The 144,179-nt window shown below is 43.0% G+C and overlaps 4 protein-coding genes across 6 annotated transcripts in view; 3 read left to right on the top strand and 1 right to left on the bottom strand.

The window, feature by feature from the left end:
• Positions 1 to 16,822: 16,822 nt before the first annotated feature.
• On the bottom strand, positions 16,823 to 29,290 carry CUNH6orf58 (chromosome unknown C6orf58 homolog). The gene is made up of 6 exons (XM_044419737.1): positions 28,954 to 29,290; positions 25,770 to 25,856; positions 24,316 to 24,500; positions 20,517 to 20,647; positions 19,997 to 20,235; positions 16,823 to 16,941 (listed from the first exon to the last, which is right to left on the bottom strand). Exons 1-6 carry the CDS (start codon positions 29,288 to 29,290, stop codon positions 16,823 to 16,825), a joined length of 1,098 nt encoding a protein of 365 aa, XP_044275672.1.
• A 22,765-nt stretch (positions 29,291 to 52,055) lies between these two features.
• Positions 52,056 to 70,403, top strand: SOGA3 (SOGA family member 3). Its single transcript, XM_044424936.1, has 7 exons — positions 52,056 to 52,110; positions 55,341 to 56,406; positions 57,645 to 57,869; positions 60,222 to 60,380; positions 63,136 to 63,207; positions 64,463 to 65,638; positions 70,192 to 70,403. The coding sequence occupies exons 2-7, from the start codon at positions 55,420 to 55,422 to the stop codon at positions 70,300 to 70,302; spliced, it is 2,730 nt and encodes a 909-aa protein (XP_044280871.1). The 5' UTR covers positions 52,056 to 52,110; positions 55,341 to 55,419; the 3' UTR covers positions 70,303 to 70,403.
• A 12,161-nt stretch (positions 70,404 to 82,564) lies between these two features.
• KIAA0408 (KIAA0408 ortholog) lies at positions 82,565 to 104,400 on the top strand. Of its 3 annotated transcripts, XM_044424950.1 has the most exons (7): positions 82,565 to 82,821; positions 85,312 to 85,479; positions 88,682 to 88,917; positions 91,891 to 92,199; positions 93,875 to 93,954; positions 98,154 to 99,474; positions 100,878 to 104,400. In XM_044424950.1, the coding sequence occupies exons 3-7, from the start codon at positions 88,780 to 88,782 to the stop codon at positions 101,022 to 101,024; spliced, it is 1,995 nt and encodes a 664-aa protein (XP_044280885.1). In that variant the 5' UTR covers positions 82,565 to 82,821; positions 85,312 to 85,479; positions 88,682 to 88,779; the 3' UTR covers positions 101,025 to 104,400. The 3 variants fall into 3 exon arrangements, with proteins under 3 accessions (XP_044280885.1, XP_044280901.1, XP_044280892.1); XM_044424966.1 differs by lacking the exon at positions 85,312 to 85,479; XM_044424957.1 differs by lacking the exon at positions 82,565 to 82,821 and having other exon boundaries at positions 85,090 to 85,479.
• Positions 104,401 to 144,100: 39,700 nt separating this feature from the next.
• Positions 144,101 to 144,179, top strand: part of ECHDC1 (ethylmalonyl-CoA decarboxylase 1) — a 37,032-nt gene continuing 36,953 nt past the window's right edge. The window contains exon 1 of the mRNA XM_044424984.1: positions 144,101 to 144,155. The gene's annotated coding sequence lies outside the window, so the exon portion shown is untranslated. The remainder of the gene's footprint in view (positions 144,156 to 144,179) is intronic.

A 144,179-nucleotide genomic window follows, 5' to 3' on the forward strand; every position in this document is an offset into this window, starting at 1 on the left:
ATATTGTTCCTGTAAAGACAACATTTGTATTATTAAATCTAACATTATTCCAATTATTTTTCAGACTTCTTGAAAATATCTTGTAGTAATAAAAGAATGTCATTCAATCTCCATCTTCTTCCTCCAACTTGTACTTCTTGCCAAGTTATTTCTAATGCACTGTGATCAGAGAGCATCTTGGGCTGGATCTTTACAATCACTAAGCTCATAATTAGATTTTTGGATATTCAGCACATATCAATCCTTGGGTATATCTGATGTCTACCAGAGAAAAAAGTATAATCTCTAACTCTAGGGTTTTTAAATTTCCATGTATCTTCCAAATGTAACATTTCCATATAATGAAAAAAAGTTTTAGGGATTTTGATCCATTTTGCTTTTATACACTTGTCCTTGTTGGGTTCTAAAATGCCATTCGTATCACCAAGAATCAAAATTTCATCTTGAAAATCCAGTATCGATTGATTTTTTTCATAAAACCTTTTGCATCATTTGGCGCACATATCACTGCCAATATGCATCTTGGAGTCTTCAGAATAATAAATCTTCTTTCCTTTTAATTTTTCTACAACTGTTAATCCTTGATTATAAATACAAATTACAACTTCTTTCTTTTCACTGTGAGCTAGCACTTCATATACTTTGCCCTGTCTTTATGTTTCAAAGTATAAGTAAATGTTTTCTCTATGTGAGCTTCTTGAATATGTTTTATATCTGCTCTTTGTTTTCTTAAAAAATTGAAAAATTTAATTTGCTTGGAAGGGCAGTTCATTGTATTTATATTTATTGATAATATCATCATTCTGCCTCTCTTGTTCTATTTTGGGAGCCAGATCAATTTCATCTCTTCTCAAGCATGTTATAAACATCTACAAAGGTTGTCAAAAAAAAAAAAAATTCCTGTCAGAATCTTCAGAACTTCTTCTAGTTCACAGATTGCTAAATTATTTCCATTTTCTCCATTGAACTGCATTGATTTTCTCCATTGGTTCTGTGGTGTTCAGGTCAGACTTCCCTTCTCGAGTTTATCTGCCATTCTTACCCTCTTCCTCTGTTTATATACCTCAAAAATTTCTTCATAACTATAAAATAAGCTCACAGTTTAACATGACACTTTAAAACAGGGAAAGTAGAAGAAAGGGGAAGAAGAAAAAAGGGGATAAAAGAAGAGAGATTGATTAAATCAGTGTATTAACTTTTAACGATGTTACATTTATTAGTCATGTTCTATTTCAATATTAGTTTTTGTTATTAGAAAATTAGTGTGAATTAATTCGTTAAGAAGAAAAATTCTCTGAACCCTTTTCAGGAACTTTGATCAATTTTCTATCAGTCAATCACTGAGCGGGAAGCTTTTTCTTCTATCTCAAATCCATTTTTCCAAGGCCAGCAGATGGCACCGATAGTTTGAAATTTGTTTTACATCTGCATCATAAACCTGAAAGTCAATTGCTCCTTTACTCCTTCCTTCGACTCTGATAAAATTTAAGAGGGAGGGCCCATGAATCTTTATTATCTTTGCGTCTGAATAAAGTATTCTGTGAAGTGCAGATTGACTTTCAAAATAAGCCATGCACAAATTAAGGCAGAAGCATCAAGAGCCACTATGCCTGAAATGCACTTCCCAAGCTTCATTCTCACAGTAGTTTCTTGTCAGAGAAAGAAAATGGCAATAGAGCAAAGGAGGCTGCTAACCTTCTCAACACACAAAAACATCAGTCATATCAAGGTCAGACTTCACCATCTATCGATCTTAGCCTCTTAAACAGAGATGACAAATATCTTTACGGCTATTAAAGTTTAATTAGAGTTCAGATAGAACATTGAAACTTGCTGTTTCAAAATTATTTCCAGATATGTAAACAGAAATGCCCTTAAAGTCTTAATTGCAGCAAGATGAAGTAATATTCCCTTGGATCAATAAAATAAAGAGGGAAGAAGGCGAAGGAGCTTAGAAAAAATATTGGGGGAGGGGGTTGACTCTGTAATATGTTTCAGTTTACCTTATCTGGTCATCTTGTCATAATCAGAGCTGGACTTGAGAGTCTTCAAGTTCACCTGTCATAAAATCGCCATCAAAGAGGTGAGAATTCTCTCATGGATGTTTTATAAACATTTAAATGAAATTAGGTAGTGAGGCAGCACGCCATTCCCTGTATGTCCACCTCTTCCTAACTTTTTCTGTCATGGCCAGAGCATGAGATCAGAATTGTTAATCATAGAGTTTCAATGCTATGCTAAATTGTGGCCAATCTAACAAGGAATTAGAAGTTTCTGATGTCTTCTTCGTGGCTATACTAGAGTAGAAGGGAGACAGGAACACAAGACTTTTCTTGCTAACTCTGACCTGTAGTTTAGTGCTATGTCTGAAATGTGCTACGGAGTTAATATTTTGGCTACAAACCTTGTTATTTCTAGCCATTATGCAGTCCCACATGCCTTTGATTCTTCATCCTGTTTTCCTTTTGCCTTTCAAGTTCTTCCCTTTGGCCTTCCTTGCAGTGCTCTAGACCAGTGGTTTTCAGCCACTGGACCATGGACTGGCACTGGTCCACTGGTATTTCCTGCTGGTCTATGAAAGAGACACTGTCATGTGCATGCACAACAGGGGCATCTCCCTCACCAGGGACCAAGTGCAGGGCTCACTGTGCTCTCGCTGCTGATTCTTCCCCAGGGAGAGGGAGGCAGCTCAATGGAAGCCAGCTGGGAGTCGCACCATGCCGGATTCACCTTCTGGCCAGGGACCCAAGACTGGGCCTTTTCCTTTCTCTGCTGCGTTTTCTTCTGGGAAGGGAAACGCTGAGGTGGCTTGTGCTAAGAATGTTTTCTCAGTCAGTCTGTGCTGGTAGGTATGGAGGTTTGAGGGGGCGGGGTTCATCGTATTTCAGTATTTAACATTATGAATATTATTGTATTAAGTAACTTTGATTGATTTTGGATTGCTCTGCTGCTAATATTGTATTTGAATTCATAATTGGTATACTATTGCACTTATATTGATTTTGTATTTTGCTATTGTAAATTTTTGATCAAGTATTTTTGAAAAGAAGCATCAGCAGGTTTCACAGTAGCCTTATTTGAATTACATAATGCTCTGTAAAAATTCAGTTGTGTTCAAGTACATTTAATTTCAATATTTTAGTCTTTTATTAGCATTTTACTGCTCAATTTCTGGTTATTTTAGAGAAATTTCTTTCTTTTTTTTTGGTACTATATTTAAAAATGAATACACAAAATACTATATTATGAATATAATACTTTTTCTCTCTGTATCAACAGTCCCTGAAATAATTTTCTTATTTTTGCTGGTCCCCAACTGTAAAAAGGTTGAAAACCACTGCTCTAGACCACTCACTCACCTCTGTCAAATCCCAACGCTCATTTCCTAAGTGCTACCACTTTTCTTAGTCGGCCATCATTTCCCCCTTGCCCTGGCCAACGCCTAGGCTCATGCTTCTGCCTGTCTATTATCAATGATGAATTCAAGTCTCAAGTCATGTCACAAGTCTTTGCTTTCAAGCCCAAGTTGACTCTTAAGCCACTGCAAGAAATTTTCAAGTTAAATCTTAAATCTCTTCTCAAGCTGCAAGAGCCAACTTTAACAGAAAAATGGAGATGGTTGTGGGGTGTGTGGAGGGAAAGTGGGAAAATTGTAATCCCCCTGTGCCAAAAAGAAGAGCGGAAGCCTTCTCTTTCCTTCGCTTCCCTTCGCTTCCCTTCCTGCAACCTCCACCGCTGGCCCCACTTGCTTGTCCCTTTTGACTCCAGTACCAAAAACAAGAGCTGAAGTCTTGCTTTCCCCCGTCACAACTCATGCCTGCCTTCCAGGATACCCTGCTGCATGGTAAGCCATCTGTCATAAAAAATGTAGACTGTAACTTGGTTGTAAACTTGAGATGGACTTGGGCCATGAGTTGCTCAACTCGAGTCCCCAACACTGGCTGTTACTAAGTGGATCTTCAGCTTGCCCTGACATGTTGTGTGCTGCAAGCAGCTGAGTCAGCAGTAGCAAGAATTTCTTATGATCAAAGCAGTTTGGCTCAACCAGCTTTTCTTCCTCTTGCCCTATCTCTAACCTGTTAGCTCAGCCCATCTGTGCTGTATCATTTTCTCACCGTTCCATAATCCCTTAATCAGTACATTGCAACTGAAGATTTGTTGGACATTATTTAACAAAGAGGACTGTGTGCACCAAACTTCTATCAGCTCATCACTGGTCTGAAAGAGCCGTGTGCACAATGGCACCCATGGAGAGCCAGTTCTCTCCATATGAATGCATGCCTATGGTTGTGCAACTATAGTTTGGAAAGGGCTACACTTTCTGTATAATGAGCCTTTCTGAGAAGAAAAGTGACAACCACTGCTGTTCTTTGATGGCACCTTAAAATGGTTCATCTACTGCAGGGGTGGGGCACCTGTACCACTGCAACTCCCATTATCCCAAGCCAGCATGACTAATGGTCAGTGACAATGGGAGCTGAAGTCCAACAACATCTGGAGGGCTGGAAGTTATCCATTGCTAGTCTATTAGTACAACTGGTCCTATGGATAGTAATTCTCTATGGGCGAAGTCCGGACAAGCAGCTTGCTGTAGGAAGAGCTCATTTGTTTTAAATACCTCGTGCTCCTTTCCTAAACAGTAGCAGAACAGCTCGTGCCTTTTCACAGTGACTGCATTTGCCTGCAAGCTCTCCTTCTAATCATGACATTTGCTGTTCAAGCATCAGGCCTTTCAAACCTTTATCCACCTGGCCTTTAAGATTCCCTGTCAACAGAGAGCAGGCGGCACTTTATTAGCCTTGTTGTTTGAAGCCTTTAGCAGCACATGAAAGGCAAAGACCTTTGTTGACTCTCAGGAGATTGCTATCAGAGCCTGATTATGAAACCATTCCATAAATTATCATCTTCAGTGGGTGAGACTGCAGCCCATTTCCCTGAGATCATCTGATACACAAAAGATGTCCTAGATTTTGTTTTGCTTTTACCAGCCACTTGGGCTGCTTCTGACCTTCAAACACTTCTCACTACTCCTTATTTAGCATGCAAAGCATGGCTTTAAGTGCAATGCATCAGGCAAAAAGGCAATTATTTTAAATGGAAATAGAACCTTTGACAGGGTATGAAAACATGATGCAAAATCCTGGGCATGGCAGGCTGTGTGTGTGTGTGTGTGTGTGTGTGTGTGTGTGTGTGTGTGAGAGAGAGAGAGAGAGAGAGAGAGAGAGAGAGAGAGAGAGAGAGAGAGAGAGAGGGATCAACTCATCCAGGTAATCCAGATGCATTGATCACACGAGAGCAATTTTTATAGGCTATGGAGATATGAAGCAATTGAAGCCCAAAATTTAATGGCTGATCAGCTGGAATGATATCACACAAATCACTAGCTACCATTTCCTTGCAGCATCAATATTTTTTAAACACAGAGTTCCCTTGTTCTTTTTCAGTGCTGGTGGGAGAGGGAGGGACATCAGAAGATTCTGATAGCCAAGAATCTATGGTTATGATAAGAAATGATCTGTTACTGAAAACAAAAGAAAACAAATTCCTAATAGATAAAACAAACCTTAAAATACGTTTTCACTGGATTCATGGTTTTCCCGTGCTGATTTAGAAAACTGTTCCCAGTTACAATGACATGGGTCTTGAATGTTTGCGTATGTACACAATGGGAAAAAACTACATATCAGGATCCAGGTGATTGCAATGTCTTTAATGTTTCGATACTCTGCACAAATACATTAATTGTGTTTCGATACTCTGCAAGCCAGTGTTTTAGTAGAAGCATTGAATTATGTGTTCGGTTGGTAACAGAGTGCAGTCCAAGGCCCTGCATCCTCGCTGCACGATGGCCTCCACACTTGGATGCTCACTTTCTCATGTCATGCTTTTTTATCTGGAGTGCCAGGGAAGGAGGAAGAGGGAGACTACTGCTGATAGGAATCAGAATACATTCTTAGCCTCTCCCTCTCTTCTTGTCCCCCGTTTTCTCTCCTCAGAGATGCATTTGCAGCCTTGGAAGGCAGTCCGTGCAGTTCTGGCTGTGAGGGGTGCAAGACAGGGGCCAGCCTTCAGGGTCCCAGCTCTGAGTTCCAGGGGGCTCAGAATAACCTGATGTCCCCTGAGGCAACATTGGGAAGCCCTAGGATGGTGCCTAGAGAACAATGCTCTTTGGAAAACACAAGTCACAGTCATTGTAAAAGTGCAATTCAGTGCAGTTCAAACACCCACACAAGCATCAACATATTTTTGAAAGCTAAGCAATCTTTTGTTTCCTTTGTCTCAGAATGCTCTGAAAATGAAATGATTCAGTTTTGTCAAACAGAGTCATTCCACTGCAAAAACTGTGTATTGTGAAGATGGCAACATGGCTAAAGATGGCAGGAAAAGATACTCCAAGGATGTCAAAAGGGGCATTGCTGTGCCATCAAAACACTGAGGCTGAAACTCAGAGATACGACATATGGTTTCTTCACTGGACAGCCACCAGTGCCATGGCTGCTGAGATGCTTTGGCAAGGTGCCCTGGAAGAGCAGCCCATTGACGTACAGGGGACCAGGTGGCTCCAAACCTATGACCTGCCATCTCATGCCTGCCTCTCTGGGAATGAGCCCCACTGAACTTCACAGAACTTACTTTGAAGTAGGCACGTGCTGCTAATTGATTTGCCAGCATGCTCAAAGTTTCACCTTATCTACAGATTTCAAGGTTTTAGTCCTGCACTTTTGTGCTCCTTGTCATTAAGTGTATAAGTATGTTATACTCCTTTGTTTCGGAGACAAATATGATAACTTGAAGTCAGCAGGTGTCACTTTTCTCAGATTGCCCTTTGACATTGCAAAAGGTTTAGCCAACTGCATTTTCTCCCATCAGGCCAATTCTCAAGGCACAGGAGCCTGAGAGAGGGTCGGGGGGCGGGGGGAGGCAACTTTACTCTCCTTAATTTCTCAATTTCAAAAGGAAAAGGAACTCCAGTTATATGTATTGCAAGGAAAATAGATCTCTAGATATTTTGGACTTCAACTCCCAGTATTCCTGACCACTGACTATGCTTGAAGATCTGTTGTCAACCCATTCCTGTGTTAATTCATTTTCAGAGATAAAAATACTGACTGCGGCAAATGAGAAAGATGCCTCAGCCCAGTTAGGGATGTATTTGTGATATGGAGAAGCTTCCAGACAGGTCTCCCTAACTTGTTAAACAATGCACAAGTTGCTATTCCATGAATATATTGTTGACTTGATGCATTCTCATCCAGTGCCCAGGTCTGCACTCTCATAGTTCTGGTCACATCATTGTTAATAGTACCAATCATCTATAAGGGCAGTAAGATGAAAAATGGATGTTAATTCAACTCTTGTTGTTTCCCATCTCACGATATAACACACAGCCAGCATATACAACCAGGGAAATCTGCCATAAAATAACTGGAGCAGTTGATGAATAGAGACTTTGCAGGAACTCTGGCGTGAGTGCCTGCTCAGAAGGAGATCTAAGGAATATGTTCTGCTGACAGAACTGGTCCTTCCTGACAGTGGAACCAAGAACAAATGATTCTCCTTCTCTTCTTCAGATCTCAAAACCTGCCTTGGAGGGTCGAAGGATGTTCTGAAACAGATATAGAGGAAGGGATATGGGAGCTGTGGGAGAGGGAAACTAGCCCCATTATGTGAATGAACTTCTGCTCACGTGATCTTGGATTCCACCCTTTGACTGTTGCACTGAGCTCTCAGTGCCTTTTAAGATGTGATGACCAAGTTGTCCATTAGACTCACTGGTGCAACTAAATTACAGTGCAATCCACTATAGTTCAGATGCATCTTCTGTGGACATGTCAGGGCATCAGATGCCAGAAGACACAATTGTAGGCCCAATCAGTGGCATGGACACTGAGCTTTATCCCCACATGAGGTTCCATTCAAATGACACTTCAGAGTATTTGAACTGCTCTGCTAATATGACTCCAACCCTATGTGTGTAGCAGCAAACTCATAGGACTACTGCAGAATCAAGGCTACAATATTCACACTAGTTCACAGATCAAAGCTTCTGTATTTTACAGAAGCATTCTTCTTCTCCAGTCAGTCCTGCTAGTAAAGCCCTCCTTTATTTTTTCCTAATCCCTTTCTATTCTTTAACAAAGGTACCCTGGAATCCCTGCTATTTTCTCTCTTACAGTGCAGAATATTGTTTGCTTAAGGGTCAGGGAGTTAAAAGATTTTGCAGAGCCATTGTCATTCCTTTCTTAGAACAAAATAATGATCTTTTATGATTAATGGTGCTTCAAGGGAAAGCACATTTGAAAATGAAAGCAAGCCTTGGCTAGGACATGCAGCTAAAACATGTTAACTGTGCAATCCTATACAAGTCTACCGAGAACCAAGTTTTACCGTGTTCATTGAGGCTACTTCCAAAACTAAAATCAATCCCCAAATACTGCAGCAAGCTAAATCCAGGCAACAGTTTGTCATGCCTGCATTCATAATTGACTCTGCCATCCTGACTGGGATTGAGGAAGAGAACAGAAAATTAATGAAAGCCAGGATTTTGACAGGCAAAATATTTACCATTATTTCATTAATCATCCATTTTCTTCCAAAAGTGGAATGCAAATATTGAGTCTGGTAGAAAATGTCACAAAGTCATGCTGTTAACTAGACAATGTACGTAGTGTCTTAAAAATGCAAATACTATTTCCACTTCTATTTATTTCCTTGAAGGAAAGACATCACCTGTGTCCTTTATTGTTGAGTATTTGTTTTGTCAGCTGTTCTCTTCCTGCCCTCTCCTCCCAGAGACTCTGTGAGATATAATCTAAATTAAACACAGAAAAGGTCAAAAACTTGTTTTCAAACTTTTCTTGAGTACAATTAGCTTAATATTTTAACAGCTGGCAGCTGCAGTAATTACTTTTAGATTATACATGGAAATCTGTGGAAATATAATTACTCTGATCTATGAACCAGGTAATTAAGGTAAAAACTCCCACATTTTCTTAGACCTCATTAACTTATTTCCTTTGAAAATTGCTACATAATGACAGTGCATTAGAAGTTTATCCATAGAATGACGCTTAATAATTGGACCTTGTCCTGGGATATTAAAGGACAGAACAGTACTTCAGTGTTCAGTGTCCTGATGCATCTTATTATCACTGCACATATCATGCAATGTGCATCTTTTCAGAAGCAATAGAAAAATTAAACCAAAAGAAGAGAAAGAGGAAGACTTCTTGTCCCACAGCTTGCTTGTAAGGGCCAAAGAAAGTCCTGATCCAGTTAATGCAGTGTCTTGATATCTGCACATTTCAGCAAGTTGTCATGGCATATCGTGTGAGCCACAGAGGTGCAGTGATGAGAAAGTTAGACTGGCACTTGGGACATCTGGGTTCCAGTCCCCACACAAAGTTCACTGGGTGACTTTGGGCTAGTCACAGATTCTCAGTCTAGCAGGACACTTGTGAGGATGAAGTAGAAAGGAGGACAAAGTCCATGTAAACTTCTTTGTGTTCCTTTAAAAAGGGGGGGGGGGGAAGGCAGGCAATAAATTGAATAATAAATAACACCTGGTTAATATGGTTGAGTGGCAGTATAAAAATACCTATAATTAACTCATGAATTAATTAAGCAGATAATACAGTCTCTAGGAACACATGAGTGGAGGCTTTTAGTTAAGGCAAGCTGCAAAATCAAGGTTCTATCGTTATAAGTGTTGAGATGTTGTTGCTCATAAACCCGCTGGTGTCCTTTCTGCAGGCCCCTTGGGAAAAGCAATTCTTCATTGCTTTACTGATGTTCTGAGCAGTGGTTCAAAAGTTCAGTTCTTCCTGCCCTGTGGCAGCAACTGCTAGCAAAGTTATCTCACATTGCACCCTCAAGTTAGAATGCTGCCCTGGGCCAGTGTTTTCAAAGGGATTCTGGGTTGCAGGGGAAATCTAATGGAATCCAATCCTTGCATTATGCCGTGTGACCTCTGAAGTTAACACATCCTCAGATGAGGGCAGAGGGGAACTTTAATTCTTCACCTTCCCTATGGTCACAGTTTGGATCGAACACCCCTTGCCTTACCTTGAGTTTACATTGCCCAAGCTGCAAGGCAAACAAATGGTTTGATGTAACATGAATTGTGGGCAGGGGTCATAAGTTTCTAGAGACCTGCTCCATATTAGTTCCTTGAACTCAGTTTTGAGTAAACAAGAAAAAATAAGGTATATTCTGAATAGAACGTGTACTTTGACCTTGCTGGTGTGTGTGTGTGTGTGTGTGTGTGTGTGTGTGTGTGTGTAAAATGGACAGGAGCGGAAGCAGAACAACCTGGGCCTCATATCACTTTGCAGAAATGGAAAATGTAGCACAACTCCTGCTTTTTCTTTCTATGTAGAGAGGAGATGAAACATGACAATTGAGGCCCTCATGCAGACTTTTTGAAGACCCAGAAAAAGCAGACACATTGGGTGCATACGGTCAAAAAGAATTACAGTTTGTTCAGTCATCTAGACCATGCATGTACATAGTCTGCAAGAGGCTACAAAAATCACAAAAAATGGGAATATTTTTTTATAATTCTTAGTTATATAGACAGTGCAGAAGAGCCACGTGTTGGGTGGAACTGTTGAATGGATTAAGACACAGGAAGAAAGGGAATAGGGATTCAAAGCAGACAGAGGACTAGCAACATTGTTTTCTAATTGGATTCATTACATTGTATCAGACTGCATCCCTGAGAGAATAGAATTTACCGAATGTATCTGAGGAGGAATTGGCAATGGTACCCTGATCAGATCAGGATGCCTCTGTTAACATGTTCAGGCTGTGCTTGTCAGTTTCCGGCTTGCTGTGGAAATCCTGGGGGAACTTCAGTTTGGTCAGTCCTGAGAACTTTCTCAAGGCAAAACTGCAGCATGGGATGAGGCTCCTGAGTTAACACAAAAGGGAAAGGGCTGGTGACAGAGTGGTTGTGAGGTTCTCGCCTCCTCAGGACTGGCTCTCCAGGAGGGTGCCAGCAACTGGCCTCCCTGCATCTGGGGGAAGTCGTGTTGCTGAGATGCTGAGGACTTTGGGCAGAAAGATACCACCACACTGCAGCCACTGAGGTGTCATTGCAAGCTGTGGCTATGTAACAGGCCGGCCCCTTTAAGGAAGATGATCCCAATTGATAGGGAGGTGTGGCTAATCACTTAAATAACCACCTCAACAGTATATTTAGGACTTAATTGCAGTCTGCTGCTTGTTGGAACTCCCCACAGACAAACTCCACTAGCTTCCAGTGCTAGCATCACTGGGGGATCGCTTTGGTGCTGCTCTACTTCCTTGAAAAGTGGACTCTTCTGGTTACAATCATTTGAATCGGACTTGCACTAAGCCTTTGCTGAGAGAAGCGCTCTGCAGGGCCCAAAAAGGCTAGGCCTTCATTACAGTGGTGCCTTCCAGCTAAAAAGAACAACCCCTCACCTTCTTCAGTCATTCTCCTCCCTGTTCTGCATTTATTGTCTTGTATTTCATAGTTTTCATTGTGGTGAACTGCTCCAAAAATGTCACCTATGGGGTGCCCTGGAAGTGTAAACCCTGCAGGTGTCCCGAAGTACTACCGCTTTTGGTTCAAGCAGTTGCCATAAGAGAAGAAGAGTTTCGGGAGGGGTTTTGAGGCCAAAGGGTAACCTCTTGTTCTGATGCTGAGGAAGAACTGCAGAGCTCAGTGCAGCATGGCGGTTACAGTGTTGGACCTGGGAGATCTGGGTTCTAGTCCCTACGTGACCATGATGCCCATTGGGTAATTTGTGGCAGCCACTCACTCTCAGCCTAGTCCAGGGGTCGGCACCCTTAAACACTCAAAGAGCCATTTGGACCCGTTTCCCACAGAAAAGAAAACACCAGGAGCCACAAAACCCTTTTGGTATCTAAAATGAAGATAACACTGCACATATCATTTTTTACCTTTGTGCTATGTATAAAAAACTATAGTGTGTTGCATTTATGAAATCAATGAATGATTCTTTTATATAATCTCCATCTGTGAACGGCTTCCCGTGACTATTTCCTGAGAGCAGCCGCAAAACTAGCATATGCAGTTGAATTTGCAGACTTGATCCACTTCTTGAGATAATTTTTGCTCAGGTCAACCTTCCGCATCAGTTCCAAAATGACTTTTTTGCCTCTCATCTCCATCCGGATATTTTTCAGTAAAGGCTGTGTGTTTATTCTGGAAATGTCTTGCACCATTCGACTTTTTGTTGTTTGCCAATTTCTCACCACATATTGAGCATACTGGTAAACCAGTCTCATCAGCAGTGAAAGCAAATGAATCTGCCCGCATACAATTAAACGTTCTGTTTTCTTCTGAAACTTTTCTTTTCTTGGATTTATCCATGGTTGGCCTACAGCAGGTCGAAAAGCTCAGTAAATCGCATGCTGGTGGGTGTTGCACATGGGTGGTTGTGACACATATGTGGTTGCATATGGGTGGTTGTGACACATATTTTGAGTGACGGAGCCACAGCAGAGGGATGAAAGAGCCATATGCGGCTCTGGAGCCACGGGTTGCTGACCCCAGGCCTAACCTATCTCACAGGGTTGTGGTAAGGACAAAAATGGAGTGGAGGAGATCTCCGCTTGGTAATCTCCCTTGGGCTCCTCAAGGGCAGAAAAAAGGCAAAATATAAATACAATGCAATGTAATGATTATAAAACTGTTCCAGCAAAATAGAATAGCAACAAGATTCCCTCCTATTTTGTTTTGTTTTGTTTAGAGCCTTACATTACATTGCATACTTACCCCACTGGGAATTAGCTTCCCATTTATAAATTAACCTTTTTTGTTTTGGAAAGGTCTAAGAAACCAGAGAGAAGTTCGTGAGCTGGGAATGGCTGGATAATTTGCTTTCAGGAATCACCTGCAGTGCTCCTGCAGTGTATTCCTCGTTATGACAGTCCCTGAACATAAAGCATTTATGCCATGCCTGTTACTATAACAGCTTATCTTCACAGGATTAAGTGATTTGTTCCCCCAACTGGGACAATAAGACATTGGTTGGTGCATGCGATCCCTCGCCCATGGAACTTTGCAGTGCCTTTTCATGGTTTCATGACAGGGCCTCTCCTGTCTTTTCGGGCAATTTAGGGAGGGGAAGAGAAAGGAAAATTCTGGTATTTTCTTTGATGGAGCAGTTATTTTCCACAGAGACCTGGTGTATTTTTGCAATTTTGCTCAATGCCACGCAGACACTTTGTACTGAATGATGGAACATAGAGCAACACAGAGGAAAACCCCCAGAAGAAAAACTTGTCTGCAGGATGATCTAATCCACTCACAAAAAAAAAACCCAGAAGACGCGCTCTCAGTGAAGTGTTGGGTTCTGTGCCTCACGTAGGGAAGCCCTGGGCCACGGGGCTCTTCCTTCACCTACATGGTTTCTCTTCATTGTTTGCTTAAATATCCCAAGTTCATTTGAAGACAAAATAACAAAGAGAACAAGTCTTCAGAAGAGAAGGAGAGAAGTAGAAAAGGACGGGGAATTCCTTTTCACAAAAACCGAGCAAGTAAATATATGTTCGTGGAAGACTACCCAGCAGTTCTGTTGCTCTCCTCATTATGAAGCTGGGTAACTGGATGGGTGAGGGATTTCTGTGAGTCATTTCCCTTCTTGCATTTTTGGGACCAAATTGTTCTCACAGATGCAAAAGAGAAAGACTATGGAGTGCTTGTATCCGAGAAAGCGAGAGACACCCACACCGATATAAAAAGGCGCTGGAGGAAATATAATAGGCACTGCAGTGGCACCCAAGTGCAATGGCACCACGTAGAGGAATGCTGTATGGCCCAACAGCCCAAAAGAACATTTCAAAGCCAGTCCCTGAGGGGATCTATCCGTACAGAGGTAGGAACAACCATGGAGAAAACACAGCAGTGCTGTGGTTTGATGATGGTCCTGTGTAAATTCCACCTAAAAACTGGCCAAGCCAACTGACTGTTGCAGAGCAAAAGGGCACCCGGATGCAGTCGAGAAGAAGTAGCCGAAAGGAAGGCAGGATTTCTGGCAATTCTGGGTCAACTGTTCTGCAAAGCATTGCTACTCAGTGCCACAAGGTGGTGCCCTGGAACACCTTTATAGCTATTTGCTTCTATCTGATCCAGCCAAGCCTGCAATGCAGTTATAGCACAGATGTTTATAGCTAATATATACACTTTCTTCTAAAATGTTTCACTGTACTGTATGCTTTTGGGGTCAATATGGTTGCTGTTGTTTGCAGTCTTTTCTCCCTGCTGTGTCATGGATTTCCTTTCTGGTTTCTTTTAATGGTCACACAGAAGTATCTTTTGGGTAAACATTTTGCTTTACACTACAAAGAAATCATCCTGTACTAGGGACCAAGAGTAAAGGTGTATCCAGGCTGCTGGCATGGCCAGTGGTGCAGTGGTGGGTTTCGAAGGGCAAGCACCAACAGGATAGCCCCATAGCCATGCCTCAAGGAGAGCCCAAACACACCGGGGACATCATTGAACCATTGTTTTTCAGTAGGTGATAAAGGCAAAAGGTAAAGGTTTCCCCTTTACATCCAGTCATGCCTGACTCTAGGGGGCAGTGCTCATCTCTGATTTCTAGCTGAGGGAGCCAGCGTTTGTCCGCAGACAGTCTCCGTGGTCATGTGGCCAGCATGACTAAACACCGAAGTGCACAGAACGCTGTTACCTGCCCACTGAAGTGGTACCTTTTCATCTACTTGCATTTGCATGCTTTCGAACTGCAAGGTTGGCAGGGGCTGGGACAGAGCAATGGGAACTCACCCCATTGTGCAGATTCGAACCAGTGACCTTTCGATCAACCAGCCCAGCAGCTCAGCAGTTTAAACCACTGCGCCACCTGCAGTCCCTCTGATAAAGGCAAAGGGCAGCACTATTTCCCCCTTTGTTTCTTGAGGGCTCATGAGGGAAGAGAGGTTACTTCATGTCACTGTGGCATCATTCAAGAGTGAAGTAGAGTTGGCATCACAATGGCTACCCCAAGTGACAGCAAGATTGCATAAAGGAGGAGACCCGCTTAGGTCTCTTGGCTAGAAAGAGACTAGCAGTGCTTGGGCATGCTTGCCTCTGGCCCGTTGTGAGCAGTGCACTGTGCAAATCCTGGTACATAACATTCATTCTGCCTCGTCCAGCCCCTTCAGGCCCACTGGAAGGAGCACTGGTACATAGGAGCAATTACAGGGAAGCAGAGTGGTCATGTCCTGCCATTCACTTTTGTTGGAATGGTGGGGGGACAGGATGGGAGGTGGCATTCACCCAGTTTCAATCCTGTGTGCCTTTAAAATACTGTTCCTTCAACTACATCACAGCCACATGTCATTGGAGCCCCAGTAAACCCACTTGGATGGTTGGAGATGGAGTTCTCTTGCTGATAACCTCATTAGGTCAACAATAGCAGCAGCAAAGATCTGGAGTAGCTTCTGGGGTGTGGGAAGAGCGGGAGCCTCTCTGACAGCCAAGCAAAATGGTGGCTCTCAGTGGCTAGCCACTTGGCAAGGGCAGAAACAGGTCACTCTTGCCAAGGGACTCTGGTCCTGGCCTTCATACCGCAATGGGTTGTTTTTCCTAGGTTTGGATAACACAACAAGCTACTGTGGTACTGAACAAACCATTGTTTCTGTTTGTAGCTTCTAAACAAATCTTCAGCTTAGCTCCGACTCAGACGGCCTGCTTTTGTGAACATACAGGTAAATGTTCATGCGTGGGCTCCCTTTGGTACTGTCAGAGTGAAGAGACATTGCCAGAAGACAGCTATAGAAAAGTACTGGCAGGTATTTCAAGTAGAGTTCTCTTTGAAAAAAGTCTGAGATATTCATCAGATTCGTGTGTTAATGCATGACTGGGCAATTCACACATCTTTGACCTGAAAGTAGACGTAAGGCAATTTGCAGTTGGAAATCTATGCATTTCTATGTTTGTGGTGTGTTCCAGAGGAAAAATAAACAAGGAAGGAAAAGTGGGAAAAAATGATGTTTGTGTAAGATATTTTTTTGTCTAAACATGCACATGATTGTTCCTAAAATGTGTGAATTGGTGACATTGCAGGCCACATTTGTCCCACCTCCACCAGTAAAAGCAATCACTTAAGTGGACGATTAATGGAGACGGTTGATGTCCATTGTCCATCCTACCATCTGTTTAACTTTGTGCAACATCTTTCTTGCTGGGAGAGAAGAAAGCACCAGCCCTCTGCTTTCGGGAGCAACCAGATACTGTGTGCATAAAGACCTCAAAAGAGTGCATAAAGACGTCATAAAGGTCAAACCACCCATTGCCTTCTCCGTACTTTTTAGGAACTGTGCTCAGACTAGTCACTGTTATTCTGAAGGAAAGCTATGTGGGTCTGATAAAATGCATTAAAATGCCCAGTAGATAAATAGATTGAACCACATGGAGCCAACCTCACAAAGGGGATAAATTGTTACTCTTTGAAACTGTTTTGCATGTATCTGATAATAGCCATTAAAAATATGAACTGCTGTAGTTGAAGAACCATTCTAGGACAGTGCAGAAAGTGCCTTTCTGAGCAATATGAGTAAAACTTATTAGAGTCTTTGTACAGGCAAAATCATGATTCAGTTTCAGTTTTATTTAATACCATATTATTTTGTCTGGTGATTTACAGTGGTATGGGATTTCCATAGTAAACATCAGGTAAACATGAATAGGATTGAAGATTTAATCCACAAAAAGTGAAAATGGAGGATGAATTGAAAATGTTAGCCTTTCAAACAACATTGAATCAAACAGAATCTTGTAAATTTTATCCAAATGTTGATACATTGTTGGGAAAATAATTATTTTTATTTAAAAATTAGGCACCATAAAGGAGGCGCCTGAAAACAAAAGTTCAATAAGACTACGACCAATTTTTCTTTGTTCTTCAGTAGACATGGCCACTTTCCAGAGCAGCAGCAACATTCCTCCTGGAAAATAATGTGCATTTGTTTATTTATTAATTTATTTGAGAATGTCTAATCTGCTTTTCAACTCAATGTACTTGCAATGTGTTCAACTTTACAACAATATTACAAAGTCTATCAACAGTCCAATCTGCTAAAAAATAACAGTAACAGCAACAGCAACAACAACTTGCTAGAAAAGACTGGACAATAATAGCCAACACAATGGTGGGTTTAGATAAGTTAAAGGTATGACACACACATGGCCACACATTTTGGTTGAGATGTGAGGGAAAGCAGGGTATGACATGATATTGTCCATAGACTTGAAATAAAACCTTGGGAGCTACTGTGTCTATGCCTTTGATGCAACCACACATCACAACTATTGTCATCAAACCAGGCAGTCACTGCAGGTTATTTTTCTTACTCTGTGTGGATTTAGCATGAACCCATGGCAGAGAATTCAATTTCAGGTAATGCTTTTCACTTGTCCTGAGAACCCTGGTGTAGGTCACCATCACTGGTAATATACCTAAACAACACGGGAGCCTTCCCTGAGTTGGCGCTTTCCAGATGCTTTTGATTTCGATTCCCAGCAGTCCAGAATTGTGAGAACTGTGGCCCTAAATGTCTGTAGGCAGGCACCAGTTGGGACAGGCTGTGATATAACAAATACAAGAACATTTTCCACATAAGTCTAACTACCTATGTCCAAAATCCCGTTGCTATGTCCTGGCAGAAAGCAGTGTTACAGGTGAGGTATTTATGTGCTTATTTAAAGCATTTATATTTCATTTGATTAGCATAATGCTCTCAAAATAGTTTACACAATGTGTAGTTATACACATTGTTCTTGTTTACATGCACACATAGAGCTGTTTAAGGAAGAAAGCTGCATCAGCCATTAAAAATGTAAGTTGCAAGGGAAGCCAACTGCCTTTACCAACATACACTTTGCTAAGAATAGATCCCATTGAATTCAATGGGATATCTTTCCCAGATGGTGGCCCAGGCTGTGTGTAAGAGGTAAGTGTCAAATTCATGCACATTTGTTCTTTCAGAAGAGAATAGTGGGTGGTTATTATAACAGTGATTATGATTACCTGTTGACTCAACATCTTAAAAAGCATCTTAAAAAGCCAATTACACTGACAGATAAGACTGTAAAATCTAGAAATCAGTAGTTATTCAAAGAAGCACAATAATTCCCATGTTTCAATCCCATGCTGGAAACAGCAGAAGCCAGAGAGAATCAACCAATAATGGACCAATAATCACAAAGTATTCCCCTAATTCCCTATATGATAATATGCTTTAATGCAATCACAGAATACAGGTGTTTTCTTATCTGCTTATGCTAAGCTGTCTGATGAGACAGAAGAATTTTCAGTGACAGTAAAAGCAAAAATAGGATTTTTTTGACAATTCCAGCTAAAATTGTTTTCTTAAGTACTTCTATTTATTTATTTGTTTGTTTATCTGATTCTGTTTATCTGATGCCCCACCTTTTTCTGTTAAAGGACTCAAAGCAGCTTACATAATTCTCCTCCTCATCCTTTCATTCTTATCCCCACAACAACAACCCCATGAGGTAGGTTGGGCTGAGAGATGGTGACTGGCCCAAAGTCACCCAGCTGAGTCCATGGCTGAGCAAGGACTGAAACCCAGATCTCCTCTGAGTCCCAGTCCCACACTCTTAATCACTATACCATGGTGGTTCTCTCAGATCAACACCAACTGAGAAGTTATTTCCTGTATTATATCCTATAAATGGATGACACATTAGAAGTGTGCATGACTTCCCAGGCCTAAAGCAGGTAGATATTTAATACACAGCCAGCTCATTAACCCACGACTACCAGGCACAGGATAAGAATTCTGATGTCTTCAGGCATGAATATGAGAGATGACCTCTTCCACTGATGAATCGCCCTTGTGGTTATATAGCTACATCCCTTACTATGTGCCATTGCATTTCCTTTTCTTTCTTTGCTCTGCTTTTCTTCCTTGAGTAGCTTTTTCTACACGGCTCATCTTTTCTGCTCATTCTAAACACATTCCAACCATCAAAATCATGCCAGGACACCTCATTTTTGTAACCCTAACCCAGTGAAGGTGAACCTTTTAGAAACCAAGTGCCCAAACTGCAACTCAAAACCCACTTATTTATTGCAAAGTGCCAACCCCTGCAATAAAACCTGAAAACTTGAGGTTTTAGTTTAGAAAAAACAACTCACAGCCAGTCCAACCAAATATATATTTCCTTGGCAGTGCACTGACCAGCCATGCGAAAGCTCGGAGGAGTTGCAGCTGATGAGTTGCAGCCCTTGACATCATTGCCTGGCACGGCTACTCCTTTCCGAGCATGCGCATAGCCCCTGTGTGTGTTATTTTCCGAGGCTCAGCTGCTGGGGTGATGCTGGGGCGACTTGGCTCGCATGCCAACAGAGAGGGCACTGCGTGCCTGCTGTGACACACGTGCCACAGGTTCGCCACCGCTGGGCTAGGCCATTCAGAAAGACTGCTATACAGATATTAAATACTTCATTGATTCTCAGAGATATGTGGCATGGACACAGACATGCACAGCATGACGTGCCTCCATATAACTGAAAAGCATCTCTGTATGTAAGTCCACACTTCGTGGGTATTTGCTTTTCTGAGAAAGTAGGCAATTGTTGTGAGGCTGGGAAAGGGTTAAAGTTCTCCACCCCACAAGTCACCAGTTTACACCTTACTTGAATAAATGCATTCTTAGTGCCACCTGGACTTCGTTTCTTTTCCCTTTTTTAATAACACATTTAAAATGTAACTGGAACTGCAATGATCAAACAATCATAGGTGCTCTGAAAATTTTTTAACGAGTATGGTCCATCTGAAGCCTGGTGGGCAGAAGGCAGGGATGGGAAAGGCTGAGAACTGAGGACTTTCAGCTTTCAAACACAGCTGCAGTGCACAGGATTGTGGTAACCAAAAGACACTTGCGCAAGCCAAAGAACAATCAGAGACCCCTTTTGCATTGCTGAGTCCTCTGTCAATGACTCTAATGCAGGAACTATGGGCAATGAGCACCTACCTGATTTCTCATTTGCCTTGTGAAGAGTCTCAATCATATACACCATCCTATTCTGCACAGGGGTAAAGTCTGGAATGAAAGGTGCTTTGTCCCCTTCCTGAAGCATTCGAGGTGGTAACCCAGTCTGGAAATGATTTGTAGTGTTCTGGTCCGTAGGAAAACGTGTAGCAGCAATGAAGTGAACGGCAGTAGCCCATGCCACCCCAAAGCTGCTTTCCGAGCTACTGAGGAATGGTAGCCTGAAACATGGAAGGGGGAAAAGTGAAGGCATGCCTTAGTTTTGCCGACATTCAGTCTGCTAGCCAAAGGTTCCATGGTTTCTGCCTTGACATAAGTGTGGGCAGCTTCACAGGGATATGTTTCATGGCACCTGACCGGTGGGTGCATTGCTCTCTGAGTGCTTTTCTGTAGAAAGGGCTGAGACGTGCACCCGCTGAAGTTGGTGTCTCAAGAGCCGCACTTGACTAAGCAATGCTCATGGAAAGGTACTTGCAAGAAGACTTTAGTAGTTTTCTCTTACCTGTTTTGAAACTTGGGCAATGCAAACACAATGGAGTAGACATGGGCTTCCCACATGTGCTTCAATGCATCATCTTCCGAAAGCAAATGCGGTGCAGAAATGTCAGAGTTCTGGGCAGCTGACATTTGATACTAAAAGGAGAAATGCCTGTTTGTATTAGAATGCCCACAGAGGTTGGCTGGCTGGCTGGCTGGTTTTACTGATTAGATATGGTATAGTATGGTGCTCTCCTCAGGCTGTCATAGGATTGAACTGCATTGTAACAGAGAACTGGTTAAAGGCCTTTTGGGAACAGAAGGGTTAATCCTGGGCATGAAAGTCAGGCCATCTCAGCCAGGTGGCACCTCAAGCAAAACCAGGTGCCAAGACCAGGATGGGAATGGAACATGCCCCAAATCACTTCCAAGGACAGAGCCATTCACACTTCCCCAAGGTTGGAGATTGCAGGCCTGAAGGTATACCACTGTCACCTGGGTACTGTCACCCCATGAGTCATCTGCTTGTTGGCAGCCCAAAAGGGATTTCCCATGTATAAGTCAGGACAGGACATTCTGAGTTCTTTACTCTGTTTGAAGCTACTTGTCAGGAATGAGGAGTGGCAGGTGGTAACAGAATGATCATTTTATTTATTTATTAAAACATTTCTATGCTGCCCCTTGCCAAGGCCTCGGCTTACAACATCATATACAAAATACATTAAAACAATAATGCTATGGTCTCACACTTATGATGAACTGGTGGACTTGGGAGTGAAGACTTCTAGACCTTGGATCCATAAGTGATCTGTGGGCCCAGTTCCAGTATCCACTGAGCATTGCCAGCTGCAGCTCTGTCAAGCTGCAGCTCCGGCTACCCAACAAAGGGCTCCCAGCTTGGGGTGCCCACCTGGAGAGGTATAGGGAGGCCTGGATGGAGGTGGCAGGGGTCACCAATTTGAAATACTTTATCTCCACCTTACCAGAAGCTTTAGCCACGTTGGTGACTGATCATCAACCCACTACCATGAGAGAGGCAGCACTGCTAGTAGATCGACTGGATGTGAGTCAGAAGAGAGAGGAAGTTCTGGACCACGAAGGGTGATGGAAAGAAAATTGCCAGAGTGAAGAAGGGGGGCACAAGGAGAACTCAAGAAGAAAGCTGAGTCTTGACCTACTTGAAGGTCTGCCACCTCTCCTAGTACCAGGTGCTTCTTTTATAAAGAGGTGGACCACTTGAAGCAGGATTGTCTGAAACTGAGGAAGTGGAGGGGAGGAGAGGTGGCAGACCCTCAAGCAGGGTCACAACGGAACAGCAGTTAGTGGTTCCCCGAGGGTATCAACAGGCTGTGTTAGAATTGGTCCATGATGCAGCATTGGGGGAGGGGGTGAGCAAATGGGGACTAAACTGACCCAACAATGAGTGTCAGAAGGTTTTTATTGGCCCAGGATGGCTCAGACAATGAAGGAGTATTGTCAGTCATGCTTAGTCTGCCAGCTCTGGCAGGGTGGAGCACAGCAGGATGTATGGAATGCCCCCTTCAGCCCTCCTCAGTGGTTGACATGGCTTTCAAAAGAGTGGGAATGGGCATCATAGGTCCAGGGTCATTATGCCTCCTTCTTGGACTGGGAAAAGGTTTATTTTAACTATTATAGATTTTGCTACCCACTATGCCATGGCAATTCCATTGGCTTCCATCTTGGTGACCACTACAGCCCAAGTCTGTTATCAGTGGTGGCAAGATTAGGTATGCCCAAGACGTTATTTTCTGACCAGGGCTCAGGTTTTGTTTCTCATTTAGTGCAGAAACTGTGGGATACAGCATGTGATCTCAGTACCCTACCATTATCAAAGCAATGGGCTAGCAGAGCTTTTGAACCACACTCTGGAACAAATGATTTATGCTTTTGTGACACAGTATCCCCAGGGCTGGGATCAAGCATTGCCCTACTTGCTGTTCTTGTATTGGGGTTGCTCCCCAGGAAGGTTTGGGATGTTCTCCTCACAAACTGATGTTTGAGGAACAAGTGTGGGGACCCTTAGCCTTACTGAAGGCTGAACTGGAAGGAAAACTGGACTTGGCTCCCCAGTTGGTGGTCGCACTTATGCAAAATCTATACTGGACTTTGGAAGGGGTGGGGGGGGAGTGGTAACATTTGGAACAGGAGCAAGGGAAACAAAAAGTATGGCATGATAGGATGCCCCGATTAAGAGAGATCGAGCCAGGGGATTGGGTTTTGGTGTTGGCTGGTTAAGCCCAATAAGATGGCTCTGAGTTGGGATGGACCTTGGGAAGTGAAACAATGGGAAGGGGAGGTGAACTATGTGCTAATCCGAGTGCAGAAAACTCAGAAATTTTATGTGACCATGATGAAACCATTTTACGATCGGGCAGAGGTGATGATGCATCTGAAGCAAGTGGTGGATCTGTTTGAGGAAAGTCTAAGAAGGGGGGAATTGAGAAGGCCCACCTACCTTCCAGTTTGACAGGGCAGCAGTGAGAGCAGTTGTGGAATGTCCTGCAAGATTTTTGAACACTGTTTTCTTGTATCCCAGGACAAACCCATTTAGTCAAACATGTTGACCCAGAAGAACTAGCAGAGCCCATGTGCAGACCATTGCTAAGGAAATCCGGCCAATGTTAGAAGTGGGGGTTATTGTTCCAGGACAGTCTACTTGGAGCACACCTGTAGTTTTGGTGGGGAAGCTGGACCCAGAAGAAGAGGTCAGATCTGCATTGATTTTCACAGGTTAAATCAGCTTACTACCCAGACCCCTTTTCCATGCCTGGAGTGGTTTACCTGCTTGAAAAACTAGTGCAGGCCCAGTATATTACCACTATCAACTTGATGAAGGGCTATTAGCAAGTGCCATTGAATGAAGAGTCAGCAGCAAAGATGGCTTTAGTTACTCATTTAGGGTTATATTAGTTTGCTGTCCTGCTGTTTGGATCAAAAATGGACCTGGCTGCCTTTCAGTGTTTAATTAATGGGCTGCTGAATGGAATTGGAGAGTTTACTTGTGCTTGCTTGGATGAGGTAGCTATTTTCAGTCCAACATGGGAAATGTATTTACAACATGTACAAGAGGTGTGTAGGAGGATTCAGGAGGCAGGTTTGACCATCAAAGCCCAGGAATGTCAGTTTGAGTTGGGGAAAGTAGTATATTTAGGACATCAGGTGGGGAGTGGAAATTTGCAGTCCTTGGAAGTGAAAATTGAGGCAGTGCAGAAGTGGCACCCCAGACAAAGAAGCAAGTTCAGTCATTCCTGGGATACTACAGGTGGTTTGTCCCCATTTCAGCCAGTTGGTAGCCCCATTAATCAATCTCTGTAAAAAATGGAACCCAGTACAGGTGGTTTGGACTGGGGAATGTGAACAGGCAGTTGAGGCAATAAATGAAACCTTTAATCAGCCCCTGTATTGCAGGTGCCGAACTCTGGGCTCCTTTAGTGTTGCAGATGGATGTCTAGGAGGTGGGGATTCGGGCTGGTCTGTTGCAAGAAGGCAAGGAAGGCCTTAAGGCCAGTCATCTATTTGAGCTGAAATTGTCCCAGGAAAAGATGCCAGCAACCATTGGAAAGGAGTGCCTGGTCATAGTGTGGGTGGTCAGAAAGTTTTGCCCCTGTATGTGGGGTTGAGTGTTTACTATTCAGACAGAGCATTCCTCATTCTGCTGGCTGGATAAGGTAAAAAACAGAAACCAGAAGCTGCTCCAATAAAGTTTAGCTCTGTAGGACTATGAATTTACTGTGGAACATATTAATTAGAGATTAATACCTCCCTGATATCCATCTAGTCAGTATGAAAAATACTAACAGTACCTTGAAGAAATCCCTCCAGGCGGACATAACATTTGGTGCCTGGGCACGGCATTCAGCAATGCTGTGGCAGAAGTCAGCTCTGTGCCCATCTGGGGGCAATATTTCTATCTCATATGGCAGCTCTCCAAGGATGCCACTATCCAGTGCCCCCAGAAATGGAATAACTGCTAGGTAGTAATTCATACCTAGAACAGTGAACAGAAGTCAAGCTGATTTAGCTGAAATAATGACAGGGCAAACAGAAAAGCATTCAAATGAAATGAACTTAACGAGTGTTGATAACTTACAGTCTGATTCTATGCAGTTTTAGACAGGACTAAGTTCCAGCTTTTTCAATTGCCTTACTCTTAAATACAACATAAGGCTGATTCACACATGTAGAATGCATATGGGAAACAGAAAGGAAAGTGACAGAAGCAAGAAAATGTCATGCAACTTGTTAAAAGAAGCAGACAAACATCAAGATAGCCAAATAGTACCTGCTAAGCTTTAAATGTTGAAAAGTTCTTAGAATTTAGTTAGGGTCACTAATGTACAGACTTGTTTGGTGGAGACATAGCAACACGCTCTTCATCCTTCATTTTGCTAGGACACACGTGTGCTCATGTTGCCCTTCCACTGAAGGATGTTTCGTGGTTCTACTACATTTCAGAGGTAATGAAATGTGATGCCAACCCATCAGTTGTGCCAGACTTGTCTGACTGGGGCGGCTCAGGACTTCATGGCCTCCCTATTTGCCCTCCCGCCCCCTGAGATCAGCAGCAGGGGCTCTCCTCCGGGAACCCTCCATGAAAAGCATTAGGAGGCTAAGTACCCGGAGGAGGGCTTTCTCTGTGGTGGCGCCCCATCTATGGAATGCGCTCCCCAGAGAGGTCCACCTGGCGCCGTCGTTATTTGTTTTTCGGCGCCAGGCGAAGACCTTTTTATTTAAGCAGTATTTTAACCATTTTTAATAGCACCTATAGGTTTTTAATTTGCAGCCAGGGTGATTCTGGATTTTATGTGCACTATTTGTATTGTATTTATTTATTGTATGTAAACCATCCCGAGGGTCATGTGAATGGGATGGCACACAAAAATTCTAAATAAATAATAATAAATAACAAATATGGAGATCATGGGGGTGTGTATAAAATGTGGTTGTTTGACTGTCAGAAGCACCTTGGGCATTGTACCCATGATGCCACTAATGACAAGGCACAGTTTTTAACCAGCCGTGCTGTACAGCTGTTAGCAATTGATTTGTGTGTGTGTGTCTTAAATCCACTTTCACCAGGATGAGCCACACTGCCTTCTATTCTCTCTTCAGTCCAACAGCTTTCTGCCCTCCTTTCCTTCCCTCACATTCAGACCAGAGAAGGAATCAGCAGCTGGCAACACTCTTCCAGTCCAACTGGATGGCAAATTCTGAATTACTTGGGAGACCAAGCAGCATGCCATGAATATATACTTACATGCCCACCAGCTCTGTACAGATATGCACAAATTATCTCCATCTTTATGGCCACATGTTGTGGCATCAGTAGGATCAGCTAGTCTGCCTGGAAGGAAATACAATCAAACAGCATTGCATACATTTGCATTCACATAAATGGCAAAGCAATGGCACAGAATTTTGCTCATTGAGAACTGTGATTTCTTTACAACTTGCCTCATATGAACAATTTCTGAATAGAATGGCAGATGTGTTTAACCATTAATTGATCCTACTTTTGCTTGGAAGGAGAACAAGACCTATCAATTACCCTAGGCTGGGCTGCTAAGAGAGGGGCTGCCATAATTCTTTTCTTGACATGACAATACTGCTGTCAAAGGCACCTGACTGACTTCTGCTGGAAAAGCAAACAAGACCTACCTACTGGCCCACAAAAACCTAGAGGCAACACCATTGTGAAGCTTCCAAGCTTGTGTTTGCGCAAGCACTGGAGGTGATCTGCTGTAACAAGGAGAAATTGGAAAAACATTGTCTCTGGAAAATATACCAAGAGCAGCCTATTTAGGCAGCTGGACCTCATTAAGCATTAGGGATCTGAGCTAATATGCCCATTGATACATACTCCACACCAAAATCACTCCTGGTTGTCCCTTGTCTCTCCAGAAGGCCAGGATGGCTATTCCTAGCAGAAATCTATGAAAGATGTTCGTGTTGCTGCTATATTGTATAAGTGAAGGCAGCCACTGGTCCTCCAGATGTGTTGGCCTACAGGTCCCATAAGGCCAACTAGAACAGCCATTGTCAGGGTTGTGGGGGTTGTTGTTTTCAAGGGTTGTTGTCTCCAAGACATCTGGAGACCCACATGTTTCCCCTTCCCCTGTTACATTGTATGCATTCCTAGTATGCAGTCTGGGGAGTCAAGGATGCTGTTCAGTGTCTCTGTGTTAAGAACAACCCACTGATTTTCTAGTTCTTCACTATGTTTTCCCCATCACATTTCTTTTTCTAAGGCAAACATGAGTGGGCAACAAGAGCTCCACCCCATAAATATGTAGGGGCTAAACTTTAAAGCACAAACCGAAGTATCACATCATGTTTCAAGGGATGTAAACAAGGGATGATTTCAAGCTACAGATTGCTGCCATTTTATTTCACCTTGTACACACCAGACTGTGCAAAATCAAGCACAATTATGCAATGGTAAGACTGAGTTATATGGGTGAAGCATATTTGTTATTGATGTATATCCATGAGGTCTTATCTGTACATTGTCATGCAAAAAGGAGGGATAAAAGAAATGGAAAGGGGAAGAATCAGGGGATACAGGAAACCACACGGAACACGGCTGAGACACTAGCAGGAAAATATTGGTGAAATACTCGCAGAAACAGCCAAACATGGTCAGTATGGAAGAATATTCCTCACAGTGCAATCTTTTGCACAACTCCTCACAAATAAGCTCCGCTGGGTTTAACTGTCCAGACGACATGCTGTCAGGTATTCAAGTTGCTGTGCATGGGATGCAGCCTGGCTTATAGGGCGTTAAGACACTGCACCTGCTGAAATTCACCTCTTTATAGGTGCAGGAAGCCTGTCCTCATTCGCACCTAAACATCCTAGGGGGAAATGCACTGCAGCATTGCTTAATGCCACATCAGCATTAAAAAGAAAGCTACAATAGTGAAGAAGTTGTTTTGCCTAATTCTAAATAAATGTCCACTTGTTGCCACAGTAAAAAAAAAAAAGGCCCTAAAGGTTTAAAGGCTCTATTTTTCTTTTTCTCAGTGAATTGCTTTGGAGATGGCTGCAAAAGTCTAGTATATATAAGGCTTACAGGCTAAATTTCATGTAAGGGTGAGGGGAACTGTCACAGGAAAAACCAGCTTTTGATGTAAATTTGCCAGGAAAGCTAGAAGAGGAACAGATAAGCAGCATCTCCTTTTACCTCCAATTCCCACTATTGTTCTGTTCTCTCTGGCAGCTGCTTTCCAGCTTGAAAATGTGTTAGGAGCCCTTACATATGTCTCTACTGTAATATTTAACTGGATTGTCATCAGAAAAGTATTCCTCATTTAAGTGCAGCTCATTCATCACCAATAGGTACAAATTTCTCAGATCCTGATACTGGCTGATTTAACTTTCCAGTCAGGAAAGCTGAGTGTTGGCTGATGAATTGTATTGCTTAACTGTAGAAAAAAATAAATTTCTGTTTCCCTTTCAAGCACTCTTTAGGATATTTGACAATCCTGGTTTTAGCAGAAACAAAACCTGCTATGCTTGATTGTGATCAGGTTAATGTGAACCAGGTAAAATAAAATGCCATCCATTCATGGTTTGGAATTGTCCTTTCTTCCAAGTTTACCTCACTTGAAATGCAATTTAGTATCTAGTTCTTGCTTTAAATTTATAGTTATGGACCCCTGAGAACTATTCATTGCCAAACTCATGTTTGCCTGACATTAAAGAAATGAGAGGGAATTATCAGTGAGTTGGAGGTTATACTTAAAGTTTCTCATTTCTGCCAATTTTTCTCTCAAATATATCTCACAATGCAATCCTATATTTAGTTATCTGTATATATTTGCTGAAATTTATTTTAGGCCTCCTTTAAGGATAGTCCTCTCAAGAAAATTACCAGATTACACACACACACATACTTTACAATAAAATATTAAAAGACACTATAAAAATGAATCTTACCCCTATAAACCAGCAAATTATGGGAAGGTCAGCCAAAACAAGTGGGTCATTGGGGCCTTTCTGAAGACCGGCCAAATTTGTGCTCCATGGCAAATATGGAGTTTTTATTTATTTTATTTATTAAAACATTTCTATGCCGCCCCATTCGCCGAAGCCTCGGGGCGGCTCACAACATAAAATATAATACATAAAACAAATTAACAATATAAAATAAGTCACCCTGGCCAGATAAAATAAACAAATAATATTAACAATTAAAATGACGTTTAAATAAAAAGGTCTTCACCTGGCGCCGAAAAACAAATAACAACGGCGCCAGGCGGACCTCTCTGGGGAGCGCATTCCATAGATTGGGGATGTCTTTTTTTGTCTTGCAATGCATAGCAAAAAGCTCCAATAGGTTGTTTAACACCATGAGGTCCAAAATGTCCCTTTCTGTTAGAAGGACAAACACAGGTGGATCACACTCTTTAAGGCTGAGAGCATAATGAAATTGTGTATACCTGTTTCGAATTGCCAGCCGTGCTGCAAGGGCAAGCCCCATAAAATATTGCTGGCATCCCTGTGTTGATGGCTAGTGGAAGAACTGAATGAGCTGTTAATCAAGATCTTATACATTCCCAATCTCTCCAAGTAGCTCCAGGCATTGATGACAATCCTGTTCCTCTCTCTGGGGTAATCTTCCAAGTTTCCAGGTGCAAGGTGCCATAGTGGTGGAAAAGCATTGTTTTCCTTTTGTTGTCCTTGAGCCTCTTGTGCAAGTGCTGCGCCACAAGTCAAAGTGGTAAGAAGGAAGAGGGCAAGAGGGCAAATGCTTCTCCCCAGGGAAATATTCGCCATGCTGGACAGGACTACTCTGCTTCTGACTGACATAGAACAAAGGAAGTTGCTTTTTAACAGGTGAGGCCCAGTGAGAATGTGACACGTACTCTCTGTGTAAATGAAATATGATTCTCTCACCTTTTACCTGGTTCCCACATGTGCTACTACAAAAAGACAACTATTTTATCCCATAATCACTGTCTTCAAAATATACTCTGCGCAATAAGCACAGCAATTAATTCACTTTCCAGTTGAACTGAGACACAGTGGTGAAGTTTTTAGTCAGCTAAGGAGTCTTAAAAGGAATTTCCAGTGGGAATGAACTCAAAAGGTCCCTTTAAAAGCATGCAAAAGGGAATTCTTTGATCTTCATTTAAAATAATTAAACATGTTTCTTTAAATAAATACTTTGGAATAAATGACTGTCATGAAGCATGTATTTTAATAGTAAGTTATTGCAATTCAGTGAGACTTGACATTTAAAATGGTGGGCATGTCGTGAGCGGAGTTGGCTGGAGCCTGGGGTCAGACTAGATGACCTGGGAGATCCCTTCTGACTAGTTCTGTTTCTATTTTCTATGTTTCTAAAATGTAACTAAGATGTACAGAACTCTAAAATAATTAATTTAACAAAAGTATCTGATAAACAGTGATTGTCTCTCTGAGCTCCCTATAGCTGTTGATCATGTATTTTAATTCAATCATTCAACAAAGGCATCCTCTTGTTCATTTATGTATTATTTTGTTAGATGCAACAGAAGAATTTGCAGTGTCAGTAGAAGCAAAAGTATGATCTTCAATAAGCCAGGTGTTGTAACCCCCCTCATAATCAAACACGCAGCCAGGGCATGGCTCGTCACGAGTAAAAAGCATGGTCAGGGTGTCCTGTTCACATGAGAACAAGGACACAAACACGGATGTGCACGCTACGCAAGGCTGACAACAAAGCAGGCTACGCTCCAGCATTACCAGCATCACCGCAGACGTTACGCCCTTGTACCCTCGCTTGCTTGCTTTAGCATGATAAATGTGCAAATGTGCTCTCCCCTATTGTTCGCTGTCATTCAAGCATAAGTGTCGAAGAGTATAAAAACAATGTTTTCCCTCTGCTCGAGACCGCATTCTAATGAGTGTGGTCCCTGCAGGTAAATAAACTTCTTCTCTCGATAATTCCAACCAGTCTCTGGTCTCATCCGTAAAATTGTTTTCTTAAGTATGTCTAATTAGTACCACAGGGTGGTGCTATAAAACACAAATTTTACAACTACTGGAGGACGCAGGCTGCAGTTTTATAAAGTAGGAGAATCATAATGTTTGTTTGGTTAAATGTATTTTATTTTTTATTTTTATTTATTAAAACATTTCTATGCCGCCCCTTGCCAAGGCCTCGGGGCGGCTTACAACATCAAATACAAAATACATTAAAACACTAACAATTAAAATATATACAGTAAAATAAAATAAGCCGCCCTGGCCGAATAAAATTCAATAATATTAACATTTAAAATGCTGCTTAAATAAAAAGGTCTTCGCCTGGCGCCGAAAAACAAATAACGACGGCGCCAGGAGGACCTCTCTGGGGAGCGCATTCCATAACTTAGGCGCCACCGCTGAGAAAGCCCTCCTCCGAGTAGCCACCCTCCTAATTTCCTTCACTGAGGGCTCCCGGAGGAGGGCCTCTCCTGCTGATCTCAAGGGGCGGCTAGGCATATATGGACGTAAGCGCTCCTTCAGGTAACCAGGACCCAAGCCATTAAGGGCTTTATAGGTCATCACCAACACCTTGAATTGGGCCCGGACTTCAATGGGAAGCCAGTGAAGCTGACGGAGAACTGGAGTCATGTGAGCATAACGTCCAGTTCCCGTCAGCAGCCTGGCAGCTCTATTTTGAACCAATTGAAGTATCCGGACCGTCTTCAAGGGCAGCCCCACGTAGAGTGCGTTACAGAAGTCAAGACGGGAAGTCACCAGTGCATGAGTCACTGTTGCGAGGCTGTCGTACTCCAGATAGTGTGGGTCCGCCCCCGGAGCCGGATGGATCCGGAAGGATTCCTGAAGGCTCTGGGGGAGTATAAATGTATGCTTCCTTGCAAATACAGTTTTGCTTCTGTACAAGTTTCTTCTTCTTTGGTGTCATTGCAACTTTTTCCTCTGTTATATTGCTAGGAATACGTTGAAGTTTTTAAAGTAAACACTGATTTTTCATAAAATAATGAAACAAATGCAGGGTTTACTGTCTCACTGAGCTAATACTGAACCTTTTATGCTGCCAGTCGGCTCCTAAAGGAGCTTTTAAAGAGACATCCAAAGGAAACTGGAATATTTCAGCTAGCCAGCAAAACCCTCAAAATAGAGCGAAATGAATGAGATATAACAAATTAAAAACAGAGCAGAAAAGAGCAAAATCATTTACAGCCAGCATGGCCTAAGCATCCCAAGGGAGGGAATTCCAGAGATTAGGTGACACCACTGAAAATTCCCTGTCCTATATACCCATGGAGCAGATAGGGTCATAGGGGCTGCAGTTGCAGGGGAGTAAAGACATCACACCAACTGTTTCCATTCCAATGGCAGTCAGCCAGAATAAAACCCAGAATTACTGGTAGACTCCCTTCTTTCTGTGTGACTCAAGAGTAGGTTAATAAAGTTGCTGTCATGTCAGCACAGGTATTTACCTGGTCACAGGAAAATGGCATGCATGTTTTCTTCCAGCAGTAGATGAAGCAGGAGAAAATCTTATGAGTGCTTCTATGAGATCCAGCAGAACATTCCATGTGGACCAGCAACTGTCTTTCCATGTACATATATAATAGGTGTATGATATATATACAGTATAATGCATTACATCACACGCATAATATGGAGCACTAAGAACGCCTTGTGCTGAACTGTATCATCTGATATACCCATTTGGTTGAGGTCGGTGTCTCATAATCTGTATAGAACTAACAAATGCTCATGGAAGGTACCTGCAAGAAGACTTTAAAAGTTTTCTCTTATCCATTTTGAAACTTTGGAATGCATAAGCCACAGAATGGATCTTTGGAGAACAAAAGTGGTGAAAACACTTCAGAGTTCGGTGCACTGGATGAGAAGATACTAAAAGGAGAGAATGCCTGTTTGTGATAGAATGCCCAAAATATTTTTTGCCTGATTAGGTATGGTATAGATATAATGACCTGCACTGGTACTTTTAAAAAATGGAAATTGCCACCCTGAGACCCTGTAAAGGGCAGAATACAAAGATTTTAAATAAATAAATATCTTGGAAGAAAAATGCCTCCCCACTCTCCCAGCCTTCCTTGATTGCTTGGGTTCATAAAACTTCTGGTATGGAGACTATAGACCTATTAGAGACTCAAGTCACACCAATCCTGCACTGGCTTCCAATTAATTTGCTGGACCAATTTAAAATGTTTGTTCTGATCTTCAAATCCTGAAGGGGTTGGAACCAGACCAAGACATCTGAAAGACCACCTTTTCACACATGAACATCTTTGTAGTTTATGGTAATAGATCCTGTTGAATGTGCCCCAAAACAAGAATGGTTAGATTGATGGGAATGCAGGACAGAGTCTTTTAGGTGGCAGCACCCTGACTGTGGAATTCCCTCTCCTAGGAGGCTGGATTGGCCAGGGGTCTGAAAGCTAGGATTTCCTGTTTCTGGATTCTGCAAGCTGAAGAAAGACTGCTGTTGAAACCTCTAGTTTGGCAACAGAGGGATAAAACTCATACCTAGTGTGTTAGCATTCAGCAGATTGTACTAAAACTCTTTCTAATATGGGATAACTAATGTGATAGTACAAATTACAATTTTGGGGCTTGATGCAGTGACTATTGAATGTTTGCTATAATGATAACTTCTTCCACCAGTTGAGGAAAGAGAAAGGTGACTTGGTGTTATAGTAGTCCAACTGGATGGAAAATTCTGAATTACTTGGGACACCAAGCAGCATTCTATGAACTTCTTCTTCTTCTTCTTCTTCTTCTTCTTATTATTATTATTATTATTATTATTATTATTATTATTACATTTCTATGCCGCCCCTTGCCGAAACCTCGGGGCGGCTTACAACATGATAAAATACATTGAAATACAATAGTACATAATAAATTACCATTAAATATAACAATACAAAAAATACATTGATTTACAAATACAAAATTAAAATTATCAGTATAAAATAAAAATATAGGAGGAGAAAGAGAAGGAAGAAGAAGTTGCCCAGGCCAGATCATATGTTTTAACAATTGAAATGATGTTTAAATAAAAAGGTCTTTACCTGGCGCCGAAAAACCAGTAACGACGGTGCCAGGCGGACCTCTTTGGGGAGTGAATTCCATAGGTTGGGCGCCACCGCAGAGAAAGCCCTCCTCCGGGTACTTACTCTCCTAATTTCTTTCATGGAGGGTTCCCGGAGAAGGGACTCTCCCGCAGATCTCAAAGGGCGGTCGGGCATATACGGACGTAAGCGCTCGTTCAGGTAGCCAGGACCCAAGCCGTTTAGGGCTTTGTAGGTCATAATCAACACCTTGAATTGGGCCCGGGCTTCAATGGGAAGCCAGTGAAGCTGATGGAGGACTGGAGTCATGTGAGCATAACGCCCTGTCCCCGTCAGCAACCTGGCAGCTCTATTTTGCACCAATTGAAGTGTTCGGACTGTCTTCAGGGGAAGCCCCACGTAAAGCGCGTTACAGAAGTCTAGGCGGGAAGTCACCAGTGCGTGTGTCACCGTCACCAGGCAGTCGTACTCCAGGTAGGGGCACAGCTGATTAATCAGCCGAAGCTGAAGGAAGGCGTTCCTCGCTACCGCTGTCACCTGAGCTTCCAAAGAAAGCTCCGGGTCGAGGAGTACTCCTAAGCTGCGGACCTTATCCCTAAGAGGGAGTGTTGCACCATTCAGGACCAGGTCAAATCCACCCTCTCCGAAACCCGATCCGCCAACCAACAGGACCTCCGTCTTGTCTGGGTTGAGTTTCAGTTTATTGGCCCTCATCCATTCCCTTACCTCGGCCAAGCACCGGTTCAGCACAGCCACTGCCTCACCTGGATTAGTGGAGAATGAGAGGTAAAGCTGGGTATCATCAGCGTATTGATGATTCCGCAGCCCACACCTCCTGATGACCTCTCCCAGCGGTTTCATATAGATGTTAAATAGCAGAGAGGATAGAATGGAGCCCTGTGGTACCCCATGGCATAGCTGCCATGACGTAGAGACATGGTCCCCCAGCACACCAGCTCTGTATGGATGTGCACAAACTGTCTCCATCCTTAGGGCCACATGTTGTGGCATTAAAGGGATCTAATAGTCTGCCTAGGAAGAAATACAATCAAACAGAGCATTGCATACAATTTCATTCATGTAAATGACAAAGCATTTCACACTTGACCCAGGATTTTGTTTCTGGCATGTGTGATCTTTTTATTTATTTATTTTATTAAAACATTTTTATGCCGCCCCATTCGCCGAAGCCTCGGGGCGGCTTACGACAATAAATTAATATAAACATTAAAAATCCAAAAAATACAATATAAAATAAGCCTTTTAATGTATCCTTTAAAAGAAAACAAGCAATAGTTTATAACACTTTTAAGATGCCTAGGTGAATAAAGCTTTCTTTGTGTAGTGCTGAAAAGTCAGCTGAGGGCCACCCCTCAGTGTAAGGGCCCACTAAAAGTAGCCTCCACTGCATCTCTGCCTATTGGGATACCTGCAATAGAGCCTCTGACCCTGGCCAGAGGGCATGGACAGAAACATATGGGATGGGGCATTCTTTCAGATACTGTGGCCTTAAGCTACACAAGGTATGTTCCTGTGCTCAGTGCAGATTATTAACACTGCATTCTGACTTTTCTCTAATCCCAGATAATAAAAAAACCTGGCTGCAAAGCCAGCGAATAAAATCTGCAGCTCTCTTCAGCTCAATTTTGAATCATCTCAGCATTTATGAACCTTCTCAGTGAGGACTGCAGGAGAGGGGCCTTCATCTTTTCTCCAGAATTCACTTCTGACTCATGTTGGTGCATGCGCACTTATGGTTCCAGCTGCATGCACCTTTCCATTATACCCACTAGGATTGGTAGTTCCCAGCACCAACTATGGCTGAGGGCTTGAAAGCACAAGAAGTTAGAACCCCCTCCTTTGGCCAAGAGACACTAAGGGACAAAAGGAAGCTGAATATGTGGGTGAGGGGAAACACACTGAAACATTTGTGAGAAATAATAAAGCGGATTGACCCAAATGGACAGAATGTTCTCAGCCATGCAAAATCAGACAATCATTCGCAACCATCAGCAGGGGCTTCACTTGATGGTCCAATTATAAATATTTAATTGCAAAGGTTTGCATTTTTAAAAAAATCTGCATGCAGCTCTTTGGACTCAGTTAACAAAGGCTAGTAGAGACATAAAATAGAACCTACACAGCCTGCCCACACAGGTGAGGAATTTTATTTTATATTCTAAGCAAGAGAAGAACCAGATTCAACAACTCTATATGATGAGCCAGATATTTATGAATTTTTAGATGGATCTAGAATAGATTATCTATAGGTGGAGGTCCCTCCATGGAACTCTTCCGCAGGAGAAGGCAGAGGTTAATTCTTCCGTGTCCTGCAGCACTGGTGCAGAAGGCGGGGGAACTCTTCCAAACAATGAGCTTTTCGAAATTCATCTGCTGCTAATTCACTGTATCTGTTTTCAGGCTCACTGCAGAACTAAGGTCTTAGCACTCCTCAAAGTAGTGGCACTATGTCACTTAACACTTAACATCTTAACAGTTACTGAATAGAGTGAGAAATGAATAATAATTAATTGATCTTACTTTTGCTTAGAAGAACAAGAGCCATTGATTGCCCTTGACGGGGCTGCTGAAATCTTTTTGAAACATTTCTGATATGAGGGAAGCTTCAGCCAAAGGCATCCCACCAACTTCTGTATGGAAAGCTAACAAAACCTAATTCAGCAGCATGCTTTCAGAATCATTCTTCCTGTCACTCAGAGTCAACAAGATGGATAAAAACAGATATGTATGGTAGTATCCAAATTGCATCTTCTGCTGAGTGCAGCATCCATTGGGAGAATAGGTTGTCATTCCCGCTGCAACTTCTTTAGGCAGTGGACCAAATGTCCAGAATTGTAAAATAATTTATTTCAGTAAATCCAGCTTAGTATAAATCTCTAGAACGTGCTGACATTGCCTTCTGTGTCTGATTGAAAGAAAATGGAATCATAATGAACTCTACCAATCCCATGCATGTTTAGTCATGTATTAACTGAGTTGTCATAGTTGTTTGTGTGCCAACTACTGGAAGATTATTGAGGGACACAATCCTCAGTTTGTACTGGGTGCGCTGAGAGAGTTTGTGCATCATGCAATAAGCTATGGACAACAGCTGGGGAGCACACAAAAATGCTTAATTTCATAACCACTGCCATGTGGGATATGGCGCACTCCAGAAATGGATCACCACTTGCATGCTTCATCTACAAAGATACCATTGTTCTTTGAGAAGACTAAGGCACACAATTTTGTCTTCACAAACAATGTGACTATGTTGATAACATATCTTTGACAGCAGACAGTATGGTTTCCTGTTAAATATAAAGGCATTCTGTTTAAAAAAAGCCTGCTTCCAAATTTTCCACAAGAATAGCACAAACATTTTGTAGTGAGTGAAGCCAACTACCACACTTGGTGGTATCTCAGGATCAAGAAGAAGGAGACCTTGAAGTAGCAGAGAAATTTTGGGAAATCAGAGGAGTTTTGGGAAACTAGGCTGAGGCATAGGCCTTTGAAGTCCTCTCAAGCTCACTGCCCCCTGGTTAGCAGGCTGACTAGGAAAGTGGGAATGTTATGGAAGGGATGGAAGAGGTCAAAGAAGAGGTGGTTGAAGAGCCATTGCCTTGCTCAGCCCCTGACCACTTGACGAGATGTCAGGAGAGATGAGTTACCCAGGTAGAGGGCAGATTTTGCCAGCTGGTCCTTCAACAGAGGGTGAAGTTTACTTAAGGGGAAGGATCTTGGGGAGAAGTCCCTAGTTTGGGTTCAATGGTCATTCTTAGTATGTGCAGTGGCTTATCTTCCAGCTCACTAGAGGACTTTTAGAGTTACTTTGTCTTGTAGCTGCAAAGTTCCAATAAATGTCTGCTTGACAAAGAGCCTGTCTAGTGTTTTCAAACTTAAGAGGAGGAGAGGCCTGAGCTCATGACCTATTTTAACCAGTGACACAGTTATACAATTATAACTCGCTAGTGGTAAGCCTTTCTCTTCCACCATGTTAAACGTACCTGTGCTAAATCTGGATTCTGATTCAACTAACTGTAGCTTTCTGATTGCTGTACCTCTGAAAGTAAATGTGTCAATATGGATTAGGCTATCATCTTGAAGGTCTTTCTGTCAGACCTGAGATATACCTAAGGTATCTCCTCTAAGTTCTGTTAGTCAGATTTGCTTATTAACCCATGTTGTATTTTAAAAAAACACCACTGGGGTTGTACTTTTTTGCCCTGTCTACAATCTCTGATATCCTTAAGAAGGGATGTGAAAATCCAGCTGGAATCCGGCTTTTTTGCGCTAGCTGGACTTCTTTCTCATAGTTAGGAAGCCAGAAGATCAAATCTGCAAACCCTCAGAAACACTAATGGACCTCTTTTATGTGCAAAGTATGCAATCCTTTATGTAAAATACACATAGCCCAAAAGTCACATGTGCGGAAGCAGAACTCCATTTGGCATGTATATAAGCCAGCCTCACAGACTCATTTGGATTCTCTTTTGCTGGATAACCATGTGAATGCTTGGTGTGAGGCGGACATGGGGCAGAAAGAAAGCAGGCGGTAGCCCAGGGAGCTGAGCCAAGGATTCCCACCCCTAAACTGGATTCCTGACACATTGTGATCCTTAAGATTTCTCCATATTTTCCTGCAAATAGGCATGTTGTGCAACACTATATAAATGAGGTGGAATCGAACATTACTTTATGATGCCATAGAGTTGTTTTTCTTCAGGAAAGGCAGACTGTAGCACTTTTATTCTTTGATGTGCTGAAGCTGTGTTCAAAACTAATAGATTAGCCTTCCAAATCTTCAGTTCTGGAACATTAACAATTACATAACTAGAGGGTTGCAGAACTTCAGAATTTTGTGGGGTGGATGAGGAGGTTGGTGGGCTGAAATTGGCATGTGGAGTAGAAGTTTCCTTTCTCCGGTATAGGCCATAGTAAGAGTTTAACATATTCGGTATGCTACCAGACTATGAATTGTGACATTAAACATTCTTAAGTTTTAAGAAAGGAAACTGTTGAGTAATATATAATATTGTGTAGCAATAAATTATACTATTGTCGGAGCTTGGTTTCCCCTTATCTTTTTTCAAGCAACAATCAGTCTCGTTGCAAAGGTGAACAAAGTGTTTTGTTGAACCCAAGCTGGAAACTTGGGTTCCAAAGACTCTCCTTTTCAGTAGCCATGTGTTTCATCACTCTGGGTGGGTCCTCTTGAGAAGGGTAGCCTCTGAGATTGACACAGGCCCCGCAACTGGGTAGTCCTTTTAATTTGATGCTGCATCACAGGGACAAAGACCAGACTGGGCATCTTCCTTCTCTCCCCTGTTCCCTTTCTTCACTTCCAAACCCTGTCTGATCCCACGATCTACCTGAGCACCTAGAGATGGTGCCCTTGAGATAACTTCACCCTCCTCTGCCATCGTGATTCCCACATTCCCCATTTCCCAACAATCACAGACCTCATCCGAAGAGTCGATTTAAACCTAACTCTGGAAAGTGTGCCAAGAATAATTGCTTCTTCCATTTCCAACATCTGTGCACATCATCAGGTGTGATATGAATGATTATTCTTGATGTGAAAATAGTGGGGTTTGCTTTATTAGTGGGGACTATTTTCATCTGTGATGTGAACTTATTTGTATTAATCTTTTTACCATTTTAGAAGAAGTAATAAGAATATCGAAGTGAGAAAGTAGCTTTAGGATTGTTGATTTCTTTATTATTAAAAATACCTCCTTCTCCTTCAGAAGTAAGCACACGAAGTAGATCAATACATGCAATGCTAAATTTCTGCTCCTTGTATCAGTTATTTCCTGGCTCTTGCCACTTGGTGGTGCTATGGAACTGATTTTTCCCCGCCTTCAGGCTCTGCTGAAAATAATGGAACAAATTTGGATTTTAATACATTAGCAGCAATTTTAAATGAAGATTTAGTAAGTTCTTATTTACTTCTCCAAACATGACAATCAATGAGCTTTCCACTGAAGATTTTTTTTTTCCTGATAACCAAGTGAGGGTCAGTTACTTAGGATTCTATCAGAGTGGTCAAAACATCAAAATGGTCAAAAATATAAAATAAACTTTTGTCAAGAAAGTCAGGATTTGTAAAAAATAAATAAATAAATAAATAAATAAAATAAGCCTGGAAGAAGATGTTTTGGCACCAAATCCCCTAAAAGGAAGTGTAGGTCAAGAAAACCCTGTGTAAAAACTAGTTGAATGTATCCTATTTAGAAATGCATATTGTTATGATATTATCTGTCATCACCAAATTAAATGCATACGTGGGGTATGTTAGATGAATAAAGGAGAGCTGATCCTCACTGGATGGGCTTATTCTATATTTCTGGTGCACTCCTACAATAAATGGGATTTTTCTTAATGACTTATGCTGCTGTTGTCTGTCACTTGGACAGAGAACAGACAAGAAGCAAAGGGGGACATTCACCCCTGCCCAACACCACCAACTGATGAAGGAAAAGCAAAAAAAAAAAAAAAAAAGCCAGCTTCATGCTAGGCCAGCCCTACCATTGGGCAGAGTGAAGTCACCGCCTCAGGCAGCAGATGCTGGGGGCTGGAGTAACAGCATCTAGCTGCTCCTCCCAAACTGCCAGGAAGCCCTTCCATGCTGGAGGACATAGCCGTGAGAGCCACACAACTCCTCCTGGGCCATATAAACTGGCCTGCCTCAGGTATGTTGAAGAGTCCTATTGCTAATGTTGAAGTAAGGGAGGGAGCCATTTTATCCTTTGCCTCAGGCAACAAATGGTCCCTGCCAGCCTTGCTTTCACATTTGTTTATGTGAGGAGAAAAGCTCTTCTGTTCAGTATTTTAGTTTACATCTTAGTGGGGTTTTAACTGGCTATTGCCTTTTGGTTGTTCTATTGGGTTCATTTGATAGTTATATTGTTTCAGTGAGTGATTATGTATTTTATTGTTAGCCACCTTGGGCATTTAGTATGGCAAGGTGGAACATAAATTTAATAAATAAGCAGGATAAATAATATGATATAACTTTCCAGGCTGAGAATGTTTTAATCTTTTTTGTGTTACAGAATGAAAGATGTGATGGGGGTGAAAGAATGAAAGATGCTATGGTTTCCTGCAATTTGTATTCCTTAACTTTGTGATCTCTGCAGATTCTGAGAAGCAAAATACATATAGCTTCTCCTTTCTTACCAGTCTGGATGAACTAAGAGTGGCTTTCCAAGAACAGTTCAGCTAAGAGTCGCCTGCATTGCTGAAACAAGGAATTGTTTGGACTGGCCTTTGGTCTTTCTTTCATCTCAGGGCTGAAATATCGCTGTGGTCATTTTTTTGCCCTTTGAAAGCATGGGTTTTCACAGTGCAAGTAGCAAAGTATAACATTTGGAGATAACAAATCAAAACGCTCTGGTGGTATGCATTGAGTTCAACCACATTTTTGGTCTTGAGGAACTATAGTAGAAAAGTTCAGAGAGCCATTCTAGCTAAGGGGCAGGATAGAAATCTTATAAATAATAGGAAGGAAGGAAGGAAGGAAGGAAGGAAGGAAGGAAGGAAGGAAGGAAGGAAGGAAGGAGAGGCTTTGAAGAGGCTGCAAAGAAAGAAAAGTAAAGAAACTGTTAAGAGAAGAAAAAGACTGTCAGGATCTGGGTTGTTCTGGTGGCCAGAATGAGAACACTCACCACAGTATTTGTAGGCTTGGTCCCAGGAGAAGCCCTTCTGGAGTGCTCATCCTCCTAATAAATGCCAACTGGGAGACCTGGGGAAGAGTTATAGATGAGCATGCTCTTTCTTCTAGAACTTGCCTTAGCGTCAGAAGTTTTCCTGGTTGCTGTACTGCCTGCATCTTGCCTGACCCAGGTCCTGCCTCAGTGTATGTTTGCTATCGTGCCATGTCCTGCCTTGCTGTGCCGTGCATCCTGCCTTGCTGTATTGCCTTAGCAATGCAAGTCTTCCTGCTAGCTATGAGTAAGCTCCTGCATTTTGCCTGACCCTTGCCATGCATCTTGTCCAGTAATCTTGTGTAAGGTACCTGCACCTCTGTTTGTCCTCCTGGTTCTCAACTCCTGGCTTGTCCATGAGTGCATCCTTGTCTTGCCCTGAAACAATCTTCTGGTTCCTGACCTTGGTCTGCTGTGTGACTACAACTTGGCCTTTCTATTGAACGTTGCTATTGGACTTTCGGCTCTGGCTTGCCTCAAGCTTTGCCCTGCTCCCAGTGCCTCAGGCTTATCCCCTGTGGTCCATTCTTTGGTCCTTGATGCAGAAAAGAGGAGTCCCAAGGAAGCTGGAGAAAGATCAGGAAAGAAAGCAGCATTCTACCCTTCTCTAGGTGACAAGTTAGCAGCCGTTCTATAACAACTCCTAGTAACTTAGACCTATAGGTACCTGTTGAGTCCTGAATTGCACAGAGACGAGACTTACGAAATAACCTACCATATAACTATTGGACTCAATTTCCTCTATTTTAAACTGTTTATTCATTTGAATACTGTTTTGCTTCCTCCTCCTCCCCTTTCTACCTTCCCAGTTAAATGAGTCTGTTTTGTAAATTGCTCACTAATTATAGGATAACAGAGGGCTGTTGAACCACAAATAGCCCCTAATGTCTGCATTCACTCATCACAAAACAACGTCTGAGTAGGCTGGTTGGAAGCTGACTATGCAAAGTGGCAGTAGCATGCACCACATTCATTAATCCATGAACTGTCACCATAACTTGTGAACCAAGTCACTAACTGGGAGTTTGCAAAACACATAGGAATGCATTCTGGGAGCTGGAAATAGGAAAGGAATCAGAGATCTGCCATTGTGACAGTGAAAATTGTTATTTTATTGTTGTAAGCCGCCCCGAGGCTTCAGCGAATGGGGCGGCATAAAAATATTTTAACAAATAAATAAATAAAATAAAATGTCTTTTGCTAGAACAAATTTCTGCTGAAGCCTTTCTAGGCTGACAAGACCTGCAGTGTGGTAGGCTTGGCCCCTACTGGAAGAACTGACAATTATTGGAGGACCCTTGCCTAGGACCTCTGCAAGACTGAGGAAGTAGAGGTTCTACCAGGGGTTGATCCTCTGAGCCAGAGGGTGATGGCAGAATTGGATCCTTCAGTGGGGTTGAGTGCTGCATACAGGACTGGCTGTCCTATCCCCAAGGAAGTAGATTCATCAGAGTCTTCTGCTTTGCACTGGAAGCTCTAAGACTTTGGGGGTCAGGACCCATCTCAACATAGCAGGGCAGACTGTGACCAGATGACTCTTGTGCCTGCTCTTCAGTGTCAATTGGAAGCTTTAAGCCTGGCTTAAAGTCAATCTCTTATAGCTCTTCCTCTAAACTTGACCTGGACTGGGTATCCTTTTAGATAGAGGATTCTTTCAAATAGAAGAGTGTCCTTCCGCAGCCCTTGCTGTCTTCAGTAATGTAGGATAAATGGCCAGTGTATAAATGGTTTTGTAAAGCAGGATGCATTCCTGTCCTGATAATATTATCAGTAGTATTTATAATGATTATGGAAGTAGGACCTAAATGCTGTTCCACGCTTTCTTACCACAGTGTATACCTCTACTAATCAATAGGGTCAGACGTGTGGGGGGATGTTTTCTTGTAGCCCTCCATCCTGGCTGTTTTCAATTCATCTTCCTACACCAGCTGTTGGGGAACAGGTTGTGAAAGTGGTGGCATCTGGAAGTCTGGGCAGGAGAACACCATTCTCCTGCCTAGTCATCCTTCCCAAATATGCCCACTTCTTCCTGTATTCATGCTGCTACAACAAATGCAGGATTCTGTGCTTGCCATAAAAGTGAGAAACTTTAAATGGCTTGCTTGCTTCCACGGAGCATTCACAACATTTTGGAAAGGTTTTGCAGTACTCCTTAGACATTAGCCCATGTCTTGTTACACTTGTATCTATTAAATATTGCATTGTTGCAGCATCTGTCCTGGGAAATACAAGAGAAACAAACCATGCAAATGAACATAATGAAATAATCATTGCATATCTGTGCTCCTGTATGAGGAGTGGGAATTAATAGCTGCAGAGCTGTAAGGGAGGAGCTGTTTTCCAGTGTTGCTTAGATATGAATGGCCCTCTTAGGGAACTCATTCTCCCAAGGAGTTTGTACCCAAGGAAAGATCATGAGTAGGTTGAGGGACCAGCTCTCATCTCATCCCAACCCCACTACCCTGAACCCCAAAAGAAGTAAAGCATCTCTCTTTAGGAAACTGGAAATCATATAAAACGTTTAAAATAAAAGGGATATCCATGTAGATAATATGTTAGCCTGTGCCAGTTCCCATGTTGCATAGAATGGTTCCCATTGAGACTTGCTTAGGAAATGTTCAGACCCTGCTGTATCCATGTTCTGTCCATGGGGCAGAGGGTAAACAATGCTATGTATTCCTAAATGTGATTAAATGGGTATGTTCTTTAGTATAATTCTGTATGACAGGAAACCATACTCAGTGAACAGACTGATTTGACAACTGTACCTTAATTCCTTTCAGAAGCAAAGTGGATTGCAATTCAGATCAATACAGTATCCTATAAGCTACTTACTATGAATCATGCATTCAGCCTGCTGAGAGTTACCTGTTCTTCCAAGCCGGACATCCTTGTTAAATGATGCCAGGGGGGATTGATAGTACATTGCGGGAGGGGTGCCTAATGCATGATGTGTAAAGGAACAGCTGGGCTCACTTAATACGCTTCTGTATAGCCGGAGCTGCTTGATCATGCCTAATCTTGGAAGCTAAGCAAGGTCAGGCCTGGTTGAAAACTGGATGGATGAGTTAAATGTGGTGAGCTGCCCAGAGATCTTCAGCTATGGGTGGTATAAAAATGTAATGTAATGTAATATGATGATATAATCATCATCATCTACTTGCACCTGGCCCAGAGTCTTTTCACCAAACCTGGAGCAGCACCCAGGACCTGTGCACAGGGGCCTGACTTTAAATATAATGGGGTGTGGGCGGAACTGATGCCCACGCAGCCTCCCCCAGCCTCAGGCAGAGGCTTTGTAGATCAAAGACATCAGGCTTGTTCAGCCACTTGTTTCCCTCCCTTGCGTGACTGAATGTAGGGGAGCAGTGTTAAGGTGAGGCAAGGTACCCAAGGCACCTACAAAATGTCCTCCATCACCACCCGGGTCTTCTGCAGGTGATGAGGAGAAGGGGATGGTGATGAGCACTGTCTTTGCATGCATAGACACTACTGACCAGGCCAGGAGGGGTCAGAGGCTGCAAAATATAAGAGTTCCTCAGCTACAACCCCCAAGCTGTTATTTTTCTTACAGTTGCAGCTTGCCTGGGTGCCAGAGAAACCACTGCTTGCAGAAGAGTGACAGCACTCACCCCTCTGGTGCAGGGTTATGGAGCCTGTCAGATACCCCAAACCACTGCTGCCCCCAGTGCAGCAACAATTTGCTAGGCCAGGTTGAGAGTTGAGCAGGATATGGCTGACTGGGCAAGGGTGGTCATGTTTTCCATCGACTGCTCTGGGGGTACCAGCACAGAGTGCAGCCCATATCTAGCCTATGCATGCTGAGGAAGTCTCCCCACAGGAATCTGGTGCTAAATCCTGCACCCCAGTACAGCCTGGTCCTGCAGGAGGTAAATCTAAAGTCCCAGAAAAAGCAAGTGAGCCTAGCAGTGGGGACTCCTCTGCTGGCAATGAAGAGGCATTTGCTGGAATTTTGCATCCAAGGAGAATTCTGTATTGACAGGTTCTGTTCATCGGATGTTCCATCTCCTGAGCTGCCCCTGAATGGTTCAGCTTTTTTTTGGAGTAGCCAAAACACAGGTAGACCAATTTGTACTATTTGATTATTTATTCACTGGGACCTGGAATGTTGATCGTTGCCAGAAGCAAATGATGGAGTTTGAGGAACTGACTCAGAGGCCTGGTCTCTTGCCAGCTAATGGGAAGATAAAAGTCCCTGTCGTGGCTGACGTTTGTGGGCACTGAGGTCAGTTCTGTAGCCCAGTGTTGTTATCTTCCAGTAAACAGGCTTTCCCTTGTATGAACAAAAATACAGCGGGTTTGAGAAGCATGTAAAAATCACCCTGAAGGTGCTACAAAAACTCACCCTAACTTTGTGGAGTAGCAGCACCGGGATATGCCTCTCTTGATAGCATGCTACTATGACGAGCTTATGAAGGATGCCTCACCAGAGGAGCAGAATTATTTGGCTGTTTCCTTAAACATTTTGGTACAATTTTTGTTCTGGAGAATGGATCTTTGCTGAAGCTGAGCTTCAGGTGCACCCAGATGCAGATGGGGCAATTGGCTTTGGAGTCACCTTTAGTGACTAGTGGTGAGAAAAATATATGGTAAGAGAGCACTAGGAAGCACCTTGACAGTGATTGGTGTTTTCCAACAGGTCTCAGGGCTCATTCACTTGGAACTATATACCCTCAGCTGGGATGAAAGGCTTTCCTACTCATGAGGTACTGGGGAAGGGATGGCACTGGGGAATCACATCCCCCTTCCTGAATTCAGGGTGGGTTTACCTAATATCCATTAGGCTAATTGCCTGAAGAATTAATTCCACTGATACCCCTTCACAGATACTGAAACTTAATAAATGTGGCCTTTGTCTAATCTAGTATCTATTTTACCTCTTTGCCACCTGTGTCTGCAAAAAGCAAGACAGGGAAGTAAATTAAATTAACATGTAATGTTTTAGGAAGGGGCAGAAAATACAGCTTGGTTGCTTGAAATCATTAATTTTCTGGTTCTCACTGGTGGGGGATGCATCTTTATATTTTCTTATTCAAATACATTAAATATAAAATTAATATTAACATGTAAGTCTACAATTTTCTCATTTTATTTAAGATAAAAGCCCTCTTCTCCAGATTTTCTCCTTCGCCCATCACCCATAATAGAATGAATAAAATGAAGCAGCAACATCCAGCCAGAGGTTGGGCCTCCTTGATGAAGCAATGTACTACTCAAGTATCCATGGAAACCAGGATTCCAGGCTCATTCACACAAAAACTGCTTCCTAAGCAGTCCAGTCTCTCTCTCTCTCTCTCTCTCTCTCTCTCTCTCTCTCTCTCTCTCTCTCTCTCTCTCTCTCTCTCTCTCTCTCTGTGGAAGACAGAGAGAACGAACAAGATATTGCATGCATCACAGTAATTCATCCTATTGAATTTCTGCACAATTAATTTTCTTAAAGAAATATCAGTGTAGAAACTGAATGGTGGTCACAATAGACTTCCTAAGGCAGATAGTTCAAATAAATCAAACATCAGTTGAGTATATTGTTACAATAGGCTTGCAAAAATGCCCTCTGCATTATTATGTTTTTCACAGGCAGTATTTCTGATCCAGATAAATATTTTATGTAGCTGAAGCCTGTTGGACTGGTAATGAAAATTGATTTAAGAAATGTAAGCCTTCTGGTCATCCCACTTTTTGATGTGTTTGCCTAACATAAGACCAAGCAGTTATATGATCCTCTATAACAATACACATATACATGAACTAGAACAGAATGTACATCTTGAAGTATTTTGCAGAATCAACACTCTGGAAAATATTTGGAACAAAATCCTCTCATTTTAAACCTTTTCCACATATGACATTAAAGATCACCATTGTTAGGTATGTTTTATAATCGCATTATTTTAATTGATTAATTTCTATATCATCTTATGAATCTGTATAAGTAAAAGCTGATTTAACCCTGATGTGGGAAAATTCCCTTGTTATTTTCAAAATGAGTAATTTAAATTTTCTGAAAATCTGAAGATGAATATTTGTTGTTGTTGTTAGCAGTGGTAGCAGCAGTAAACATCCCATAATTTCAGTCTCCAAAGGCTTGGTGGTCCACAGTGAAGAAACACAAAGAATATATATCTCATAAAAGAAACAATATAAAATGTAAAATCACACAATATATTAAAATGAAAAAACATATTAGAAAAGTGCAAAGGCAGGAGTTTCAGATTCAGACATTTTCTTGGCGCTTCTTCATGAAGGGAATCCATTACTAGAGCATCCTCAAAAGATAACTGACTATTCCAGGAAGGAACAACTTGCCGACTGGAGGGCATAGGTAAGCACTCGTGAGATGGGATGACTTAACAACACTTGTATCTAAACAAATTAGTAAATGACAAAGAGGGGACAATATGCTGAATACGAAGAGCTTCAGTTGGCAATCCAGCATCTGCATTTTGGACCAGTTGCACTTTTGGAGCATTTCAAGGTCAGCACAAGAAATAGTGCATTGCAGTAGTCTAACCTGAATCACTGTGGCCTCTCTAACAAGGGCAAAACTTCCCTACTAAGCTAGTAAACCTGTTTCAGTTGTGACATTAACAGTGAAACCAGCAACACTTGAGTTGGACCTTGATGTGAGACTAGTATAATCCAGTGGAAACTTGTCTCTTCCATGTTGCCAGACAACTTGAATACGAAGACATACTGGCTCTGACACTGGAGGTAATGTACAGGTATCTTCATCAGTAGCCTTATCTTCCACACATGTGTCAGTTCATAGGAAGGCTACAAACCTGTGCGACAACGTTTATTTCAAGAGGGTTAGTTAATGAAGGCTTGGGCTTATGGGAATTGTAGTCCAGAACATTTGGGTGGATGTCCAGAACTTTTGGATGGGCCCAGATTGATTATTTAACATTAGTCAAGCACTTACATGGGTGGAAATAGCCCTTATGTTGATACAGTGATGGCTGCAAGCAAACTGAAGCAGCTGGCTGCATTGCATGCATTGTATCTGCCCTTAGGGAAGCCATCCCTCTTAGGCATGGCTCCTGCCATAGGCATCTCTATAGACCACTTTTACAGAGAGGTGCCCCACTTCAATTCCCTGGGGGTGGGGGACTGACCCACAGTGTGGTGGGGAGAGGGGAGGAGCCATATAGCTCCATCCTTTGGGTTGCTTACTAGCCTTTAGTTTGATACAGAAAATGCTTAAAGCAAACTAATGTCAGAGCTGGACACATTGTCCAGTTGGTCCCATTCCAGTGAAGCGAACAATCCATGCATGCACAAAGCTTTTCTTTCCTGTGAATGTACGAATTGTTACTGCATGCGAGAAGTAAACAGATGCCATCTCTCCTCTTTGATCATCATTTAAGGCTAGTGGTCTGCAACACAGCACAACATGGGCTTATTTTGTATAGCCTTATACAAAAACTCTTGCCAACTTTCTCTATTTTTAGCTCAATTCTTCCATTTGTTCTCTCCTTCTAGCTTCTGCAAGTCATCACACAGTCAATTGGCCTGCTTTAAAGAACATTATCCACGGGGTCTACTTGTGGATGGATTCTTGTTCATAGCATCTTTCCTTGGCTTGCTTTCCCCCTGTAACAGTATCCCATCCAACGCTATTGGAGTGTGTGATATTAAAAAATTATGGTCATTTTATTGTTTCTCTTAGCTTTCTGTTGCTTGCACTCTCTTTCACTGTTAAAGAAGGCAGAATCAATTTGAGAATTTCACTGTGAAGGCTAAAGTGACAAACAATTTCTCACTATAAAACATTCCAATATTTGCTGCCATATTAGAATTTGGGCAAGAAGAAAATGAAACAGTTATTCAGGGCTCTCCTCTGCATGAACTGGTCCATCCTTCCTTTCTTTCTTACATTTCTGTACTGGCACTTTGGCCTATTTTTACGATTACAATAAATAAAACAATTTAAATAAATAAAACCAATAAAAATTAAACACCATAAAAATAACACTACATTAAAATCAATACATTAATAAAATCAATAAGTATGTAAAAACAATATATAAAATAATACTAGCATCAAGACATAGTTAAAACAGCTACCCATTAGACATATTTCTTGAATAAAAAGGTCTTTGCCTGGAGCCAAATGGACAGCAAGGACGTGCCAGGCATACCTCGCTGGGGAACATGTTCCTATACATAAAGGTAAAGGTTTCCCTTGGCATTAAAGTCCAGTCATGCCTGACTCTAGGGGGCGGTGCTCATCTCTGTTTCCTAGCCGAGGGAGCCAGTGTTTGTCCACAGACAGTCTCCGTGGTCAGGTGGCCGGCATGACTAAACACTGAAGTGCACGGAACGCTGTTACTTGCCCACCGAAGTGGTACCTTTTTATCTACTTGCATTTGCATGCTTTTGAACTGCAAGGGTGGCAGGAGCTGGGATGGAGCAACGGGAACCTTTCAATCAACCAGCCTAGTTTAAACCACTGCACCACCTGCAGCCCACCTATATACAGTGGTACCTTGGCTTACGAATGACCATTCCAGGACTCTGGTTGTGACCCAAATTGGTCGAGGCCAATCGTGGCCATACCTCCCCCCCCCCCACCCCGCACCAGCACGACTGCAATTGTGCCCATGCAGGGAAGACGGGCGCGCCTGATCATCACCCGATGCAGAGTTCACAACCTGCAGCAAAATTTTTATGAAATTTCTGTTTGTGACCCAATTTGGTCATGAACTGAGACGTTAGTGAGACAAGGTACCACTGTGTGTGTGTGTGTGTGTGTGTTTAGATATAAACAATATATATATATATATATCAAAAACAATGCAATTAATATAATAACAATGAACACAATTAATCATTATATTAACTTAAACAGTACAACAATACCAGTGCTACCTCCACCAGGAACAACAAATCAAATTACTTAATGTAAGATCAGGTAGCCAGGCCTTAAACCATTTTGGGCTTTATATGCCATAACAAGCACCCTGAATTGGGCTCGGGCAGTGCAAATCTCTGAGCACTGGGGTAATGTGTGCCTGAGGTTTGCTCGGGCAGGAATTTCCTTCCACATAGGTATGAACATATCAGACTTTCAGGTGCCTCAGTATGTTGTATCTCATTGTATGGGATGAAGATGATGATGACTATTATTACTGGTGGTATGTTCAGGAAAGTGTTCAGTCTATATGCAATTCATAGTGGTATCGTCCAGGAACAGTTTTACCAGATGCTCTGTTCTTGTGGGCCTTACTGCCAGTCAAATGTTTTCTGGATGCTTACCCTGAGCATCAGTCTTGTAACAAAGCTTGAGTGGCACAACCTGTGGCAGCCGGCCTAATTTCAAAAGCCCTCCACAAGTGACCACTTCAGATCTCTGGCAAGAGTCAGCAGTCCTTAGCATCTCACTGGGCAGGAAAAAAATAGGAAAAGAGCATAAAAAGAAGTATCAGAGAATAGCAGTGTCAAAAGGACAGCAGTGGGATGGTGCTCCCCCCCCCCCAACACACACACTTTTGATTCTGATGCAGTCCCTCCCCAACATCAGCAAGATCACCTGGAGGGACACAGCAGGCATCCAGCTCCCTGCAGGATGGCTTCTTCTAATGCTGCTTCCAAGCTTTTTCTACTCAGAAACTTCTACATCATTGTTTCATGCTTCACATTTTGTTAACAATGTAGGAAGTTTCAGGGGCAGCCTTTAAATACGCCAGTTTCCTTGTAAGAAGCAGGTATTCTCTCTTTTCTTCAGCTTACATGCATATTTACTATGCTGGCAAAACATCACATAAAGCTAACTTGTCCTTTAGGCAGAGGCACTTAATGTGTACCAATTTGATTCTCCAGATACACAGGATTGATTCTACCAGTGCTATATCATCAGACACCATTGACATGTTCATGGGGTGGAGTTCAAAGCCTTAGGGAGGCATGTCCCTTTAGTATCCATACAGAACCCCATACAAACAGTACAATCCATTATTTTGTTTGGAAGATGTAGATAAAGAGATCTGTGGAATGAAAGGTGCTACTGTCTGTGGAGCTGTGAGTTGCTGACACAGGAACCGTATTTAATTTCCCTTAAAGGGAGAGAGATCTGCTAATCCTAATACACATAGGCAGTTCTAAACCTCCAAGGAAAATAATGTAAAGCATCATCACACACTCGCAACCAGAAGTGGCATTTTCTTAGGCCTTTGCCTGTGACCTTTTCATTCACCCAAAGTGAGCAAGGAACAGGGAAAAGAAACTGGCAGCAGAACAACATGGGTAGTCTTTGTCTCTGATTCTCCGCCTCCCCCTCTTCCTCCCCCCCCCCTCCTTTCCTTGGGGCTGGTGACTGAAATGCAATTCAAACAGCAAGTAAAGTCGAAGAACAAAGGAAAGCCCAGTTGTCATTACGCGCTGCCGCATCAGAAAACGCCTCCCATCACGGCGGATTCGGCGCGCGCGGGCTTCACTTCAAAGAAGAATAAATATTTGATCAGCATCGATCGCCTGCTGCCCTGTATTGAATGGGGAAGGGAAATGGCCACCTCCCTGCCAGGGGAGCTGTAATCCAATTCCGCTCGGTGCGCGACCAGCCAGCCCAGCGAGCCCCAAGGCCTGCCGCCTGGGCGTGGCGCTCGCCTCTCCGCCCCGCTTTGCGCGCCCTCCCGCGCGGCTCGCTCGCTCCCTCCCTCCGTCGGCCGCTCCCCCGGGGCCCAATGAGGTCAGCTCATGAATAGCGCCGCATTTCCCAGCGCCGCTCCGGCTCCGCTTGGCACCTCTTCGCGCATCCTGGCCGGTGGCGGGGCGGGCGGACGGGCGCGCTGCTTCAGCAGCCCTCCAAGGGGAGACGCGGTGGGAGGTAAGTCGCGCTGGGCGCTGGAGCCATTGTTGCCAGAGAAGAGGGTGCTCGGCGCCGTGGAAACGGAGCGAGCGCACAGTCCTTTCAACTAAACTAAAAGAAAAAAGTGTGTGCAGGCGCGCTGCTTCTTTTGCTCTGTGTGTGCCAAACTCTGAGGAAAGGTGCCGTCCTACCACACTGGAAAGACACCACTGATGGGAAGTGAAAATATTAAATACAGAACTAAGGCAAGCAGAGGCGTCTAGTGAAGCACGGCTGCTCTCTTTTGTTTCTTCTGCTCTCCTCCGCTTTGGCAGCTGTTTTAAAAGGGAAAGCTGCAGAGACGCAGCCTCCTCTGGCGCCACGTGACGATGTCCCGGGCGATCTCGATCGAGTTCTATGGCACGGTCGGGGGGGAGGGAGGTTCTCGATTTTGGGTGTAGCTTTAACACTGAAACAGATCCTGAAGTTTTCATAGATTAGGACTCAGCCGCTGCTGGGAGTAGTGAAGACTGGAAGGGGTCGTTCCATAGGATGCCCTTGGCAGGATTTGGGCGAAACTGGCAACTCGTTTAGCTGCAGTGCAACTTCAGGAGGAAAAGCCGGTAATGTGGAGGCCTGCAGCTATATCTTGGGGCAAGGTTGTTGCCATTGCAGAAGCTGAGAATTGAAACTAAGTGAATGCCAAGCTCTCTCACATATTCTGTTACAAAATTAAGTTTTTGTTTTAGGAATCTGTCATATCTCTCTATACAACACTTTTGAGTTTCCCATTTTGAATGGGTATTTAGAAAAGCTAAGATTACAAATGCAAGTTGAAAGGTGCTATGAGCAATTGAGGTTGTCTGTATGTAGTAATTGTAACAGACAGATGCAAAGCATTTGATAATTTAGGCTGTGGTCCTACATGCTAAGTGGGGAAGTATTAAACGGGTCGTTTCATCTATATGCAAAAGATAAAGCTCAGCTCTTATAATTTTTCTAACAAAACTAGGTTTGTAGAATATTATGCCTTCTCATTTGATTCTCCCCTCCCAGATTGGTGATGTGTTTAGTTGCATGTATGTGTAATGATTGCTGTTTTTAATACTTTATCTATAATACAGAAATGACTTCAATCTCTGCAGTGTTGGCAGATCACAGACTCATTTTGGGATATAATGTGCAATGGGCTGCCAAGGTCTGACATATGACCTTGTCAACTTTACCTTGTGAACAGTTCCTCTGCATATGTGCAACACACACACACAATATGAACACTATATTATATGAAATGTGATTAGCATTGTGTAGTCAAAGTTATGCTTTTCTGATTGACAAAGACAGTAGTGAAGATGACTGTACCACACAGGGGTATCAGATATGTGATAAAATCCTCTTATCGCTTGGTAGGATAACTAAGCTCCTAATAGTAAGAGAGTTTAGCCTGAAGTTTAATAAGCTTTGTGTTCTTTGTGTGTGACATTACACTGAAAAGGAGCCCTTTAAGCATCTTCTCTGATTATGGCAACCCTCCCCCTGCAAATGGAAGAAGAAAACTGCTAGTTGGTCATGACTTGGCAATGACTTAGTCCGCATGACACTAAAAAGTGTACATCTGAATTTTTCTCACATCATATTTTCTGTGTCTTGGTTTCTAATGCAGAATGAAGTCAGAACTGACCATACATTTAGCTAATGGATTGTAAGCCCTTTTAAAAACCACCTGATTCAATTAGTATGAAAATTCCTCTCTCAAGAATGGGAGTGTCCTCAAAAAAATAGTCCTTATGGATTATCCTTGCTTTTAATCCATGGAAGGAAAAAGACCTCACTAGTTCTTTGTAACTCTAAAATGTCATTTTATATAATAAACTAACCCAATGGCATTTAGAGTGCTAACTACAAAATAAGAATCAGACGTAGATGTACGTTTCAATTCTATATGCACTTTCTTAGGCATGAGTCCACTTGAATTCAGTAGGGCTTCTGAATAAACTTATTAATGTTTTGTCTCTGTCAATTGCTATCGATTTTAAATTGTTGTAGACAATATCCAGTGAAAGCAATCTGTTATGTTCTCTCCCCTTGGTAATAAATTGAAATAAATTAAAGCATTTGGGTTAGATATAAATTAACACACTTTTTAATTCAGCCCTGAGGATTCATCACCCTTTGGCTCCCTCTAAACTATATTGAAAATTTTTGCACTTCTTTAAAAAGAACAAAGATGCATTGAGCATTAACAGAGGATCCATCTTTCCCCTGACCTTTAAAATCCTTAATAAGAATAATAAAAGTGAGTGCATGGAGTGGGAAATGGCAAGAAATTCAATTGTTTTGGTGTTCAGCTAAGTAATTTACATGATTTTCAGAATGGGTTGTTGTTTGAGTTTTGCACTTGAACTATGTTTTCCTCTCATCTTGGAAAGGCTAGTTGTGCATTCAAATGGAGAGGTTCTCTGTATTATTACTTATATCTTAATGTTCCTCTAAAGAGCTCAAAGTATGTTTGGATGACTTTCAAGTAATCCTTCATTTATAGAACTGAACTGACATCAGCAGTAGAGCTGCATCATGTTGCTTCAGGCAGTTGATCTGAGATGCTGTACCATCAGCTTAAGTGGAGCAACACAGAAACTTTTAAAGCAAAAAGACAGGTCTCTGCCCCAAATCGCCTACAACACATGTTTGACATGGGAATGTTAGAAAGGGATAGATATGAATAATTTAGCATTCAGAGTTGGATAGGTTGGCAAACATGCCTCAGTTGCTGAGTCAAAAGCAAAAACACTCTTTGGGCTTTGTATTTGATGAGTAATTGGGCACATCCTATAGCTGCTTCATAGGGGATGCAGATTTGTGGGAGAACCAGGGCTACATGTTGTTTTACTTTAGAACTGTTGTGTGAACCCAGCTTTGCTGACTCAAGAAATACTTGGGTTTGAGGGACCGCAGCGTGAGGAAGGGCAGTGGGTGACAGGGCTCGAGCACTTGCACCCCGAAAAGTAGCGTTGTAAAACTTCCCTCTGAGCAATCCCTGACGGCTTCGGACTATGTGTCGGCTGCCAAGATTTCAGGCGATGCCTGCATCTGAGAGAGGAGCGCGGCGGTTTCACATCTAGGACTTGGAGCAAACCTCGTGGAGCACTTTCACGCTCCGCCCCCTTTACTGGAGGCACATTGTTCCATTGTGGAGAGCGGGCTTGCTTTGTGTGGGGCGTGCTCCGCTGCCGGCTAACTGACGAGCCTTCTGTCTGTGCCTCTTCCAGCGGCTCAAAAGAGAGGCCGGCAGGCGATGACCCTGTCGGCATCGGACATTTCCCCGTCATCCCGGAGGTAACATCCGCCATGAGCCAGGCACCTAGCGGGGGCTCTCCTGCCACCGCCTCGCCTCGCCTGCTTCCGGAGGGGAGCAGCAGCCGAAACAAGCAGCAGCAGCAGCAGCAGCGAGCCTCCTCTCCGGGCAGACCGAAGGATTCCCCCGCCCGCCAGCCCTCCCCAGCCGCTAACGCCTCTCGCTCCACAGCGGCGGCTGCAGCGGCTGCCTCCAAAGGAAGCTCCTTCCGGCAGCAGCAGGCGCCGCAGCCGCCGCCAGGGCAGAAGCCCAGCCGGGCGAAGGGAGGCGGAGTGGGAGGAGACAAGCCGTCCGCGCAGGCTGCGCCGGGAAAGAGCGCGGGGCCACTGGGAGCTGTCCAGGCCGGGGATGGTGCTGAAGCGCAGCCCGCCTCGCCTCTGGTCCCGGCAGGAGGGAGCTCCACGCCGAATCCAGGGCCCGCCGGTGACAAGCGGGAGGCGCAACCCAAGGAGCCCGAGTCTACGGCGGCCAGGGCCAGGGAGCAGCAGAGCCCGGCTGGAGCGGACGTGGAAAGGGACGGCGCCTTTGCCCTTTTCCAACCAGCAGCCAAGAGCGGCAACCGGGGTAAAGCAGGCAGGCCTCTGCAGAAGGGTGGAGGGGAGGCAGCCCCAGCTCCTCCATCTGCGTGTGGCCAAGGGAAAGGCCGGGCCCTGGCTGTGGGCAGTGGAGGTGGCTACTGGAAGGAAGGATGCTTGCAAAGTGAACTCATCCAGTTCCATCTCAGGAAAGGGCTGGTGGCAGCCCAGATGCAAAACAAAGGTAACAACCAGGGCGATGGCAATGGGGGTGCCTCGGCGACTGAAGAGACCCAGCCTGCCTCCTCTTCCTCCTTGACCAGACTAACAATGGGGCCACCTGGGACTGAAGAGGGCAGTGGCCCCAGCAGAACCACTGAAGGCACGTTGAACCTGAATCCTTGGCGGCAGCAGGAGCTGCAGGAGGAGGTGGAGAAACTGCAGGAGGAGAATGAGACCCTAAAGGTAAGTCAAAGGCGAGCAACATAGGTATGGCCTAACCTAGGAGGAGGGGGTTACAGAGACCCCTCTTTTGAGGAGAAGGTAAACGAGGCAAACCCCATATAGGGGTTTATTGCCCTGACTTCCTGGCTTAAGAAAAGGAAAAGGCATTGACTTATCCTTTGTCCTGTTTTTGTCCTATTTTATCCCCTGCATTTTCCAGAGGTGAGGTTCTGATTCAAATTTTGTGTTCTATTTCCATGGAAATACAGCTGATAAATTGGGCTATCTCATAGAGGTGCCAGTCTAAACTAGCTGGATCTGTCTGGGACATGAAGATTTTCCACAGATGTTGCTTCTGTAATGAAAGCATATATGACTCTGTATGTATCCAACATATATGGCTTGCTTCATCACTCGCCGGTCCATGCCTTTCACTTTTCCAATATTACTGAGCATACCAGCCTGACCTACGAAGAAAGTGCAAGGACCTGTTTCCCCCTGAGCACCCCCTCTCCCCTCCCATACAGAGAGCTGTTCCTTTTGACTGCATTCGCTTATGCCTTCTTTACATGATTTAGTCTAAAAGTGGGGGGTGCTTACCTGAGAATTATTTTTTCCAATCATAATGCTTTCCCCTCACAATTTTTTTCTCTGAAAGGGAAGGGATGATGTTCCAAATTTGTTTCAAATCACAGCTATATTATACAGTTAGTAGTAAAGTACTCAAGAGTTGCATACCATTACCCAGCTGGCAATGACTAGGTAATGATGGGAAAGGGATGTCCTATTAAGTCCCATGCTGACCTCAAAAGTTGTGCAAGTTGTCTTATACTGAATCAGATCAGTGGTCTAACGAGCCTAGTAATGTCAATATCGACAGGTAGTGGCTCTCCAGGGCTTTAGACAAGGGCTTTCATAAGTCTCCCTGAAGATACCAGAAACAAACTAGGACCTTCTTCATGCAAAACATGCGCTCCATCACTGCACCACAGCCCATATCCCTGCAGGCAAAGCAACACATACATGCAGCAAAGAAACTGTACTTCCTGTTTCTGTCCACTCTGGATAGCTACCATTAACCCAGGATGTTAGGATTACCTCCTGGTATGCATATCAGTTTATGAGAGCTATTCATTGAGCAGACATAAGATACTTATTGATATGCCTGTTCAAAAATAAGTCCCATTTTCCTTCCCTTATTTATTTGCACTAACATGATATGATGTATGTCTGCTCATTTCCTTCTGAATGGATGCCAGAATGAGATTGATGAGCTAAGGACTGAGATGGATGAGATGAGGGACAGCTTCTTTGAAGAAGATGCATGCCAGCTACAGGAAATGAGGCATGAATTGGAGAGGGCCAGCAAAAACTGCAGGATTCTTCAGTATCGCCTTCGGAAAGCAGAGCGCAAACGGCTCCGTTACGCACAGACTGGGGAGATTGATGGAGAACTTCTGCGTAGCTTGGAGCAGGACCTGAAGGTACTACAGGGCCAGAAGTTGGCAAATAAGTAAAAGCCAAGGAAGGGGGGAAATGTTGAGGCTTCAAAAGCACTGTGTGCCCTCAGCTTCCAATGTGATGCTTGACTCTGATGTCAGCTCTGTTTGATGACTTAGAGATTCTGACTATCAATACCCACATTCTGACTATCAGTCCTCATTCCAATATTGAATCCTTTCCAGTTAATGGATAGCAAGTTCCTAGTTACTTTACACAGCATTGATTTAACAGTTGTACCACTGACTCCTCTATTATAAAACTAGCCTGAACTCTGTAGCATCCATTTGTATGGGCAAATGTATCTAGGAGACAAAAAAGCTCAATCTTGTGGCTGATATGTCTTAGCCATATCCCATTTTTTTTCCAACTTGGAGATATAAAAAGGGAGAGAACATTCTGGTTAACGTTCAAATATGGAAGGCCAGAACACAACTGGAGGAACACATCTAGATCCCCCTACCATTTTAGAATATTAACTCTGTGTGTACTGTAACACTTGCTTTAAATTTGATCTGCATTGTCATGCTTTGTGACTGTATCATATGTTTGTCTGTGTAAAGAGGAAGATTGCTGTCATGCACTTAAATAATGTCTTTCCTATTATCAACGATTCATGAATAATTACCTTTCTTGTAAGAGTGAGTGAGTCACACTCTGCTGCCACTTTCTGGCAAGTAAGAAGTTTCTAGATTGCTTCAGATCAATCTGCTTTCCTTTTGAATTACTGGAACTGGGGAAAAACTTCACTGAACCCACAATTCTATGCACACTTATTTGGGAGTAACGACTACTGAGGGTGAGATCTAGTTTGGAGAAAAGATGCATTTGATCAAGCTGCAAATATAATAGCACATTTAGAATTGCTAGATCTTAGAAAACAGCTTGGTTATGAATAAGGGAGACAATTGGATTGTACAGATTTCCAGTTACATAATAATGCAACAACTTTGAATTTTAACAATGGTTGTACGAAGCCCCCATGAAACGGATTAATCGTTACCTAGTTATTTGATGGTTCGACCTACCACTGACAATTTGCCGTCATAAATTGGTACCTGTGGTTAAGTATTCAGGGCCAGACTTGGAGGAGACCTCAGTGACAGCAGCAAAACCTCTTATCCAGGAGTTGAAGATGACTTATGTCCGTCAACAGCAGCCTCCCTTCTTGGAAGACAGAAGTAACCACCCTCTTCTAGTGTGATGGCAGCTCCCTTCCCTTCCCTTCCCTTCCCTTCCCTTCCCTTCCCTTCCCTAGGACACCAAAAGCCCTTTACCAGGTGGGATGTCTCCATCTGTATAAGCTTTCTTCCAAGAATATCAGATTACTAATCATTCCTGGGCAGAGGAAGTATCTCCCCTCTTCTTGCTATGAGACAAGTATACACTGGCAGCAGCTCACAAAGTTAGTAGCCAGCAAGTACTACTGCTGGCACCTGCCACTTTATTTTCCCCAAATGCCTTTGAGCTCCAACAGAGAGACCTGGTGAAGGAATTTCAATGGCTATTGCCCTCAACAGTGTTTGCTGGCTACTTGCTCTTTCCCTGATGCTGCAGACACACACCTGGGGGTGAGAAAATGGGATGGGAGGCCCTCCGAAGAACTTAAACCAGTGACAAATGCCCAGGGATGCTGAGCTCTGATAATGGCCTGAAACTGCTACTTGATAGATCAATGAATTGAAGCATATGGTCCTGGTTATAATATTAAGGAGATTTTTTCCATCAAAAAGAAGTAATTATAAGTTCAAATCCAGTTTGGGTATTGTGTCCACTGATCACAGAAGCTGCCTTAACCAGGTTGGACCATTGTCCACCCATTATAGTATTACTGACATGACTGATAGTTTGGCTGTTTGGGGTTTCAGACTGGAGTTCTTACAGCCCTATCTGGAGATGCGAGAGACAGAAGCTGGGGCCTTCTTCATGAAAGCTTCTGTTGTTTAACCAAGAGATGGCCCCTCTCTTGAGAACTGGCTTTAAGCAGCAGATGCACATTCAGGAATGTTCAAAGTGCTTGAATCAGTGGGTACCATGCATGCTGCTCCTCACCCTTCCTGGAAACCATCTAGAGTAAGTTGGAGTGGATGCACTAAGCCACCACCATGCTCCTCTTCTCTGAAAGCCAACAGGCAGGACAAAGTATGCGTATTGTAAAGGAACTGGATTCTAGATTGAAATAATGTGAATGCTACTTTATTTTTAGGTTGCCCACACCAATCCATTTTTGCCATCAATTACCTGATTTCTAAGTTTACATGATCATTGCTATCTTTCTCATGTTATCTCATTATTACGATCCTTTGTTTTAAAGTTTTGAATATTCTTCTGTTCAGGTTGCAAAGGATGTTTCTGTGAGGCTTCACAATGAGTTGGAAAATGTGGAAGAGAAACGTACTACCACAGAAGAGGAAAATGAGAAGTTAAGGCAGCAGTTGATAGAAGTAGAGATTGCTAAGCAGGCTCTGCAGAACGAATTTGACAAGATGAAAGAGGTTAGTGTTTTTGGTTTCTTTTGGGGGAAGTTTTATTCTACCTTGTTTTATTCTACTGGTTTTCTTCTACGCTGAGGGTCATAAATGCTGAAGCAGCAATCAGCGTGCCTAGTTTGCAAGTGCAGCAAGGCACACAAGTAATGTATTGGCAAAGGCTGTTGCTTGGTGGCAGAGCGCATGCTTAGCATGCAGACTTCCCTTGATTACATTTCTAGCAATTCTGTTTAAGGCTGGGAAAGGACCTTGGAGAGCCAGTTTGTGCTAGGGAATGTAGACAGCACTGTGATAGGGGATCCAAAAGCTTGACTATGTCTAAGGCAATTTCCTGAGTTTTTACTATTCCATGCTTCAATGGAAATCCACACACAGAGAGTGTACTTTCTAATCCAGACTTTCTAATCCAGTGCGCTGTGAATGCTGGATCTCACTTAGGTTTCAGAAGAATGTTTGCATTGCTGTCCTTAGAGCCTTCTCTGAGAAGGAAGGACATGAGGCTGCAGGTGAGTCAGCAAATAAGAAGGTCCCTTTCTTGCCACACTGGTGCTGGTGACATCACTGAATGGGCTCATGAGTGAGTGCAGTAAAATAAGGTGAAATTACTATGTTTACCTCTTGGGGGTGCTGTCCTCTCATCTACTATAAGACTGATCTTGGCTATGCGAAGCTGCCCAAGGTACATGTGACACTGAAATGCCAATGATTAACATATTTGCCAAGCAGCCTTAACTAGACACAGTCTTCATCTGTGCTTACTGAATGCTTGGAATTCCAGTTATGAATTGGTGGTGGTGCTTTTCTTTCTTCCTTTTTGTTTTGCTGCTTTAGGGGAAGTGAAATTTTAATTCTTTCTCAGTGACTTTAATTTTCGGACATATGTATGGATTTAGTCTATTTATTTCAAGCAAACTCCCTATGGAATCAGTAAGCTGTTTTAGAGAACAGTTTGGGCACTTTTTAATAGGACATTTTATGATTTAAAATATTTCTAGCTTCCTCCTTGGCACAGTGATGTATAAATAAAAAGAATAAAGTTCATATGGAAGCATATTTTAATATCAGAAAGGGCTATTGTGCAGTTATCTGCAGCGGAATGAAGAAACAGAAGGAAGAAGCACGCTATGGACTGTATCCAGTGGTGTCCTTCCACCAGTAGAATGTTTTGTTGGGTGAGCAAAAACGTGCATTGGCAATGTAGTTTTCCAAGAATGCTCCATCGTACAAGCCTATATTAGCACTAGGCACAGCTCCCTTAAGGAAGATACCACAAATTAATCGGTCTGCCCTTAAACATATTACTCAGAAATAAATCAATGGGCTGAACTTGCAAAGGCTTGGAGCTACAGAATTACTGGATGGCCTTGCACCTAAGTATCTTGTTGGAGGTTATTTTGCTTTTTTGTAGTTAGGAGTAGGATAAGTACAATTTGCATCTACCCAGGATAAAAAATAGCATCCAAATGTATCCAGAATGGACTTGTAACTTGCAACTGCTTCAAATTATGTTTTTGCTTGTATAATGGCTACTCATTCAAGCAGTTAGAAATAGTGGTTTAATGGAAGGAGTGAAGGATGGTAACCAGGAGAGAATCCATATGCAGAAGGATCTTGGCATAATGGACTATCTGCAGCACTTGCCAATTAATCTCTAGAAGCAAGAAAACACCACAGTATATTATGTGACTTGAATGTGTAAGGGGCTAACTACATATTGCATGCAAAATTTTATAGCAAACTTTTGTATTTTTAAGTAAAGCGGTGTTGGGAAGGGGAACTGAAACAGGTAACAGCCAGTGGGGCATTAACCTGTTCCCTGTTGACTCCTCTTCCACTCCAAGTCAGAGAACCTACCTATCTTCAAATATATGACACAATCCTGACAAGAGTTCTCTGAAAGCCTCTTGAAGAGTTCTCTCGAGGAGTGCCATTACTAATATGTTGGGCTGAAACATGGTGTGCTTCTTAAAACATAAATCAGGGTTTGTTTGTTTTTCAGAATCATGAGACTAGTCTTCTCTTGAATGGTTTCTACTTTTCTATACTTTCTTACTCTACTTTATGGCAGCTGGCAAAAATACTTTAACTTACCCAGGCCTTTTCATGGGTTTGACATCACATGGTGTTTTATGCTGGCAATATTTTTCCTTCTGTATCTTGTACTATTTGTGATTATTTCCTTCACTGTTGTTTTACTGTGTTGTTGTTCAGCCCAAGGATCTCTAGCATGCCAAAGAATGAGTAGAAGTGAGTCATATCCCTGCCTCCAACAAGGACAGGCTCCTTGATGGGAGGAGTGACAACCCCCTAACCAATTTCTGACGGGGATTTTTTTCTTGTCCCATGCAAGTAAATGAAGAAAATGTTCCATTTACTTGCATGAGTATGGGAAAAGAAGGAGAGAGAAGAAAGAGAGAAAGGAAGAAAAGAATTACCAGAGAAAGGGGAAGGAAACATAGAGAGGTTCCAGAAAACATCCTTCCAAGTCTGAAAAAAAAATCCAAGTGACATTGAACATTTTGCTCTAATTCCATGCTTTGTACAAATTACAAATTTTGTTGCATCCTTTGCCTTCTGTTTCAGAACTGATAACCATCCTTTTTGTAACTTCAAGTTTTGATGGTTCAGTAGATCTTGGCAATGAGGGCTGTTGAACCCAGATGTTGTTGGACTACAACTTTCTCTATCCCCTGACCACTGGCCACGGTGGATTTCCACTGCTCTCACACAGTATAATATGCATCTGATCTTTCTTTTATAGCTGTCCATGAAAAGAAGAGGAAGTAAAGATTTGCAGAAATCAGACAAAAAGACGCAGCAAACACCCACTGAGGTGAGCTCAAATACTGCAACTCTCCCACTGTATAATCCTGTAAACCTTCTGGACATTGCTGACTACACCAGTTTTGTAGTGTTCATTTACTGGCCCAAATGGTATTTTTGTAACTTTAACAGCATATTTATCTAAGAAAATAGGCTTATAAAGTATTTTATCCTCTATAGTTATCAGTCTGTTTTGATAGTAGCAGAGGAGCTCCTAGTATTTGTATTCTTAAAACATAAAGTGATATTCTTGATTACTATTTTCATTACTATATTATCTTGAAAAGATGTTGCAAGCCATGTTTCTATGATAGTGATTCATTGACAATTAGTTCTAACTCACAACCACTTCACATATTACATTTAAGGAGGACTCTTACACCTAATACATAATGATCTGATTCATTCATAAAACTAGCCCCAGTATTATTAATTAATATTTTGTTTCCTTATACAAGGTTTTTTCTGGTAGACAAGTGACAAATCTTTCTTTTTTCAATTTTTTGTTGAGAAAACAAAAAAAATTGTTTTTTTTTTTTTTTGTTTCCAGCTTGCCTGACACCCAAATCCTAAATGATGTAGCACTGGGCATATAAAGGTGTTTTTTGGTTTTTGTTTTTTAAACCACTCCTGCCTGCTGCCTCTGTAAGCTGGCAACATGACCCACAAACAACCTATGGTTCTGGGTTCATACATGACACCAGCAGGACACCAGTTTAAACAACCCAGAGTTCACAACCTGACAAAAAACAAGGGGTTCACTTTCTGGCTCTTCTGTGGTTAACAAATAATGATTATTAGCATGGCTGGTTCTTTCATATCATGCCAACCCAAATTCCATAAACCTCGTATATGTTAAATAAACCATGGGTTAACATTCAGAAGTGAAAACAAACAAAGCCTAATGCTTATTTCTCCTATGATCCATGTACTTCTATTTGCTGAATGCACACATAATGCTATTAAATGCTGTTGAATAGGCTTTGGAGTTCATGATTCAGGAACCATAGAAAATATTTATAATCTCCTAATCCTGAATATCCTGTAGAGTTGGTAGATTTCCTTTTACAGTAATATATAGCTGTTTGGTATTTGAAATATAGATTAAGTTTAATTTTATCTACCCTGAAATTAATGGAGAAACTCCCAATAAGTTACTTTGGGCTAGTGTCCTTCTCCTACTTCTCCTTCTCTTTCTCCTTCTCTGGATTGATCAAGTGGTACCCTTGCTTATATAGTGTTTGAATATTCTTTCCCTTTATAAGGAAGACAATGAAGATCTGAAATGCCAGTTGCAATTCATCAAAGAGGAAGCTGCCCTGATGAGGAAAAAGCTGGCTAAGGTAGACAAGGAAAAGGACAGATTTGAACATGAGCTGCAAAAGTACAGATCATTTTATGGTGATCTAGACAGTCCCTTACCCAAAGGAGAAGCTGGAGGCCCACCTACCACAAGAGAGTCAGAACTCAAGCTCCGTCTCAGGTTAGTAGAGGAAGAAGCCAATATTCTGGGAAGAAAAATAGTTGAACTGGAAGTTGAAAACAGAGGGCTGAAGGCTGAACTGGATGACTTAAGGGGAGATGATTTCTCAGGGGCAGCCAACTCTATGATGGGGGAGCAGAATGAATCTCTCTCTGAATTACGACAGCATCTGCAGTTAGTTGAAGATGAGACTGAACTGTTGAGGCGGAACTTGGCTGATGCTGAAGAGCAAAACAAGCGCATCACGGCAGAGCTGAACAAATATAAATACAAGACTGGCAGTCATGAGAGCTCAAGGCACCATGATAATGCCAAGATGGAAGCACTGCAGGAAGAACTCAAAGCTTCCCGCTTGCAGATCAATGAGCTCAGTGGTAAAGTCATGCAACTTCAGTATGAAAACAAAATCCTGATGTCCAACATGCAGCGCTATGACCTGGCCTCTCACCTTGGAATCCGGGGTAGTCCCAGAGACAGCGATGCTGAAAGTGATGCAGGGAAGAAAGAAAGCGATGATGATTCTCGTCCCCCGCACCGCAAGAGAGAAGGGCCCATTGGTGGGGAGAGTGACTCAGAGGAGGTCCGCAGCATCCGTTGCTTGACCCCCACTAGATCTTTCTATTCCCCACCAGCGGGATGGCAGAAAAGTTTCACGGACCGGCAACAAATGAAGGACATCCGCTGTGAAGCGGAACGACTGAGCAAGACAATAGACCGCCTGATTTCGGACACCAGCACCATCATAACCGAGGCAAGAATTTTTGTGGCAAATGGGGACCTCTTTAGAATCATGGAGGATGAAGATGATGGCAGTCGGATACGGGAACATGAACTTCTTTACCGGATAAATGCCCAGATGAAGGCATTTAGGAAAGAGCTCCAGGCCTTTATCGACAGACTAGAAGTTCCGAAGTCTTCAGATGATCAAAGTACAGATGAACCTTTGTCAGTGAGTCAGGTAGATTTTTACTTCATAAGCCGGCTAGGTAAAGCCTTTTCAGTCCAGGATGTGGTTCAATCTACATTTTCTAAACGTGCTTATGTGGTAGCGTGAGTACATTATTACATATCTGTGGCTTAATTTTACATCCCCCAACTGTAGTTGGCAATGTGCTCCTAAAATTGGGTCCTAAGAGAGACACAGAGCTGGTTCCACAGGTTAGCATGGTCAGGTAGCTGCTGAAGCTGACACTTCTGGAGTGGGCCAGTTTCCCAAGGCCCATGCTGCTGCTGCTGCTTTGCAGATGACTTCCTTGCCTGCCTGCTCCCTCTTGACCGGAGAGCACAAATGAAGTCAGCAAGAATGAAGAACTACTACTGCTTGATTGCTTGTGTGTTTCCTCTCACACAAGCAAGCAAGTAGGCAGTGGAGGTTCAAAGAGGAAGCAACAGCAGCGGGCTACAAAGACAAGCTAGCCCCATAATGAGGGGGATAGCACGGATAATGCCCTGCCTGAGAACCACCTGGAACTAGCACTAGGATTGCTAGTGCAAAACATTCTTACTTTTGGGGAAAACAAAAACAGGCAAGAACATAAAATATCATTGGTGCAGTGTATAACAGATGAATAAGAGGACACGTACGTAATAGGGAAGGTCAGCCTAAGAGTCTCAAGGAGATTTTTTTTTAAACCATGTATCACATAATTTGTCTCATTCAATTTTCATCTACTCTTTTAAATGATGGCTCTTTTAAATGAATTAGACAAATTTATGGAGGTACAGTTATCCATGGTTGCCTGTCAAGATAACTAGATGAAAGCTCCACATTCAAAGACAACCTATCCCTCAAGCAGAAGATGCAGGAGACACACTACAAAGGACTGTTGCTTATAAGCCTTCTTGGCATTTCCCAAAATGTAGACTAGATGTACTTTCAAGCTGTCTTTGGTAATGTCCTTACAGACATTGCATCCAAAGGAGTAAGTCCAAGACACACCTTGAATACTTGATGAACAACACCATGTGAACAGGCCTTCTACTAAATTGATAGCCCTGTAAGCATAGTTTTACTTCCTAACAGGTAGGCAATATGGTGCTTTCCAGACGTAGTACAATTTCCATAATCCCTGGCTACGGGTTATCCTGGCTAGGGCTGATGGAAGCTCTAGTCCCAAACCTCAGGAGAGGATCAGATGGGCAACCCTTGCTTTACCAGGCTTATATTTAAATATGATCATTGAAAAAATCTTTGCAATCTTTTAAAGTCACTTCCTGCAATGAATACAAGCTGCTCTGGGCCTTCTTATTCTTGGCCATGCCACTACATCTTTACAAGCACCAGAAATGCCATGGTATATTTGATTTATTCTGGACAGTGATTAGATGTTCCAGTCTAGAAGTTACAGTGTACAAAGGCTTCTGCACATATATCAGACTTACTGGATATGTGAAATATAATATGAATGGGTTCACCTACATCCTAGAAGCAGATGAAGTTGCATGACAGTAGAAACCTGTGCTCTAGCTTCTGAAACCCAGTCCTGTATCTCCATGATGGTGCATAAATATGCCCTTCTATGGAACTTAGTGTCATTAGGCATGCAGAGATAGTATTCAGTCTTAATGACCCCTGCAATGTCTGTCTGATATAATTTATGTGCAGACATCATGATAAACTGTGACTCACTGTTGTAGGAACAAACTTATATGAGATGTGGGCTCACATGTTCCCCTCTGTGGGCTCCATCTCCATGGCCAGAAGGACAGGTTTGGAAGCTTTTGCTTCAAGTTTGACAAACCACAGCTTGCAATTAATCTGAATTGCAGTTTTGTTTTTTTTTAAAGTAGCCAAATTCAGCCCATGGATTATGAAACTGGCTTGTTTAACAAACTAAATAATGACATTTTACAGTTTGGAAAACAAACTAAAATGAAAGCAGACACTTTGAGTTCAGAGGAAGGTTCAAGGGAAGATTGGGATTGTGTCTTCATGATAAAGCAAAGTGAACTGATATAAATCAAAGCAATTTAAATCAACAAGAAAATAGATTGATTTAAAAAAAAGGATTTAAATGTTTCCCATTGAAATTGCCATTTATGTCCTGAACAATGGTGCAAATCAGATCACTAAACCATACTAATTTATAACTATTACTATATTACATGTCTAGACCACTCGTAGCCAAAGCTCTCTGGGAAGTTCACAATATTTAGGCCCCTATCCAGATTTCAACCAGGCTGGATCTTGCTTAGCTTCCAAGAGAAGGCGGGATGAGGCCCTTCAAGCTATACAGAAGTCTTATTTACATGCTTATGCTTCATTTTTGCAGCTCTATTTCTCACTGTATATATTTTGCATGCTTTCCTTTCAACCATAGATGCAATGTCCTTATAAAACCCCCTGTACAGAGATTGCTGCAGGACAGTTTGTGGTGAACAGCACAGTCCTATAAATAAGTCCCATCGACAATAAGTTATAAAGGAGTGTGTTGTGGTGGTCAGAACGTTGGGCTGGGGACCTGAGAGATCTGGGCTCTTGTCTCACTCAGACGTGAAGTTCACTAGGTGACTTTGGGCCAGTCACATACTCTCAACCCAACCTACCTCACAGGGTGGTTGTTGAGAGGGTAAAGGGGAGCTATGTAAGCCACCTTGGGTTATTCACAAGAGGGAAGAAAAGCAGAGGAATAATAACAGCAACCATAATAATTGAGCTGAATAGGGTTTGGTCCCAGATAAGTGGGTATAGACCTTAGCATAAGAATACAGGAAGATGCAGACTAGACAATTTTGTCTTCTCTTTTTCTTTCCAGTGTTGCTTCTTTCTGCTTCACTCTGCCTTGACCCAGCCTTACTCCCACAAAAAACAGAGTAGCAAACAAAATCGAAATGCTCATGATTAATAGGTCAAAGCAAGGTTTGATAGTTACTGGGCTTAAAAACCCAATGTAAAATTTTAAATTCCATTTTTTATTTTTTTAAAACATCCAATTTTATCCATTATGTTGTCTTTCTATATTAACTAATGCCTCTGCCTTGTTTGGCCTGACTTTGCCACCATTTAAGCACAGAACAACAATCCTGAAAGCCCAGAACTTTCAAGAAGCAAGAGCTGTTAGTTAGGCTGGACAGAGAGGAAAAACTGAAATAAATGCCCAAGTTTGATTGGTAGGTAACTTCATTTTTATGAGAATATAAATGTAGGTATAGTGTGCTTATGATGAAAATTAATCACAGTCATGTTATTTTGTAAGATAGAGATAAATTCAGTATTTTATTTATAATGTGTTTGTGCTTGTTTGGTTTTTTAAAATCAGTTTAGGGTGCAATACCGTGCATGTTGTCAGAAAAAGTCCTACAACTCCCACGTTACATGTGGAAACGGCATTGCTACCACTGCACATGGTATTGCTGCCGTATGAAGCTAAAGGTTTCATATGAACTGGGGCTAGTTCACAGAGTCACTAGCTGTACTGAGGGACAGTGAGCCTAAATATACTTCCAATATAATTTGTGAGGTGAAGGAAAGGTGTGAATGTTCCATTTCCAAGCCTTTCCCTCCTTAGAAATGGAAGGAGGGTCATGGGAATTGTGTGCAGACAAGTACAGATGTATGCGTATATACCTAAGCTTGCATGTTACATCATATGCACAGAAGGCGCTTATGCAAATTCAAACCCAGCTCACCTCCAAATCAACAGGATTTCCTGCTGGCACTTGCCCAAGTCAGCATAAGGTTATGCTTGACTGGCAAATGGACCTGGCTTGGAATAACCCTTAGTGAAGACTGCAAGTAAAGTTATGTTAGACACATCCTTCCCACGCCAACTGAGTGAATCTACACCTGCTGGCCCCTATAAGCATGGCCCGCTAAGGAAGGGGCCTGCCCACTTCTTTCCCTTTAGAGGGTCTTATCTACAGCAGGAGCAGGGGGTAACCATGTAACTCTGTGCCTTGTGCTGCTTTCCCATTTTCAGACTTTATTAATGACCAAACTATGCTCTAGTTAGGGAAGTCTGCCAACTTGTGACCAAAGATGGTACTGCACAAGTCTTCAAACACATTACATTAATCAAAATTATTTAATGTATTGTTTAGCCCAAACAACCCCAGGGTGCAATGCAAACATTTCTAGACTGCCCTTAGTATTCGTGCCACATTTCAGGTGTCTAGGTGTCAGAGTCTCAGAACAAAGAGACCTTTAAAATTCCCTATGTCAGTAAATCATAGATATGCAAATTTAGCTACTGTAATTGAAATTTTAGAACTGAATAATGAAAGTAAGTTGCCTGAGCTGGCAAAATCAGAAAAGCATGATAACATCTTTACATGTTCAATCCGTTTATACTCAAGCATATAGAGCTTGCTTCAAGGTGAATGTGTACATATCTGTTAATGAGCATTTATTTCTAAGGCAAAATCAGTAACGACATTATTTCTTTTGAGAACCTGCTCCACTGTCTTTCAGAATCTTTGCAAGCCTAGGTCACAAATGCTGATTTTTTCCACTCAAAATGTTTGTTGTTTCATTAATATAGCATTATCTTGTCTTTGTATTTACCTTCCCAGATGTTCCAGCCTATCATTTTACTTATTCTCATCCTTGTATTATTTTCATCCCTTTCTTACACAACAATATTTAAACTTGTCTTCCTTTTCACACTGTTCTTTGTGCTGTAGACCTTTTCATCATTTTACCATTCATTGTAGCTTATTTTCAGTTTGTTTTATTTTGTCCATCATCCCAAGATAAGAAATTCAAGAACTATAGTTTCCATAGTAAGCACTGCTGTAAAAACACTGAAGACTAGCTGCTTGAAAGAAGGAAAACCAACTACCCATATACCACCAAATACATATCACAAAGGAAGCGAAAACAAAGAGATCTCCACAACTGAATTTTAATTCTGCTCGTCAACAAAGCTAGGTAAGCTATGAAAAAGATCTTTATTGTTTTTATATTAACCACCCACATTTTTCTTCCCCCTCTTGTCTGTTTAAAGGAATTTTGCAATACAAATTTTAGGATGAAAAAGTTGTACTAGCTGATATTTTACAAAATGTAGAACTATTTCATTTTTCCTGCCAGAATGTTTTTATTACAGTCACATGCTAACTAAAACCCACTGCAGTTTGTCTTGTGCATGCTTGTATGTAGTGTATTTATTTTCTATAGGTAAGAAAAAGCAAATGTGTTCAGGACAGGGACTGTGGATTTTAAAATAATTCTGCTTCTGACTGAAGTCTTCTTTAGCAGTTGGTGCCACCTAATGCTCGCATAATGGAACATAGAAAAAGAAAACCGGGAGAAAACCCCTGGGAAAATCTGTAAAAGAGTTGATCATAATCCCTCAAACAATTTGAAGGTAGAATTTGAAGGCAGAAGGTAGAAGACTCTGTAAAGTGGCAGGTTAAAAGTTTCATGTAAAGAAATTTGGAATAGTTTTAATGTCTTTATAGCAAATGAAGATTTGGGTTAGGCTTATCAGAAAGGTTTAAAATCTCAAATGCAGGCCTAGCCTTTATTGGCTGAAGCTGTGATAAGCTAGAAAAACTATGCAAGGTTTTATCTGCTTTGCCAGCTCATTCCTCATCAGTTATTTTCCAGTATTCTTTAAGCCTCCTATCTATATCTCACATCTGTGTCTAGGCCTTCTTCATTTTGCTTAGAAATTTTACTGCGGTTCGTTCTCAGTGATTCTGAACTTCAGGATTGCAGGCCAAATCCAATCCAGCTGGGGGTTGACTCTGTTTCAGTTTACCTTATCTGGCTATCTTGTTGTAATCAGAGCTATAAAGTCTTCAAGCTTACCTGTCATTCGGAGAGATAAAAACACTTTCAAAGACAATTTATAAGCATCTAAATGAGATAAAGTGGTCATTCCCTGGGAGTCCAGTTAACTGAGAGAAGTTGTTGAAATGTGTTTTGTCTGAACACAGTTATACCAACAAGCTATGGCTTGTTAACCAGGACCAACCCCTGGAGAGAACCTATAGTTTGTTCTTCGGTTTTGAATTATTTACTGTTTGCCATGGTTTATTATCTTAGCTGGGTTCAGATAGCATGATAACCCTGTAACAACCAGTGGTTCAGTGCTAACTCACACTCAAGCCATACTCAGTGGGTTATCTGAAGCTAGTCGCTGGCAGTAAGAGTGGGTATTTTGACCTTGCTTGCTTTGGCTACACCCATTCCTGGAATACAACTCTTGCGAAGGTCTCCTAAAGTAAATTTGGTCCTTGGGTGTAATTTCCTGCTCTAAAAAACAGTAAAGGTAAAGGTTTACCCCACACATGTGTGCTAATCATGTCTGACTCGAGGGGCGGTGCTCAGCTCCATTTCTAAGCCAAAGAGCCAGCGTCGTCCAGAGGCGCTTCTGTGGTCATGTGGCTGGCATGACGAGATGCTTTTGTGCACGAAATGCTGTTACCTTCCCACCAAAGTGGTACCTATTTATCTTCTTGAATTTGCATGCCTTTGACTGCTAGGTTGGCAGAAGCTGGAGCAAGTAACAGGAGCTCACTCAGTTACGTGGCACTAGGGATTTAAACCGCTGAACTGCCAACCGTCCAGTCAACAAGCTCAGCATCTTACTGAGCCACCAGGCCCCTAAATAACAGTACAGAAACATTATGTTCCTTAGCACCTGATTACCCTCTTCAGACATCCCTGGTATATTGACAAGAGATAATCTGGCCCAAGACATTCACTGAATGCCTTGACATCAGACAGATCACTGACTAATAAATCCCTTAATCGTTTTTTTCCTGCAAGATTGCTTGGCAACTGTTTTTGCCCAGATTGTACTTTTGGGATTTGTAATCTCTCAGTTAAAAAAAATAGAATTCCTTCTGGCCAAAGCTTGTCGTATAAATTCTTAGTGCTGGATTTTTATTACTATTTTTGCTATATTTTTCATCATCCCCTTTGGGGAGAAAAATTCATTTTCGGAGTCACTGACTCAAACCCATATTAAAAATTAATGATAGAACTGTGATGGTAATAAGATGGTAATTCTAGGTGAGTTTTGCCCCTATCATAAAGATGCAATTAAGTATAGAGGTCTAGATTCTTGCTTCCACCCACAGAGTGTCAGGGCTTACAATCATGCATCCTGCTACAACTCTTATCAATCCAGACCCTTGTGGGTAGTTTTAGGGTGAAACAACCAGCTTAGTCTTATATGCTGAACTTGCTTTTGTCAAAGGGCTAGAAACACCTGCTGCAGTTCCACCTTTGTTACCAAGTGATAAATCAGATCTGAAAAGTGGTGCCTTGATTATTCATACTGTTTTTTCTGATGTTCGTCCATCATTTTCGATGAGGACCTTGACATCTAACGGGTTGTGAGCTGTCCATGGTGTGTCCACAGGTGGCTGATAAGGCCAATATGGGCACGGAGTGTTCTGACACATGTCGGGCAGACATGTGTAGGCACCACTGTTGCAACATTTGCAGCTCTGGCTTCTCTTGTGCTGTGGTTGTCCTTCTGGCTTCAGATGTTTGGCAGCCTTGGTGGACAGCGTGTGCCATGTCGATCGGTCTTGTGCCAGGGTCTCCCAGGAAGTGGTGTCGATAACCAGGAACTTGAGAGAGGCTTTCAGCATGTCTTTGTATCACTTCTTTTGTCCCCCATGTGATTGCTTTCCGTGAGACAGCTCACCATAGAAGAGCTGTTTGGGGATGCGGTGGTCTGGCATCCTTGCAACATGGCCTGCCCAGTGTGTCTGGGCTTTCATCAGCAGGGTGTGAACTGACGGCAGGCCTGCTCTGGAGAGGACTTCTGTGTCTGGCACCTTGTCCTTCCACTGGAACCTCAAAAGTCTGCGGAGGCAAGTCGTGTGGAAGTGGTTCAGTTACCTAGCGTGCCTCCTGTATACAGTCCAAGTCTCACTGGCATACATCAGCGTAGTTAGCACTACTGCTCGGTAGACTTTAAGCTTTGTAGGAAGGCTTATTCCACGGCGGTCCCACACTTTGGTCAGCAGTCTGCCAAATGCAGAGCTTGCCTTGGCGATTCTGCAGTTGACCTCGATGTCAATTGTCACTGCGTGGGGAAGGGTGCTGCCAAGGTATGTAAATTGGTCCACTGCTTGCAGCTTTTGTCCCTTCACTGTGATGGTGGGCTCTCGGTGTTGGGCTTTCGGAGCTGGCTGATGCATCGCTTTGGTTTTCTTTGTGTTGATGAGGAGCCAAAGTTGTCACATGCTGCTGCGAATTTGTTCATGCTGGCTTGCATTTCCTGCTCTGATCCAGCATTCAGGGCACAGTCAGCAAAAAGGAGGTCTCGTAGCACAGTCTCCTTTATCTTGGTGACTCTTTTTTCTAATAACATAATAAAGAAAGTGTGGACAGGAGGCTATAACAGGGAAGGTAACCCTCCTGCCTCCCATGCTTACAATGGAATCGTATGTACTTCCAAGTCAAGGTGTTTTGGAGCTCAAACAACCCCGTTTTATTCATTGGGTCAGGATGCTGCTGTTAGTTATTGAGTTTCAGAGATGGAACTGCATCTGCTCAAAATATTTCTTTTTGATCAGGATTAGCCATTGTAAAAGATGGTGAAGTTTTCTCTAACATATCAAGAATGTAGATCAGATTGTAAAGCAACTATAGTGTGATGGAGAAAGAAGAAAACTTTTACTTGTGTGGTACACATGGCTAGCTAAAGTGGGGAACACAAGACCATTAACTCCAGGGCCTAAAGCATCCAGCTGTATCATTAGTGACAGGTCCTAGTCCCATTTTCAAGACTGTATCTCATGTTAGTCTAGCTTAAGTTTCATTCATTACAATGGGTTTATTCAAAGTAGGAGGGTGATCTCATCTTTTCAGGCATAGCTTCATCTGGTCTAGCTTATCTGTGCACACCTTCTGTTGTAAAGATTAAACCCCAGTGCTTGCTTTGCACATGAAGAACCAGCTCCTTGAGTTTGACCTAAGTAGGTCTGGGCTTCACCAGTACCTGTGTATCTTGGACTGCACTGAGGAAGAAATGGGAATAGTGTTTTTAAGGTAGCCCTATTCAGGCATTTGCCTGAATATCTGAGAGCTTAAAGGGGGTAGAAGAATGCGGAAAGTGCATGCTGGTCCCATCCACTCTGACTCCTGGTGTCCAAGCTTTCCCCCTTCAGTTCAGACCATGCCATCCTGAATCAGGAAGGACTGGAAGGGAGTTCTCCTACTCACATTTGCCTGCATGCAAGTAGAACTTCCCATGCGGTTGGGAGCCCTCATAAGTCAAGCTCCACAACCGTGTAGAAGCTCTACTTTCATTCAAGTGAATTTAAGTAGACTTCTTGTTTAGACCTTGCTGATGCATCATGACAAAGTGTGAAATGGCGGAGGACAGGTAGGGCGAACATGCAAGGACCTGTTGCTCTACCCGTTTCACATTGTCCCACATTCAGGTGAATGCCTGAACAGGACTAGTAAATGCCTGTAGTCCTGGCACACTCTTCCTAGCCAGACCAGCATCATGTGTCTACTCCTGTCCTTCCTGCCCCGAGGAACAGCAGAATCAGTCCCCACAGCAACACAGTCTGCTGTAGCTGCTTGCCCATCCTGTTGTTTAGGCCCTGCCCAAAACACACAGCTAGTTGGTTGGACTGCCTTTCGTGCATGGCTGGATGCAGGAGATGAGGGACTGACATGGTAAATGCTTTTCACAAGCATGGCATAGACCCCAGGAAGAAGCTGATCCAGCAGGGAGCCGACCTGGATTACGAGAGTCTCCACAAAGCCTTTGTACATATATACTTTAGACTATGAGTTGAAGTTTTGTGCTGGAATCCTCACAATGGGCTAAAACCTGCCTGTCACCAGCTAGTTTGTGAGGCCTCACAGTCTGTGTAGAATTTCTGGGAAATTGAGGAATGCACATGTTTCCAGTTGCCACGATCCAAGAACTTCTACTGCAGACAGTGGAAGTGCCTATTATGAGACCAGATGTGGGAGAGACAATGGCAGCTGGTGGAGAAAAGGACTATGTGACCCACCTCACCTTCCCCAGTCCACAATATGGTTAAAGGTACTGGCTGAAATCTAGGAGCTTCCAGTACACACACTATGGTGACTTGCATGGGGGACATCTGTCAGGTAAGGGACCAGAGTGGCTCTAACATATTGAAGAGAGGTGGGAAGATGTTGAGAAAGTAGCAGAGAAACTCCCTCAAGGGAGAGTCAGAATGGACAGGGTGGTGAAAATGGGTTGGGACCTGAACCAGAATTGGTTCCTTGTCTGTTTGCTTGCTCAGTGCACTACCTGGGTGGCAGTAGTAGAGGCTTTAAAAACTTTTACTTGCATGGCAGTATATGGATGCAGATATAGATGATAGATACATAGATGCTAGACAGACAGACAAGAGAGAGAGAGAGTTGGCTGGAGAAGATGTGACTCTGAGATGGCAATATTTTCACAGCCTCTGTGATCTCCCACCTTGCATGCAGACCAGTTCCTGGCCTTGCAGATGATACAGGTATTACTGAATGATCTGCCTTACACACATTTGCTTCTAGAGTCAGGGAAAATCCACTGAACATGTGCAAACTGCTTTCATGCACCAGTGAATTATAAATGGATGTCCTTTGCTGTTACTGTAATATTTATGAGATGCTGCTAGAGGCTTGCTTAGACTTCAGAATCATGTAGAAAAGCTTTTTGTGGTTTGAATTGGATTACTACCAACTATGTAGAATGGCTAATGGCTGAGGCTGTTAATTCAGCTTCAACCGACTTGAGTCACTACATTCAACCCCCTCAGAGAGACATAATCTCTGAAGAGAAAACATAGCTCACAACATCTATGGTGCCAGAGAAGAGTCATTCATATTTTGCTGTCCATTCATGTACCACTGACTGCTTTCCTTGCTCCTTTTATCCTGTCCACATTGGCACAGAAGTGGCGGAGGAGAAGAGGTGCAGCATGGGCCTAAAAAAGCATGTGGCAAATGCTGTCAGGGATTTCAGTCAGAGTCCCACACTGGATGTGGGAGCACAAAGCAATGACCCAGCTAACACCAGGGACTCTTGGCTATTGTGCAGGTGCTGTTTTGTGAAATCTGCACTAGGTAGCATTGGCTCAGCCATCTTCCTCTGATCTTACTTGTTCTGGTCACAGACATAAAAGCATAAAAGGCAGGGTATATGACTGAAACCTTCCATTAAGATTCTGCAACAGTGCCTCCCTCTGCCCCACACAAGGGCATCTTCCCTGAGCTTATGCACCTCCACAGTAATCACTGTGGAGCAGGGGTGTGGAACTTCAGGCCTGGGGGGCAAATGTGGTACACCTGAGGCTCCAGCCTGGCCCTCTGAGTTTCTTTCAATGCCATGCCCACTTTCCCTGCTTCAACAGCTTAAGGAGAGATGCACCACTAAACCAGATTGCAGGTCATTCCTGCAGAGCTACTGCAAGCCAAGTATCTGGCAGTTTGAAGGCTCCTTTTCAAGGACAGCAGGGTTTCCTTCCTCGGAAAATATTTGTGCACAGAGCTCTTCATTACAGATTTAGTAAGACAACAGTCTGGTGACATTTGTCACCAACACTTTGGGATCAGAGCGGAAAAAAAGCCTGCGATGCAGAAATATATCCAGACATTGAAAAATAGAAAAATTGCCACAAACAGTACCTGAATGTGTCATAAAAATAAAGAAAGATGAACTTTATCTGACCTTCAGGAGTTGTTTACAACATGTGCAGAGCCCAAAGAACATCACACTCCAGTTCCTTTTCCCTTGGCTTGGAGCAGACTGGATTAGCTTTATGCTGCTGCCATGACAAGGGAAAGCAAAAGGCTGGATTTCTCTCTGTGCATAGGTACAAAACGGTCACCAGCAAATGCTGTGAGTGCTGGAAATAAACATACGTTCTGACCAGGCACGTCCTGAACACTGTGCACAATAGGAGGGATGCTTGAAAGCTTCAGAACAGCTCAGTTTTCCCCCCAGTTTGAACTCTGAATTTACAAACTGGAGCAGAAATGGAGATGAGGATTAATCCTGATGGCTCTTAAATCTGCACTGAGAGAGCTTCCCCCTTTCTACCATTCCTAGCATAATACAGCATGTTCAGAAGGTAGGATTCTGTGCAACGAAATAGGTTTCTCGGATCCCCAAGATCCTGATGGTAACTCCCTTACCTGCACTGGTGTAGTAGTTGAGGAGAACTGAGTCAGCGGTGGATATACTGGTTTGCACAGATAGCAAACATTACTATTGGATATAATAACCATTTTCTCTGCTGCTACAGATTTTGTTTAGTGAGGGTAGTCTTTCAGAGCTATTCAGTATAAGCTATATATTTGCCAGCTTATGTTGCAAAGTACTCAATTCAACACCTAGTATGTCTAGGTAAAATTTGGAAGTAGATACCAAATGCTTCAGTGGAAATTCAGGACATTTGTAATCTTCATGACTAGAAAGCAGAAGCAACTAGCATGTCATAAACCAGAAAAGGCTTTAATGTGATCTGGGAAAAATCCCTTTCTCCGTATGGCCTGTAACCCCTTAACTCTACATCCCTGATGTTCAGAGCTGAGGATAGAACCCTTTCCATGCTAGTTGCCCATGTTCAGGGCTTCTTTTTATTTTCATTTTTAATTGTTTTTTAAAATGTAGAATGCAATTAAAAGAAAAACATACAGCATTAAATATGCATTTAACATGAAACATAAAGAAATGCTGCATCCTGCCACTGGGACTATTGGAGGCATGTTAAAAGTTCTTTAAAAAAAAAAATCAAAAATCTCCATCCCCTTTCCAAAATTGCTGTGACTCCTGTGAAAGTTCAAATCCTTTTTAATACACAATAAATGAACCCAAATATCAAAATTATCAGGGCCTTTTTTTAATGGATGAAAAGTCAATGGCAGAAGATGCCACCCCAAGCCTAAAGAAGTCCAGTTCCCAAATAGGTTGACATTTTCATCTTCTGTTTATGAGAAGAAGGTCTTCACTTGTAATAATACCATCATGGCATAAGCTAATTCATTGCCTTCTAACTTCTTGTAGTCCCAAATGCAGGTCAAACATTTGCCTTTTCAAACTAAATGTACCAAGAAATTTATGAGGAAGAGGGCTTGGGCGCTTTGCTAGTAAATCCTTAGGAAACTCTGCCAGTGCCTGGAGAAAGCCATCATGACTAACTAGAACTGAACCAGCATATATATACCCAGTTGTTTCATCTGCAAAGTGGCTGAACTGTGTGCTCATAAACAATTCAGCACGGTCTATCTGAGTTCCAGCCAAGATACATAATAGGTTTGTACTCTGCAGTGGACTTCTGCCAGAGCAGGGCAGAAAGAGGAGTGAGCAAGGCGACTTGTAGGTGGGTCCCCCCACCCACAATCTCACCTTTTGGCATCATTGTTGGTCACAGTGCAGCATGGCATGGTCCTCTGTGGAATGGGTGAATATCAATTCCAGCTTCAATCCCTCTCTGAAGCATCTTCTGTCAAATTACTGTGGGTACCATGCCAGTAGCAATGTTCCAGATGAATATGTAAGACAAGACAACGCTCAATGAGATAGGTTCCATTTGTTAAAGGAGCAGCAACAGGCAAACCCTATTTCTTGATTAAATGAAAGCAGAATAAGTGATCTGAAATTTCATATGGCTCTTGCCCTACACTGCCAGTGTTCTTCAGGAGGCTACTATTGGTCTGACTAGGCTTCCTTCAGTGCCCTCTTTTTGCTTGGAATTCAGGGGTGACCGAAAGGCTGAATCCCTACTTTGTAGCATAAAGACCCAGCAGCAACCTTGAGTCCTGACTATATTTATACACACGGTGCTAAGACCCTGTTTAAAAAGTTTGGAAAGCTACTGTACTGAATCACATCCTTATACAAGAAAGAGCAATTGCTGGAGACTGGTTTGATTTGGTTTGGTTTTTACAAGTTATTATTTTTACAAGTTATTTTTGGATTTTTTTTCCAAAAAAACAGGCAATAAACAAGCAAATAAATAAGACACCTATTTCAGTTTATTATGGGCCTTGCACTTAATAATCTAATAGGGGAAACATGTTGTCCAGTTCATGTTGTGCAATGTATTGCAAGCTACCTCATCTGAAAAGGTTTCTCCTGAGTTGACCAGGGGAGCTGATGGACACAGGAAAGTTATATCCATCTTGGCTGATTCAATAAATAACTTCCAGATCTCATTAAAATGTTCTCACCTTGCTTGGCCACTTTGTCTCCCATGTGTGGGATAAAATTAATGTCCTCATCTTTATGGAGCCAAGCAGATTTTTCCTCTACTTATATTTAGTCAGTTTGGTACCTACTTTCCACCGGGAAGGAGCATGTGTGTAGCACCATATCTGGATCCCTAACAAGTTGGACAACTGATTTACTGTAAAAATGAGAAGGTAATTTTAATGTATATTCTGAGCCAGTCATTTTCAGTAGATTCCAAAATGCTGAGAAACATTTACTATGGGTGTTATATACTAAACATTCCCACTCTCTAAGTGCTCTCTTATTACTAGGGATGTGTGAAGAGTTAGTTCGAAGGGTGAAACCTTACAAATTTCCCCAGCTCAATCTTCTAGCGTCCACACTGGTTTCAACTCAGTCTCACATGAGTCAAGCCAGCATGTGATGCGGATTTCAGCTTTTAAAATAGGCTACAATGTTGTGACTTTATTATTACTGTTTTAAAGCTCAGGGAAACTGTGGGCATTTGTGGACATCTCAGAGTTGTGCAGATTGGAGACTTTCATATGCCTGACCCTAATCAAGCCAGCTGCCCCAGCCCCAAAATCTTTTTTTGCTGCTGAAAACAAACAAACCCACCAGACGTAGGTTATAGTAATCATAAACAATAAATAGTATTTGTCAGAACCAATACATTACAGGAAAAAATACACAGTATTGTTGGAAAGAAATTGGTCTACAAACAATGACCCTATTTGTTCTAGTCATGGGTGCTGAAAAATAAAAACATGAAAATAATTAAAATATACCAATTTGCAAGTCATGTAGCTCTACCAGAACAATATTGTTAGGAAGCCAACTAGATGAAATGTACAATGACATTTAGAAGGGAAACAAGGGAATATGGAGAACTAACCATGAACCAGGGTGAGGATGAAACTGACAAGGCTATTTACCAAAAGTATATACTGCACCTGGGGCTATTTCAATATTAAAAATAGCATAGACACATTTATGCACACCTCAAGATTCAGATCCCATTGTGTTGTGCAAATCAGCAGATCTAGGTCCTCAGTGTGTGCAACTGTTTCACACACATTTTTGGAAATGGCTTCTATATTACAGCCTGTTTCTCAGCACCAGACTGGGAATACTGTGGATGGTGGTGAGACTCGAAAGGATTTTTGCAATGTTACACATCTCTAATGGCCAATCAAAATGACCAGTTCCTTTGTCTTAAGGCAGATAGCAGTTATTTAAAAAAATAAATGCAGATTAGAATTATTTTATTAAAAACCTGATTTTCAAACTGTTTTCTGGGGAATTCTGAGATCAGCAGAAGCTTGTTAAGAGCTCCTGACTGAAAATATTAGTCATGGCAGGAAAGTTTGCCAAAAGATCACAGTGTATGGTTCCAGGGTGAGTTCCAATAGACTTCATCAGGGGTCATATGACAATATGATCCAGAATGCACTGCAGGGTTCAGGGATTTCCGGACAGGTGAAAAGGGATCCCATTGTAGAAACCAATGTGTAAAATGATCCCTAGCCAAAGGCAAACTGTTTTTATTAAAAGACTGCCTAACCATTCCTGGTCAATATAATCTTTGCTTTAAAAAGATGATTCACAACACGTTCTGTGATGGTCCAAATTACAGAAAGCCTTTTAGACTCTCAATGCAGTCACTGGAAATGCCTCCCTACTTGTCTTATTGTATTGTTACTTGAGGTTGGAGGGCACTACCAAAAAAAAAAGTTCATGTTCAAGGATAAAATCTTCCCTGGATGGTCTTTTCTATCTGTGGAAACACCCTGCACTGCTTTGAACCCAGCTCTACTGAAAATTCTCCACAGCAGAAGTCCATCCTGAGCTTCTGAGAGGCTGGGAGGGACCACACACCTGCAAGAGAAAGGCTAAATGTGGTTAATGGGGTGGGCTAGAAATCCAATAAATAAATACTAAATAAATGTGTGACACCCCTGCACCCACCCCCAAGCCTTGCTGTGTCCATGTTGCCTCTTTGCTCCAGCAATGCCTGAATAGGGCTCCTACATTCATTTACTGTTTATCCCAGGAGCAATAAAGTACAGAGGGGCCGAGCTCTTTATGCCTTATGAATTGAATCTAGTGCCTCATATTGTGCTGATACAGCTGGCAATAAGGAGCCAGCAGAGACTTGGAATCCTGTCCTTCTGTGCTCCAACTGACCCCCACCGCCCACCCATCCGAAGGCAGGGTCAGTGCATTCCTCTGCAGCTGCAGCTGTTGAACAGTCTTCCCAGGCACCCACACATACAATTCAAGACACTTCAATAATCACGAGGATAGTTGGGCTTGATGTTCTCATTCTCCTTTAGTCTTTGGGCCAGATGGAGTTCGATAACAGTTGTCAAGTTCACTTCGGCAAAGAAAGAAGCTTTGTGAGTTTGGTGTGTGTGTTTGTTTTTCTCTCTGTGTGTGTTGCTCTTTGACCTATGACTGACTAACCTATTATTTTGAAGGAAAAGGGGAAAATACAAAATCTGTGGAGGAAGTTTGCTATTATAACTATACTTCTGAAAATTATATATGTATGCTCCTTCAAAAGTATGCCTTTTTAGAACTGCCTTTTAGAAAAGAAATCTGAAACTGGCTATTGTCATAGCTCTAGTATTTACACAGGCTGTTTTGGCATGGTTTAAAACTGGGCTCCACTATAAAACCTAAAAGAGTCCTGGACATGGAAGCTGTTTACATAAAATATGAGAAGATATAAAGTTACACAGCTGGGGATTGGAAGAGACTTTAAACCCATCCTCTGTGTGCTGACGTCACATGGAAACCAGCTGCTGGGATGATGCTAAACGGAACTGTTTTTCAGTTGGCAAGAAGTTGCAAAGTTGATCTAACAGAGTTCCAAAGGCTGTTGTGGCAGAGAAGTTGATGCCTTTCCTTTCTTTGAAGAATCAATATTTCCCGTATAGGAAGTCCTTAACTGTTTTTGCTGCTGCTTTATGCTTGTACTAATTTAACTTGCAAAGGGATCCTTCTGCCATAAAAGGTAGGCTTATAGTTCATTTCGTTTTAATGAGAATATTTTCAGAAAGAGGTGCTATGTATTCAAAGGCATCTTTAGAGATCTAATTTTCTTCTGATTGGTATGGAGGTCAGAACTCATCTTCATACAACATGGATTATTTATAGAAAGCTTGAGTGAACTTTTCCTAGACAATGACTGAGATACTTGACAGCCCGTCTTTTTATGCATTTGATTCTTTGACTGTCTCTGCATGACAGTGGCTTGGATGTGCATGCATGATGGCACAGATGCCTGCTGCTGGTGTGATCCAAACCGTTTTGCAGCATGTATTCAAAACCTGGCACAGCTGAGTGAGTTGCCTGTAAATCATCAGAAGGCTATGCCTGTCTCAGAGCTGCCTTGTGTGTCCACTTTTGTTCATCTCCCTCAACACGTAACACCTCCTTGGCTGATGTCACTTGCTTGTTATTTTGAGTAGCTGCTTTTCTTACCCAAGAAAGGTATTTATTTCAAACTATGTGAGATTTTATGTATATTTGTGTAAAGAGAGAGTGGAATAAATGCAGAGTATAATGCTATGTGGCATTTTTAAAAGCAAGCTTGTTGTTTCAGGAAAGGGAGGGAGAGGAAAGTGCAACTGATATGCCTGACATTGATTGTTTGCATGAAGTTTAGTGCTGTATTGAGCTTCTGACCTTGTCTAGGACATACTGCAAAGTGTCAGGACAGCCAAAGCAAAAATGTCCTGCTGTTGCCCAAAGGAAATAAAAACCATGTTGCATTGTGGCTGATGGTCGCTGACTTGCAAAAGGAAAACTTCCCTATTTGCAGACAGAAGTAATTTATTAATGCATGCAGTGTGTCTCTGACCATATGCGTACAAAGTAGAAATAAATCTAGTCTCCCAGCTAGGAAGGCTTAGTCGGGAAGAGATAGAGATAAGGAGAGTGTCTGAAATCTCTAAGGAATTTGCCTGTCATAATACCAATTGGACCATTTGGGTCAAAATTAAATGGTGATCCACAGAATCAATTGACTAGAAAATGTGGCAAAAGCATAAGCAGCACAAATGAAAGCACATATTCTTGAGAGAGTTTTAATGTTGCCCAGTTGGGCCATCTGCATAAGCTTCACTGAGTTGTACTTAATGGTGTTACTAGGCGTAGAATACTTTGTCATACTTTGCTATAGAATATTTTACTTTGAAGTGTGCTTCAAATGGAATAATTTCCAAATGTGCTTTATAGTCTTTGTTGAGATCATGCTTGCAATGACCCTGTGGATAAGGTCACTGCTGCCCCCATTTTATAGGAGCCCACAAAGTGACTTGCTGCAGAATGCATCCAGGGAAGGAACGGGACTTGGATCCAGTTTTTCTGGCTCCAGTTCAAGTCTCTTAACTACTTGGCCACGTTGCATGCATTGTATGACAATGTGATTGGTATGTGCTAGGAGCATTTGGGTGAGGAGGAACCCATCACAGCTCAAGAACTTGAGTTATGTAATGCTCACCTCCCTTCCAGATATCCTATTCTACACCATGTGTAATGTCTAATGTCTCCCAGTATGCTCTTCCAGAAATTGATTGCACTGGGACTGCCTCCAGCATGGTTTCAGTCTGGTGGGACTAAGTACTGCAAAGGCTGATATAAGCAACCAAGTAATAAATTTAGGAATACTCTGTGCTCTTTTGCGGGGGGTGGGGTTTAACATGCTGAGCTGCTCTGTAAATGTATGCATTACAGCTTAAAAGAAAAATCGATACACATTATGGTGGAATGTATTCATGCTTGTCTTGTAATATTTATCTTTTACATTCCTCACTGAATTATATTAGAGAGCTTTCTGCATCATCCCTTTTCATAGGGCTGTGCAAAATGAATTATGTTTATGTTACCCTCATCAGCCTGTTACCCTTCACATGTTTTGGAGCACAACTCCCATCCTCCCAGAGCACTGGCCATGCTGGCTGTGACTGATAGGAGTTGTAGTCAAAAACACTTGGAGAGCATCAGGTTGCAGAAGACTGCTTTATGCCAAGCAAGTCTGATGAACAATGGGAGGACTTATTTGAATTGCTCAGAAATCTGTTCCAAGCAGTCTTCTCAAATGTAAATGTAACACTCTCCCATAATACTTTGCAACAAGAAAAGGTAAATGTAAATCTAAGTATTGCACGTTATTGTAAACCTTTAAAATATTGAAATGGCTTCTTATGCTCTATTTCAATGGCATTTGGATGGCAAAAGAGCTTTTGGTGCAGTGGAAACTTTAAGAAGTTTGTTTTTGAGAAATAGTCACTTTAGTCCCTGGCACTGAGTTAGAACTTTGGCCTTAGAAACAATGGAAGCTTCATCTGCTGGCTGCGTGTTGCACGAAGCCAAGAATTTTGCTTAAACAATCATTCCCTCCTGGCCTCCCTTTTGAAGAACCCTGTTCTGCCTTTAAACAGCTCTGCTACTTGCAGTGACCCTGAATTGTAATAAACCAGTCCTAAATATTTCTGTGCAGGTATAAACAGATAAAGACTTTGCTGGACCCCAGTTCAGTTTTGGAAAGTGCTTGAAGCCATGTTGAGAGAGGAGGTGGGAAAACACCAAACTCCTTGGGGCTTCACAGTCTAGTGACAGTTCTGGGTGAGATCTGGAAAGTGAACAGGCAGGATGCTGCATTGCACAGGTAAGTCATTCCCCAGCATTCGTTTAGTTTTGGAAAGAGTGGAAGGAGTTCAACTGCTCATTTATTGGTTGGTTGCATTTTAAAGACTTCCATCCTGCATACTTTCCCAAAAGATAGCTTCCAACACAAGATCACATAGTATTTCAAAACTATGGATCTAGGCCCAGCAAATAAATCTGCAGACAAAAGAGCACCTTTTGCCAGTGGGTGGGTTTGCTGTAGTGAAGCTTTTCCACTAACTGAACTGGCAGGTGGGTGGAAAGGCAAACCCACACCCACTGTCCCCTATTCCCTCCCCTGCAAAGAAAACCTGTTCCAGAGGGTCAAGGAATTTTTAAGAACAGAGCGGTGGGCAGCACTGTGGGCTGCAGAGGGAGAAGGAAATCTGTGAAAATTACTTCTCTCCTTTTCTGCTGGAATGTTTTGAATGGAATTGAAATAAAAATAATGAACTGAAATAAAATAAAATCTCTGGATCCAACCTATTTGAATTTTTATGCATGTACCATAAAGAGTTTCATTTATGAAACCTGCATTTGTATCAAATAAATCAGAAAATAGTAGCGAAAGAGTTATATTGATTAGTTTACTCCAAAAGCACAGAACAGTCTTTTTCAGTTGGTTGTGCTCTCCAGATGTGCTGGACTCCAGTGTCCATCAGGCAGGGGCTGAGGAATGTTGGGAGATGTAGTCCAACTCATCTGGAAGGCACCAGGTTGGACAAGACTGGCATAGAGAATAAGGGACATCATACAGGAGACAATGAGCAAACATACAATTGGACATGGACTATTAATAGTGGTGCTAAAATAACCTCTTGAGTGAAAGAAATATTGTGAATTGTCCACTCAGATGGAATCCGCTTCCAGATCTAAATATTCTTTTTCTAGTTTGGGTTCCAACCTTAAAATCAGATTGTCTGCTTGCTTATCAAAATTTCACAACTTCATCAGGAGCTGTGAAATTTTGCTAAAATGAATCTCCTTCAGCCAAGAAAGAAAACACCAGTTCAAGGTGATGTTTCCTCAGTCACCCACTCCCACAAGATCAATATATGGCTGGCGGATGCAGGGTTTCTTTGCTTTCGTCTCGTGAGCCTTAGTTGAAGTGATGCAGCCGAGACAGAGGGTTGCCAGTTCAGTGACAGTCAGGCAGAAATCAAGAGAAACAGAAAGGAAGTGAGAGATGTTCTCTTTTGGTAGTGATACAGATTTTTGTACCTGAAGCTGCTTGTAGAAGGATGGTTTCCTTTAGTCTTGAGGAGCTGAAGGAAGAATTCTCCTGGCGCTGGCCGTGATGTCCTAGCCAGACCATTCCTCCTCCCATGGTACAGCAAGTGTAATAAAAGAGATATGAACATCTTTCAGCATCAGGACTGAATTGCATTTGGGAGAATCTCAAGAGCCTCATTTGAAATGGGATGGGGCCAAAGATGGTGGGGCCAAAGTACCAAAAACACGAGCATATTTTGGCCTAAAGCTCCCACTGCCAGTGATAAGCCTTAGAAGAGGCATTTTAACCCTTTTGAATGGGATAAAGGTAAATGTTTGCCCATAATATTAAGTCCAACTCTGGGGGGGGGGGGGTGTTCACCTGTGTTTCTCAGCTGAGGAAGCCAGCCTTTGTCCGCAGTTTCCATGCTCATGTGGCCACATGACTAAACACTGAGGCACATGGGACACTGTTACCTCTTCACTGAAGGGGTACCTATTTATCTACTTGCATTTGCATGCTTTCGAACTGCTAGGTTGGCAGGAGCTGGGACAAAGCCAGGGAGTTCACTCCATTGTTTGGATTCAAACTGCCAACCATTCAATCGACAAGCCCAGAGACTGAGCAATTTAAATCACTGCAGCACCCACATCCTTAGAATGGGGAGGGGTCTGCAAAAGCCAGGAGGCCATTGGTGAGAGTACATGAAACCACTGGGGGCATGGCCAGGTGAAAGGGGGGGCAATTCACCCATGGAGCACAGGGAGCAGCTGGGTTCACTCACTAGCTCCACTCCAGCTCAATGCATTCCATAGACCTTGTGAAGAGATCCCAGCTCTGTCCACACATTCTTTGCCTGTAGGGTCTGTTTGCTTAGCCTATTCTAGGTCAGGCTGGGCTTCTGGGTGTGATCCTAACGCCATCCTCCAATGAATTTATTGTGCATGTTGCATGAACAGGACCGTGTGTGCCATCATCTTTATCACGGGAATCCTGTGCATGGAATGAGCTGCAGTGGTGGCACTCCTGGCTTCCACCACACCTCACGCCGTGTGTCTTAGTCAACTGTCCTTTTTTGCCTGTCTAGATCAAGTCCCAGGGTAGGGGAGCTGATAGGAATTGGCCTCAGCCTCCTCCTACCTGCCTCCAACATGCCCTCATTTGCCCAAGGCCCAGAACCCAGAATTAGCATGATCTTGGAGCTAGGAGTCCAGACAATGTCAGGAAGCCTTAGGGTTGCACTCTAATGAACTTGATTGTACAACAGTGACCATTTGTATACATGCATTTTGTGGTATTCGTCCCTATTCCAATATAATAATAGATGCTTTTCTGGTTGCTCACAGAGTTAGTTGTAGTGCTGTTGCTCATCCATGTCTTAATAATAGTAATTCATTTACTCATTAACATCATATTTCACTTCTTTCTCCACCATTCCTCTACAAATGGCATTTTATCTCAATCTTTTTAGTGGCAATATCCTGCATTTCTCCAATGCCTTTTTAGTTACATCGGAGAAATCATTGAACATTCCACATTTGAATACCTCAACTGCCTGCTATTTTATTGTATCTCTTGTGTGTATACAATGCTTGTATATAATATTACTATTTTATATATAATATTACTATTTTATCTTTTGTCTTTAACAGCATTTAAAAATCTTTGCAAAACCTTGCCTGGTTTACAAAAGCACCAGTAATGTTAAAAAAAAAAAAAGTTAATTCCCCCCACCCTGAATTTTTGGCACTGCATTTCCAACATTTTTTCAGAAGTAGCAGTGGGTTTTTAAAATCTTGTAGCATATAACACCACCACAGCAAAACAAATAAATAAAAGTCAAGTGTCACCAATTTATTGAGCTTGGCTTTAAAGTAACAACAAAAATCCCAAACGTGCTTCACAAGCAAGCGTTAATGGAAACATTTTCCTTTTCTTCTGTTTTTCTCCCATTTCCTCCCTGACCCTCCAAAAATATCTGGAACCAAAGGCAAATAAGGCAACTCCTGATGTAATAACTTCCACATTCGCTCAAAGCTTAGAAGTGAAAAGAGGACACAGGTGCTTCTCAGTGGACCCACTGCAGGCATGGAGCTACAGACACAACTGGAGAACATGACGGAGAGGAACTGGAACAAAGAGAAAATGGAACTCCTGGAGCGTTTCGACAATGAAAGGAAGGAGTGGGAATGTCAGTGGAAGGTCATGCAGAAGAAAATCGAAGAGGTATTGTTATCAGTGGTGCAAAAACTAACATTGTAGTAGTTTTAAGCACAGGTCAAAAGCTTCACAGGTTCTGTTGCAGAATCATGCCATCATGACCAACCCCTGTTCTAAAGCACAGTAAATATCTGGCATTGCTTGCATCAGACTGTTGGTCCATCTCACTCAGCTCTGTCTCCTGAGATGAATAGCAGCTGCTACCTGACATCATTTAACCGAGGATGCTGAGGCTGTCCCTGAGCCTCCCTTCATAAACTGAGAGAAGGAAAGCTTGCAATCTGCTCTTAGCTGTACCCTTCCTTTGCCTTAGTTCTAAACATTCAAGTCAGATGGCAATTTGTGCTTCCATGGCATCCTTCAAATAAAGAGCTTCTACAGCCTTACTAGGCTGTTTAATTCATCGTGAAACTGCTCTTATTATTCAGAAGGCTTTGCTTATAGGGTCTATTGTCCATCTTTCTAGATACATTCCACATTTTCTGTCTTGTTCTCAGCTGGTCTAACTCTTTAATTGCAAGGGCAGTGTGCACAGAGAAGGACAGAGCAGTGGTGAAGTGTATTTAAGACAGCTTTTATTATATAAAAATGATTGGATGAGAAATAATGAAAGGCTGGGGCCATTGCTCTACAACCATTATGGCTTTGTCAATGTTAATGTGATATTGATATCAGCAAATAGTTGCCAAAGGCTCTCGGAAACATTCACAGTGTGCTTTATATAATACCTTTTAAAAATAAAAGTGTCTTTAGCAGACCAACATATTATGGAGTAGCAGCGCCTGCTCGATTTACACAAAGTACATAGTGTGGATATACTTTTCCAGACTTTGCTTCCTGAGATAAGTGATGAGCGATATTATTTATTAATGGGTAAAGGAATGCTTTACTGCTAGAAATGGGTGACACAAGGAAGGACAGATTTATGCTACCTTGTTCTAGCTATATTTATTGATGCCATTAAGTAGAAAAGAGTACAATAGACAACATACCAGTTGTATTTATGCTGCTCGGCATTCATTTGTTCTGGCTGCCCCTCACACAGCCAGGGACAATTTTAGTTCCAGCCAGGGACAACTTTAGTGTAGTTATTTCTTATGCTCTCTTAATGAAGTTTGGATTTCAGTGGAGTGATTTTAAATTCACAGTTTAATTGTGATGGTGGTTAACACATTTGTCCAAAAGCTTTGGGGGAGGGGTTGCACATTTGTCCAAAGCGATTATTGTTCGTCCATTGATTTATCACCTGACTGCAATTTGCTGGTGTGGTGCAGGCCACCAGATCTCGGCCACTTAGTTAGCTTTTGGGTGCAGCATCACCTTAATGAACTCACAGACCTGTTAGCTGTGCGGCTGCTTTGTTCATTTTGTTTGTTAAGAGAAGAGCTGGCGTTTCATGAATCACAGAAACTTGATCCCATCCTATTGATGCCAGCTTTTTCAAGGTACAGATTGGTTTGGGGTGAAAGGCAGGATTTGAAAGAGGGAATGGAACTGCAGCTCCTTTCACGGATGAGGGTTGGTTGCTGCATGCCCTTCAGAGATGTACCTCATGACCTGGGCCAGCTAACATAACTAGGCTAATTATGGAGCAGCTGGCCACAGCGCTTATGATGGGAGAGATCAAGGAGGAGTTCATGCCCTCTATAACAACAGCTCAAGGCTCCTTGGGGATACTTCTTCTGTGACCAAGAAATGTAGTCCCATCTAAGGAGAAAGCAGCTAGAATTTCTAGGAAGTATTTGTCAGATATATCAGCCTAGAAATTTTATAAAGTGTGTTTGGGTTCACAAACTTAGTCTATATTTCACCTAATATCAAAGGACTGTGGTTTAATTAAAAAACACACTATCAGAGACTTCACCTAAGTTCTATAAGATGAATATTCCAGATCTAGTGCAGAGTGCACTAACTTGCTGCAAGAAATTGGTCTATAAAGGCACAACCCTATGCCTGGTTAGACAGAAAAGCATTCTGCAATCCCCAGTATTCCCCAGCCAACCATGTTCCCTGGAGAAATCTGGGACTTGTAGGATTTGTCCCCCCACCCCACCCCCCAAAACAGGCATAGGAATACAGCTTAAATGATTAAAGGTTCTCTTTGGGAACACATAACACCCAGGCAGAGAAGAAGCTGGCCACTCCATCTCTGCATGATCAACTATTCTTGTCCTGGGATCATTTTGCCACATTTCTGCAACAGCTGTGACTGGATCACTTGGTCATGCTGGTGCACAGAACTGGCCAAGTTACTTGCTCTCAGAGGAGAAGATCCTTTGCATCTGAATGAGTCACTGCCTTGGGTGTACCAATTGCTGGGGAGAAGGGGAGTCCAGAGCTCTGATTCATCTTGACACACAGGAACAGGCACTTCTGAGGGCAGGTAATGCTTACTCTTGCACAGCTCAAATACAAATAGTGAAATGTGCTTCCAATTCGAATTTACCCTGAAGCATGTGTCAGCACGGGAAACACCGCCATAAGCTAGCCTCTCTCATGCATGTCTCCGTTTGCTCTGCTTTCCAGATGCTCTGTATTCTCTACCCTGAGTCTACCGCTCTCCTGCCAGTGATTATGTCTCATTCAAGCATTTTGTGCATCCCCAGAAGTTCTTTCAGCCCAACTGAGAAGTGCTGCAGTTTGAGAGCCAGTGTGAGCTTGTCTTAGGATGTACTGAAAACCTTTTGAGGCCCTATCCTAGTGCACAGCAGCTTCACATTCATATGCTTTACATTTAAAACACAGTCAGTGTTTTAGGAACTGCAATCCTTCCTTTGTATCCTGTGAAAAGAAATGAGGCCAGAGCCATTAGTTTGACAGCTCTTTCTAAAAATAACACCCAGATTTCTCAGCCCACCAATGCATCCAAACTTTGGAGTCTGATGACACAAGCTCAGAGTGAAAATAAATATCACCCATTGTTTGTCGGGCATCTAAGATCACTGTAGTCTAATAGGAGGCCTTTTGTTTCCTTTCCAGCTTTACCAGGAGGTGAAATTAAGGCGTGAGAGCAATATGAATGCCTTTGAGAATAAAGCCATTCATAACAAGGCACCGCAGCAGTCTCATTTCCCCACTTTAGAATGGAGTGACACACCAGGACTGAACTCTTGGTCACTAGACAAAGCGAGCATGCTCCCCAGGGCAGAGAAGGAAAGCAAGGACACGAGAAACAGGAGGAGAAACAATGCTCTTTCAAAGGATAATCTGGACTTTGAGAGTTCCAAGGAATCTGGAGACTTCCCAGGCTTGAAAACAACCAAGAATTATACCCAGGATCTCAATATTGTGAGTAAACTTGTCACCAATGTTTCTTTGAGGGTGGGGTAAACCCAAATTCAACCTGTAGCATGCCAGTGCATTCTTATACATAGCTGCTTCATGGCACTATTCTAAAAGTGTTTCAACTCCTCTGAGTCTATTCCATTTCATCTGGAAGGTAACAAGATCAGGTCAGCTTGACCTAAACTGAAATGGATGAGTGCAGAAACATGCTAACTAGCAATACGTGGAAGCAAACATCCCCTTGCCCTGTGTTCCCAAAATATCTCTCCCTGAATGCTGAAGATTCAGTAATCTGTCAATCAAGGTACACATCTTCAAACTCTTCTGCTTGTTGAATATATTTGATTACATAACCCAGCTTCCCCCAGCCCAGTGCCCTCTGGCTGCATTATGGGAATGCAACTCCTATAATTGCCAGCATTGGTTATGTTGTCTGGCAATTATGGGAGCTGTAGGCCAAGGCACCTGGAGAGCCCCCGGTGGAGAAGACCTTCTCCTCTGTCTGTGGTCTTGTGTAGGTATAACATGGCCTTCCTGCAATGCAATTCCTGGTTCTAAATTGTGAGCCTACCTCATGAATGTGGGACCTCTCCTATAACGCTGAAACCCAGGGTCACTGATGAAGCTGATTAGTCAGAGGTTTTGGACAGATAAATGTACTCCTTCACATAACATATAGTTGAACTATGGAATTTGCTGCCACGTGAAGTGGTAGTGGCCACCAGTTTGGATGGCTTCCAAAGGGAGCTGGACAGGTTCATGAAGGAGAAGGTTACCAGTGGCTACTTGCCTTGCTGGCTGTGTGCTACCTCCTTTAGCAGAGGTGGCCTGCCTGCCTGCACCAGTTGCTGAGCAGCTTGGACAGGCCATGATCTTGCACCCATCCTGCTTGGGTGATCCTGTGGGAAGCTGGTTTGCTACCATGTGTATGGAATCCTGGACTAGATGGACCTTGGGACTGATCCAGCATGACTCTTCTTGCGTTCTTATGTTGCTCCCTTTACTCCTGGTGAGTTCTGGAAGAGGAAGATGTGATGTGAAGTACATGCAAACTACCGTGAGTGAGGACTCATGAGTTTTCCATTATTCCTCTCCTGGAATTACCCTGGATTTCCACTGCATGGGCACCAGTGGAAGCCATGATTTATATAAATGCTAACGGTAGTTTTCCAAAAATCCTCACTGCAGTCCCTGGTTACAAGAGAAGGTGGATTTTTTAAAAAAAAAGGAAGATTAGTTCCAGTGCTCATGCAAGAGAAAGCAATGTTAACCCTCAGGAGGCAAAGAGGAGAAGACTTTCTCAGAAAGGGGAGAAGGATGCTGTCAGGACATCTGCAGATCATGATCCAGCCTCATGAATGCAAACTGCATTACCCAGAGTGCTAGACTTACCTCAGTAATGAATATTCTGTCTTTCTGCAACAAGTACTCAAGGTGGATTAAAAATAAAAAATAAAACTAGAACAGCAAATGCAAAACCACAGCAAAGCAAGACTTTGCTACAGAAGTAGCTATGGCCATGCTAAGTAGGTATCTCAGATATCTTTGCTCCATGCCCCTGCTTTCGTTCCCTCTGATATAGGATACAGGATGTACATTTGAGCTATATTTACAGTTATTCTAGATGTTTTTCCTAAAAAGTGATAACACTAAAATATTGCGCTTTTCATTTGTGAAGGCTCTCAAAGAGCTTGCCAAAGTAAGTGAAGACTTGTGCAGCTATCAAGAGGAAATCCGTAAGAAGTCCAATCACAGAAGGTAAAATTATGTCGATCTTTCTACTTTAGGCATATAGGACATGCAAGACGAGATCCAAATGACTGAGTAATAGGACTGAATGGGAGATGGAAAATTGAGTGACCGAGAACTGGATAAAAAATTAAATTAATTTAGCCTTTACATATTCTGTATCTGTGGACCATCATTCCTTCTATCTGTAATGAATAAGAGTTCTGGCACAAAAATGTCCATGCTGCTTCGCATGGAAACATTTGTCCAGTATGGATAACCCAGTGGTACATGAGACAACCCCCCTCCAAAACCCAAGGATTCATTTGGGGACCACCTCCAGAATTTCACTCTCTTTTCCAACTGGTTCCTTGTGGGGTCTTCTCAGTTGTGCAATTGACTCAATTTTAGCTGCAAAAATGGTGGTCTTCCCATACCCAAGTACACTCGGATTATGACAGCAGGCATTTCTCGGGGAAGGGCCAGAAATTTCTGTTTTGACAGGCACATAACTACCCATAACTGTGCACTTGCCTGGCTCTCTCCCAATTTGCAAAATGCATTTCAGAAATGATGCTCCAGAACTGTGCAGCGGAGAGGCCTACCTTTGAAGTGGGAATCTTCTCGAGTTACCAGTGTTTCCTATTTTGTTACTATCTGGGGAATACTGGGAAATCTGCAGGGACCCTAAAGCCATCCCATCTCACCCCTGCCCCCCAAAAAGTGGAGGATCCATTTTCAAAGAGGAGCAACCAACCCTGGTTTGCAAGTAAAGCTCTCCCAGGATTTTGCAGGGCTTGTGCAGATTGTGTTCAGGGATAATCTGCAAACCTCGCAAGGGAGAGAGAGAATACTTATCTGGGTAAGTATTGTAAAGAGAAGGCTATCTGCCAAATTTGGCAAGCAGCCACACCCCCTTCAGTACCAACTCAAGGCTCCCCCCATACAAACCTATCCTGTCCATTTTTTGAAAATCAGGCAGGTTGCAGTAAAAGGGAAAGTAATATATGCAGTTATTTTCACACAGTACTTTCTGCATCCCTGAAAAAAAGTGGGGGATGACTGTAGGGCCCCCAGCCCAGCCCAGCCCAGCCCAGCCCAGGACACCTTGGGTAGGCAGCTCACAGCTGCTGAAAAGGGACACTAAAGCTGACTGAACAGCTTTAGCATTCATGATATCCAAAACAGAAACAAAACAAGGTAAAAATAGCTATGGTGAGCTGAAAATGGCTCAGCTTCCTAGTTGGAATGGAGAGAAGACTTGTACCTCTCATGGTGTCTCCTGGGGTACTGCCTGGAGGAACAAGAGAAAAGAGAGGGAGGGAAAGAACATGGTATTCACATTAAACCCAATTGTTTGTCAGGGTAATTGTTGGTGCTTTGCAAAATAACCGACCTGATGTGACAAATTGCCACAGTGGGTTGTCATGATGTGCAAGCTCCCGCTGTTTGCTCTTTCTCTCCCCCCACCCCCACCATTTGTTTTTGGGTGGTGGCTTGTCTGTCTGTCTGTCTTGGTACAGAAAAGTCTGGCTGAGGAACAGAATGCCAGTCAAACCTGCCATCCATCTTTTCCCAGATTGCTTTGGGGCTCCATGAGAGGCACAGAGGCACTCTGGGAATATGGAGATGTTGAGCACAACTGGAGCTTTGCTCTGCAACTTGCCTGACTTCTATTAAAATTTGGGGTCCCTTTGGTCTATGGGGTTTCTGTGCTTTCTCTGGCTTTTACAGAGCTACATTTTGGCATAATATACCAAAAAAAAAAAAAAAAAAAAAAGTAGAACTAGGGATCATTTCTGCCTTAACCTAGTTCACATATTATTTTTGGTTGTGATATAAACATCAGCTGAGGCGCTTGTTAAACTCTCCTCTCATCTCATCTGAAACAGCTGAGAATTCTTTAATCTTGTGCGTATTTGTGAAACCACACCTTAAATCTTTTCAAGGGATCCGCTTTCTCTGGCTGCTTTAAAAATGTTGTGAAAACCATGGCAGACTTTATGGGCAATCCCACAGTCTCAGCTGCCCATACAGCCAAGCAGGAAGGACATGCTGCTTTTATCTCTTTGGCACTAATCCAGAAAAAGCTAGTCACGCTTCAGTGACAAATTAGTTCTGGCTATTGGTGGTGCTAAGATTAGGTTGATTTCAATACGGTTTAACAGCAATCTAGTTTCTATTGATTGAGCAGAGGATTAGGATTTGGTTCACAGAAAGAAATGGACAATTCCTCTATACTCCAACAAATATGGCCATTATCTGATTTAAAGCACAATCCTAAGGGACTGATGCTTCATAGATAAAGGTCTTTGAACCCTACCCAAAGCACGCTCAGCAAGAGCTGGGCAAGGCTGGGGGATGACTGAGACTTTAACAGCCTCTCCAACCTCTATTTAAAATATTTTCTCTAGATGGGCCTCTTAACCCATCCATCTTGCTTAGAGAGCCTTGGCAGCAACAGAAAGGCTCTTGGATTAAGTGGAGCTAGGCCTCTCCTCTCCCTTCCTCTCCTTGACAACCACCTCACTTCTTTTTTGATCCCTCTTCCAAAGTCACAGTTGTGACCCCACAAGAGAAGCTTCCCATGGCAGCTGGGCATGGGAGGAGTGTGGGGAGAGCTACAACTGGATCTTCTCCTGGGTCACGGCCCTGTCTATAGTCATAGAAGAGGGACTCTGCACCGTCTAGGAGCTGAGATTGCTTTGCAACATTCCATTTACCCTCTCTCCATGTGATCGTTGTAAAAACTATAAATAAAAGTCACTCATCCTTCATTCTAGGCAGCTCTCCTGAAGGTTTTGGCTGATCCAATTTCTAAAGTTCCTTTCTGAAGCCAGCAAAGCAGTTTACAAAACATTCAAAAAATAAACCACAATCATGGAATCATATAGTTGGAAGGGACCTAGAAGGCCATCAGGTCTAACTGCCTGCTCAATGCAGGACTTCAGTCTCCCATCCAGATTCTTACCAGGGCCAACTCTTCTTAGCTTCCAGTATTAGGCAGGATCAGGCACTTCAGGCTATGTGGAAGCACGCAGTCAAAAACATACGGCAAAATGTAATACTGAGGGCAAAACTAAAGGGCATAGCACACGTGCAAAGAAGAATCCATGGAACAGAGTGAAATGAGAGGCTTGGATGCTTCTGGAAAGCCTTTTGTTGCAACCCAACACATGTTACAACAATGAGGAAACACAACACATTTTGAAAATTCTTTTGTGAAGAAAGAAAGAAAGAAAGAAAGAAAGAAAGAAAGAAAGAAAGAAAGAAAGATGACAGATGGTCTTTTCAATGCTTTTAACAGAAGACAAGTACCCCTTGATGAAGGAAAATAGAATTTCCAAAGCATGTTGGGCAATAACAAAAGGTTTTACATGGACACACAAGACTCTAATTTTACTCTCTCCTGTTGGTTCTTCAAAATGCAATACTTCTTGCTACACAATGGGAAGCTGGTGGATCCAGAAGCAACTGGAAACAAGCCAAATGTCTTCTTTGCTGAGGGGCTCAGACCAACAGAGCTCTCTGAAGAGTGTTCCACTGACTAGCCTCACTGTGGAAATAAGTATTTCCAGGCTTATTTTTAGAGGCACTGCCACGGTGCAAGAGGCGGGCCCTGTGGGTGCAGCAGAACAAGCAGAAGCAGAATGACCCCATTGGATGCTGCCCATGGTAAGGACTCTAAAACAGCCTTAAAGGCCACAGCACTCTGAAAAGCTATGTTGGAAAAGATGTGCTTTGAACCCCTTTCTGAAAACTGAGAGCAGGGGCCAGTCAAAAGTCCAAAATGAGGTGTTTCAGAGCTTGGGATTTGATGAGACCCTCATATAGTTCCTTAAAGTAGACCTCTCCAACTGGGTGGGTGCCCTCCAAGTGTTTTGGTGTATGGCCATGGTGGGATGAATGATGGGAGTTGTAGTCTAAGATTGGGAGGGCACAGGGCTGAGAAGGCTGCATTTTGGGTCAGAGATAGGCCTGCAAAGGCCTTGAGCAGAGGTAGGCCTCATTTTGTGTCATCATCTGGTACCCACAAGATGGTCTTAATGTAATGGCTGTCTTCAGTGATGCTATATTTCATTCTTGAGTACCATGAAATTGCATGACTTCATAAAGGTGTGGGTCTGTTCTAATAGCTGGAGTTCTATCCCACTTTTGGGCTGTCTAGTACTGGGGGGACACAGTTAAATAAAATAAAATTGCTCCTTATCCTTTTGTTGCTCATGCAGAAAGAAGTTGTTTCCTTTTTTGGAAGAATCTGTAGAGACTGAAAACATACCAGAGGTAAACCACACAAATAACAAGGACACACAACCAGTTTCAACTGCTGCTGAAAAAGAAGAACAAAATAACAGGAAGAACTTGATGGGCACCAGCAGATGTTTGAAGGAGATGCCACCCATTGGAGGGGTTGAGAAAACCAGCTTTTTGCCTTGGCAAAAAAGAGAAGCTCCTCCTGTCCCTCCAAGAAGCACTTCTCGGCATTTGACAAACTCTCTTGCGCATGTTTCTGAAGCATTAGCCAAAGATACAGGGCACAAGACCAATGGTAAGACCCAGGACTATCTGGACGGGATCCCAGCTATTAATCCACCTTTTGGAAAGCAAACACATGCTTCAGTACTACCGACAAATGAATGGAAATCAGTTACTGGGCCTGCAGGGGTTACCATAGTGCCCACCACAGAACAATGGGATCCATCCCTTGAAAGCAAGTTTCCAGCAGGCTTTTGTCACAACACGTGGTCTTGTGATACAAGCCCAGTTGGGGATTGTCCCAGGAATGGTTCTTTCTCACACTCTGTCCAGAAGAGCTGTTCTGATGGAGATATGGTGCCCCAGCAACAGCACCCCAAACTTCAGAGTGGCGTGCATTATTCCAGTGACATTTACACTCCTGCATGTGACACTCTGGGTGATTCTGGCTATGGAACTGGAAAGACTCAGCGAAATGAAACACTGGAAGCTAAAATCGATGAGTTTAACAGGACTGTGTTCCACACAGATAAAGGCCAAAGGTGTCTGCAACAGACCCAGATGCTGCCAGTACCATCAGGAGATCCTAAACCCCACTGCATACTAGAAGACAGAACACAAAATGAAGAAGAGTCAACCTCTATTGTGAATCCTGGGTTACCTTCCAGAAAGGAAGGAAAACCTTCCAAACCCAACAAGCATGTCAAAGCAACAGGGCAGCAAAAGCAACTAAATGGATTTTTGAGTGGCTACCAGCATATGCTCCATGAGCATGACTGGAGGCCAAGCAATTTGTCTGGCCGCCCACGGTCAGCTGACTCCAGATCCAACTATGGTGTTGTTGAAAAACTTCTGAAGAACTATGAAAAATCAACTTCCTTGTGGAGCTCAAGGTTGCAGAAAGAGCAGTGGATGCAGCCTAATTCTGAATCTGCTGATGGTGGCTCTGAAAAATCGGGTCCTTATTTTGAAATGTTCCAGGCAGACCAAGGAAAGCAGGAGCAGCAGAAGAATTCAATCAGGCACATTGGACTTTATACCAAGCATGGCAAAGAGAAGCAGAAATTTCCTGAGGTAGGAGTTCAGAACGGAATGGGTCCTTCTATGTTTGTCATGAATAAGCTTTCTGATACCTGAATGGGATGTGCATTATGTACTAGTGTGCTACAAGAGCAGTATTTTCAGCATGTAAGCCCACTGTCTGGAGGAGGAGGAGGCAAAGAGTAAGGCAGAAAGTTGATACCACGTGCAGACTTAAATGATGCTCGTCCAAAAGCCTTGTTTTGGAACCTTCAGGAGGGCCTGATTGAGAACTGGCCCTGCAGGCAAGGGTAACATCAAATTGGATGTTTAGGTTGGATGTCAGGAAGTACCTCCCGATGGTTAGGACCCCTTGGAGATGGAGAATCTGGATTGGGACCTCTGCATGTGGGAAGGCTCTGTTGGTGCCAGTAGAGGTTTTTTCCTTCTTTTTTTCCTTCTTTCCTGTTTTTAAACCATAGCATGTGGTGGGGGTAGGAGGTAGGAAAGCAGGCAGTTGGATAGAGATGTAACTATCCTGATCCAGACTGGGAACCTGCAGACTTACTCTAGAGTAAACAAAAAGTTGGTCAGTGGCATGCTATTTTACCCCCATTGCAAGTATGATCAAAACCTGGCAGTAGCAATGTTGTAGCATTACACTACATATTCAAAGAAGTGCTTCAATAAGCCAAGATTCATATGCCACTTAAAACACCGGAGCATGATCCAAGTGAGTACTATGTAAGCAAATAGTAAAGTAAATAGAACTGAACTATACAAACATCATTTTGTTTATGTGTTTCACATTTGGAACAAGTGAAAGAAACTGTCAACAAAGATGCAGTGATGAGGAAGTAATGATTTAAATTAACATGGGGTTTGAAGGACTGTTATTCATAAGACATTTTGGAGTGCTTTAATGCATAGGGTCTCCACTAAGTCGTAAATGACTTGATGGCATATCACAACAACAACAGGGTTTGCTTTTGTGGTATTTGTGAGATCACCATCTAAAAACAGGAGGGAATAAGACTACATTTTTCTGGATTTAAGCCCAGATGCATTCCAGATTGGGCCCAGCAGATGGTGGATTAATCAGAATGAATCTGTTTTGGCCCACACAGGTTATCAGGTTGTCTTTTACCTCCCTATTCTGGTAAGTTTAGGAAGGGTTTGGCTGTGTGCGAAGATGGCCATAACTCTAAATTAAAGCCTTTCTGGCATTTTGCATGCCACATATTTCCTTCGACACATGCAAGAGTTCTTTTGCTGTTACATCCTTACATTACTATGTGAATGGTAAATAATACATTCTCTGGGCCTTTAAATAGCTGTGGACCACCTGTCGTAAGGCTGACCAATGCGCATTATGCCATTCTCCTAAAATTCCACGAATGCTTTTGGAGGGGGTTTGTTCTGCATTCATAACCCAAGCAGCTACTTTTGTATCATAGGTATTTGTGCCAGCCAAACAGTCAAATGGGAAAGGCTTCTCTCGGCCAGCCCGGCCAGCAAACAGACGCTTACCTTCCAGATGGGCTTCCAGATCTCCTTCAGCTCCACCTGCTGTGCGAAGAACCACTTTGAATGAACTCTCCTGAACTTTTGTGGAGGGGTCTCAGTGAGTCTAAACTCAAGAATCGACTTGGTGGCATTGCAAGAGCTTCAGAATTCCACATGGACTCTCTTTTCCATGTTCTTGACCACAACCAGTTCTATGCAATTGCATGTTGGTCAACAGTCTTTTTGACTTGCTGGAAAAATTCTTAGATATCCTTATAGTCTTCAGTGTTTTTATCAATTAGATAAGAATGCCCTTCTACCGCCATCCATTTGTATATATACTTTTATAGCTCACAGTCCTTTTTCCTTTGAATGACATATGCCAATATCCATCTCCCCAATCAGTTAAAAATTAAATACTATATAGTTATGTATATTCTTACTTTTCCCACAAATGGCAGGAAGAAATGCTGTATGCATGATCATGTGTTTGTAAGTGCATGTGTTGGGATAGGAAGTATACTGGTCTGTATTTAGAAGAGACAAACTCAATGCTAGTGTTGACCCTAAAATTATAACATATGCCTATATACGTACATACGCAAACCTTTGTGGTTTCTTTTGAAGGTCTGAAAATGCATAGCTCTGGTAATAATTATATTTTGTATATCTTTTACAGGTTCCACATGTCTCGTATTTGATATACAAAACTGGATTATTTTATAATTATGATATCAGTGAAAAGGCATTGCACATGTGTACAAGAATCTCAATGGATTGGTTCTTGGCTGCTTATTGTCCCCCTTTTCCTTCTTCACTTCTCTTAACTTTACAGTACTAGGTCCATATGAGCTGGGCATATTTTTCTGAATTAAATTATACACTATTTATAACTGCATTAGTCTTTTTCACAGTGCACAGACATTCCTAAAAATGGTCAGCTATCTTAAAATGCTTGTGCGTGCCATTCCCTGTAACATAGTTCAGAGACTGGGCTACAGTAGATTTATTTAATCAGCAATATGTATTGTAGAGAGGAGAAAGAATGAGACAGGTGTCCACACAACATCTTGTGGTACAATGAAACCTGATTAGAATCATCAGGTTTTCAGTACAACTTGTCCCATGTCCTGATAGCTCCATCTTGCCTACTTCCATCATTGATGTAAACCTGAGGTGGTGGAACTCACATGGTAATCATGTCCAGAAATGAACTACAGGAACTGGAGAGGAGGGTAACCTGACAGTCAGATGCTGTTTTTGGTGATGACCTTGTGGGTCTTCGTAAAGTTTCATTTCACCATATAGCACTTTTACCCTTTCCCTTATGGGTTCGGATCCATCATTATGGTGCCTCAAATGTTAGACCTGTTCCTGAGTATATTTGACCTGCAGTTTTCAAGAATGGCACCAATTTTTCCCTATCAGCTCTAGTTTTTGAGATACAGCATAAATGCCATATATTTCTTCATTCTGGTTGCCTGTCAAAAATCAGGATAATTTAATGCCGTGTTTTATTTAATCTCCTTACAGCATGAAAGAAAGACATTAAATTTTTTAAAAATGAAATACACTAAATCTACTTATTTCAAACCAAAAGCACAGGTTTATGATACAAACATTCCAATCATTCAACACAGAAGAAGCTCCTTTTGCCAGATTTCTGGGAGTGGGATCTGCTAGGACAATCCCATATAAGGTTCCAAGATTACTCTGCCATCATGTGTGCATCCCATCTTCCTTGGTATCTGCCTTCCATTGTTTTTATGTCTTGATGAAATATTTCACCTTGCTCTTCGCTTAAGTCACCAAGGTTTTCTGGAAAGTGATCTAAGTGACTGTGCAGATAATGGATTTTAACACTCATTTTACAGCCCAGCCCGTTGAAATGAAAGCATCTCCTCTCCTAACTGAGTATAGCTGTCTGCCTTCTTGTTGCCAAGGAAGTTTTTCACAACAAGAACAAATAAAGACCAGGCACAAGATTTGATTTCATTCATTGATTCTATGCAAGGCGGGCCATTTATGAGCTGTCTGATCTGTGACCCATCAAAAATTTCTGCCTTCAGTTTTTCCATGGTAAGTCCAGGTAATTTATGCACTATGCATTCCAAGCATGAACCATCTTTATTCAAAGCCTTTACAAATAGTTTCATCAGGCCTAGCTTTATATGTAATGTAAATGTATCATAATGATGGCAGGATGATTCACACACTTCCTGTACTATCATAGCTATAACACAGTTAGTAAACTACCCTTTAGAATCCCAATGTTTAAGTTGGAAGTATGTAAGCACTCTCACCATATCTGCTACCTTTTATGCAGAAACACAAACTAGGTGACAGAAGGACAAGTTGATCAGCAAGATCTTTTCAAAAACTGACTAAAAATTATATAAATTTGACCGTATCTAAGAAACTAGAGCTGATGCAGTCTAGCCAATGTAATTTTCTCAATCAGCACCCCAAATTACCCCAAGAACAGATCTAAAAGCAAGGCACCAAGAAAAAAGACTTTTTTTGTTGGACTGTGAATTAATCAAGCTAACCTCAATGGAACTTGCATTAGTAGTGACTTACTTCTACCATTAACTTCAAGGGGCCTAAACTTGGATCCAACCACTGTCTTTTAAAGATGTAACCAGATCTAGTGTGAAGAGGTTGCAGCAGTTAATATTAGGGCTTGCCAATTATCAAATGGATTGAATCTAGTTTTCCCTCTGCTATGATTGACCAGATTGCAGTCCAGGACTTGGGTCTGCCAAGGTAATGTTTCTTGGTTTTGAGTAGCCACAGAAGAATAAGCAACGTGCTACCTTTCATCTGCCCTTTCTAATCTGCAACTTGGCTTCCAACAGCCAAGGCAACTGCACCCATTCAGCTCCCCTGAATGATGTGAGTGGCCCTGGGACAGGAGGTTTGTTTGCGTTCTGGCACAAGTCTGATATACAGTACATAAATACTGCATCAAGATAGGATTGCCGTGGTGCCAGAAATCCTAGACCAATGGTATTAGAAGCATGTATTTGCCATCATCTGTCTCTGTTGTTGACTGATAGTATGCTATGTGTGTAGCCTAGTTTATTTCCCTTCTCCCCAGTCTGAATGAAAGATCATGCCTGCTAAAGCGCCTTGTTAAAGGTAATTAAAAATGCCTTCTTCCACTTGATAGATTCTCATCCCTCTTAGAACTGCATGAGAGGAGGGTGAACAGCAGCCGCCTGGCCTGCTAGGAACAAGGAGGCAGTGGTCTCTTGCGTTTCCTTCCGCATTTCCTTTTGGAACAGAGAGCGTGGTGCAGGCATTTCGGACACTCTTCAACAGCACAGTTGCAAATGGAGAGGACGAGTAGGCTTTGGTTTCTTCTTAAGTGGATTGTAGCGTTCTTGGGAAAATTGCTGTGTTAACCCAGATAGTGAGTTGGTTACCTTTGTCTTGTCATAAGAACCAGAATAGATCTGTGTATGTGCTACAGTAGACAATTAAAAATAGCATTAAATAAAAAGTCTATGCCACAGTAACCCATGTTTTGTTCCAACAAAGCTGAATTCAACAACCTTTATACATTGCGTGACTTAAGCAAATTTTCCTATTTTTATACTTTATTCTGCTGCTGGTGGTCACGGGTAGGGAAAAAGATAATTAGAAATCCTATTCAGCCTCTTTATCCTCCCACAGATTTTTGACATTTGATCAGGCACTAACCACAAATTCAAAAATGATCTCGGCAATCTAAAGGGACAAGAAACTATTGTTTGCTCATTTACTTCATGAAATGAAAGCTGAGATTCTCAAGATGCTGACATAATGAATCCAAAACCAATTCCTGCAATAACATGGTACAGCCCAAGGTTTTCTGTTCTTAGCAGAAAATATACTTTTCAATTTACGTTGTCTTAAGTGTCACTCTGATATTTGGACTGTGGCAAGGGAGTGAATATATCTATAGATGTTACAGGTACCTGAATGAATGGGATATTTTCCAGCATTATCCAACTGGTTCTCTTTGACCCTGTTTGCATGTAATCAATCCTGGATTTGCCATTCACAAGTGGGAGTCACTTTACTTTTCCTGAGTAACCTATGCCCAGCCAGTTTGCAGGCTGTGAGCATGGTATATGAACCTGGAGCAGCGTTTGACCCATGGCTTGTTTAACTAGAGTACTACTGCAAATCATACCAGTGCATCGCAAGAGACACTTCAGCCCAGAGTGTTAGCTTGGCTCCTTTAAACAGTAATGTTATGAGATGTGTAAACAATGTATAGAGCAGGGGTGTGCTACCTCTACCCCCACCCCAGGTTTTACTACTGCGCCCCCCACATTGCTTGTGTAACTTGCCCAAGAATCTAAGTACAGAGTATAGTGCTGCAAATCCCAAATGAAGTTGGTGCTGGAGACCAGTCCTTTGCTCTGCAGCAGTCCAGCATCCCAGTTAAAAACAATTTAAAAATATTTTAAAGAGAAATAAAAATTTTAAATGGGCATGGAGTATGGCAGGAACCAAGAGGTATCCCCAGGCACTCTGTTGGGGACCCCAGAACTATAGCACTGTCTTCTCCCAGGACCCTGTAGCAGTTTCTGCAAGCAGGACAGCAACAGAGAGTAGCCAGTACTTCTTTACATTATGCTTGTTATGAAGGGCTACCACAGTTCCAGGGATTTTTCTGAAGTGGTATATTAAAGTTGAGATCCTACGGCATCTTACTTGGAATAAGTCACACTGGAGCTAAGTGGAATTTACTTCCAAATAAACATGGTTAGTTTGAGCTGAAATGTTTAACCTTAAGAATAAGTAATTGAGAAGAAATCCATTATATATAACAGACTTTATTTATGAGCAGCCATGCCAACATCATAAGAACATAAAAGAAGCCATGCTGGATCAGACTAAGGTCCATCCACTCCAGCATCCTCTTCATACAGTAGCAAACCAGGTGCCATTGATGGCACATCTATCAATGCATCAGCAGCAGCAGGATCCCACCGATGCTCCACAGCAACTGATGACTACAGACATACTGCTTCTGATATTGGAGGTAGCATATCACCATCAGGATTAGTGGTCCTGAATAGCCTTATCCTCCTTGCATTTGTTTTGGTCTCTTGTAAAGCCATCCAGATTGGTGGCCAGTGTTAAATATTGTGGGAGCAAGTTCCATAGTTCAGTTATATTCTTTTCTGCATCTCTACATCTTACTAATTCAGTGGTGCCTTGGCTCACAAACTCCTTGGTTCACAACCAAATTGAGTCACGAACAAAAATTTCATGAAAATTTTGACTCGGGTCACGAACTCCGCATTGGGTGGCAGACAAGATCACGCCACCTCCCCACCCCACCCCTGAGTGGGGAGATGGCCTCAATCGCAGTTGCGCTTGTGCAGGGAAGACATGCATGATCATGGGCGTGCTCCTACAGGAAAGACGGGCACAATCTCGGCAATCTCCCCCCCACACACACACCCAGCATGATTGCAGCCATCTCCCCACCCCCCACCCCCTGAGTGGGGAGATGGCCACAATCGCAGTTGCGTTCGTGCAGGGAAGACGGATAGGAGCTGACGACAGAAGAACTTGCTGAACTCCAGAGTGAGCAGCAGAAGGATTCAACTGAGGAGGAGGAAGGCAAGGAGGAGGTTAGCAGTGATGTGATACAATCCATTATGAAAAAATGGAATGAGTGCCAGGATTTGAGAAGCACCACCCCAACATAACTGTAACGAACAGAGTGTTGAATCTGATGAACAATAATGTGGTCTCTCATTTCCGGAGGGTTATGCAGGACAGGAAAAAAACAAGTGACAGATTTTCCACCAAATTTGACCCTGCAGCTAAGAGACAAAGAAGAAAGGAAACCCCTGAAAGAGATCTCCCCAATCTCCTTATGGAGGGGGACTCTCCCTCAAAACAATAACCTCCCTCCCCACCTAGGTTAGTGTTCTCCACTGTACTGTACAGTACTTTGTTTCAAATTTTTCTGATTAAAAAAAAAAGTTACAGAATGGATTAACCTTATTTACATTGAACCTTATGGGGAAATTTGACTTGGCTCACCACCACATTCGAAGGGGCCAGAACGGATTAACTTTATTTACATTGAATCTTATAAGGAAATTTGACTTGGGACACAACCAATTTGGGTCACAACCAGAATCGTGGAATGGATTAAGTTTGTGAGCCAAGGTACCACTGTAGTCTTAAACCTGCTGCTTTTGTTTGAAGACCTTGTGATAGAATTTCATCTTGCCAGTCCTGTGTCTTGGCAAATCTCATAGCTTGTAGATACATGGTTTTTTTGGAAATTCAACCTCTCAAAACATATACTGAGCATTCCCCATACTTTTCCCTGGCTTTGTGGTATGTCATTGTATTTTACATTTCTACTGAAATGTGTGACTTATAAAACTGTAGGAAAGTGAAGTAGATTATCTAATCAGGAGTAGCAGCTGTTATCAAGGCGGAGAAGTCTTGGTTGCCAAACTGCTGACTTTCTCAGCTATTGACACATTTCAATGTTCCATAAAACAGAATTTGCTGCTGCATTTTATAGAGCCAAGATCCTTCACAAAGGAAGTGCTTCTTGACAATTTAGGGTGCCAGTTGGGGAGGATGAATAATCTGCAAGGATACCTGCTTTCCTTGACAATTCCCCAGATCTGCATAAAATGACATGGGTCAGTCAACACCTGTGCCAAACTTGGAGCCATTTGTTATCTTGTAAAAGAGATAATTCTGCCCCACTGATAATTCTGCAATCAAGACTATAAAGGTTTGTTTGTTTGTTTGTTTGTTTGTTTAGAATTTTTGTATGCCATCCCATTGCATAGCCTCGGGACGGCTTACATAAAATAAATAAGCATAATACAAATAAAATCCAGATTCACCCTGGCTGCAAATTAAAATCTATAGATGATATTAAAAGTTATTAAAATATTGTTTAAATAAAAAGGTCTTAGCCTGGCACTGAAAAACAAATACTGATGGTGCCAGGCAGACCTCTCTGGGGAGCGCATTCCATAGGTGGGGCATCACCACAGAGAAGGCCCTCCTCCGGGTACTTTGCCTCCTAATGTCTTTCATGGAGGGCTCCCAGAGGAGAGCCTCTGCTGCCGATCTCAGGGGGCGGGAGGGCAAATATGGAAGAAGGCATTCCTTTAGGTATCCAGGTCCCAAGCCATTAAGGGCTTTATAGGTAATAACCAGCACCTTGAATTGAGCCCAGACTTCGATGGGAAGCCAGTGAAGCTGGTAGAGGACTGGGGTTATATGAGAGTAATGCCCAGTCCCTGTCAGCAACCTGGCTGCTCTATTTTGCACCATCTGAAGTATCCGGACTGTCTTCAAGGGCAGCCCCATGTAGAGTGCGTTACAGAAATCCAATCGGGAACTAACCAATGCATGTGTCACTGTCGCTAGGCAATCATCCTCCAGGTAGGGACGCAGCTGATGCATTAACTGAAGCTGAAGGAAAGTGCTCCTCGCCACCACAGTCACTTGAGCTTCCAAAGACAAGTCCGGATCGAAGAGCACTCCCAAGCTGCAGACCCTGTCCTTTAGAGGGAGTGCAACCTCATTCAGGACAAGATCCAAGTCACCTATCCAGGAGCTCAGACCACCCACCAACAGGACTTCCATCTTGTTTGGATTCAGTTTCAGTTTATCGGTCCTCATCCAGCCCATTACCTTGGCCAGGCACTGGTTCAGTACAGCCACTGCCTCACCTGGATTGGTTGAAAAAGAGAGGTAGAGCTGGGTGTCATCAGCATACTGATGACTCTGCAGCCCAAACCTCCTGATGACCTCTTCCAGAGGTTTCATGTAGATGTTGAATAGCAAGGAAGACAAAATGGACCCCTGCGGAACTCCATGGCACAGCTGCCATGGTGCAGAGCCAAAGTCCCCCAGCACCACCTTCTGGAATCGGCTGTCGAGGTAGGAGCGGAACCACCGGCACGAGGTGCCTCCAACTCCCAATCCTGCCAGCCTATCCAGAAGGATACCATGGTTGATGTTATCGAAAGCTGCTGAGAAGTCCAGGAGGACCAACAAGGACACACTCCCCCTGTCTCTCTCCCTGCACAGATCATCATACAGGGCAACCAAGGCAGATTCAGTAACATACCCGGGTCTGAAGTCAGACTGAAATGGGTCCAGATAGTCAGTCTCATCCAAGAGTGCTTGGAGTTGTCCCACCACCACCCGTTCCAACACCTTGCCCAAAAACAGGATATTTAAACATTATCCTCAGTGAAAGCTCTTGGAAAGTTCTTGTCCACACCTGGGCAATGGACAGAATTTAATGTTGAAGGTCACTGTAGGCTTCAAGGTCTTGAGACATCCCCCTTTCATTTCCATCTCATTATATACCCTTCCTCACTGAATAACCCCTGAATGCCTGGTCATGATTTCCATATTACTGTATTGGAGGAATACTGCTAGAGGTAGGGGAGAAATTGTTTTGAAGTCTATTTTCTCCATAATCCAGGGATAGGCAAACTGGTGCCTTCCAGATGTTTCAGGCTACAACATGCATGAGACCTAGTCATCATAGTTAATGTTCAGGGATTATGGGAGCTGTAGCCGTAGCCCATACATCTGGAACACACTTGGCTGCCTACCTCTGCCTTAGTCAGTCAGAACTGTCTACAGTGAAACCAAGCGAAATAATATTCTTGAGAATGCTCTTCCTTTCATGTTATTCCTGGACAACTGAAACCAGAATGGGCTGAAGGTATTTGCGTTTCCTGCTACCACTTCCCAAATATGTACAACTGGTAAATGAAACCATGTGGCAACGTGCAGCGCTCCTTGTTCATGCTTCCAGCCACTTCATTCTTCCTGGCAGTCTGTTTTCCATGGCCACTGAGCATGACCAGTACTCGGAGCCATTCCACTTCCCCACCCCCACATACGTGCTCATGTGCGCATACTTTTGAGGCTTTCTCTGGCATGCTGGCATCTCCCTCTTGTACACAAATGCTGTTGTTTGGCTATACAAGGATCCACACCCAAAGAGTTTGCTGTTGGTCTGTATGAAAAGAGGGCCTCCTGTTTCTATCCTCCCAAACTCATTATGCCCAGTCACCAATTTAGGCAAGCAGAGCCTTAAACGCCCAGCCTGAAGCTTGCAGAAAGGTGGATCATCAGACAAGGATAAGAGACAGCAACCAAACAAAGCAACCCTTTGTGGAGAAGGAGACGTAAGCAGGGGGAGAGCAAGCAAGGGAATGTACCATTTTTAAGTGACCTATCAAGAAATATGTTTGCCAACACCTTCCTTGCAAAGTTCTAAACTTGTACATGTCCTGTGTTTTGGTCTAAATACCGACAATAACTTTTACGCTCTGTTATTTCTTCTGAGGCTTTTGTTTTTGTTTTTCTTGGTTGTCCCAAAGGTATCAGACTTGCATTGTCTCTGTGGACATGGAGGATTATCACTTGCTGTGCAGTTATTTCCCAAAATGTGTTTAACATTTTATCCCTCTGAGGCACTCTCAAAAATGCAACCACTAATTTTTATGCCAAAAAAAGAGAAAGAAAAACAGTATAAGACAAAGGAGAAAAATTCACAAAGGATGACAACTAATTAATTTTGCATGGCAGAATTCTATTCCCAAGGCAGATTGTGGAAAATACTAAAAATGACATTTAAGATTGTCCTGCTTTCTTTCTTTCTTTTTTTAAGGTGTGGCAGGGAAAACATTATTTTGCCTATGTTTACATTTTCCAATTTGCTTTGTTGAAATGTTCTAGCACATTTATATTTTGGAAGAATGGCTTGAAATTTGGCCAACGCATAATTTGCCTGAAGGCTGGGACAACAATTTTTGAGAAAATTGCCCATGCTGAAGTGTTTTCTCTTCAAATGCTGAGCTAATCTTTGTATTCTCAGCTCATTTCTCAGACAGTTTCATACTGGTCATCTCCAAGCTGAAAGGGACCAGGGAGCACTTTCCCCAGAGTAACTGCAGCAAAGTACAGATGAGCTATTGACCTGGTTTGCGTGATCACCACATCTTAAACAAGCCAGAGTGTTGCTTAAGCCACAGAGAGTGCTGGGCACAGTGTGTGTAATCAACATCCATGTGTGGCTTGCCATACTGTCAGAGTCCAGATGGCATAACTTCTTTCAAGGTTAAACAAATAATTCTCAAATCACCAGCTACAGCCCACAAGTAACTGGAATATTGTTTCCCCATTTTAAAAAGCCATGCCACCTGGGTTTGGATGATGTGAGAAGCTGTGCTGTCACTATGTGAATTGTGAATTGTGCCTGGGATATGCTACAGCTTAAACACTTCCTGTGGCTTGCTTAAGCTGCATTAATCATGCAAAGCGGCCCATTTACTGATGCAATGGAGGGCAGGCTAAATCCATCAGGTCTCACTTCTCCCCCAGCTCTTCAAGTGAGAGCCATTCCACTGACTTCAACAGAGCAGAGATGGGAAACTTGGCTGAAAGTCAAACTAATCATTATATTAATGTTGTGCCTGTTTCTTTTTGTTCACTTGAGGGGTGGGAGATTTTGGGGAGGCAGGGGCCAGGCTCCCTTTTTGGAAAGTGGAGCCCTTTCCAGGGGCTTGAGGGTAGAAATCTAAAGTGAGGCAAGCAAGAAGGAGGTACCCAAAGTGAATGGGTCATAGATCCTTCACATGACACACATCCATGTAACTATATAGCCACCAATAACACATACAGACAGCTATTCATACATACCACATGTATTCATACCCACTCGTTCATGCACACACAAAGTCAGGTATCTCACACAAACAATCACTTTCTTTTTTTCTGAGAACAGACTCACAGTTTATGTGACTGGTGTTGTCTTTTGTGCATATATGAACCTGCATTTGCCACAGTTTGTAAACACTGTAGGCAGTTTTAAACCAGTTTAGTAAACATTACCCTAACCAGCAAACTGTTGAATTTCTGTTTCTTTATTCTGAAGGCAGGTAGGGAATTCTAACCAGTACTTTCAGCACCCTCACTGAGGACTAGTTGCACCATTAGACATTGTAATGCAGCTGCCCTGGGCAGTACATGCTGAGGGGCAGAGAGATGGAGGACAGAGCAGTGCGTGCTGGTTGGCTTGCCCTCCATATATGAAATATGTTCCCATTGCACTCCCCACAAATGTAGGCTGCCTCACTTCAGACCCCGAATATACAAGTAAGCACTTGGTTAACACTGTACAGCAGCTAAAGAAAAGGGACTAAATTGTCCATATCCCCAAATCCACCAAACTAAAAATCAACTGGCAAAGCTTTGAAACAGTAAAAATGCTTGCAAGCAAACACACACACACACACACATACACACACACACAACCATGATGTTGCTTTAGTTTCCAGGGAGGCAAGAATCTCACATTCATTGATTAAAATGTAATAATACATCTAAGTATTGCATCCTCATTCCCCAAATGGGACTGCTGTTACTTTGAGGTGTGACTTGCCTGCCTTCTAGTTTCGCAGAATGCAAAGGAATCTCGCATGCACACGCACGCACGCACGCACACACACAAGATTTTTCCCTACTTTATAGCTGGCACACCCAGCTGCTAAGGTAGGTGTTTTGGCCATTATATAAAGATCTACCTTCAGCTGAAGGCCTGCTATTCCAGACTTGCACACTGAAATATTAAAATACAACAAGCTTGAATTCTCAAGTCTTGGCATCTTGCGGCAGGAACGTTTTGTTTATAGCTCCGAGCCTGGGCATAATGCAGCAGGCTGTAACCACTTGCTGTTTTCTGCGTACTCAAGAAAAGCCTATTACAACAGCAGCAGTACTGAGATGTTATTGCTATTGAACCACAAACTAAGCAGAAATGGTGGGAGCTGTCATGCAAACCCCTTTTTAGCAATCAAGGGTACCTTCAATATCAAAACCTTCCTGAACAGGTTATTAAAACTTAAACTTTTGTTCTTCAATCTATTGTTTTTCTTCAAAGTTTCTTCTGTTCTTGATTGGACAGTACTACAGATGAACTAATATTTTAAAGATATCTATAAGTTTCTGCACAGCATGGAGCTTGCTTGCTTGCTTTCAATGCAATCAGGATTTCTGGGAAGGGAAGGAAGGGAAGGGCCTTATTTCAGTGAAGGATGATCAATTCTTTATGGAATGGTTGCAGCATTGCTGAAAGAGGGTTACCCTTTCCTCCCAAGCAGTCGCCCCCCCAAAAACATATCCCCAGTCCTGCAATTGGGGTTTTTAGAGCTTCTCTTGGCACCAAAAAGTAACATTCAAGGTTTGCAAATAGGAATTTCACGCTCTGCAGCTGAAGAACTCTGATGGCCTCATTCACACAGGAAAAAATAAACTGATTTATCCTTCTCTTTCTTGCTCCCTCTTTCTTCCCTCCCCCACCACATCTCTATCCCCCACCCCCCTGTATATATATGTGTGTGTGTGTGTGTGTGTGTGTGTGTGTGTGTGTGTGTACAGAGAGCGAGGGAGGGACAAGAGAATACATCATATATCCTAACTATCTCTGTATATTGAGTTTACTGTTATAGCATTTGTTGGATCCTCACATCCTTGCAGTTTATAGGATATTTGTTGAACACCATAAAAATCAACTAGCCTCTTGATGCTGAAAAAATAAAATACACTCATGGCGCAGAGGTAAATCTAGACATTTTGTGGCCAGACCCTGAGTAGTTCAGCAAACAGAGGTTGGAACCCCCAGTCTGAAACTATTTCAAATCCCCCATCCACTGCGTACTATCCATGGCCATGTTGCCATTGTTCATTTCCGATAGCTCACTATGCACATTGGCTAACCTTTTCTCCTCCAATGGAAGCTTTTAATTTTGGAAGTTTACAGGATGTGGAGATAACAGCACAACCCATACGCTCAGCTGTTGCTCATGAATGGTGCCCAGATACTGCAGACAGTGCTTTTTACAAGCACTGTCCACAGTGATCCCCATATGGTGGCTATAACAAAATACAAGCCATGTGGTTCCATTGTTTCATATACAGCATGCCTGTGTGGAAAACCTTCAGTCTTCAAATATTCTGAGAAATGTGAGACCTTTCACTTTATAAATGTTAAAGAAATGAGTATTTCAAGTCATTTAGAATGATCTGAAACCAAATGTGACGGAAGTCTTCTCATGCATAGCAGCCTTCTTCACACTGGGAGCTTCCAAACAAATTGGAATGCAACTCCCATCATCTCCACCCAAATGGCTATAGGATCTGTCAGTTATTCAGCTTCCTAGCCAAATAATATTCTCTTTCCTTGACAATATTATTCAGCATTGCACATGGGTTCAGTGTTGTGTTAAGTGTATGTTTTACTACTTGTTTAGAAAGAGACATTTACTTAAGCAATGCCAGAAGGAACTGGCTGATGTGATGCCAGGCAGTGTGTTGCCTTTGCTATTCAGTCTTCAGAGAGAAGGAGATGGCCAGAGAACCAGTATAGTCCAAAGTGTTAAAAGGACAACCATGGGGAACAAGGGACAATGCTGCTCGGCGAGGTTCGCCCACATCGATTTATTTCCCAGAGCTAATTCCATAGTCCAATGGAAAATGAGGGAGGATGTGTTGTGTTATTGATGAAATGGATTAATGCAACTGCCCTGAATAGAGCATGCTGTGAACTGCACTGGCTTTAGAACTGTTTCATGAGAAGTCGAAGTAAAAGAAGTTGGGAAAGAAGGCAACGTACAGCCACTGCTTTTGGCAGGGCTTTACCTCCACAAGAGAATCAGATTGGGTGGCATGATGCACCACAAAATGGCATGAAGCCCACTGCCACACATCTTGCTTATTCACATCCTTCTCTTATTTCGAGGACTGGCAATCAGGGGAGGGAACAGGATCCACCAGGTCCTGTATTTGCTAAGAAACATTTTTCCTTTTATTACAGAATCTTGCGAGGGATCACCACACAAAATGTTTCCAGGTCAGGTTTGGGGCAACAGCTGCCTTCTGGTCTCCTCTGTTCAGCTCCTAGCATCCTCCTCAGGCTCTTGGGCTTCAGAGCTTGCTGCTTCCCAGCATTACCTTTTTCAACCTCCTTGGCTCATGTTCCAGCTTGACTGTCCTGTATTGCATTTCTGGGACCAGTTATCCTCAGTTCTTCCCAGACCACTTTGTCAAAGGTCTAGTTTGACTGTTAGCATCTCTTCAGAGTGTGTTCCTTTCTGCTGGACTGATGATGAATCTGGGATACCTTCTTCATCCCAAACACTCGCTCTACCACTGGAGCTTTCTTTGGGGCCTGTCTCAACATCTCCTCTTGACTCTGGTCCTGAGCATACTGAGATTCATGCTGAAGTTCATATTCTTGGCACTCTGTGTGTTTGGCTGCCTGCAGCCAGTGCGGACATTCCTGTGTAAAAATGCTCTTTTTATGAGCTAGTGCCAGCTAGCACAGAGCTAGTGCCACTGTAATTTGATACAGATGTGCCTGTACCTCTGGAACTGGAGCTGAACAGCTTATGGAAGGGGCAGGAAGGATCAGCTCCTCCTCCCCCAGATTTCTCCATTTTACCTGACATAGCATTTAGCTTGTACATTTCTTTCTTGTACATGGATGCATGTAGTGGCATCCAGTGCAGATTTCTATGAGGGATGGTTGTTCTTCTACATGGAAAGCTGCTACAGTATATGCTGTCCAGTCACCAGATCAGAGTAGGGCTGAATTCAAACATAACAAGCCATGCTGGAAACCACACAGGCATGGCTTGTTGTTATGTGTGAATCTAGCACCCCTGATGAAGCATGGCATGTTTGGTTCCCATGAAACCACACAGAGAAACAATGGTTTGATGTAAGGTTCCCATGCTTCATCATGGCTTGTTGTTATGTTACAACGTTTCTGTGCAGTTTCCACATTTCTACCCATAGAGTTTGGCAGCAAGAGCAAAGGGGAAGGATTCCTTTTTGGGAAAGCACACTGAATCAGTTCACCTATCTGTTGTTTACTCCACCCACCCACCCACAGCCCCCCCCGCCCCCCCGCTAGAGAGACTGTAACTGTCTGCTTATGGGAGGGAAATGGTCTATTATTCTGCCATTATTTGAGGCTGAATGAATTAGCTTAAGGGTGCATCTGACAGCAGCCAGCCAGCAAGAGCTAAATGCAATTCCCAAGTTCTTTTTCTGTGAGAGAGATATGAGAATACGTATGTGACCATTACTTCCAAGCATTTATTATCTATCCATATCATCATCTAGAAAGGTATGGATGCAAAATTCTTGCGGTTCTCAGTTCTAGATAATTGGGTTGTAGTTTTGCTAGTAATGGATTCTAATTTGCAGTGAAATTGCCAAAATGCACGAAGAGAAATCTGGTCTTTTTGCATGCATGCTTTAAAACAGATGGGTGTCCAGTCACTGTTTCTGCAGAAGTCATTGCTTTTGCTCTTGCTGTGCTCTCCCTCTTGCTGTGGGTGTGCATGTGTGCGCACACGTGTGTGCGTGCAGCCTGCATGCATGCTGGCATGTACTTGTGCCTGTGTGTCTCTGTCTGTGTCCTATCTGGAAGGACACAAGCTTTGGAGCAGTGGCTTAGACAGAGATGCAGTGGGCTCTTTTGCCACAGCTTCAGCCTGGGGCAGATTAACCACACCCAATGCAGCAACACAAAAAATTGTTCATTTCAAGCCTAGAGCAGTGACTCATGCAGAAAAGCAACCCTGATTTTCAAAGAGACATCATTTTGCCAGTCTCTAGGTCAGGAGTGGTTCAATCAATGACATCCAAATAAAGCAGAATTGCCCATCTCTAGTGGAGACCGGTTGGAAAGAAGCAATGCCCATGCAGAGATGCACACACAGCCTTCTCTGTGGATGTTTTGGGCTTGCAACACCCTTTAGTGACTGAAATAGCTTATTTCTCAAAGCACACGAACTGTTCCCTAATGGCACATAGTTTGGAAATTACTGTACTAAAGTCATGGGAGTCTCCCGCCAACTGAGATCTGGCAAGGCAAACGGGTTTATAGGCCAGGAGAATAGTTTGAGCAAGTGCTGAGCTAATTGAGATGGCAGCCCTTGTGGATGAGGAACTGTTCTGCTCTGAATCGCTGTAAAATGGGGGTGAGATAAAAAGTACAGTGTAGGAAGAAGGGGGCTTAAGGCATGCAGGGGATGCAGCTTAAGGCATCACATGATCCCTCCCACCCCCACACTGGATGGTGGTGGCTGTTATTAAAACTATTATCCCCTTGGTGACTGTTATTTTAGTAGTAACCCCTGCTAGAAGGTTTTAAAAGTTATAAATTTTGTAGGAAAGATATCTGTTCCCCTTCCTCCACTGCTATCACTTTTGAGTGAAATGGAAAGACCATCTACTGTGTTATGAGATAACTGAGCCAGAGCAAATTCTCTTGATTACTATTTAGGCTAAAAAATGGTCAGGAGGGGCGAGCATGCAGGGAGATGTAGCTGCCAGTCAGTTCATACCATTTTGAATGGTTTAAGTTTTGACTTTTGCCTTACAGTCTCCAAAGATTACCAGACAGTTACAAGACAAGAAAAAGAATAACTATCTTGAATGTGATCACAGCTGATGTTAAAGCAGTTCTGATTCTCTGACTTATTTCAGCCCTATTTAATTGTGCTATATCAGCTCCTGGGGGGCTTATTAACCTACAGTCTTGCAGAACGAAGCTTGTCAGCACTGAAGGATGCCTTCCTTCTTCTGATTCTTTTCCAAGCCATTTAGCATTTAGCTTTTGCTCCATTCCAAGTTCATTTAACAAGCGGATTACATCAGTTATTCATTACCTTTACAATTCCAGCATGTTGCAATTTCATCCTGTGTTGGAACCAGCCCTAACTCCCTTCCTTCTCCCTGTGATTGATGGCAAAGGACCCTGGAAGAGGACTGGCAGGCAAGGACACTTCTGACTGGCCAGAGGGGTCGGAGGGCATTCTGGTGCTCTGCAGGCAGGGATCCACGTGGCAATAGAGAGAAAGCCAGAATAGTCTTAGAGGAGCAAGGTGAGTCAGCAACTGGAAGAGGAGGGAAATCTGTTGCATTCACAAACCAGTGGCTGAACTTGTCAGCATCGGGGAACAGCGGCAACTAACCTTAAACTGGTCCTTGTGGGGTAAAGAAAATTCAGGAGATTATGACAACACACAGCTGAGATACAATTTATCAAGAGGGTTAATTTTACCACCAGAGGCTTACATCAAGATAAAGGGTCTTAAAAATAATATTTTCATGTGTTATGTGGCTTATCTAGTGTGTTATCGACAATAATTGTGTTGTGATTGGCCAGTTAAGCACAGAATTGCCACTGTAGGTATTTTCTGCAGTTCATGTCCTTCCTCACTGCTTGCAGTTCTTTCCCCCACATGGAACTGATACCATGCTGTGTATAAATAGAGGAAAATTCACCCTGACTGATTAAGAGCCTGGAAGGATCTAATTGCATCTTCCAGGGGATTGGTACTTTGCATTACACTGAGTCAGTCGGAAATACACATCTGGGTATCTGGGTTGGGCATGTTCTTTGTTTGGAGGTATTTCCAGAAAAAGGAGAGAAAGGGAGGTTCGGCTTATTACAAGCAGCTCTCTAAGATGGCCCTTAAACACATTTAAAAGTCAAATGTTGGCTGTCTAAATGTTTCTCACTCCTTGCAAGGAAGAAGGGCCAACACACTGCCTAGATTTTGCAGAAGCCAGTGGTACCTTGCCCCAGCACCTTGTGCCCCCCACCCTGCCCCACAGTGCCTGTCCTAAAGACAGTGGGAAAGAGCCATGGGAACTGAAAAGATGCGGGGGAGGCCCCCAGGATGCAGAGCTCCCATTGCAACCTTGGAAGACTTTTCCAAAGTCACGGCAAGGCCTCTGCCCTTGCCTATGATCAAACGGCTTCTACGAGCCATGGGATTGTGCTGTAACAGCCTCACTCCATATTTATTGGAAGTACACTCCATGGATTTCACTGGAATCCTAATTGAGACACAAATAGGAAGGAAGCCCGTTCAAAACAAAAATAACCCTGCTCTGTCAAACATCACTAATGCAGGCAGAGTCGAGCTGATGTTATCGATTGGTACTCATTACATGAGCAAGCAGCAAGTTTGCGTCCACATGTGCGCGCATGACTTTATTTATTGTACGTGCTGCTATGCAATGCTCTGAAAGCTTTCCTATTTTAGTTACTTAACTGTGAATGAAGTGTCAAATGCACTTTCCGGTATGGACACCATTATTTCCCTAGCAAAACAAGGGAATAAATATGCCACAAAAAAGAGGCAGCAGTGGGAAAAGCTGCTGGAGTTGCAGCGAGCTGTGTTAACTTTTACTGAGAGCTTCAGGCTTTGCAGGCATGTGCCTAACTAAACTCCCCCCACCCAAAAAAGTGTTGGTTTTTTAAGAGATTAAAAGCCATTTGGGGAATGGTATATTTAGAACCAAGAAGCAATGGGGGCTGGCGAAAAGGGGCTTCTTGTAAGTCTATTTGTTTTGTGTTCTGTTATAGTCTGCAGGTGGGAATGACTTTCTGTACTGGTGAAATCCCTTCTTTCCAAAGGCTGCACAGGAAAAGAATGGCTGATGGGCTGCCACCAGTCATCACGGACATCTTGACACATCCTAGTCTGCCCAGCTGCTTGGCCAGCTACTGACCCCTATAAAGATAGGAAAAGAAAAGAAAGGCACTTCTGATTTTCTTTGCCAAAGCCTATATACACTTTGAGCAGATCCTAAGAATTAAAATGTTCAATGGTAGCTTTGCATGGGGAGTTTAGGGAGAATTCCCTTTTAAAACAACACAGCCAAATGATCTACACACACATATGGACTTTGTGACAACATGAAAACCCAAAATAAGGTAAGGCAACAATTACACATGCAGGGAATTCCAGGCAAAACAAACAAAGGGCAATCTCATTGAACTAGTTATGTGTTTCTGACACGAACACTGGCCATGCAGAGATCACCACAAAGCGGTTGTTGGAGAAAGAGCATCATGGCCTCCAAGCAGTTGGTATATGGAGGGCTATGGAGCTTTTATGGCAATCTGAGTTCAGGAAAAGCTGTCATTTAGTAGACTTATTTTTTGTTTTGTCCATTCACGCAATACTCTTAGTTTCTGGCTTCGGTGGCCTAATTGTCAAATTACTTAGTGGGTGGCTCCATCTTCTTAAGGACACTCAATTTACATTTCAAAGAGGCCAGCTGTTGTGAACCAGTTAGCCTATTCTAAAGAAAGAACTTAAGGTCTGGGATGTTTATCTGAGAACAGGAAGATAGCAGTGGCCTTTAAGGTAACATACAAGAAGCTCTAAGGAGTAATGTTGGATTAAATTGATAGTATTTACACTGTTTGTATTTTATCTTTTGTATTTAGTTTTACTGTCACTTATTCATTGGTTCTGAATTTGATCTTTTTGCTGTTGTTTAATTGTTAGATGTTTTAAGAGTTTTTAAGCACTACAGTTAGTGGTATTTATTACTGTTGAACACGATTCATAGAAATGTAGGATATAAATAATTGGGAAGGCTGCTCTGCCAGCCTCATGTAGCCTGTCTCATAAATAAAGTGGACTATAGTCCATGAAAACATATGCCAGGATAAACTTGTTCATTTTTTAAAGTGCCACAAGATTGTTGCTTGCTGCAAGGAGTAAGGACAGCTGTCCTCTGGAAGTCGAGCAATAAGTTATTTCATTTAGATCAGTTTGTTCTGGAGTAGAAGTCAGCTGGTCACAATGCTTCGCAACACTAACACCTTCTGTGACTGAATTCTGGCATTTACAGAAAGGCCTGGCAGCTTGCGCTGGGAAAGTCCAGGAGGAGGGCAGGAGGGGAAACCAAGTGGCAGAGGAGCTGAAGAGGACAGAACAAGGGAGATAGAGGAGAGTCCCTGCAAGCAGAGCTGGCATCCAGGGTAGGCAGGGCTGGGCACCTGCCAAGGGCCGCACCCGGCAAGGACTCACTGACAAGAGCCTCTTGACGGGTTCCTCCTTTTCACCATGACAAGCGGCCTGCTTGACTGCCTCGTACTCTAGCCCAGTCCCCGGTGCTGGTCATTCTCCTCTGCCTGTCTGCCAAGCAAGCAAGTGGTTGGCACCAGCCCTAGAGGGTCCCCGTGGAATGACAGCTTCCGTAGTGCTCTGTCTCAGTGAGGCTACCAACAGCTATTGCTTCACTTCTTTATCATTGCTACCATTGGCTTGCTTGACAGGCAAGTGAAGAAGAAGCCAGTGGCAGCGGCCTCCCCTCTTTCTCACAACCACCATTGTCTGGACCAAGGTGAGAGACAAGCAAACAAGCAGGTGCGATGATGGAGAGGAGGACCTCCAAGGGCCTCTTGCAAGTGGGCCTCTGCTGAAATGTGGGCTCTCAGCTGGTGCCTGACTACAGCTACCCTTGAAGCCAGGCCTACAAGTGGTAGGGATCGTCAGGAAGAGGAACAATAGCAATTGGACTTAGTGGGAAGGGGGCTTATTGACGGTGCCTCATCCAAGGGCCTTCACCAACTGGAGCTGACTCTGCAAGTGTCAGTTTTGGTCTCAGTGTGGACACAGGAGCAATGTGTCCTTCCACTGGCAGCCTGCTGGAAGCAGAGTGGGGTGGAGCCATTAAGGAAGAAAGAGAAAAGGTGGCAAAATAAGAGAGAAAGGAGTGACCCTGAGCCTAAACTCCAATGAAAAGTAGGCTCTGAACAATTGCAGGCAAGGAACTGGCCCTTGAAAAGAACGTGGTTGTTCACAACTCTACTACAGAATATAGTAATTGAAAAATTACTGCATTTTCACCCATGCTGTGGTCATCCATGTTGTGACCCATGCTGTGACTTGAGAGCAAGGAATCAACATGACTAACAGTAAAAAGAAGAGTGTAGCAACTCAAGCGTCTTGATTCCCAGGTTTGTGACCCAGGTCTCTGACCCATCTTTCAGTGGCGTAGTGGTAAATTATACAGTCTGCAACTTCATGCCAATGTCCACTATCCTTCTAGGCCTTGCCCTTTTGTTTTCATTCCCCACTCCCAACCATCTTCAGTCACAGTTTGAATCTGTCAGCACAGCGAACTCCTAAAGTGCAATTTTCATGTTGTCTCACCAAGAACAGCTATTGCCATATGTTTCAAATTATCATATTCCATTGTGAAGTTTCTGGTCATAGGGCGATTTCCATAATACTTTTTAATTCATTGCAGATCTGGTGCTTTTGGAACAACATAATGAATATAATACATATTGGGTCCTTTTCCTATCTAAGAGCTTGAGGTGCGCATGCTGGATTCCATGGGCACATTTTTAGGCAGTAGAAACAGTGATTGGCTCGGGATGGCTGAGTTCAAATGTAATGCAAAACCATTGTTAAATGTTAATGTCTGAATTCAGACCTGCTTACAAAGTGTGGTTTGGTTGGGGCTGAAAACCAGGACATGAAAACATGTGAGTTTTTGCTCTCTTCATTTGTAGATTGTTGAATCCTGAAAAAAATGAGAAACAAAAACAAACAAGCAGCTCAGAACCATGGTTTTCTTGTTGTGTCTGAAAGCTCACAATTCTAGGGCCTGTTCAGTTATGGGATGCACCTTATGCAATGTCTTCTCCAAGGAACTAATAGTAGAGCCCATATTATTAGCCTTGTGGCTCTCTGAGATTCTAGACCAGGGGTCTCAAACTCAACTTACCCGGGGGCCGCTGGAAGTAGAGGCTGGGTGAGGCTGGGCCGCATCAAGTATGCCACAAAAAAAGGATTTCAAGTATTCCAAAAAAAAAAGTACAACTGATCCAATCTTCTCAATCTTTACTAATAATAATTCAGAACATGGACGGTTCTTCAGAACATAGGCTTCTCTTACTTCCTCCTACTCCTTGCTGCCAGAGACCTGACAGCGCTTCCTCTTACACAGCTGAGCCACATTTGGCTTGAGGGAGGAAGCAGCTGAGACCCTCAGTATGGCTTGAAGATGCTCATCAGTAAGTTTGGACCTGAACTTTGACTTATTAAAGTTCATGGTGGAGAAGAGCTTTTCACACAGATAGGTGCTCCCAAAAGGCACATGGTCCGCTTGAACATCCTGGAAAGCTCAGGGAAGGTAAGGGGCAATTCTCTCAAAAATTGTCCAAGCTTGTCTGCTTTTCCACTCACCTCCTTGAACTTGGCTTTGAGTTCAGAATTGCACTGCAGGTCTATTAGCTCCATTTGAAGCACAGGGCAGGGAGGGGCATCTTCCTCATCGAAGGAGAAGGGGTCAGCAAAAATTTGAAAAGTGGCTTTGTGTGTCTTGAAATCTGCAAACCTGTGATCAAATTCTTCCTGTAGCTTTACAATGGCATCAGCATACTTCTCACCACTGAATGGTGTGCCAGAATCCATGAGTGCCTTGCATGCTGGGAAATGGCAGAGGTTTGTCTGAGAAAGCTGGGCTTTCTATAACACGAGTTTTGTGGAGAATGCTCTGACATTGTCATAGGCAGCACTGACAAGCTGCCCCTGGCCTTGTAATTTCTTGTTCAGTACATTCAGCTCCTGTGTGATGTCAACAAGAAAATCGGTGGTGGTGGGCCGCTCATCCCGTGCCGCTCCTGGAGGCCGGCCCGGGTGCCGCTGGCGCTTTGAAGGCCGCAGGGCCCCTCTCCCATCCCAGCGCGCAGCTTAGAAGGAACATTGCGCCCAGGGTAACGACTCACACAGGTGCGTGTGAGAAAAACGCGCAGGCCGCACTATCACTAAACTTTGATATCAAGTGGGGGCCACAAAATATCATCCCACGGGCTGCAATTGGCCAGCGGGCCGTGAGTTTGAGACCCCTGTTCTAGACCCTCATTTGCTTAGGCATTTTAAACACCATTTGTTCACCTTTTGCACTTGTCTATGATGCTCGTGTGTATGATATTTTTAATTGTATGTTATAATTGTAATGAAGACAGTGTAGTCAACCTCAATTCTATTAAGAGGAAGAGTGGTATATAACCAATTTAAATTAGCTTTAGTGAGAATTCTTAACTGTGATTATGGTTACCACAAACCAGCCTCCTGTTACTTTCTTACCCAGCTGCTATCCTAAAATGATTGATACATGATAGATATGTCTTCCAGAAAGTATATTAAAGTTTGAGCAGATTATTTTAATATCCTCTAGCTAACAAGCTATGCCAATTTTAGGCTGTAAAAGGATACAAAAGGAGTGAGGGAGGGCCATGTTTCACTGCTGGCTGTCTAGAATGTTCTTGAGCTATTCTCATAAATATAAAAACCACATTTGTTTAATTGGAGCCAAATTCTCCTGAATTAAAGACAAAACAAGTCAGTTCAATATAGCAAGGGCTTTTAAAGCAGTGCAGACCTTGGTCTGCTGCCATTGGGGTTCATCCTGTTAAAACATCCATTGTTTTATATAGGTGAGCGATTGGTCCCTTGCCTAAAAGTCAAGGTCAAAGAGGTAGGACTGTCCGTTGAGAAGGCAGGTGACCAGAGCTTCTCCACAGGGTTGCAGCCCGGATTAACTCCTAAGCAGAATCACAGGCTCCACAGCACCCTGCAGCTTAATAGGGAAAAGATTGTACAGGAAAGCAGCCAAGAAGAAAGACAACGTTCCAGCTGCTGCTGCTGCTGAAAGCATATTGCAGTTGGCATTTGGTTCTCTGCAGATGCCAGACACATCCCATACAGAGTGAAAGGGTGGTCCCCAGTGCTGGATCACTCGGAGGAAAATTCAATAGTGGCAGCAACAGATGAAGCAATGCCAAATTAGGACAAAAATAACCGGCATAGCCTGGTTTGTTTCATTAAATCTGTGCAAATGGGGCTATGTTGCACTTTTAGGAAAGGAGAGTCACACGATTTCCAGATGTCTTTGTGTCTATATGTGCATATTTCCCACTTCCCATATTTCCCATTTCCCGCCCAACCAGCCTAAATATTAAACTGTTTAGACCTGCCTTTAAACACATGCAGATAGAAGCAGCAGCAGCATTGACCCCACTGGCTTCTGCCCACTCCCTCAAGCCCACAGACCACATCTAGCCCAATGAGGGTCTCAAATGGGTCCTCTGGAGTCCTCCAGGTTCTTTGCCCCCTTCCCTCATCCCCTTTCTCCCAAACACCAAACCTATGAAGCAAGCTTAATATTTCCATGCTAGGTGGAGTGAGAGGATGGATTCACTTCAGCTGATTAAATCCACGCTGCCCCATTTCTTGAGTGGAAGGCTTGGCCTCTTTCTACAGGGTAGCAGGTTTCTATTGATTCAAGAAGAAGAGAGCTTCCCAGTCATCTGCGGGAGCCAGAGATGTTTCCCTTCCTGCACATCATGCCAATGAGCTGTTTTGCATTCTGTGAAATACACTGGCTGACACAGAATACACATGTATATGCAGTGTCCCTCCAGTGAAAATACGACTTGAAATGCAAGTGGCAAAAGGGTTCTTTACTATGTACACACAGAAAGAAGGTCCACAGCATTCTTTTGTTTTTCTTTAAGTGCATCCTATGTAGAATCAGCTGTAGCTCCAGCTAAAATCTGGAGCACATTGACATTCATAGGTGAATGCTAGCAATTCTGGATGCATTTCTGGGTGTTCAGAAACCTCTGCTCAAGAAAGCTGCTGCCGGGGCTGCCATAGGTCTGCGGATAGGACAGCACACTATCATGCAGGTAGACTCCACAGAGAAGTTCTTTGTGCAGATGAGGCACAGGTGGACCATCTGAACTAGCTTTGAATCACTCACAATTTAGCTAGAGACACAGAATTAAGGGACACGGAGCTGTGGCTTTCCAATGGTCCAAAACAGAGCAAGATCTATCAGTGATGGAGGGTGAGCTAGTCTTAAAGGTAGTTCACATCACAGAGGCTGCCCTTTTAACCTCCTGCAGGTTTGATACTGGCAGAAATTCAGGCAACCAGCAAATGGCAGGTGGCAGTATGGATCTGGATTGGGATAGTGCACACTTACTCTAAGCTGAGACAGAGAGTGGTAGATCATTGTAACATGTAGTTCAACCCCAAGTCTGCACTCAGAACTGCATTCAGAAGGCCCAGAACATTTGGGATACAGAAATAGAAACATTCTGCTTGTAGCTGGCATATGCACTGACCCAGGCAATCTGCTGAACTCTGTGGACCTTACTTCTAAGGAAATATGCCTAAGATTGCACTGGCTTCAACCTTGTAACTCAATTTACAGTAGAAGACTGAGTTGCATTTTATGCTTGCTCCAGAGATCTGCAATTAAATGCAACACATTTCTTGGAAGAAATGGTCTGCATTCAGCTGACAATGCTGTTTTCATTATAGACAAATGGATTCTGACCAAGCTGAGCACCCACTCTTTGCCTGCCAAGCCTGACCTGGTGGGCGGGAGGGCAGGAAGCATCAGAACAGTTCTGCAGTCGATGTGGCCTGCTGGTTGAGATTAAAGAATTCTGACCTATGGCCTAAAGTTCTATGATTTAAAGACTGTAGCCGTATTTCCCTGTAGCATTGCATTAGAATTGTATGGACTGCAAATCTAAGTTTTAACAGGATTTAAATGATGGTTTGTGGAGTATGTGTATTGATAACTTTTAGGAAGATGAAGGGCACAATCCATCCAAAAGTAAGCATGTTTAATACTCATTGCTTCCAACAGAGAGAGGTTTAATCCTTTCTAGCTGAAATGCACACAGTCTAAAAGTATGCTTGAATTTTGCCCCAATATTTTTTTAATTAGGCCTTTGTTTTTACCATCATCTCAAAGAATTAGTAAGCACGATCAGACAAACCACAAAAGGCTTAACTGGCTGCATGGTATAAAAGGGCTGGGGCAGAGACCCGCACACCTCCCAGTCTGATAGTGCAGTTTCAGCAGGACTTCTTATAGCTATTGAACAGCATTTTTTCTATATGGCCACAGGGAGATGCACATATTGTGCTAACAGCATCAGTAACATCTCAGGGCCCTGAAGAGCAAGTCACTGCTGGTGCCCTGGTGCGAACATGACGTGAACAGATGGTCCTGTCTACTGACCTACACAGCACAGGACAAATTGCTCACAGGCTGGGATGCTGCCACTGCTGTGGAAGAGTGGGATATTAAAAGGGTGCTACGATGGTGACTTAATACATTTGTGAGTGTAGCAGTTAATTCCACTCTGGGATTCAGGGTATGTTGTTTACTTCATGAAGGAGCCGTGATATGGATAGGGCAAGTTTAAGGCTACCTCTGAGTGTCCTTCTGTGTCAAAAATGACACAGTCTACAACAAAGGTCTTTCAGGGTTATGCCACGCAAAGAAACACGGACTCTCATTGTCCTTCATTTCAACACATAGGAGAGTCTGCCAGGCGTCATCTGATTTGAGAGCTTTCACTGTAAGTCTGCTGGGTATTTCTGTTCTCAACTCTAGGGTGGCCATTTATACATTGCTAAAAAAGAGGACATGCATCACCAGAAAATTAGACAATGGAGGGCACTGATTTGCCCTAACATATTCAGCAAATAGATGCATTTTAGGTGCACATTTAGAAATGTGCAATTGAAATAGAAAAGGTGAAAATCTCATGATAGTGACAAAACTCAGATCAGGTTTGACCTTACCCATTCAGTTGCCTGCCAAGAGGCTAGTGCCTGATGGGCAATTTCACAGCCCCAGTCCTCCTCTTCCGTATGGTTCTTTGATTTTAACCCACTCTTGGACTGGGCAGCCTCTCCAACAAGACAGACCTCCAAAGAGAGGACTATCTTTGACAACTATCCTCTGGATAGTAGGAAAACTGAACATCTTATCCAAGCTGGGAAGCCACATGTTGAGCCCAACCATCTCTTCAGGGTCACAGACATGCATATGTTCCCAGCATCTGAACCTGTAAAGCTTCAATCGTACAACCAACTGGCTGTGAACACCAAGATCTCCCTGTTGGTGCTTGTTTGGCTCTCATCTTGGGGCTTCTTGGCGTATGATGCAATGTAGTCACACAGCACCTAGACGTATTGCACATCAGTGATGAACCCGTTGTGGAAGGGTACTCGCCACACCTGCAGCTCCTCCTCCCATCAGTTGGATGGGACAGCCATGGCTACTGTAGTAAGCATGCAGACCAGGTCTGAGTCAGATCCTTGGTCCATCTAACCTAGTATTATGAACACTGATTGGATGTCCCCTTTCAGGCAGCAATTTTTACTGGTCTGCCTGGGGACTGAACTTACTGAATTTAAAGCAAGGGGTCTACCCACAATGAGTTATGGAGAAATTGTACTGGTGCAGTACTAGGTTTTGAGTATTGGAGCTCATCATGAAAGCCCTTGTAGCTATTCTTTCCAGAGGATCCATGGCCACCTCATGGTGCGGAATCCATGGGTACACACCACCTCCCTCTTTTTACTTTTTATACTCAAACAAGCTAACATTCTGGTTAAAAAACTTCAGCATAAAACACACACCAGCCCACAAAATCTCACAAGGTTACTTGGCATGATAGCACTTCTACCAAAAAGTAAGCATTACTGAACATGGTGGGGCTTACTTCTTCCTGAAGAGGTTCAACTGGTAAAATTCACTAAGTTTAGCAAGCCTTATTCCATCAGCTGCAATGCAGCTTTTACTTTTAAATCAGAAACGCAAACATGTTGCAAAAGAAATGTTAGCAGTTGAACTTAAAGAAAAGGACATATGCATCCAGTGTCTGTATAATTACTTTCTGCATTCCCTGACTTCCTCTTTGCTAATTTGTCTGAAATTTGAAAGCATTGCTATCACTTCGTTCACTTTGCAGGACAAGGTGAATCAATAAAGAACTGGAATCCTCTGGCAGACATCATCGTAACCCGTTCTGTAAGGGGGGGAAAGCAATCCAATCCAACACAAAACTGATTCCCACACTCTTCCCCTCCACTGTCTGCACTGCAGGTAAATTGTTATAATACAAAAAGCTAAGCTAGACTGGGAAGGTCAGAAAAAGGTGGAACCCAAACAGCTTACCCAGGCAGCATCAGTATGTTCAGTTCTCTTTAACTGAACACATTTTATTGGATCAAAAATAGCCTTGTTTACTTAAAAGCCGTGCTGCTAAGGCTATGCAGCTTCAAATTAACTCACCTCTTAAGTCATCCAAAGCGTGTGGGTCTTTCCTTAATTATGCCAGCAATGTATGAAGAGTCATCTAGGCTACAGTCCTATGTTAAAAATAAAGGCATTACAGGCTGTGAGACGATTGTAAATAAGCAACTGCGCACACATGCGGTCATCTGGCATGGCATCATCCTTGCATGCAGATGAGCGAAAGTGGTAGCCTTTGGTGCACAAAGCCCCGCATTTGTCAGCCTGCAACTCCCTTCAGCCTCAGCCAGCCAGGTCAGTGGAGAGGGATGCTGGGGCTGCAATCTACTGACTTCTGGAGGGCCACCAATTGGCCACCCCAACCTAAAGTGTGAAGGAGGGAGAAAAGGGCCCACTGTGTGTGGGGGGGGGGGGTAAAGTGATGAGGTATAAAAAGGGGTTTTATCTGCATTTTCCTGAACATGAGTAGAATCCTTGCATGACCAGAAAGCCTGATAAACAAGGTCCTGCTTGTGCAGCACATACCAACAAACCAACATACCAAAAAACAACACACTGCATCCAACATTAATGATAAAATCAAAGATAAAACCAATTAAATGTTAAAATGTTGGGAAAATTAAAAGGCTTTCACTTGATGCTGAAAAGAATAAAGCAATGGTGCTAGGTGAACCTCCCTGGAGAGCATATTCCACAGTCAAGGTGCCACCACCAAAAAGGCCCTTCTCTGGGTAGCTACCCTCCTAATTTCCTTCAAAGAGGGCTCCCAGGGAAGAACCTCTGCCTCAGATCTCAAGGGGCGGGCAGACACATAGGGAAGAGTGTATGGAGTGGCCTCCCATTCCCAGCAAGATTAGGAATGGGGTATGGTATGCATACATGCGCATGCGCAGGGCCAATGTGTTAGGCCCCCATGTTCCTTGCATGCACTTAGATGGTTTTGGGAACTCAGAAGTTCCAGCATGATGCCTGCTCTCATGTCACTAAATCCAGTGGGGATCTTGCCCTGCATTATGTGTGAGATAGGATTCCCTTTCCCTGACTGATTTTGAGTTCATGTTTTCATTTGCAAGACTCAGTTTTGGTCAAGTTGTGTAAATGATGCAACTTTACTGGGTATGCAAAATTGTGATAGGCTGCGATTGCTGCATAAGTTCCATAGCTGTGAATAATGCCCACTGATGAGTAGTGAGCACTTTTGAAAACTGTTAGTGGGGAAGCTAGCAAAACTCAGTTTTGGTGCTGTTCTGTTTCTCATCATAGCCTAGAGAACAGTATTTAATCCTGGATAACACAATAAGGTGGAATAATCCAAACATATTTTAATGTGTTTGGAGAAGTTGACAAGTTTGCAAGAGAAAAATTGAGAAACTAGCAGATTTATTGACATTCCTTCCTTTTTAATTATTATTGCTTTTATATCCCAAGAGGTTTTCCCTTCTTGCAAGAAATCCAAGACACTTTCATGGTCCTCCTCTCTATTTTATCTTCACAAACATCAGTGATTAGCACAACACCACCTTGTGAACTTTATGGTTAAGAGGGGACTAGAAACCAGCTCTCCAAAGACCCATTGAACACTTTAATGCTACACTAGGCATGCTTTTTCAAGAAAATTGCAAAGAGATTTTTGGCAGTAAGAGTGAGGGTAGAACTGGGTATTAATGGTCTCTCCCAAGTCTATTGTAGACACAAAATGAAAAAAGGTCAAAATAAAATTTCTGGCTTTGACATAGATGCTTAGTTCATTCCCTAATGCAAGGAATAATGACCATGTGCCCTGGGACTGATGGAGTTGGATGGAGGGGCATGAGTTCCTAACAATTTATGTTCATGAAAACTACACTAAAAAAATGGACGCTGGAGTCCACTGAAATAGAGATACCTTCTATTTGTAAGTATATGTGTATGGTTAGCCATGTACTTTTTTAACACAACTGGAAAAAATGTTTTGCAAACATTTTATTCTATTTTATTTATCTATTTACTGTACTTTTAAGCCACCCAATAACTGAAGTTCTCTAGGCACTGTACCAGTATAAGCTATCAAAGAATTAAAAAGGTATAAGCTGGATGATTTTTAATAAGGGAAACTCCTAATTTGAAAACAAACTAATACACCTCCACAATTCCAGGTCCAAATGCTACCATGTTTACATAACATGTGGTAAACAATGCAACCCTCTAAAACAAATAAATCAGTGGTGGTTTCCTAAACACAAACTCTGTCCAGCATTAAGAGAAATAGTCATGGCTAAATTCCAGTGCTTAAGAAGAGGCCCACCCAAGAATGCTGGGCTTCCGCTCAAATGATAAAAGAATATTTATTATCTTTCTCTCATTTACAAGAATCAGTCAGTCTCATGCAAAGACAACTGATGAAGTATAAGGGTCACTCTGAACTGTGTCCCAGGAGTGGTGCTAATTTTTACTTATTACGTACTCATCGATAGTTGTTAATAAGCTGGTGTTTCTTAAGGACTGAGCTTTAAAAAAAAGCACCTTGTGACTACCAGAAACCAACGCTTGCATAACGTTACTCATACAGTGAAGAAAAGTAACAATTTATTTCCAAAAGTCAGTGGAGCAGTGGCAAAAAAGGTGATTTTTCTTCAAAATAAGGCATTCAATCACTGGTTTGTGCTTTTGCAATGTGATTAGTACTGATGCTGGGAGACCCTTGAATGCTTTTCTAAAAGGTTGTTCGATCCAATTTAGCCAACATTCCCTACTTAAGAGTGTGTCATTGCATAAGGTGCATGGCATAGTCATTTCTAAGCACTGATTCTAATGAATGCATTTATTCAGGTATGCATCTCTCCTCATTTGTATATATCAGATACGTACACAGTCACCTCCATCTAGCAACTGAATTCTCTGCTTCACATGCAGTTGATCTGGATTCCCAACACAATGTCCATCCAGACTCACTCAACCTAGCAGCTGCACTTGTGGATGCAACAGAGGGGACTTGAGCTGGACCAGAGCCAGAATGTTTTGATGACAACTGCAGTCAAAACCCTCCTGAACAAATAGGGAAAGCTCTGGGCCGTCCTCCCATAAGATTCACTCAGAAGAGGGATGGTTTAGGAGAGAGTTAGGCCTTTATTATTTATTTAGACAGCTTATATACCACCCCCTTCGCATAAGCCTTGGGGCGACTTACAATCATTAAAATCCTGCATATAAATTCAAAAAAGACATAAAATACATAAAATAGTGGAAACAGCCTGGTCAGTTTAAAATCAATAAATAAACCTTAACAATTAAAATAGCATTTAAATAAAAAGGTCTTGGCCTGGTGCCAAAAAGCAAATAACAACGGCACCAGGCGGACCTCTCTGGGGAGCGCATTCCATAGGTGGGGCGCCACCGCAGAGAAAGCCCTCCTCCGGGTACTCACCCTCCTAATTTCCTTCACGGAGGGTTCCCGGAGAAGGGCCTCAGCCGCCGATCTCAAGGGGCGGGATGGCATATATGGACGCAGGCGCTCCTTTAGGTAACCAGGACCTAAGCCGTTCAAGGCTTTGTAGGTGATAACCAGCACCTTGAATTGGGCCCAGACTTCAATGGGGAGCCAGTGGAGCTGACAGAGGACTGGGGTTATATGAGAACAACGCCCAGCCCCCGTCAGCAACCTGGCAGCTATATTTTGCACCAATTGAAGTATCCGGACTGTCTTCAAGGGCAGCCCCACATAGAGCGTGTTACAGAAGTCTAATCGGGAAGTGACCAATGCGTGTGTCACTGTCGCCAGGCAGTCGTTCTCCAGGAAGGGACACAGCTGATGTATCAGCTGAAGCTGAAGGAAGGCGCGCCTCGCCACCGCCGTCACCTGAGCTTCTAGGGACAGCTCAGGGTCGAGGAGCACTCCCAAGCTGCGGACCCTGTCCCTCAGAGGGAGTGCAACCTCATTCAGGACAAGGCCCAAGTCCCCCATCCCGAGGCCCGAGCCACCCACCAACAGGACCTCCGTCTTGTCTGGATTGAGCTTCAGTTTATTGGCCCTCATCCAGCCCATTACCTCGGCCAGGCACCGGTTCAGCACAGCCACAGCCTCACCTGGATTGGTGGAAAATGAGAGGTAGAGCTGGGTATCATCAGCATACTAATGATTCCACAGCCCACACCTCCTGATGACCTCTCCCAGCGGTTTCATGTAGATGTTGAATAGCAGGGGACAAAATGAGTTTGTCTCCTTGAGTTTGCCTCCTCTTTTTACAAGGTTGTACTGACTTTTGCTCCCAGATCAGAGCCAAGAAGACTGGAGCCTCTCCACTGAGAGTGTTATATAAATATATATTTATTGCTACAAGCCACTGACATTTTGGTCCTGCAAAGCAAATGCCCTTGGCAGGAAGGCCAATTCTAAAATACAAGGTATTGTAAAGTGATAGCTGGCTTGTAATACATGTTGTCAAGTGTATCAAAATAGCCATCTGCTTGGGAAAAAGAAACAACGCAATAGGTGAAAGATTCAGAGACTTTTGCTCTAGCACTTGCATTGTATCACCCACTGGAAACCTTCTTTATTGCTTTATTGCTTCCCCTGAAGTAGCTCTAGGAATACCACAGGTTTCTCCATCCTACCTGATGTCCAGTTGTTGCATTACAATTCCTATGAACCCAAGCCATCTGTGTCATTCAGAACACTATTTGTTTTTCAGTGCCAGGCCAAGACCTTTTTATTTAAATGTTATTTTAATTAATTGCTAATCTATTTATTGTTTTAACTTATTGCCTGGATGTTTCTAGTTTTTATATATTTGTTTTGTTATTTATTTGATGGAAGCTGCCCCGAGGCTTGTGCGAATGGGGTGGCATATAAGAATCCCAAATAAATAAATACATAAATACATAAAACATCTGCAGCGTGCCTGTTTGGCAGTGGTTTCAATGCCAGTGGAGCAGTGTATCCACTCTGGGTTTCAGTCTGAACTTTGAAAGAGCTGTCCGCAAGATAGATTTGGAACCATGGATAGTGCCTCCACAGTTCAGACTGCGGCCCAGTGTGGAGGTAGTGCTCCACTGATGGAGCCAGCAGCCTTCGCTACTGGCTGGGAAAGACTGATCTACTTTGTAGAATCATAGGGCTTGGCTGGGGTTTGTAGGCCAAGTTATAAGGTGGTTAGATAGCTTGCAAGCCCCCCGCTGCATGAATCTATGGCTCTAGCAAGTGTGTTCTCTAGTCAAACATCTACCACAAGCCTGCCCTGGGGCTGGAGGCACCCTCTGGTTGAAGGACTGTCCACTCCAGGTTTGGTTTAAAGATGGAGAACCCATCAACAGTGAGCACCTGGACAGCAGGCTGAACAGGCAGGCACACAGGTCACCCATTCCTGGACGTCCATGTTATAATAATCTTCTCTAACTGTGCATATAAGCACAAAATAGCATATGCAAAATTTATGCTAATTTCTATCCTCTTTTCAGGTAATGCTTGTCTCTCTCTCTCGGAAATTCATAAGTGGCATTCCTACACCTAGCACAACTCCTGGTGCAGTACAAGCAATACAGAGCTAGAACATCCCCTACAGGTAGTTATTTAGCACCAGTTTGAAGATCACCAGTGAAGGAGAGCCCATCACCCCTTTAGGTAATTGACAAACCGCCTTACTATCAAGGTGTTTTCAATTTTCAACCAGAAACATACTCATTTGCAACTTCCAGTCGGTGAGTTGAAAATACTAGCAATCAGAAGAGATGGTGTGGCTATTCCACCTTTTCTCCTGCATAAATTTTCTTCTTTAAGGAGAATGACAGTAGAAGCAGTAAGAAAACACAGGAGGGTCACAAGCAGAAGGTGACTTCATCTGGACCCCTGTAAACCACTTTAAACGAGGCAAGGTGACAGTTCCTTGGCTGGAAGTCCCGTTAAACTCAGGAGATCTTGTCTTGCCTTCTGGGAGTGCAGAAAACAAATTGTTGCCACCTGCAGTCTGACAGCTCTTCAGGTATTTGGCACATACTGTTACTTCATCCCTCAGTCTTCTGTTCTTCAAGTTCCTTCAGCCTTCTGTCCTAGGACATGTTTCTCAGGCCATAGGCAATCTTTGTTCTTGCTCTCCTTCTTGCTCTCTGGACTGGATGTGGTACTCCAGATTTGGTATTTGAACATGACAAGATCACTGGAAGAGTCATTATTTGCATACTGTGTGCTAGTGCCATGGTAAGGGGAATGTCTTCTCTGCTGGAAAGCAAATGCAGGAATTACAATCCCCTTTTTGTCTTCTAAGGCACACATGTGTATGCAGCGAATCAGTGGCTCAGAATTGGTTACACTGCCCTCTGCTTGCTTCTCTTCCCTCCTTAGCCTTTCCAGTCCATTTTCCTCCATTGTGCAGCCAAGCTGCAAGATTAGAAATAAATCTAGCTAGGGAAACCAAAGGCCTAGCACCCGTTGCACACACAAACTGGGAGATGTAGGCAGGGGGAAGCACCCACTCTCTTCTTGCCCCTTCAAATGTTCCCCAATTCCTGCTCTGTTGGAGTAGCACATTAGCTGTGATCATAATATCCAGCTATTAAGAGACATCCTTCCAAGATCAAGTCAGTGTTAAGATTTATAAAGCCAGTGTGGTGTAGTGTTTACAATGTTGTACTGGGAAGGCCTGGGTCCAGATCCCCAGTCAGTCCTGAAACTCACTGGGTGACTTCAGGCACTGTCTCTTAGCCTGGTCCACCCCCCATGGCTGTGAGGATAAACTAGAGAGGATGAGGAACGGTACAATGCTGTGGAGAAAAATGCAGGGTGTACATGGAACCAACACCTAAATAAGAATGGAGACAGCTGGCCACCTTGGCTTATTTGTGGAAATGCTTTCCATGTGTGGTCCTTCAGGGAAGACCTCATGGCTGCCCTGCAGAACAGCTGCACAGAAACCTTACACAAATAATGTAGAGATGGACAAATCATTGGTGTATCAGCATCATTACCCACCACACTTTCGCTGTGTCAATCACATTTTGGTTTAAATTCAGATGATTTAGCCCAATAGTATAAGGCAATCAAGGCTGCATGCATAATTGTGTATTAAATACCAATTAGCAATAACTCATAGGACTCAAATGGCAGAGGAAGAGCCCTGGTCCTCAATCTTCTCTCCCCTGCCCCAAACTACTGTTCCTAAGAGAGCTGTTCTTGGGAAGTCACAACTGCTACAAAGTGGAAGAAAATAGGTATGTTAGTGGGCATGTAGAAGAGACATGGGGCAAGGCTGAGAGGCTGATGAACTGGGACATAGTGACACAGGCTAATACTATTACTTTCAGAGGGATCTAATTATGACTTCAGCATGCTTGTCTTGTGCTTGGAAAAGCAAAATGCTGCCCCACTCTTCAGTCATTTACTCCTATTTCTTTCTGTCCAATTCAGGCTGGTCATGTGTGAAGAGAAGCCCAAGAGAACCTTCTTGGTGGTAGCCCCACAACTGGGAAATGATCTTCTCAATGAGTCCTCCTGGCAACAAACTTGTTATCTTTTCAGCATCAGGTTAAGATCTTCTTTCCTCAGGCATTTGGCACCATATGATGAGGTTTCAACCAAATCTTGTTGTTTTTTTCTTGTGGCCAGTTGTTTAAATGTTTTTAGACATATCACTCTCCGAGTGTGATCAAATGTTTTGCATTTTCATACGTACCTGATTTTTAAAATGTATTTGTAAGGTTTTAAGGTTTGTAAACAGCATCAGAAAGCTTTCAGTATGAGGCAGAATTGACAGAGTATAAATGAAATGAGAAGGAAATCTGAATGCCTGGATTCGACAGCTTCAGGCAAGCCCCTAAAGTACTTGGGTAGTTTCCCTTTGTTCTTTGCCTTTCCTGCTCCAAGAGGTACCTACTGCTTTCACTACATAAACCTGTCATTGTAATTAATGTTTCTGCTCTCCTGTGCTTCCTCAGCATGACTATATATGGCAAGAATAGAGAGGGAGCCCAGCTTGTGAAGTGAAATAAATGTTAGCATTACTCTCCAGGGAGAGAAAGTTCAAGGCTTCCATGCTGCAGCCTACACAGTGCAGCTGTACTGCCCCCGAAGTCGCTTTGTCACGGATAAGGGTCAACGCTGGGAAGTGAGGAGAAGGCATGGAGTAGAACCATAAGGAAAAGAACATCTGTTGCAGCTCTTGATTATACTGGCCAGCGCATGGTGCTTGAAAGGGAAAACTTCTAAGAATGTACCTTCTAGGCTGTAGAAGACGAGTGTGAAGCTAGGCAATTGCAGCAGAACTTTGAGTACGGCTGTGCTTGTGGTGTTGCTTGTGTGTGCACGTGTGCGCATGAGCGCAAGAGAGAGAGGGAGGGTTTCTTTCTCCTCTGTGTGTGGCATATTTTCAGCCACGCATACCCTGACACGCTGTTGCGGAGGAAGCTCGCCAAGGCTAGTGTTGTTTCTTGTGCGGTCTCCATAGTGCCAAGGGTGTTTCCAGCCAAGGCTTTTATAATGTCATCACCCTGCTTCATTTGCAGGATGGGATGCAGACGGTTACTTCTTTCACTTGTTGCCCTCCCATGTTTCCCACTCCTGCTCTTTTCTTCTTACCACAGAAAATCCATTAGGAAAGAACAACTGAAAGAGCTGCACTAACTCAAGAGTCTTCTTGGTTGCTCTAACAGCCTGCTGGAAGAACCCGCACTCTAAAATGTGGAGGGGCAGTGGGATCTATGCAAATACTATGGCTTTCGATATAGTGATTCTCTACATGCGTGAGGTATTTATTGGGTGTTTGTGGGTTCTTTTCATGACATCTTCCTCCTCCAGGGAATCTCCCACATCTTCTAGCCATTATTCCAGCCATTATTAGAGTTAGGAAAAAGGGTTTCTGTGTGTGGAGGTATGCTACCATATACTTGGTATATACCAAGCTTTATATACGAGCTCAGCTCCATTGTATGCCAAACCATCACCTTGTGTTTTATAATGGAACATATAGGAATGTATAGAAGGCAGAGGGGAAACTCCTGGACAAAAGGGGGGGAAAAGGCAAAGACAGAGACAAAACCAAAAATCCTTCAGCAGAAGGACACTGTAACCCTGCTGAAGCGAATAACGGGAGAAGCAGTTCTGGTGAAGCTCCAGGTTAAATAAGTCATGTAGAGAAGCCCATAACAAGGTCAGTCCAATAAGCCACACTTTGTCGGTCTGCCTCTGCGTTCTCTCTTCGCCCCTTCACTTTTGTATCTTGCTTCAGTGAATCTACCTGAGCTTCCCTTTTCCTTGGCCAGGGCAGACTCATCCTGGTGCAAACCCATTTAGCAAGGGCAGTTGGCAGGTGGAAGCTCAAAAGCACAATGCTACCCATTCAGAAGAGGGGCTTTTCAAAAGTAGCATCTATCAGGAACGTGGCAACTTGCACTAATCTCTTGTGATTAGTGCAAGGAGAAGACCAACTTCAAGGCATGGATATCAAGGTACTGTTCCAGTCACCTTCTCTGCCTAGGACTGAGGCTTAGAGGCTTATAAATTGGAGCTGCCAAAGCCCCCCCCCCCGCCCCCCCGCACTGTATTGAATCAGAGGCTGCTGAAAGAAGTCCTTTCTGTAACTATGGACAACTCCTAAGGAGGTCTTTGCTCATGAGGGCCTTTCCTTTGCAAATGGGCACACCTCAGAAAGGCCATTCTGACGTCTCTTGGGGGTTCGGTTGGGTGGTCACTGAGCATCTGCCTGAGAGGCAGAGCTCTCCTCATCTTGCAAGGATAGACCTATGGCTGCCTCCCTCAAAAACCTAGACTCTGCCTGGCCTTCTGGTTTGGGCTGTTTATCCATGTGGTTTGTTGCTGGGAGCTCAAGTTCCTCCTCTGAAAATGGTTCTCCCAGCATTATCTTTCCATAACACCAGTCCCCCTTCCATATTCTCCTCCAGGTAGATTCAGGGCAAGTGTTTGAAACTGGTATGCAAATATTTATACTCTCCAGTTTGTCTAAACATGCGCTTGACCTTCTTAGATTTGTCTGTAATATAGCTACTAATTAATCAATATTTTTAATTGTTTGAAGTTCCTTTTGCCAGCCAAATTCCCCAAATTTTAATGCATGTATGCTTTTAAAAAAATCCCTATTTTTGAAGAAATGTGTGTGTGTGTGTGTGTGTGCGCGCGCGTGTGCACACTCCCACGGATGTGTGTGTGCATCAAAGGCTCACTTCAAGCAAGCTGTGCTATTGCCAAAATTGAAAGACCCCTAAGGGCAAAATCCTAAGCTTGTTTAAGCAGAAAAAAGTCTTACAACTCCCAGTATTCCCCATCCAGCCCTCTATTCATTAGAGTGTCTAATGCCTCTAATACAGAGGACTTTGATGACAATTATTTCCTTTTATTAAGCCATTAGCATAAAATGATGCAGTATTGTCCTATCTTGCATTTTAAAAAGCATTTAATTGTATTTAAATGGGCCTCTAAACTAATATATTATCAGTGCAATGTTTCTGTTGAATGAACTTCCAATGTTCAAAAGTATTCAAGCTTCACGTCCTAGAAAACTATTCAGGACCCATGTGCCACCTAGTGACCTTACTGGGAACAGCAAATTATCCTTTCCTCCTTTCCCACCCACTTTTTTTTAAAGTCACGAGCCTTAGAAGAGAAAATTTTGTCTTCTAGCAGGTTCCTTTACAACTGCCATATATCATGAAATCAGTCGTGTGAGTTTCCAGTGCCCCTTGGTATGATTAAAGATTATTCAAGTGCTATTTCCACTGCCACAGCAATCGCTTACCTACTTTTGGTATGAATCCTTTGTACTGAAATTGGTTCTTGTGTGCTGGACTGCATTGCTTGGGGGTAACAATGAGATAACAACGAGATGGACCATCACAATCTACTGTAACATCAACTAGCTGATTTTAGAAGGCCAGGGATTGAACAAAATGTTGTATTATCAAGGACCACTGAGTTCACATCCCTGCTCAGCCATGAAATTCATGCCGATGTCTCAGCCAAGTCCCAATGTTCAGCTTGCTTACAGATGAGAAAGGAAGGAAGGAGGAACTTTCCAGTGTTCTGTGCAGTTTGTGATGTTCTTTCTCCATTCAACTTTTAAATGTGCAAAAGTCCTCTCCTAAGGCAGCCTTCCTCAACCTGGTAGTTTCCAGATGTGTTAATTTCCATTTTCTAGAATTCCCAACCAGAATTGTGGGAGTTGTGGTTCACCACACCTGGAGCCTAAGTGACCATCACAGAGGTGTGCTGAGGATAAAATGAGATAACTGCCTGTGTGTGTTGCTGTGATCTCTTGGGTCAAAGTACAAGATGCAAACAAGGTCAATCAATGAACTGGCTGGACTAATTTATCTAGCTTCACTCCTCATTCCCCCAAATAACTTTTAGTACATCAGCAAAGTATTATCTTGGTACACTTAACTAAAAGAGAAAGGCTGTATTTTGGACCTTCTGGGAAGTTTGCACTCCTGCTGCAGCATTAGTAGGGCCATTGTTTTTCACAGGGCTAAAAGGGAACACATTTTCATCATTCCTCATCTTTGACTCACAGAACCTGATGTGCAGCAGAAGACTGTGATGGTGAACCCACAAACCCAAAAGTGCTGCCGGTGGTTAGTTACTTAAGTACTGGTTATCTTATGGGAAACAGATAATGGGAGATTCTCAGACCAGTTCTATCTCCCTTCCAAGGTGATTTGCACTGTAAAAACTGAATAAATCAATGTTGTCTTGTTTAGGTAAAAGTTTCCCCTTGACATTAAGTCCAGTCATGCCTGACTCTAGGGGGCGGTGCTCATCTCCGTTTCCTAGCCAAGGGAGCCAGTGTTTGTCCACAAACAGACTCTGTGGTCATGTGGCCGGCATGACTAAACACCAAAGTGCACAGAACGCTGTTACCTGCCCACCAAAGTGGTACCTTTTTATCTACTTGCATTTACATGCTTTCGAACTGCAAGGTTGGCAGGGGCTGGGACGGAGCAATGGGAACTCACCCCTTGTGCAGATTCGAACCAGGGACCTTTCGATCAACCAGCCCAGCAGCTGAGCAGTTTAAACCACTGCACCACCTGCAGTCCCTCCTTGTTTAGGTGATTGCATGCAAATACCAGGTTGACCACTCTGCACTCATACATTAAAACTAAGAATGAACACAGCACCCAATGGTGAGGGTGAACCAGGCTCTGTTTCCAAAAAATGAGTAATCTTTGCAGCAGGAACCTACTTTGGGAATTGATATGGTCAGTTTTAAAGGGACCCAGCCAACAGCATCCCTTAACTGAAAGATTAATGATCCAACTTTGTCCAAGGTTTATCTGCCCTGTATTTTAGTGGCTTCTAAAGATTTCAGGTTGTCCTAAGTCTTGACAGTGCTGCCGTGATATTGTTGGCCAAAAGAAGTGGAGGCAGTATGTTTGCTCAAGAAAAGCTACACTTGAAAAAACTTTTCAGGCTGCTGGTTCTATCCAAAACGATTATTCAACATCTTCATGATTTTAACTAGTTGTTGCCCATTTTGCCACAAGGTGGCAGCATACTGCCTGAAGCACACTACATTGATTGACGGCAACCAACAATTATCCAAGTTTTGTTACTTGGATCTGTTGCTGGCATAACCTTTTCCAAAGTTACTTGACAGGGAAATCCTGTGCCTATCTGCTTAGAAGTAAATTGCACTGACTTAAGTGGGGCTTACTTCCAGATACGGGGCTATTGATTTTTCAGCTGAACATGCATTACCAACTAAAGCAAGGCTGGGAAATTTGGGCAGATGTTGCTGGATCATGAGGCTCAACACATCCATTGGCCAAGCTGTCTGGGGCTTATTGGAATTGGAATACTACAGTTGGAGGGCCAGAGATTCTGTTTAAATGGTACAGCACAAAAAGCAGTGAAAGGACATTTCAGGCTCCTGGACTGTCCGTCATTGGACTGTAACATGATTGGTGTGGACCAAAAAGATTTCAACGTGGGCCAGTAGAGACTACTGGGTTAGGATTCATCCAGAGTTTAATGCAATCACCTGCAGCTTGAATTGGAATAGATGGGTTTCCAAAAGCATCATAACCATGCTACCTGTGTTGATTAGTTAACACCCCCATCAAGAACAATGATTTTCTGAATGGCCACTTCTAATACTGTGTTGTCCCATTCTGAAATTTCTGCATTTTGTTTTCTTGGAGTTCATTTTTTATTTCCCATCACTGCCACCACTGTAAGCATGTACAGCTGCAGCTCAAGAGTAAAAGTTCATGTCTAGTTGTGCTGTAATAAATCCATTAGTCTTTCAGAAGCCTCAAGACCCTTCTGGGTTTTGGCTGCAACAGGGTGATGCAACTAAACTTTTCAGATTGTCAGTGATTTTATGAAGGCTTGCACGCACCCTCCTTTATTTGTTGACATCCCCTCCAATGCAGCCTGGTTTGGGGCTTTGGTTTATCTTAGCTCTGGCCAACATGTCCAATGGTTAGGAACTCTGGGAGTTGTGGCCCAAATTATCTGGACAGAAATCAGTGGGAGAAGACTGGGAAATGACACGGCTTTGACCATGTGTCATTTCTGTGTGTTCATTCTCTCAAGACATTTGGTCAATAGCTTTAGGAGCATGAACCTATTATGATGCATGTAGTGGTGTACAGTGTGAGCCAGTGTGATGTAGTGGTTAAGAGCATGGGACTGGGACTCAGGCGATCTGGGTTCTAGATCCCACTCAGCCATGGAGCCAACTGGGTGACTTTGGGCCAGTCACAGACTCTCAGCCCAACATACCTCACAGGGTTGTTGTGGGGATAAGATGGAGGAGGAAAATGATGTAAGCTGCCTTGAGCCCTTTGTAGGAAAAAGGCAGGATATAAATTGAAAAATAAATAAATAAATGTATTCCCTCAATTCAGTGGTTTATGTACTAGATGGGTTTTTTTTTTTTCTTGACTAGCTGGAACATGGAAGAGGGAGGGAGAAAAGAAGGGTGAGAGGAATCAGGACAGTGCCTCCCTCCTGCTCACCAGAAATTCTATTTCCCTGCTCTTCGAGGCTGCATTTCTAACTTTGGGGAAGCAGCAGGTGCCTTTTGATCCTGGCTGCACGGGCCACCAGAGCGGGAGAGAAGAGCTCTGAGTTCCAGCTATGAGGTCAGATGGCTGTCCCTAACCTCCAAAATATCTTCTAGCCCCTCAGATGCTGTCTAGGGACCACAGGATTGCTCCCTAAGTTGGCTACTCCTGAACAAAGGAAATTCAAGGCAGATATCAACAGGAGATTGCTAAATGCTATTTATCAAGCTCTATTTCCTCTACTTTGACTAAGGACTTTAGTTTTGTTTTACAAGCCACACTGCATATGTTATTCAACACAGGAGACCCTACAGAGTGTGATGGTTAAGAGTTCTGGACTGGGGACCTAGGAGATCCGGTTGTAGCAGCTTCCTGGGTGACGTTGGGCCACGTTCTTACTCGAGCTCACTCTCAACCCACCTAGCTCAAAGGGTTGTTGCTGTGAGGCAAAAATGGAGCTAAGCAAGCCTCCTTGGGCTCCTCACAAAACAGGTGGGATGTAAATGCAATATAGCACTAGTGACTCATGATTTCAGTGATGTCTGCATTACTATGCAACAACATTTTTTGAATGGTACCAATGGTAACCTTAACCCTGCCCTCCCTTCTCGCCTTTCGGTTGCTGATCGACGAGATATGCCAATTCCCCGGTGTGTCTCTATAAATCACGGATCTGCTGGAATGGGCTGTGCTTACGAGTTTATGCCAGAATAAATGTGTTAAGTCTTTAAGATACCTCCAAGCCTTTTTGATGGGTTTGCTGCAACAGATAGCATGCTTGCATAGTACATGCTTGCATAGTACAAGGTGAGGCTACTGCGAGGAGGAGGAGGGTGTGTGTGTGTGTGTGTGTGTGTGTGTGTGTGTGTGAGAGAGAGAGAGAGAGAGAGAGAGAGAGAGAGAGAGAGAGAGAGAGAGAGAGAGAGAGACCAGCACGACATTTGCATGGAAAACGCAGCACCTTGCATTCGACTTAAAACCCATCGTTTTCCGATGATCGCAGTAATTAAGAATCCTCCCGTTTGATTTGTTCGAGTAGAAAGGATCTTAAAAGAGCAGAGCCCTCCTTTCTTCTTCGCGGGTGTGCGAGCAGCTTTGCTAGGTCTTCCCCCACTGTACGTAAAACCAGCTTTTCGCCGCCGCTCCTGCGGCCCCGGATCTCTGACGCAGGGTGCCCGTTGTCCGGGGGACGGCTTTGGCTGCGGCACGGAGGTTACCGCCTGCCGGGAAGCTGCAGCGTGCCCTAGTGCTGCGGGAAGCAGGTTGGTATTCCCGGCTCGGGCCCG

The sequence above is a fragment of the Varanus komodoensis genome, unplaced genomic scaffold (assembly GCF_004798865.1).
Source record: "Varanus komodoensis strain SLA01 unplaced genomic scaffold, ASM479886v1 scaffold1, whole genome shotgun sequence".
Taxonomy (NCBI): domain Eukaryota; kingdom Metazoa; phylum Chordata; class Lepidosauria; order Squamata; family Varanidae; genus Varanus; species Varanus komodoensis.

What these genes read in the sequence shown, in the direction of transcription:
- SOGA3 (XM_044424936.1), top strand. Translation starts at nt 55,420, where the DNA reads ATGAGCCAGGCACCTAGCGGGGGCTCTCCTGCCACCGCCTCGCCTCGC. An exon ending in CGCAGCAAACACCCACTGAG is followed by an intron (nt 63,208 to 64,462) that starts GTGAGCTCAAAT and finishes TCCCTTTATAAG; the next exon opens with GAAGACAATGAAGATCTGAA. An exon ending in AACCTTTGTCAGTGAGTCAG is followed by an intron (nt 65,639 to 70,191) that starts GTAGATTTTTAC and finishes TTACCTTCCCAG; the next exon opens with ATGTTCCAGCCTATCATTTT.
- KIAA0408 (XM_044424950.1), top strand. Translation starts at nt 88,780, where the DNA reads ATGGAGCTACAGACACAACTGGAGAACATGACGGAGAGGAACTGGAAC. An exon ending in TGCAGAAGAAAATCGAAGAG is followed by an intron (nt 88,918 to 91,890) that starts GTATTGTTATCA and finishes TTTCCTTTCCAG; the next exon opens with CTTTACCAGGAGGTGAAATT. An exon ending in AAGAAGTCCAATCACAGAAG is followed by an intron (nt 93,955 to 98,153) that starts GTAAAATTATGT and finishes TTGCTCATGCAG; the next exon opens with AAAGAAGTTGTTTCCTTTTT.
- CUNH6orf58 (XM_044419737.1), bottom strand. Translation starts at nt 29,290, where the DNA reads ATGGCGAATATTTCCCTGGGGAGAAGCATTTGCCCTCTTGCCCTCTTC. An exon ending in TTGCCCAAGTTTCAAAACAG is followed by an intron (nt 20,236 to 20,516) that starts GTAAGAGAAAAC and finishes TCCATGTTTCAG; the next exon opens with GCTACCATTCCTCAGTAGCT. An exon ending in CAAGGCAAATGAGAAATCAG is followed by an intron (nt 16,942 to 19,996) that starts GTAGGTGCTCAT and finishes ATTATTTTCCAG; the next exon opens with GAGGAATGTTGCTGCTGCTC.